We start from the raw sequence: 144,179 nt of genomic DNA, 5'->3' as shown, positions 1-144,179 counted from the left end.
ATAATTCTTGTAATAGCCGTAGAAGAAAGAAGAAGAGTTAGTGTAAAAAGCAGAGTAGTGGAACCAAACCCATCCATACTGGCTATATGTTGCACAATGAATATTCTTGGTGAGCAGGCCACTGAGCTAATAACAGGATCACTGAAGGACCATCATGGACCCTAGTCCTTCTATTTATGGAGACCATTCATTACCTTAGAGCAAACATACTCAAATCTCACACAAAAAAGAAATTTGGAATTTAAACAGTTTCAAAACCCTTCTTTTTAAAACTTTTCTCTTGAAATTTAGAAATTATCTTATATGCATGGGAATTCCTTCAAAGTAAGAAAATTTAAATTTTTAATGAAGTAGAAGTTGCATGGAAATTGAAATATAATAATTCTCAATATTATGTGTTTTAGATATTTTAATACACATTTTGAAAATTGTTAGGTTTTTTTTTTTTAGAGGACATTTTTTTATTGAAGTACAAGTTAGAATCAAGTTTAATCAGAATATTGCAGGTTAGAACCTGGCTGAGGTTAAAGAGCAACTCAAACCCTGCAAACAAAATGAAGTTATGAAAGATTAAAGACTGATTAATTTTCAATAAAATAAGATTTTGGAGTTGGGATGCAGGTTCTTTGGCAATAGACATATCAGGGAAGGTAACAATAGAAAAACTGAAGTCAGAAAGACATTAAGTCCAGTTGACTACTTGGGTCAGAGAAGTGACAACACTAAAATGCTAAAGGCAGGCAGCTAAACATTTTTTTCCTTATGTGTTCATGTATTGTTTGCATTCATGGACTAAATAATTCACACCGTGTTTTAGAGGGCCTTGATGTAAGCCTATCTCGAGAACATTGGTTCTTTGTTCAGCTTCTCAGGTGATTGATGAGATTGCATTTTATTTTTCCAGAAGATAAACTTATTGTTATGAACAGGTCCTATCATGTAAGACATCTGGCTGCCATGGAGGTGATTACAGATGGATGCTTGAGGGTGGGTGACTGTTGAAAGTGGCCAGCTGAATGCAGGGTCCAGTGCCATGTGTCATAAAGATGGCTGAGGAATCCCAGGTGTGGATCATGGAAAGAAAGCTCATTGTCCACTCAGCTAATGGACCTTCCACTCTGGAAGAATAGTAGCAACTTTGTGACTGCCTGGCAAGTCTCATGTTGAAAAATTCACTCAACAGGGATGAAAAATCTCTAATGCAGGAAGGATGCTGGGCAAAAATGTGGCAGCACTGGTTTACTTCTTAATTTCTGAAAGCCAAGAAGTTTCCACAGAGGGTTAAAACAATGGAGTTGGTCCATTCATTCATTCAACAAAGCTGTATTGAGAGCTTAATTTGCCCCTGGTTCCTTAGAAGATGTTGGCAACTACCAGAGGGATACACATGGCCTCTGCCCTCAAGAAGTGCACAGTCTAGATATGGAGAAAGATAACTAGATGCCACGATGATGTGAAATGTAATGTGCAATGGCAGAGGCAAGCACAGTGTGCAGGCAAATGGTGGATGTGCTAATGACATAATTAGAGCAGGAGGGCCAGGGCCCAGAGGGGCCCCAGGAGTATAGGGCACTGAGTCCAAGCGAAGTGGAAAATCTCAGAAGGCTGGAGATTGGGTAGGGCACACCTCTGAGCTCAGAAGACTGTCTCAGACCTCCAGGACTTTGCATGTCATGCATCTGCCTGCTCCAAGAGAGCCCTTTCCAACTATCTGTGCTGTCTGCAAAACTTTCAGTTTTTGTTAAATATTTTGGAGTCAGTAAAGTTTTTTTTACGGGTTACAGATAGTCTTGAGGTTTCATGAAAAGTTCACAGAGCCCAGATATTATTCCTATAGTACATAATGGTTAAAACTGTCTTGCATAAGTTTTAGATCCTATAGAATAGTTCAATTCATGTTAATCCCAAATGGACTACAAAGTAAAGAATCAAATTCAGAAGAACAGCCAAGAACAGAATGGTTTTACTTTGTTGAGCTAAAACAAAACAAAACAAAACAAAAAACAAAAAAACAGTAATGACAAAAAACAGCTTCTATATAAATCCAGAAACAAACAAATTACTATGGTTTGAATGTGTCCCCCAAATTCATGTGTTGGACACTTAATCCCAAATGCACCAGTGTTACCACATAAGGCTTTAAGAGGCATAGGTCATGAAGGCTCTGCCTTCACAAATGGATTAATGCCTCATTGAAGAAGTGGGTTATTGATTATCGGAGTGGGTTCCTAATCAAAAGAATAAGTTCAGCCCCCTTTTTTCTCTCTTGCACATGCACTCTTGCCATGCAATGTCTTCCACCATGTTATGATGTAGCACGAAAGCCCTCACCAGATACTGTCCTTCAGTCTTCAACTTTCTAGCCTCTAGAACTGTGAGTCAAGTAATAAACTTCTATTGTTTATATATTACCCAGTCTGTGATATTCTGCTACAGAAACAAAAAACAACTAAGGCACCAATCTATATAAGCCTAATAATATAAAAACTTCTATATTGAAAATGAAATATATTGGAATGTATGTTTAATTAATAAAAATGTGGGGCTATAATTATTGCTATAGATATAAATGATTACCATGAGTCTTCTAGCTAATTCCAATGAACTTTGGCTTTATGTAGCTATAGTTAGAAATGAGAAATTTACTGCAGTAAAATATGTAGTATCTGTTGCAGTCTTAAAACAAAGAAATCTGGTGTATGGCAGCAGTATAACCCTGAAGCATCATGATGAACTGTAAATAATCCAGGCAGGCTCTACTGTGTGTGTAAGGAAAAAAAAAAAAAAAACATAGCTGGTATTTCATATAGGATTGTGTTTTAGCCATGTAACCAATGGCTTTAAAAGCACCTTTTTCTACTGTTTCAGAGGCTGGTATTAATAAAATTACTTGGTAATGTGGCAGTTGTAAATTGTGACCCCCTGTCATTGGCTGGGTCACAGATGTCTCCCTCTTTTCCCTTTTAAACACTGATGGGTTCAACAGAGTAAACACTGACTTCATAAATAAGCAGAGAGTCAGAGCACTAGGTTCCAGTCACTTCCAGAATGGAAAGTAAGCAGAGCAATTTAATAGGGAGTATAGGAAGGGTAAGGAGGGGGAACCAGGATCATAGTCAAGCAAATAATGGAATGAATACCCTATTTAAGTATGCCAGACACACTCATGTCAAAGAAGCTTGTGGGTCACCAGAGACTACAGGAATGGCATATTGGGTTGATCCCATAATTAAGGGAGAAGACGGAAGTCAGGAGTATCTCAGACTGAACGTGTTGCCCTACCATACACTATAATTATTATTCTTATGATTCATACTGCAATAGGCACTTTGCACTGATGATATGGAACGCTTTCTCCTTTTGGTAACATGATAAGAGTAAAGTGTATGGGAGATTGGGGAGTCAGATAATGCTCCCTCTATTGCAAAGACTGTGACCATCACTCTATCTTGGTAAAGGTAGAAAAGCAGGGATTTTCACAGGGTAGCATCAAAAATATTGATTTTAAAAGTATCCATTAATTTAAGGACATCACATACCAGAGAATTTTATGCCAGTCCCTTACCAAAACGGGCAGTTAGTAATCAAGAAAGAAAAATGTTAGACTCCCACCTCTATTAGCACTATCACTTACACACACACACACACACACACACACACACTCTCTTTTTCATATCTGGTGGAAGCATTGACATAGTGGTTTTTCTTTCTTTTTAAAATCTTGTTCCTCATAACATTTCCAGATATTTGTGTGGAAGACATGGTTGGATGTCATTTTTCCTTGCTAAGAGTATCCTAATTTTGTTTGGGGAAGAGTGTGCACATTGCTAGGTAATAAAACATGATTGAGCAAAGTCGATCATGACAGTTCCTTCTGTCACTTTCAAAACTACTAGGAATAATCATGTAACAGTTCTGTCCAATGAGACCTAAGAGGGAGTCTGATGTGTAGTTTTCTGGGAAAACATTGGCTTTCCAGGTAAAATAAAATAGAGAATACAACTTGTGTCACCCTTCCTCTGTTCTACATATTCCTTTCTGGAACACAGTGTCACCACTGGAGCTGCTGCTGTCATTTATGATCATGAGAGAAAGGTAGAGAGAGCTGAATAGGTATGCACCCTGACATCATTAGCTGATGACCGATACCAATCTTAGCTAACTTCTGGTCGTTGTATCATGTGGGAAAAATAAACTCCCGTTTGTTTAAATTATACTTGGTAAAATTTTGTAACTTGCAGCCAAACCCATTTTTAACTGATACAGAATGTATAGTACTACCATTTAAGAAGCCTATTACCCAGCTAGCATCAACACACACGTAGTATTTTGTTTTCACAACAAACTCAAGGTAAAGATAGTAGATCATGTGAAATCCCATGTTTTCATATAGGGAAGCTGAGATGGAGGAAGTTACTGACTTACATTGGGTTACCCAGTTAGCATGTGACAGAGTTAGACTTGTAGCTGCACTTTATGTTATTTTTTGTTTTTCATTCATATTCACTCATTCAACTGAAAGACTATTGAGGGTTTATATAAAGCAGAAACATCTGGGCACTGGGAATATTAATGTTAGTAATTAGTCTGTGCTCCCAAGGATCTCACAATCCAGCGAGGTCTTAGTTCAGTGGTCTTTTAATTTTATCAGTCTGCCTTCTTGCTGATAGCCATACTTGTGTGAGCTATTTTTTTAAATCAAAATGCAAGTGATTTCAAGGGCATTTGTCTAATCAAAAGACATATCTTTCATCTGTTACTAGGACACTACTAGAAATTCCCAGCATAATTTCAAAGCCAGAATTTTCTTAACAGTTCCCTTTTATAAAGGCTAATTTGCTAGTTGTTCCTTCACTTCACCTGGATGACTGTCCATTGAGATAGTGTGAGGCAGTCACATTTCGAGTGAAAAAATCATGGGCATGGTGACACATCATTGGGTGCAATCCAAGAGAAGGACTGAACATGGAGGTAGAGAAATAGAGGCCAAGAATATGCTGCTAAATCTGGAAAGATGCCGGGCTCAAATGCCGATTTTTTTTTTTTTCAAAATATTAAGGGGGTACAAATGTTTCTGTTACATGGATACATTGTATAACGCTTAAGTCAGGGCTTTTAGTATGCCTGTCACCATAATAATGTTCATTGTACCTGATAGGTAAGATTTTACCCCTCACTCCCCTCCCAGCTTACCTCCTTCTTGGTTTCACAGAATGACTAGAGCAGACTAGAATAAGTAGAGCAGAGACATAGATCTGGAGGTTAAATGAAATATAAGGATGATACAAAAATCAGGTAATTATTTCCAGGCAAAGAAATCCCACGTGTGTCCCTGCCGTAAAGGGATATCAATATGGGAGACTGTACTGCCGAGCCTGAGCCTCCACCCAATGGAACTCAACCATTAAGAGTGGAAAAAGAGTCCCCTATCAACAGAGGTGAGATAAATAGTTTAGTGTCTTAAATTATGCAAATTACATAGTATCAATCAAAAAAGATAGAAACATAGACTCTGAACTTTTCCCACTACCCAATCACAGCTGTGCAATGGATCTACCACCCCAGGTGCAGGCAATAAGAAGGTGCATTGTTTGCAGAGAATTCAAAAATAGTACTAAAAGTAATGAAAAGACTGTCTGCTTTTTTCATTATCACCATGCTCTAGCAATTCTAAACAATGTCAGTGATTAAATACCCCATTGCAACAAAATTTCTTGTTGGTCTAATTTCTAAACAATTACTGAGGTTACTGTTGACTTTTAATAATTTACTTGCATAATGTGACCTTCAAATTAGCATCATATTTTATTACTTGTGTACTAATAGATGCTGTATGTTCTTTAAAATGCTATATTCTACATGAAAGTTAATTTGGAGAACTACCAGTTCATAAGAACTTCATAATGGTTCATCATCCTTCAAATTTTCATCTCCAAACTCTGTGGTTCTACATATTCCTGAGTTTAAATACTAGATATACAAGGATTGCACATGATTGTCAAAGTGAAGAAAAATAAAATGAAATATTCAGTTTTGTCACTCTAGATGACTACTTGAGATTTGTACATGTGTTTAAAATTTGCAAGAATGAAACCATGTGAGCTGTACATAGGTCATATGTGAAATGATTTACTGAATTAGAATAACATTTTCAAGTTGAAATTTATTCTTCTTAAATTAATTGTTTATTTAAAAAATAAATGATACATCAAGGAATTAATAATTACCACTGATTATTATAAGATCATTGCTAAAAATAGTGTTCTCACATGAAGGGAAGGGTGTTAAAAGTGATACACTCTGAGGGTTAAACTCTCTAGGTATGACAAAGGGAAGAGAGATTGAACAATCTCTAGCACTGTGTTTTGAAAGAAGTTTCCTGCTTTGAGTGTACTACCGGCAGTCTGTGCTACTGAACAATCAGTGCATTTTAATTCACCAGCAGCTCTACAGTAGGACATACTCTAAGAGTAGAAACACATTTTCTGATATATTGTGCCACATCTTCCTTCCATCCCCGTAAAACAAAATCTACGACACTGAAAAACCCTTCAGTACTACAGTTACACTGCAAGCAGAAAACACAGTGCAGTATTGAGAGATTGCGGTTGAGAGGCAATATAGAACTTATGCATTTTGTTTGGAAACCATAATTGTCAGGTTCCACCCAGAAACACAAATCTAGCCATGCTAGCTGAGCCCTGAAGCTCATTGTTCTCACACATTAGTGTAGACAAGAAGCATCTGTTTTGTTTACAAATACAGATTTCTAGAGCCCACCCCCAAGGATTCTGATTTAGCTCTGGGAGAAAGTCTGGAATCTGTGGTTTAAATGAGCACACCTATGATTCCATTTAGGTTATTCTTGGACCAAACTTTAATAAGTACTGAGAAACGGAAGGTCTCAGAAATGTAGAACACATTTTGGACTTTTTCCTATTGTTTGTTATGACTTTCAATTCAGCAAGTGAGCATTTTTACACACATAAATAAGTAAATAAATAAATAATGCTCACTCACCCACCTTCCAAAAAATAAAGGAAAAAAGGAAAATAAAAAGGAAAGGAGAAAATTTTATTTGGAATTTAATAAATATAATGAGATTCAGGCCTTGAGTTCTACTTTTAAGAGACTTTAAAGTAGTTATAAATGTAACCAAGGAATACCATCTTTGCTTAAAATCGTCTCACATTTTACTTTTAGTATTAATTATTTTTATATTTGGTCAACAGATGTAGCTGCGAGTGAGCAAATATAACTATCTATGAAGCACCCCTTAGGTGCCTGGCATGGAGATAAACTGTCATTGCCCTTAACCCCTTTGGTACCAGCATCGACTATAGTGGATAGCCACAGATGAACGTGCACAGCAACTTTAGCCGACAGCCATGATGTGACTTTTCTAATTCTTCATTTATCAAAATAAAATTGTGAACATTTAAAAATAACATAACGAAAACATATATGTATATGTTACCTATTCTGATTTACATTACAAGTAAAGCTGCCTGTAAAGTAAAACAAGCTTTCAGTGCTTTAAAGCTTTCCTCATCACACAAGAGCAAAACGGATTCGTCGTCAATACACGGCACAAACTATCGTGCGGACTGTGAGTGCCGGCTGTGGGCAAGGTTTTGTGGCCGGTGAGCGCCGCATGGAAGTGATTAAGGAGCGTTTAGTCTCGGTGCAGACACGGACACCTGAGGGAGCAGAGGCCCACCCAGGACAGTGCTATGCAGACATCAAGCTGCCAAGAGAATCAACGCCGTGCATTGCTGCAGTTGCCTTTTGCTGGTTCAGCCCTCTCTGTGGTTTGGTGTGACATGGTGGGGCCACATGTTTGTATGCGTGCCTGTGTCATCATGCATGGTAAGATGTACTGGAACGTGTTTCCCAAGGGGTAGCATCTCTCAAATAAAATAGCATTGCCACCTGGACTGAGTCTCTCACTAGCCAGACTGAATATAGAAGATGATATACTAGAAGAATAGAATGGGAAAGAAAATTTACTTTTTATGTAGATATAAGTCCCAATAAACTCCTATAGCTGTTTCTCAATATTACCTGTCTGGGGCTAGGGGAATGGAATGACCTGTCTCAACCATTGGACAGATTTGTGGGCAGTTTCTATTAGATATCTTTTTCCTACTTGTCACTTCCCATTTTGCCACAATAGCCAGATGCTGCTGTTACAGGAGTGGGCCTCTCCGCAGCTATCGTCAGGCACCAGGCCAGCAGGGACACCATCTTGTTCCTATATTAAATATAGGCCCCACGGGTGATGTACACGGCGCACTGTGTTCTTTAGAGTTGTTTCAAATGAAAAAAAAAAAATAATGTCTATGTGTGTTGGTTAGTGGTTTTAAGGCATTTCATTTCTAAAAACACAGAGATAATAACAAGAGACAAAAAGAAAGGTTCCCAAAAAGCAGATATGCCTTTTACCCCCTCCCTTTAATAAAATGGAGCCCATTCTCTTCCTGAGGCAGCCCTTTCCTGCTCAGCTGTCATTGAGCCCTCAGGGGGGATTTTCTCCTGGTAATTTCTCAGAGCCTAATAGGCCTGTTCCTGGCCCAGTGTGTCTTTCTGGGGGCTGATGTTTTCCTTCCCACCCCCAGCTCTATCCTTCTTCCCATTGGTTCCTCCCCACTCCAGTGGCAGAAAATCAGATTTACTGGGAACATCTGTGGTTACCGAGAGCGCAAGCTGGCTTGGGGAAAGGAAGGGCTTTGTGATCTGCAGAAGGCCCTGGTACAGGTTAAGGACTGGGTCACTCTGCCTTACTGCACTGGCTGTCTGTCTTTCAGAAATGCCTACCGGTTCCCCAGCAGCACTTCCTGCATAGTTCCGAATAGGACAGCATTTCAATACTAAATCGAAAAGCCTGTTTCTCACAAACTCTGGTTTCTGAAGAGATTCTGAAATTGATATTTTACTTTTCCAAATTATTAGAGATAAAGCATGTAAATTCTAAAGATACAAGCATCGCAAAAGGACATAGCTACAAAGTGCCCCTTCCTTGTGCATTACAGCCTGCCCCAAATGCCCCTCCTTAGCCATTGAGGTGTGCAGAAAAGAGCCAGAAATTGCCCATAATCACACTCTGCCTTTCTCCCGTACATCCAATATGTGCTGTCATTATTGCAGTTTTTGAAGCTTCATGGCAGCATTGCCAGTGAAGATAATAGGGCCTATTATTTTCAATGAGCTCCATCAGGAGGTTTCAATGGGCCTGCTATCACTCGAACAAAGACACATTGGGAAGCAACACTGCTTTCTTGTCATCAAAATGGCTGTTAGTTTGTGTGAAGCGAAAGAAGACCTCTTTTCCTTTTCAGCCCTGTTGGATCTGAAAGGGCCAAGAAAGACAGTTGAAGGAAGAAACAAGCCCGACTCCTTGCAAAGTGCCCTTTGCCCTGGCTAGACGCTTATACGAGCAGATTTTGTTGTATAGACTCGATAGGTTCGGCAGAGTAAAACCTGCTTAACCATTGATTTCCTATTTATAGCCAGAAATATGTTCCCATGGAAAACATCTTCCGATAAAAACAAGCAAAACAAACATAAAAGAAAAAAAAAATCCACTGCCAGCAAGGAAGACGTTTAGAGGCAGTTAAATTTAAGGCAAATTAAGAGATTCTGCACCATTGTCTCAGCGTTCAAATCTCTTTTCTACCCTACTCCAGACTCCCTTATTATTATCAAAACTTGAATTTTTCCTTCTCTTTACATCTGTAGCAACTAGAGATCAATCCCCAAGCTCTTTTTGTCTGTATATTTACAGTATCTTAATACTAACCTTTTTTGAGACCATCATAACAAGGCTGCTAGTCTAACTCTCCTAATAGTAGGCAATTTCAGGATAGGTAAAATGTATTTTTGTGAGATTTATAAATAGGAGAGTGTGAAAAACAAGGTCACTCATAATAATGGCTCTATCAGAGTTTTATAAGTAAAAAATGAAAAAATAAAATAAAACATTTTGTCTTTTGAATGCTTATGTGCACACATCTAAGTATGTTATTTATTTAATCCTCATAATAGCCCATGGAAAAAAGTACTTTTGTTAGCCTCATTCACAGAGGAGGAAATCCTTGCCGTCTAGAGGGGTGAAAAAACTTGTTGAAAGTTACTCAGCTAGCAAGTGCCAGGAGTTGAAGGAGTCGAATCCTGCAATTTCATTCTAGGGTCCATAAAACATGTTAGCCTCTTTAGAAAAGTCAGCTGCTGTAGAGCTGTTTGAAATACTAAACAATTTTACTTTGGTTGCTTATAGTCCTCAATGCCTCTTCACCTGTCCCTTCTTTTCTCTAAATATCTCCATATATTAAATTAATAAGATTCCTGGTATATTTCCTCAAGTTTACCAGGGTAGAAAGTAGAAATAGTCTCACAATCTATGTCTCTAGTGTTTTCAATTGCCCAAATTCCACTCGATGCATTACTTTAAATGCTTCTGTGTTGAAAACATAAAAATGGAGGCAGTGTATTTGAGAGGAGAAGGACTGAAGATAAGAATATTTTAAAAGACATGGTGAATTTGCATGTTTCATGCAGGAAGGAGAGAAAGCTCAGGAAAGTACTCCCAGCAGGATTTTTAGTGTGTTCAAAAGCCTTGTAGGTGCCATATTATAATTAACAGGCTATACAGTCTTCACTCCAGTGAGGTCCAGCCAAGGCTTCCATGGGGCTACCTACCCTTTAGCTCTAGGGTAGCACTGACCTTCTCCAGTAGCCCCTCTGCACCAGAGGAAGTCCCAGTGGATGTGGTACCCTCTCTGCCTGCAGACCTAGCTTGGCCATGTCCAGTTTATCTCTACCCTGCAAGATTCCAGAACACCTGTAATCATGAGAAAAGGAGTGGTGGCAGAGAGAGGAGTGATGCTCAACAGAACCAGCTTAAGTTCTTCTGAGGTGGGACAGTGGTTAGATATAATACTATTGCACCAGCTTCATCTTCTGCTGTGTTTGAAATATGTACAATTCAGCTTTGACTACCAGCAGGAAAGGATGCTACACAGCTAGTCTTACCACTTCAGTTGTCTCTCTAACATAAAGTACTGCAAGGTGAATTGACTCAACAAAATAGTATTGTCAATGAAGAATGGTTGGCAATATTTGGAATGACCATAGTGGGACTGTGAAAGATCAATGTTTTCACAATGCCACTTGACTTCTGATTTACATGTGGGGATGTGGGATGCTGGAGGGCACAGATAGGAAAAAGTGTTTTATTGATTGGCATGTCCACTAGGCATGGTTAAATCTGGATAAGGTTATGATATTTAAGTATTTTTGTTTATTATCTCATTGCAGAAAAGGTTGGAGATGACAATACCTCAAAGAGTCTAGCAAAAATAATTTCCAAAATGTATAAATATGCCTCAAATTGCTTTCCACCTTTAGCTGGCTGTATCCCCATTACTATTCTAGTCACCTTTGCACCCAGTAATTCTCATCTATTTCTAAGAGACCAATAGGGTACATTTTTATGGACTTAAATTCAGGAGAAAACATATTCCAGTCTCTAAACTCCTACCACATACAATAATCAGGCTACTTATAATAATTAGCTTCTGAGAAAATAGGAAAGTGCATATCAGCTTTACAGGTTGGAAGCCACTTACTTGTGCACAGGCCAGTGAGATGTCATGGCCTTGGAGCCTGTGCTATAATTGGTGGTTTAAGCATTTGTTATATTGGATATATACTGGATGCTAAAGTTATTAAGCAAAGACTGTGTCTTATCAATTTTAGCAAGCACACCTTAACCACAGTACCAAGAATATAGTGTGTGCTCAATTAATGTCTTTTGATAAATGATCACATATTCTTATTCAGCTGAGGGTAAGCTAGAGAACAGAGAATACAAGGGAAATCCTCGCTTATTTCCATGAGGGACTGGGCTGGTTGCATTAGTTTGTTGTATTAGTCTGTTTCACTACAGACTTTGTTTGTTGCATTAGTCTGTTTCACTATAGATTCCTGCCTTTCTATTTCTGAAACACACCTTCATCTCTCTGCTAACACTGCCTCTGATCTAAAATGCCTCCTTATTGCAATAATTTCCTAATTAGTGTCTCTACATCTCATCTCATATTTCTCCCACATGATGATGTGCTTAATGCCACATTATAAGTTTATCAGTAAAACTACTTAAATTTCTTTTTTTCACAGAAACTATCATTAAGCCATGTTTTATTTGTATAGATAATTTAGGCTTATGAGAAATGATAGGTGAATTTGTTGACGATCTATGATTGAAATGACTCTTCAATATATTTGTTTTAGACAGTCTCCATGTCTCAAAAATTTTCTCTGCTTTAAAGTTGCTTGGGTAGGGGTGAGGGTGGAAGGATTCTATATATAGGCTTCTTAGACTCTAGATTTAAGATACATGTTTATGAACCATGATTTATTCCATAGAAGTCCACATCAATAGCTTACTTAGATGTGTATATTTATTAACCACTCTCACTTATCAGCAACATTAGCTATTTTAAAATATAATCTTCCAGGGCTTTCTTTGGACACCTACCTATCTAATCCAGCATGTCAAAATATTAGATTATGTGGAAAAATGGAAACCTTGCAAACTATATGCTAAAAGATGACATGAAAACAAATAAAGCAAAAATGATCTGGGGATATTAGAGTTGACCACAATTTCAATGATGCCAAGATTATGATAAGACTTTTAAAAAGATAATGCCATTTTATAATACATTATAGATATACCTTGTCTGGTTGAGGGAGTGATGAGTCTACATTTGAAAAGTGGGTTTCAATTTAGGCACCTGATTTTAAAGGAGAAAAATGAGAGATTTAGATTAGTCACAAAACATATGTTAAGGAAGACAGGGACATTTCTAAATTGAAACAATTAAAGGGGTGGGAGATGTTTGGTTTTAAAAAAAGAAGATCTAGAAAACTCAAAACAGTGTCTTCAAATATTTGAAAGAGTTTCTATGGTGAGGGATAAATATTTTCACTACAGACTCCTGCCTTTCTATTTCTGAAACACACCTTCATCTCTCTGTTAACACTGCCTCTGACCTAAAATGCCTCCTTATTGCAATAATTTCCTAATTAGTGTCTCTGCATCTCATCTCATATTTCTCCCACATAAACCCTTCAGAACACACCAGAATTATCTTTCCAGAACACAAATCTTACTGTGACAATTCCTGGTTTAAAAACTCCCAATGGCTCCTCAGTGCACACAGAGTAAGCCCGGACCCCGTAGCCTTACAAGGTTTTCAACTAAAATTCACATTTATATCCTGCTATTCCTCTCCTATCCCAATCCCCCATCTCCCTTTTCTAAAACCTATGCTTTGTTTCCTTAGGACTAATTCAAAATATTTTGCACTTTTAAACCTGCATTCCTTTAACGCAGATTTTTTTTTTTAAGCTAGTCATTCTATCTGCAGTGCTCCATCTTGCTCCATCCCACTCTCAACTGATGAAATTCTATGCATCCTTTAGAACCAGTTAAACTATGCCATTCTTCTGTTAAGACTACCCTACCCCAACAGTAATGATTTAAACCCTCCTCAACACAACCCTTGCAACTCATACATAATTACTAGTTTATTGTTAGAAATCCATGTGCAGTCTTTCTTTTCACTTGGCCAAACCTTTAACTTCTCAAATAGTTGTCTTCATAACATATGGCAAGATCTGGATCAAGGAAAAGACTCATTGATGAGTCAGTTAATGAAGATAGCACATTCAAGATCAATATATGTGAGTAGATATTAATTCAATACAATAGTAACATCAGCAATGATGATATTTATAGTAATAGCGACCATTTCTAAGCACCTACAAAGTATCAAGCAATGTCTTAGGAACTATGCATATACCATCTTGAGCCACACAACCCTAGGCATTGTATCATTTACAAATAAAAACTGAAAGTCAGAGAGACAAAGCGGCTGGGCCAAGGTCATACAACTAATACATCATGTAACTGGGATTTGAAACAAGTTGCTCTGACCCTAAATTCCATGCCCCAAGCCATATACCAAACTGCTTCTTCTAACTTCCTAAGAATAAGAAGTATCCAGTTGATTCTATGGCTTCCCAAAGAGATTTTTTTCTTTCTGTTAAAAGTGAGTGTTTCTCAGAGATACCTCAGAATGATATCTCTATTCTTTGGAAGACTGGACTCTATGCAGATATGGCACCAAGATACATGTTGCTTACAAGGGGCACCAGTCAGCCACCACCGCACATAATCTCCATCAGCACCCTCCTATACACTCCAAATATGTGTACTATTTAAATAAAACTACTGTACAGGCATAACTCAGAGACATTGTGGCTTCAGTTCCAGATCACTGCAATAAAGCAAATATGTGAATCACATATTCGCAATAAAGTTAATCACACAAATTTTTGGTTTCCTAGTGCATATAAAAGCTATCCTTACACTTATCGGCAGTCTATGAAGTGTGCAATAGCATTATGGTTAAAAAAAGGATGCACATACCTTAATTTTAAAAAATGCTAACAATCATCTGAACCTTTAGCCCATCACAACCTTCTTGCTAGTGGGCGGTGTTGCTTCAATGTTGATGGCTGTTCACAGCAGGCTGGTAGTTGCTGAACACTGAGATGACTGTCAATTTCTTAAAATAAGACAACAAGGAACTTTGCCACATCAGTGGAGCCTTCCTTTTACAAAACATCTCTCTGTAGCATGCAATACCTGATAACATTTTACCCACAGCAGAATTCTTTAAAAATCAGAGGCAATTCTCTCAGATCCTGCTGCTACTTTATCAACTAAATTTATGTAATATTCTAAATATTGTGCTATTATTTTGATAATGTTTACAGAATCTTCACCAAGAGTAGATTCCATCTCAAGAAACCACTTTTTTTGTTCACTCATAAGAAGCAACTCCTCATTTGTTGCTGTTTGATCATAAGATTGCAGCAATTCAGTCCCATCTTCAGGCTCCACTTCCAATTCTGCTTCTTTTGTTATTTCTACCACATCTGCAGTTATTTCCTCCACTGAAGTCTTGAACCCCTGAGAGTCATTCATAAGGGTTGGAATTAACTTCTTCCAAACTCCTGTTAATGTTGATATACTGATCTTTTCCTATGAATGGTTAATTCTTTCCTGAAGATTTTCAATTGACTTTGTCCAGATTCATCAGAAGAATCACTACTATGGCACCTATATCTTTATGAAATGTATTTCTTAAAGAATAAGACTTAAAAGTCAAAATTACCCCTTGATCTATGGGCCTAAGACTAGATGTTGTATTAGTAGGTATAAAAGCAACATTAATCTTCTTTTACATCTCAATCAGAACTCTTTGGTGACCAGGTACATTGTCAATAAGAAGTAATATTTTGAAAGGAATCTTTTTTCTGAACATAGACATTGGCTTCAATTTAAAGTCACCAGCTGCATTAGCCCCTAACAAGAGAGACAGCCTGTGCTTTGAAGCTTTGGAGCCAGGCACTGACTTCTCCTTTCTAGCTACAAAGGTCCTAAATGACATCTTCTTCCAAAATAAGGCTGTTCTGTCTACGTTGAAAATTTGTTGTTTAGTGTAGCCACCTTCATCAATGATCGAAACTAGATATTCTGGATAATTTGCTGCAGCAGCTATATCAGCACTTACTGCTACACCTTGTACTTTTATGTTATGGAGATGGTTTATTTCCTAAAATCTCATGAACCAACCTCTGCTAGCTTCCAACTTTTCTTCTGCAGCTTCCTCACCTCTTCAGCCTTTATAGGCTCTGGTTTAGGCTTTGACTTAAGGGAATATTATAGCTGGTTTGATCTTATATCCAGACCACTAACATTTTCTTCATATTATCAATAAGGTTGCTTCATTTTCTTTTGATTCATTGGAGTAGCACTTTTAATTTCTTTCAAGAACTTTTCCTTTGCATCCACAGTTTGGCAGTTTAGAGTAAGAGGCCTAGCTTGTAGCCTATCTTTGCTTTTGACATGCCTTCCTCACTAAACTTAATTATTTCTATCTTTTTATTTAAACCGAGAGACATGCCAAACTTCCTTTCACTTGAGTATTTAGAGGCCATTGAAGGGTCACTAACTGGCCTAATTTTAATACCATTGTGTATCAGGAAATAGGAAGGCCCAGGGAGAGAGAGAGAGATGGGGGAACAGTCTGTGGAACAATCAGAACACATACAACATTATCCATTAAGTTTGCCATTTTATATGGGTGTGGCTTGCGGCACCTTCAAACAATTACAATAGTAGCACTGAAGATCACTAATTAACAGATCACCATGGCAGCTTTAACAATGAAAAAAATTGTAGCATTGCAAAAATTACCAAAATGTGACACAGATATGCAGTGAGCACATACTGTTGGAAAAATGGTGGCACTAATAAAGTTGCTCAATGGAGGGTTGCCACAAACCTTTAAATTGTAAAAAACGCAATATCTGGGAAGCACAATAAAGGACAGTGCAATAAAATGAGGTCTGCCTGTACTTGTGAATGAACAGTCTCCAGATACATATTTTAGCTCCTTTGTTTTCTCATCAGAGTGATGCCTCAAGCCCCTCACGCAGAGAAATTTGGGACCTGCCACTGACTGCACAGGGCTTAAAAATATCTTCATGTGTAGCATTCATTGAAAAAAAATATCAGTAGGAAGAGCACAGAGATGTAGAGATTATTAATTTTTAGGTCCTCTGATTTATGTTAATTATGAACCTTCTTATATCACTTTCCTCTCACCCTCCACAGATAGCTTCCTTTCAGAATCTATATGGACTTATTTAAGTTATTAGAGCAATAGGCTTTTGCTTGTATTCTTGGCTATTTAAAAGCATAAGAAACATTCTGAAGTTGTTTACTGAAATATTGCTAACCATTTGTTTCTCTCCCCACCATGGGATATATGCAAGGAGAAGTTTAATGCATTTATCTTCTCGCTTCAATCTCATCTTGCCATCTGTGGTGCATCCAAGAGGACCAGAGAGGACTGCATCTATAATGATTGTGCTTTAATATTCTGGATGCTACTATAGATACCAATAGATTTAGGAAAGAACTGAAGCCTAGGGAAATATATGGGTAAATTCAGCTCAGTTACCTTCCTTCAGATGACTTGCCTGAAGTAGAACATCGTAAAGTTTGCAGGTTTGTACGTGACATCTTTTAAAATAGCTCTAAATGTGCGGCCAGCTCTGTTCAAAAAAAATGGAACGTCAAAGGTGACTCAGCCTAGCTGAAGCAAGAAAAGTTTAATTCAGAACATAATTTGCTTTCCTTTATTTGCACACTGCAGTTCTGGGGAATAAAAGCCATTATGGAATCAAAGGACAATTTGCTTTTTTGTTGTTGTTGTTGTTCTGCACTGAATTTTTAAAGGCTTTTTTAAAAGAACATAAACAGATAAATGATACCAGATTCAGTGCAGCTTAAAACTAAGTACCTTGAGCTCTTTTCCATGATAAACAGAAACCAATCTTGGCTCTCTGCCCCTGAGCACAGAGCCACATGTACTCAGTGAGACAGATCCTCTTCCTTGTCAGGGGGAAGGAAGTCCAGTCAGATATGGACAATGATTCTCAGGGAAATGGAAATTTTAAAAATATTCAATTATAAATGTTTCAAAACTCTCCCCTCTTCTCTTCCTAAAGCTAGGTCTCTTACCGCCTTTTAACTATCTCTATCTCTCTGAACTTTTAGGGAAAATTTTGAATCTGTCAGAAAAGTCCCTGAGCCTTTCTATGCATCTTGTGGGGTGGGGAGAATATAATTGGGATGGTAGGTCAGGGGACCCCTATATCTGTACTGAAAGGAAAATAAAAGAGAAGATTTAACAGAATGAGGGAGACAGCAAAGATACAAGAGCCATATGAAATGTGCCTTTGTCGGATTTTTTGCTGGAAGTAGATTATAAAGTGCAGACCCAGAGGTTTTGGGGGCAGTTGCAGAGTGTGAGGATATTGATATGAATTATGCATTAAATCCCTTGGACCTTCCTCAAGAAATGTCAGTAAAAGGTAGGTTGGCTTTTAATTACTTTTTGATTGTTGGACTACTCTGACTGTGACTCTGCCCAGAGAATAGATAATGTCAGTTCCCAGATTATAATAGAAATTAAGCAAGAAACTAAGTCTAAAGGTAAGAGAGAGAAAGTGAGTCTCAATAGTCCTTCTCGAATCTGTCTTGAAACACAGACGCTGCATGTGTCCCTAAGGACTCTGTAAAGTCCCCAAGGAGAATGTTGGCATGGAGCATGGTGAGGATCTTCAGAAAATTCTCTGTGCCAAACATTTATCTCCATAATTCCATCCACAGTATCACTGCTGATCACTGGATAGCGGGATCATCATCACAGTTAAGAGACACTGTGCTGCAGTCAGAGACAAAAGACAAGAACAATTAATGATGTGTTTACCAAGTGTCCAGCACTAGGGTGAAGAGAATAGTATAAGGTTCTTAACAGCTGCAACCACCCAGGAAGCTTATAATCTTGCTAGGGAGTCATGACTAGGCAAAACTGGGAACTAGAATGGGCTGGAAGAGTCAGGAAACGCACATTCAGCGGACATCTTAGAAAGGGCTTCTTGTCTACTCTTAAGCCAAGTTACAACATATGTCCAAAAGCAGAGGTTGCAAGTCCTTGGGGTTCACTCATTGCCCTGGGTTGGAGTTGCAGACCTGTCAGAAGTGGAGATTGACTTCCCTGTTCCTGGTCAGGGTCCCACATCTTCACTCTGTACTAGGCACCAAAATTTATGTACTTGACTCTGAAGATAAGCAATGTTCATATTAAAAATGGAGAAAGGGAGAGAATTGCAGGCAGCAAAATGCATGGGACTGGCATATTCAGAAAAGGAGTCACTTCTGCCCTCTGTATTTATGGAGATTCATACGTGCTCTCTCAGCTCAAGACAAAAGAGATCAGAAAAACATAACTGTTTCCTATATAATAACACTATTGATTGACTCTCCAGAACCTACTCATGCTTATTTTCACCCTTGTATCATTCTACCATAGACACTGGAAAGTGGAAATACTCAATTTTCCATTTATCTTTTTGCCAGGGGTAGGCTATGACAGTTCTGGCCAATGAGATACTGTTAGAAGTGCCTCAAGTTTGCATTGCCTCCAAAAGCAAAAAGCAAAATCTCACTAGTAAGGCTAGTCCTCACCCTTCTTCTTTCCAGAAATTCCAACATAAGGTGAAAATTCTATTCATTAACCTTGAAACAGGAAACATAAGGGTTAAGCAATGCCTAAAAAGATGGAAGAGAGAGATGGAAATAGCTTCAGTTCCTAACGGCATCATGGAGCCACCATGGCAGTCTTAAATTTCTACCTTTTAACTTACTGCTTTATGAGACAAATAAAACTTTGTTGAAGTCATGGTAATTGTCTGTTATTTGCCACGAAACAAATTTATAACTAATAGAAACTCACTAAGAATGTCATTTAACCTCTTGCTCATATCAATGAATCATCTTCCTACAGGGGCAAATCTAGTTCTTCAGGTTCCCATCACTTCTTCTGCAACCCACAGTGTCTCCCTGAATTTAGAGCAAAGCTTCCATTGTTCATGGGTGATACTTAATACCCAAAGTCCCATATTAATTGCCAGATGCTTCTAAAGCTATTCCCTACAGCCTATGACATTATAAAACCATATTTACCCAAAGCAGCACTAGACTCCCTTTCAAAGTCAAGCTTATAGTCTAAGTGAATAGCAAAATACTTATCAAGTATTTTTTTATTTCCACAGCAAATATGGTGCTAAATCTTGGAATAGGATGCATCAATTTGTGACTGAATCTATGTGATTTAAAAGAGCCGATTACAAATAACAAAATTATTCAAACTACTTCTGTAGATCAATGCAAGTAAAACTCAATTATTTTCTAAAGTTGTCCCCCATTTATTATCTAGTCAAACTGGTTTATACTCTAGCATTTGACCCTATCAAATAAAACTGTTAATGCCCCAACATTACTTTTTTAGTATCATTTTTGAAACATATTGCTGTATTATAAAATGTTGTGATATTTGTTCATGATTTTTGAGGGGCCCAAGTGATCTATTGCAGGATGTATTCAAATCTGTTGGTATGCAAATTATAATGTCTCCAGCAACTACTTAAGAACATGCATTGTTTGCTTAGCAAAACTTCTGTAGGTTAGCAATTGCAGGACTGGTTTGTTAGCTCAATGATGTGATAAAAGACACTGGCTCTTTCCATTTCCATTGCTTTAATCACTTATTCTCTGTGTGTTTCTTCAACTTTATGTTTTGTCACCTCATGGTAACATTACAGCTACCACAACTCCAGGCATGTCATCATTACCAAACAGTATCCAAGCAGGAAGAGAAGCAGAGGAGGACTAAAAACTACATTCTCTTTATACAATTCCATATTTCATTACATACAATTAATTCCTAGATCTCCCCCAAAATTTCCTCTTCAGGCAATCATACCTGAATAATCTCTGCGAAGAATAAGAGAAGAAAAGAATATCATTATTGGCCTAGACTAATCATGACACACCCTTCGTGTTCACTACATTGCCATACGGATTCTTTTAGCAAAGGAAACATGTTCAAGGCTAAGCAGATAGCCAGTTACAAACTATAGAACAAGCAATGGACCCCTCATTTCCTGATTATTGGAATATTCTTCATTATTCTTTTCTTTTTTTTAAAATCCTTACTGGAAGTTAAATATCATCAATAAATTAATTGTTATATAAGCCTGTAATATATTTGTTTTTAAATGAGATATAGCCTTCACCTTAATCATAGCAACTCTAAAAGACTTTAGATGACTATGGAAATGCAAAACCATATGATAAACTGTCCATTTTCACTCATTTGTTTATTCAATAAAATTTTACTTAATATCTACTATATGCAAAACTTTGTTCTAGGTACTTAATATTTATCAGGGGAAAAAAACAGATAAAGAGCCCTGCCCCTGAGGTACTAGTCAGGGGAACAGACAATAAATAATAAACATTAACTAGTATTAAGCCCCTCTCTGCGGGAGGATTACACTTCCTATATTTCTGACCTTGGGCTTGGCCATATTATTTGTTTTAGCTAATGAAATGTCAGTGGAAGTAATGGATGCTGCTTCAAAGCAGAAGCTTCTGCTCTTTTCCCTCCATCAGAAGGAAAGCAATTCAGCATGGAATATTCAGAATTAAGAAGACACTGAAGCAGAGCTGTAGCCGATCCATGGAAATAAAATGTTGTTACATTTATGATTGATTGAGGTCATTTGTTACTGTAGCATGATAGGCTAAGTGGGTTAATATTGTAAGCAATATACATATATATGTATATATATATAGTATACAGACACCAAATATTGCAGAGTAAAAAGGAAAACAGTAATGCAGAATGTGGAGAACAGTAGCCAGGTAGGGATATGTTCAGGTAGCCATGTTAAATAGGACAGGCAGAGTAGATCTCACTGAGGAGATCAGATTTGAATTTGCATTCTAGAAAAATGTGATGGAATTTTGCTAAGAGGATATCTGAGGAAGGAGCATTGCAGGCAGAAGGGTCACCTAAAAGAAAGGCCCTCAGGTGAGAAGACACTTAGAGTATTTGGGGCATATCAAGGAGTCTTCTGTGGCCGTGGCAAGCAAGAAAGGGGAGAGTGGTAGGAGACGAGTTCCAGGTGTAACAGGCAGATGGAGCGGGGCTTTAGAGTCCGTGGTAAGGACTCTGGCCGTCACTCTGAGCTACGTGGGGATCCACTGCGAGGTTTCCAGCAGAAGAATGGAGGGTGCTAACCTAAAATGTAAAAGTATCACTTTGGCTGCTGTGTTGAGAATAGATTGGTGAGGGGCAAAGGTGGCGTGGAGAGACCAACTGAGAGGCTATGGCAATGTGGCAAGAATTCCCGCTAGAGGTGATGGTCACTGGAACCAAGGCAGTAGCTGAGGAGGTCGTAAGATATGGTAAGATTCTGGATCTATTTTGAAGGTAAAGAAAACAGTATGGGCTGATGGACTAGATGTGCGTCAAGAGAAAGAGAAGACTCTGTGTCCCTCTGAGAAAATGAAAGGCGCTTCCTTACAGACAGCAGCACTCACACTCTGTGGGTGGGAGAAGCATCCAGCACTGTCACTCCTGCCGACCGCTTGGGGACAAGTCAGTGGTGCCCGCTGGGGCTGTGAGCTACAAAATGTTACCAGATCACCAGTTGGAAGTGTCCACAGTCACAATGATTCGTGCAATTTAAGTGGAAATTAGAAATCAGGCTTGTATAGATTAGAATCTGAGCATTCTTGCTACAGTGGTTTTATTACGAATTGCATTCTTATATGTCATATATTGCGTGACATGAATGTAAAACAATTTGTTTTATTATTTTGTAATGCTTTTGTGATCATTTGTGATAAGCTCTTCTGGCTTCACTAAACTAAAAACACACTAAATTCATGTTTAATAATAATAAAAAATACTGAATATTCATTCTTCAAGAAAGTTGATGATAAATACGGAACTTACACAACTTTTGTTACATTTACCAACCTCCATGGGGATGATAATAATACCACAGGTCACAAGAAAACCAAAAGACAAAAATATAATAAGGAAACATCAGTGTCTACTTCAAGTTAGTTGTTATTTGAAAAAGATTGTCACCAAAAATGATTTAATATGTGCAACTGCCAAATGCGGTTTTATGTATCACTAAGTGAAAGATAACTTTTCCTTTAGATCAACGTTCATTATTTTATATTACTTTTGTTCAGCTTCCATTTCAAGTTTTCTGTGGTCTAATAGTTGAGGAACTTTGTGAATAATTAAGTGATGCTGCTGTTATATGAGTGTCATCAGATTCTTCAAATAGAAAATCAGTTAACTAAGTAATGGTTTGATTATGTTATTCATTTGATTCAAAGTGAAGTTTTTTAATTTTCATACTTTTGAAGGTCAAATTATTTGAATGCCATTATTTCAAATGCCATTTGGTGAAGTGCAACAATAAAGATAAAATTATTTGTTTTTTAGTGAAAATTTGAATGCAAATTTGGGGGAATAGAGTATCATAATAAAAAGAACAGTTTTCTTATTTACCTAGATCCTTGAGAAAGGCCAGGCACAGGGGCTCAGGCCTGTGCTAGGATTCTAGCACTTTGGGAGGCCAAGGCAGGAGGACCACTTGAGGCTAGGAGTTCAAGACTAGCCTAAGCAACGTAGTGAGATACCATCTCCACACAAAGAAAAAGAAAAAAAAAAAAAATTAGCTGGGCATGGTGGAGCTCCTGAGTCCCAGCTACTGAGAGGCTGAGGCAGGAGGTTTGCTTGCACCCTGGAGTTTGAGGTTGCAGTGAGCTAAGATCATGCCAATGCACAGTGCACTCCATCCTGGGTATCGCAGTGAGAACTTGTCTCAAAACAAAAAAAAAGAAAGAAAAAAAAAGAAAGAGAGAAAGAAAGAAAAGAAAAAGGAAAAAAGAAAAGATTCTTGTGAAGTAGAAATATATTTGGAATTGATTAGAGCACACATATCATATTCATACTCTAAAAATCAAAATGAAAGTTGTGAAAATTTACAAAGAATTTTCATTTATACACAGAAAAAGTGAGCTACAAAGTTGATGTTTAATTAAAAAAAAAAAAATAAAAATATTTCAGTAAGGCAGTGCATGCCATGTGCGATCTTTTGAAATACTACAAAGTGTTCCATAATGGTAGTGAACCTTTTATAAGTGAGTCCTGTAAATTTTAATTGATGTTTGTTCAAAATAATTTGGGAATATTTAATTGAAGTATTCAAGAATTGGGAAACCAAAACAAAAAGCCAAACAACAGCAAAAATAAACCCCACACTCCAGCCTCTAAAAATTTTAATGAATTGCAGCTAATTATTTAAAATAAAGCCTAAAAGCAAAAAGATACTCAAATTTATCTGTGTGAAAGCAATGAATAATAAGACAAAATAAGTGATGATAGGTCAGATGATGTCCAAGATTTCATTTTGAAATTTGACAACTTCAACTGCAATATCCCAACTTGGAAAAATTTTTTCATGGAGCTCCTATTTTTAATTGTATATATGCATATTCTGTACTCATGTAATGAAATTACAAAGTTTTATGAGTTTGCACCATGTAAGTTTGATGAAGCATTCAAAAGAATCATATGTAAATTATTGAACAATATTTTCCTGTAAATATATTAATTAAATAAAGGTTCATTTGATGGAGGCAAAGAAAAAAATTGTGGCATATTTGAGATGAACCATATATATACTTTAATGAAAAAAATGGAATTGAGATATTTTCTACTTAGCAGAATTTTCTCTGAGTTTCCTAAGTACTTTGGCACTTATGGATATAATATTTTTATCATTATATATATGTATCAATATATATCATATATATACATATATATCATATATATCAACATATATTTTTATCATTTAAAAATATTATAGTGTATGAAGAAGAATACATTGAATTTATAATAATTCAAAATCCATGTTTTGTATTTTTTAAATATAAGAATGTATTTTAACTTTATTTTAGAGCAAATAATGTTTAATTTTATTTTTGAAAATAGTTTTGAGTAAAATCTTTTCTAGATCATAATAAAGTCAAATAGTCAGTTGGAAAATACCTACTTTAAAAATTATATAATTTCAATTACTTTTTATTTCCCTTGTCTCTCCCAGTTTGCATGATAAATTATATGGCCAGTCTAGTCTAAGGTGACATCTAGGATTTTGCCAGAACAATTAGAGGGGTGGATTTGTCATTAATTGTGGTGGGGAAGGTGGTGAATGGAATAGTTTTTCAGGGTAGGAAAGACAAGGGGTTCAGTCTTGGACACATTTTAAATATCCAGGTAGGATGTTTAGTTGCGTTCAGATATACAAGTCTAAGCCTAATAAAGATGTATGTACCAGAAGAAGACAAAATTTGGGGACTTGAATTTTCACTGGTCTTGTGACTTGCTTTGACGGATAAATTGTGGCAGAAGGGACAATGTGACTTCTGAAACAAGGTCTATACAGGTCTTTCGGCTTTCCCTTGCATGATCTTAGAATACTGTTCTGAAACTGACACATAAGGCAGCCTGTCTGAACTACAGAAAGATGAGAGACCACAAGGAGGAAAACCAAGGCACCCCAGCTGTGAGGCTGCACTAACTGTCAAACCTGAGTTCGAGACCAGCTTGGACTTCCCAGCCAACCTGCCAGCTGAATGCAGCTGCACATGCGGCCAGGTGACAATGGGAGAGTAACCCCTTTGTCAATGCATAGAGCCACAAAAACCATAAATGATTTTTTTACACCACCAAGTTTTGGAGCAGTTGTTTACACAGCAATAGATAATCGATAAAGTATTTAAACAATGAGGTTGATTAAAATTATTAAAAAAGAGATGGATAAGGAAGGGATAAAGATCAAGGACTAAGCCCTGGGGCACTCCAATATTAATATTATAGCTAATATCCATATTATATCAGTATATATTAATATTATAGCTATATTATATTATTATTAAATTCTGGCAATATTATTAGACATAATATATTTGTAGTTAAAAACAGCTATGGGAATGATCCTCTAGTATTCCAAAAATGTCATGCTAATGTGATGATTTACAGGGACAAGGTAATCCTGTGTTTGGTTCACAAATCCTAACACAGAACTAGAACTGTAAATATGGATTGTCCATGTTTGAAAATAGGCAAACATGAAAGGTTTATTGAACACATATACACACACATCAAAAATTTCACAGTGGCTAAACCATAGTATATATGTAGCCTACAAGCACTCTAGTAGATAACCGAGGATATAATGCCAAATAAGGATATTTACGCCACTATGAAATTTCTGACCTAGGGGGTGACACACACAATTAAATGAGCAATTACAATGCACAGGGAAATACAGCTTTCTATGGGAAAACATACACAAAGCGCCTTAACCTCAGAATTGTGAGATGACCAGGGTCAGAGAAGTTTCTGAATAAAATACTGTCTCAAGTGAGACTTGGAGAATGCACAAATGCTACCTCGCCAGTCAAAGTCACAAGAAGTGAAATCTTGGAAGTCAGAGAAGCAGAGAGCTCGTTAGATCTTCTAAGAACTGTAAGAAGCTCTGGCGCATAGTGTGTGTTGGGGACAGGTGGGGCGTGTGGACGAGGGAACACTGAGGAAGGTATGACAAGCTGTGGGGCTCAAAAGGCAGGCTGCATTAAGCCATGCTGCGAATTAAGACTTTATCCTAAGATTTGGAGTTAGGGTTTCAGCAGAGTGGTAGGGACAGAAACTAGAATATGCTGGATTGAGAAATGAGCAGGAAAAGATGAATATTTGATGCCTTCAAAGTCTGTAACCATAAAGCAAGTTGTGATGAAGAGGGGAGTGGCCAGAATGTAATATCAAGAAGAGGTTGTCTTATATTTATATATATATATTTTAGTTCTTTTTTCTTTTCTTTTCTTTTCTTTTCTTTTTTTTTTTTTTTTTTGAGACAGTCTCACTCTGTTGCCAGGGCTAGAGTGCCGTGGCATCTGCCTACCTCACAGCAACCTCAAACTCCTGGGCTCAGGTGATCCTCCTGCTTCAGCCTCCCAAGTAGCTGGGGCTACAGGCACATGACACCATGCCCAGCTAATTTTTTTAAATTTTTTTTAGTAGAGACAGGGTCTCGCTCTTGCTCAGGTTGGTCTTGAACTCCTGAGCTCAAACGATCTGCCTGCCTCCACCTCCCAGAGTGCTAGGATTACAGGCGTGAGCCACCGTGCCTGACCTGAGGTTGTTTTAAAGTGAGGCCACACTTGAGCATGTTTAGTACTGTTTGAAAGGAAGCCCCAAATAGTGGGCTAGTTGAAGACACAGGAGAAGGAATCCTCCCTCATCCATGGAGTGAGAATGCTGAACAGGTGAGAAGGGAAGAGATCTGCTCACAAGCAGAGAGATTAGCCTTAGACCATCAGTTCCTACATGGAAATGAGAGGGAGAGAAAAGAGGAGAAGTGCAGGTGCAAATAAGCTGCTTTGGTTGCATGAAGTTGAGAAAGATATATTAATAGGCATCTATTTTCTCTTTGAAGTAGGAGGCTAGGACATATGCTGAGGGATAAGAAGCAAACTAGCAGGAACAGAGGTTTTAGGAAAAGAGAGAAGGTTGGAAATAACTGTTGCAAAAAATGAGGGTTAGGATTAATTAGGAAATCAATGGCAGTACCACTGAGGTCTGACATCATGAATTTCGGGTAGCTAGGTGCTCCCAATCTGCTAGGTGCTCTATCAGTGCTCAGCATGAGGGGCATAAATTCAAAGAAAATAGGCAATTAAATTCTATCAGAATTGTCTTTTTGCAGGTGGATGTTTTAGGAAGTCAATGAAGCCATATGACCAGAATGCTTTCAATATAAGGCAGATTAGGAAAAATATTACATGAATAACAGATAATGATGTCTGTAAATCTAGAGAGAAGAGGCTAGTCAGTATTGGCTGCATTTGTCATGTAGAACAGTGGAAATGTTCTAACATAGGTGAGAAATGGTAGGGCATTCTAGGTAAGGAAAATTCATAGGTGCTTACTTAAGCATAAAGAGAGCACAGTGCTCTTGAGACAGGGAAAATAGTTGTAGAAATGCAAATTCTCAGTGAGAAATAATGTGAACTATGTGTGATAGGTAGGTATGCCTAAGTGTGGAAAGTCTTAAACGTGTGTGTGTGTGTGTTGGGGGGGGGGCGCTGGCTGTAAAAGTTTGGAGCCATTGGAAATTGAAACAAAATAGTGATACATTGTGGGCAGGGGTAATGAATAAGGAACACACAACACACACAACACACACACATACAGGTCATTAACTCATATTCCTTTATCACATCACTATTGAAGTAGCCAGTGATGCTTTCATTTGGTTAACAATAAATGATGCCTGGGATTATGAATACAAATATGATATCCATACAGCTTATAGTAGTCTATACCTACTAAATGTATTTTTGAAAACTCAATAAATATTTCAGTTTCTATAAAAGCTTTGTTTCTTTCGGTCCTTCAACAAATATTAAGTACCAGATACTGTTCTATGTGCTAATATAAGAAACAAAACAGAAAGAAAGACAAATCACTGCTCTTAACAAGGTCACCTTTTATTGATAAAGACAGACAATAAAAAATAAATACAAAAACATATGATATGCAATGATGTGGTGTGTTCTTTAGGAAAAAAATAAATAAAGGATGGAAGGAAAACGGGCAGTGTCAGGGCCTGGAGGATGTTTTACAATTTTAAACCGGTAGTCAGCAAAGGTGCCATTGTGAAGATGACATTTGAAAAAGACCTGAAAGGTGCAATGAAAACAGCCATGGGATGATCTGAGATGACTCTAAAGACGTTGGTTTTTGCTCTGAGTAAGAGGGCAGGTCATTAGTGGTTTTTGAGCAGATGGTAAACATGATCTAATTTAAGCATTGAAAGAATCATGTTTGCAGCTGTACAGAGAACAGAGTGGGCAGGAGAAAGTGCACATTGTGAGGTGAGTACTAAGACTGTTATATTTACTCACGTGAGTGGTGATGCTGCTATACAGCAAACAGCGCTGCTGTTGTGATAAGCTGTTGAATGTGGATGTATTCTGAAGCTCAGCTCAACAGAATTTGCTAAAGGAATGGATAGAAAGTATTTGTGAAAGAGTAAAGTCAAAGATTACTCCAAAATTTTGACTTGAGCCAAGGATGAATTTATTATTCACTAAAATGGGAAGACTATAAGTTGGAGATGAAGCTCAGGAGTTTATTTTTGGACCTATAAAGTCTGAGATGCTTATTAGATAGGCAAGTGGTCGAGATGTCAAGGAGTCAGCTACATATATAAATCTGAAGTTAAGGGAAATGTCCAGGGCAGAGATGTAAATTTTGGGCATGACTGTCTTATAGATGAGTATAAGTAGAGTATAAAAAAGCCCTAAACAGTGGGTTCCAGAGCCCTGAAAAGTTCAGTGGGAGACTGAGGAAAACAGCAGGGAGATTGGAAGGCCCAAAGGAGAAGATGGCATTCTAAAGCCAAGTGGCAAACCTTTCACAGAGAAAGAAATGATCAACTCTGTCAAATGCTACTGAGAGGTCATGTCAGATGTGGTCTGAGAGTTGACCATTGAATTTAGCAACATGCAGATGATTGGTAAATTTGAGTAGGGCATATTTAGGTGGAGAGATGGACTGATTGGTATAGAGTCAATAGAAGATAAAGGGAGAATGACTAGAGATAGCCCATATAGACAGTTCTTTTGAGGAGTTTTTCTATTAAAAAAAAAGAGAGAGAAGAAAGAAATGAGACATTAACTTGAAGGAGAATTAATATCAGAAGTTTTTTGGTTGTTGTATTTTAAGTTGGAATAAATTTAAGCACTTTTAAATGCTGATGGAAGTGATCTGGTAGAGGGCAGAAAAATGTACTAGGAAGTAGAGAATGGCTAGTGGAATATATCTGAGTAATGAAGAGGGAATGGGGACCTAGTGGACAAGTATAGGAGTTTGTCTCACACAATACTATGGACACTTCATCTATAATACAAGGCAAACAGGAAAACTATGTGAATAAAGAGGTAGGTAGGTGGTAAAGGTGATAGTGGAAAATTGTGGAAATTCTTTCCTGGTTGTTTCAATTTTCTCAGTGAAATAGGAAGTGATTTAGAAATTTAAAAATAAAAATAGCATATTGTACATAATCAGATATCTGGAAAGTACGGAGAGCACATTTGAGGTCAATCATCATATATTAAAAAGCAAGTCAATTAGTAAATCATGTATTTATTATTATTATTAATTTTTTCCAGCATATTATGGGGTACAAGTGTTTAGGTTACTTATATTGCCTTTGCCCCACCCGAGTCAGAGCTTCAAGCATGTCCATCCCCAGACGATGCTCACCGCACCCATTAGATGTGAATATATTTTTTTCTAGACACATTAACTTGTGTGAGTTCAAGAGCAGAAGAGCCAGTAGTTTAGATTTAAGCAAGATTCAGACTTTGTCCTGTGAATGTGAGAAAGCCAGAGGTGCCCAAGGGAGTTGAAGAAACATGCCAGAAAGTGAATGCATTTGCTCTTGGCAAGGAGGATAAGGAGAACATGATGTAAATGAGGGACAGTAAAATAGTTGTAGGATTATCGAATTTTAGGTCCTAGTGAGACAGGAGAATTTTATTATTGCACTTAGAATTACTGATTTTTTCTAGAACTTTCAGTGGTTTAACCAATTAGTCAAAGACTATAATTTTTTGAACTCAAGTATTATAACAGTAAATGTCCTGATCTCATCACAAGAGAATATTAAGTTGAATCAACTTCTGGTGATGCAGAATTCCTTCTCCCGGTAAACAGAAATTTAGAAAGATGTCCCAACTTTGTTATAAGTTAGGAAATAATATATTACCTCATAAAGTTAGGTAATATTACATAAATTAAAGAAGGCGTGGTTTGTCAAAAAATATTTTCAAAGTTCAACAATTCATGTTTCTTAAATATTTGTAAACACTGCCTCTTAAAGCCAAAATTACCATTTTCAGCTTTTCTGTTATATGATCTCTTGTCAACACTTTTAGCTTCCCACCCCATATAAGTAGTAGACATATGTACTTTCTATGTTTTCAGATTGCAGGGGCCCCATCTCTCCTTGGTAAGGTAAGAGAAAAATAAAACAATATAAGCTTATGGATGATTACATAATAATAAGGAAGCCTAGGAAGTGGAACAAAGGTGATAATTTTTATTTTCTGCTTACAACAGTGCAAACGTATGTCCTCCTGGAATGGACATATAGAATCAAGCAAATCTGGGGCACAGTACTCTTTTTTTTTTTTTTTTTGGATGAGCATATGGTAAAATGTTGTAAAAGAATCTGGGAATTGAAAAGCTATTTTCCAGCAATTCTGCAGAAGAACAGATAGAAAAAACAGAGACATGTTATGTGGTACTAAACATCAGCTTTTTCCTGCTGTGATTGTCACATCAAGATAAAAACCCCCACCATTCCCTCCGTATCATTTAACATCTACTTGAGAGACTATGAATAAAAATAAGAAATAAATATAAATATTTAATCCATAAAGGATTGTGAGCCTCCTATCATGGTGATAAAGTCTCTGGTGTTTATGAATATTGTCATGGACTGTCAAACCAAAGATATCAAAGGATGCCAAGTGGAAAAGTTAAAAGATGGACTTACATTATTGTAACTTCTCAACTACCAGATTAAAGCATCTGGTGCCACCAAACTTGAGTAGAAAGAAGTCCCTAGAAGTAAAGCTGTGGGAAATAGTTTCATACACCTCATTTTCCTATTCATATCTCTGTTTTTTCCTGTTTTTATGCAGACATACTTGCCTTTTCGGTCTTGGGCATTACTTCAGAAGGAAACAAATCAGAAAGATGAGATCATTAGAACAGTTTCAAATAAGTTGGGTTCAGATAAGCTATAGGCACAAATATAAGCAGATATCGTTTATTTTCAGTGACCTTCCTTCAACAAATTAAAAACTTTGCACTCTTTTAAACAACTAAGAACAAGCAGGCAAAGGTTATGGCACAAGAGTTTTCTGAAAATGGAAAATAGGCAGGCATGGCAGTGAGCCCTTAGGCAGGGAAAACAAATGAGGTGAGCTCCAACACTGATTCAACTTTTTGCACAAAGGCGGTTTTACGTCACAGGGCGGTAGGAAATAGGGCCCACTGTCTTTCTGCATGGAGGAGCATGGAGTTCAGAGTTGGAGGAGCCCAAAATGGCTAGAAATCACAAGGCAGAGTACTACAGAGAAGAGAGCTATGGAGAAAGAGAGGTCTGGAGATGTGTAGAGGTTTCTCCTTGAGCCTTCAGCTGAGTATTCAACACATGCAAAACCAGCAAGTCTGGGACAAGGATCACTAAAAAGGGGCAGGGGAAACAAACATCAGGAACCCATAGGGCTAGAAATAGTTTGATTTCCAAACAGAAAGATAGAAAGACCTCTAAATACATAGGACATTAAATACATTCTCAAAATGGTAATGCCTCAATAGTAGGACAAATTAGTTCTGGACCAAAAACTGTCCTGGATGTGCCTAACAAAGCCTGAAAACAGCCTTGAAAGGATCAAACTGTTTCCAAATAACAACTACATACCAGAACAAAACCTCCAAAATATTTAAAGGAATAGAAAAAAATAAAACCAAAACTTACACATAAAACCACACATAAAACCAAAACTTACAATGTCTGGCATTCAATAAAAGTTCCCTAAAACTATGTACACTTATTATGCAATAATAAATACAATAAATAAAAAATAATTATTATGCATACAAAAAAGCAAGGAAATAGAACCCCTACTAAGGAGACAAATCAATCACTAGCAAAATACCTAGAAATTACATGGATGATTGAATTTGTAGACCAAATAAATATAACATCATTTATAAATATACTTTGTGTGTTCAAGAAAATAAAAGAAAGTGAACAGGACAAAGAGACACTATATATACATGACACACACTTATAGATATACATAGATATATGTATACATAAATATACACATATAGATATCCAAATCATACTTCTTGAGATAAAAAATACACTAAATGGGATTGACAGAAAATTAGACACTGCAGAAAAATGGATTAGTGATCATCAAGACATAGCAATAGAAATTATACAAAATGAAACAAAGAGGGAAATAAATAGATCATCAGAGACTTGGGAGACAACTAAAAGCAAACTAACCTACATGTAATTGAAGTTTCAGAAGGAGAAGATAAAGGAAGTTAGAAAAATATATTTAAATATATGTAAATAACTAATGGCTTAAAAATTTCCAAAGTTTATAAACACTATAAACACACAGATCCCCAAAGCTCAACAAAGACTGAGTAGAAGAAATAGAATAACAACACTAAGATACACCATTATAAAACTGCTTAAAACAGATATAAAGCCAAATTCTAAAAGCAAGCAAAGCAGAAAAACAAATTATACACAAAGGAACAGAGATAAGAATGACAGCAAATATTCCTTCAGAAATAATGCAATCTATAAGACAGCAGAATATAATTTTTAAAATTCAGGGTTGGGGGTAAACTATCAACCCCCCAAAAAATAACTCTCATAAAATAAAAGTGAAATGAGGACTTTTTAAGAAAGATAATTACAAAAGCTAATACAAAACATTACCAAAATCCTCTTCTTATAAGAATATATATTTGAAAAAAACTCCTTGAAACATAAAGACAATAATACCAGATAAAAGCTGGATCTAAACAAAGGAATAAAAAATCAGTAGAATTCACCATAATAACCAACTGAAGAAAACCCATATAATCATCTCAATAGATGGTGAAAATGTACTTGGCAAAAGTTTAACATCCATTTATGATTAATTAAAAAAAAAAACTCTCAGCAGTGTAGAAGTAGAAAGGAATTTTTCAACTTATTAAAGGGCATCTACAAAGAAACCCAGAGCTAACATCATACTTAATGATAATGCTTTGAATGACTGTCCTTAAGAATGGGAATAGGACAAAAAGTCCATTCTCAGAACTTCTATTTAGCATTCTGCTGGAAGTCCTAACCAGTATAACAAGGTAGAAAAATAAATAAATAAAAGGCATACTGATTACAAGTGAAGAAATAAAGCTACATGTTCCTATATGAGGAAGATCCTAAGGGATCTCTAAAATATCACCAGACCTGATAATTGAGTTTAACAGGGTGGCAGAACTGAAAGTCAATATATAAAAATCAATTGTATTTCCCTAAATTGACAAAAAGTAGGAAATTTAGATTAAGAAGCCAACATTATATATAATAACATCAGAGGTATGAAACATTAGCAGATAAATATGACAAAAGATGGGTAAGACCTATATAATGAAAAGAAAATTTAGCTGAGCTAAATTAACAAAGTGCCAATTAAATGGGGATGAGATAGCATGCTCATAGATTAGGAGAGTCAATAGTGCTAAGATGTCAATTTTTACAAATTGACATGAATCTATAAATTCCATGTAACCCAACCAAAATTCTGGCATTGCTTAAAAAATTTATAATTTATTTATTTCAGAATATTATAGGGAGTGCAAATGTTTTGGTTACATGGATTGCTTTTATACTGATTGAGTCAAAGTTATATGTTTGCCAATCACCCAGGTAGTGTACATTGTATCCATTTAGGTATGATTTCACCCATCCCCTAGTCCACCCTTCCACCTGCATGGTTTCTGTTGAGTTTTACTATCATCTGTTTACATGAATGCTGATCAGTTAGTTCCAATTCAATAGTGAGTACATGTGGTGTTTGTTTTTCCATTCTTGCAATACTTCACTTAGAAGGATGGTTTCCAATTCCATCCAGATTGTTGCAAAAGGTACAAATTAATTTTTTATGGCTAAGTAGTACTCCATGGAATACATATACCACATTTTATTAATATATTCATGAATTGATGGGCACTTGGGGTGATTCCACATTTTTGTGATTGTGAATTGTGCTACAATAAACATTCTAGTGCAAGTGTCTTTTTGATAAAATGACCTTTTTTCCTTTGGGTAAATACCCAGGAGTGGGATTACTAGATCATTTGATGGGTCTACTTTTAGTTCTTTGAGGAATCTCTATACTATTTTCCATAGAGGTTGCACTAGTTTGCAGTCCCACCAACAGTGTATACATAAGTGTTCCTATCTCTCTACACGCATGCCAGCATCTATTGTTTTGGGACATTCTGATAAAAGCCATTCTCACTGAGGTTAGGTGATATGTCATTGTGGTTTTGCTTTGCATTTCTCTGATATTGGTGAAGTTGACTTTTTTTATATGTTTATAGGCCATTAGTCTATCTTCTTTTGAAAAGCTTCTGTTTATGTCTTTTGCCCACTTTTTAATAGGCAAAAGACATGAACAACAGCTAGACTGTTGTTTAATTTTTTCTTGTTGATTTGCTTGAGTTATTTGTAGATTCTGGTAATTAGGCCTTTCTTGGATGTATAGCATGTGAATATTTTCTCCATTCTGTAGGTTTTCTATTTGCTCTGCTGATTATTTATTTGGCTGTACAAAAGCCTTTTAATTTAATCAAGTCCCGTTTATTTATTTTTGTTGTTGCTGTAATTGCCCTTGGTGTCTTCTTCATAAATTCATTGCCTAGGCCAATATCTAGAAGAGTTTTTACAACACTTTTTCCTAGAATTTTTATGACTTCATGTCTTAGATTTAAGTCTCTTATCTGCCTTGAATTAATTTTTGTGAGCGGTACGAGATATGGGTCCTGTTCAATCTTCAACATACGGCTATCCAATTTTCCTAGCACCACTCATGGAATTGGGATTCTTTTCTCCAGTGTATATTGCTTTCTACTTCGTCAAAGATCAGATGGCAATATGTGGATGGTTTTAAAGCTGGGTTCTCTGCTCTGCTCCAATCATCTATATCTCTATTTTTGTGTCAGTCCATCCTCAGTACCATGTTGTTTTGGTTACTGTAGCCTTGTAGTATAGTTTAGAGACTGATAAAGTGATGTCTCCAGATTTTTTTCCTTTTGCTTAATATTGCTTGGGCTATTTGGGCTCTTTTCTGGTTCCAGATGAAGTGCAGAATTATTTTTTCTAGATTTGTGAAAAATGACTGTGGTATTTTGATGGGGATTATATTGAATATGTAAATCACTTTGGTGTAGTATGGACAATTTTAATGATATTGATATCCATGAACATGATATGTTCCCATTTGTTCACATCATCTTTCTTTCCTCGGTGTTTTATAGTTTTCTTTGTAGAGATCTTTCACCTCCTTGGTTAAATACATTCTTAGGGATTTTATTTTCTTTGTTGATATTGTGAAAATTATAGAGTATTTGATTTGATTCTCAGCTTGACTGTTCTTGGTGTATAGGAATGCTACTGATTTGTGTACATTGATTTTGTAGACTTTGCCGAATTTATTTATCAATTCCAGGAGTCACTTAGTGGAATCTTTGGAGTTTTCTAGATATAAATTCGTATTATCAGCAAAGAGTGGTAGTTTAACCTCCTCTCTCTCCATTTAGATATGCTTAATTTCCTTCTGTTGCCTGATTGCTCTGGCTGGAACTTCCAGCACTATGTTGAATAGAAATGGTGAGAGTTGGCATCCTTGTCTTCTTCCAGTTCTGAGTGGGTATGCTTTGAACTTTTCCCCATTCAGTATGAAGTTGGCTATGAGTTTGTCATATATGGTTTTTATAATTATCAGATGTGTTCCATCTATGCCTATTTTGTTAAGAGTTTTTATTATGAAAGGGCACTGACTTTTGTCAAACGCTTTTTCTGCATCTATTGAGATGATTATATGATCTTTGTTTTTGCTTCTGTTTATGTGGCAAATGACATTTATGTATTTACTTATGTTGAACCACCCTTGATCCCTGGGATGAAGTCCACTTGGTTGTGGTGGATTATTTTTTTGATGTGCTGTTGAATTCAGTTTGCTAGTATTTTATTGAGGATTTTTGCTTCTATATTTAAGAGGGATATTGATCTATAGTTTTCTTTTTTTGTTGTATCTTTTCCTGGCTTTGGTATCAAGGTGATACTGGCTTGGTAGAATGAGTTGCAGAAGATACCTTCTTTCTTGATGTTATGAAATAATTTCTACAGTATGGGTATCAATTCTTCTTTATAAGTCTGATTAATTTCAGCTGCGAAACTATCAGGTAATTTACAAAGGAAAACCCATCAGGCTCACTGCAGACTTCTGAAGCAGGACCTTACAAGCCAGAAAAGATCGGGCCCCATCTTCAGTTTTCTTAAACAGAATAATGGCCAGCCTAGAATTGTGTATCCTGCAAAACTAAGTTTCTTATATGGTGGACAAAGAAAGACTTTCTCAGACAAGGAAACACTGAAGCAATTTGTCAAGACCAGATCTACCCTGCAGGAAGTACTCAGATCTGCATTATACATTGATCAGAATAATAGAAAACCACCAGTGTAAAGTCACCCAAAAGCTAAAGCTCAGAGCACCTATACAGTATTGACTTAAGAGGTAAAACAAAGCAATGAGGTTCTACCAAACAGGATGAACAGAAATGCATCCAACTTATCACTTCTTTCAATAATCATGACTGGCTTGAATTCCCCACTCAAGAGTCATAAACCAAATATCTGCTGTCTCTAGGAAACACATCTAACACGTAAGGACTCATTCAGACTCAAGATGAAGGGATGGAAAAAAATATTCCATGCAAATGGAAATCAAAAGATAGCAGATGTGGTCATTCTCATATTAGATAACATAGACTTCAAATCAACAATAGTAAAGAAAGACGAAGATGGTCATTATATAACAAGGGAGCAATTCGTCAAGAAGACATAACAATCCTAAATATTTATGCACCTAACACAGGTGGGCCTAGATTCATAAAACAAACCATACTAGATCTAAACAAAGTGATAAATAGTAACATTGTAATTGCCAGGGACTTCAACACCCTACTGACAGAACTGGACAGATGGTCCAAGCAGAAAATAAATAAACACTGGACTTTAACAGAACTCTAGAACAAATGGGCCTAACAGATATTTACAGAACATTCAACCAAAATCTACTGAATATATATTCTTCTAATCAGCATATGGAACATTCTCTAAGAATGATCACATCTTAGGCTGCAAAACCTTTCTCAGGAAATTCAAAAAAATAGAAATTATACCAAGTGGAATAAAATCAGACCATAGTGGATTAAAATTAGAAATCAAGTCCAACAGAAACATTCAATTCTACACAAAGTCATGGAAATTAATCAATCTACTGTGAATGATTATTGGATCAAGGAGGAAATTAGTGTGCAAATAAAGAGATTCTGCAAACAAAATGACAAAGGGGACACAAATTATCAAAATCTGTGAGTTTCAGCAAAAGCTGTCCTAACGAGAAAATTCACAGCCTTAAATGCCTACATCAAAAAGACAGAAAGATCACAATCTAATGAATTCACAATCTAATGAACAATCTAATGAATAGAGTTCACAATCTAATGAACAATCTAATGAATCACCTCAAGGAACTAGAAAAGGAAGAGCAAACCAAACCCAAACCCAGCAGAAGGAAAGAATAAGTAAGATCAGAGCAGAACTAAATGAAATCAAAAACAAAGAAAAAATACTACAGAAAATTAATGAAAGCAAATGTTGGTTCTTTGAAAAGATAAATAACATCAGTAGACTTCTTATGAGATTAACCAGAAATAGAAAAGAAAGGACCCAAATAAACTCAATCAGAAATGAAAAAGGAGATATTACAACTGATATCATAGAAATACAAAATATCATTTGTGAATATTGGCAGCGTATTTTAAAGAAATTGTAATGGTGATTCTAATGTTTATATAAAAATGCAAAAACAGAATAGTTAAAACAAATTTTACACAGAAGAGTAAGGATGAAGTAGACACACTACATGATTTTGTGACTTTTTATAAAGCTAAAATAATCAACAGAATATGGCATGGGTATCAGGTAGACATGTGGATTAGTGGAACAGAACATAGAGTCCAGAAATAGATTCAGACATATATGAACAATTGGTTTTCAGTACAGGTGCAAAGCATTTCAATGGGAAAAGAACAGTATTTTCAAAAAACGTTGCTAGAACTATTGGATGACCCTGTGTAAAAATCGATCAATCTTGACTTTTATCACTTCTCATAAATAAAAATTAGCTCAAATTTTATTGTAGATAGAGTTGTAACTACTAAAGCTATAAGCTTTTAGCAGATAATATAGAAAAAATATTTCGGACTTTGAGTTGGGCAAACCATTTCCTAAATAGTATATGAAAAGCACAAACTATAAAAGAAAAAGTCAATAAATTGGACTTCTTCGAATTAAAAACCTTTGCTCTTTGAAAAACTCTGTAAGGAAGCCACATTTGGGATAAAATGCTTGCACAACATATATGTGAACAAAGAGTTATACCTAGAATATATATGGAGTTCTTACAACTCAAAAAGGGACAAAAACTATTCTAAACAAAAGGGTAAAACGTTTGAACATGTACTTCACCAAAAAGATATACAGATGGAAAAAAAACATATAAAAAGATAGTCAACATCATTAGTCATTAGGAAAATGCAAATTTAAATCACATATGATTATATATCTAATATTATTTCTTTTTTGGGCCATTTGGTCTTAGTCACTGCTGTTTAACCCTGTTAGCAGACACATATGATATATAAATCAATTAATATAGCTGTGTTAGAAAAACTTTATGAACACTAAAATCCAAATTTCATCTATTTTTTCCCATTTTACAAAATATTGTTTTTTCTTTTGAATTTTTCCCAACCACTTAAAAAAATAAAAAGCATTCCTAACTCTCAGACCATACAGAAACAGATTGCAGGCCAGATTTGGCCAATAGAACAGAGCTTGCATATTCCTGGTGTAGAGCAACACTGCTTGTGAGAATTTAAAACAGTACAACCACTTTGAAAACAGTTTGGCAGTTTCTTAAAATGTTAAACATATACCTACCATATGATTCAGTCATTTCACTCTTATGTATTTACCCAAGAGAAAAGGAAGCATATGACCACAGAAAGACTTGTGCACGAATGTTCCTAGCAGCTTTATTTTAGTAGCCCCAAACTGGAAATAAAGCAAATATCCATTAACAGGTGAATGGACAAACCATCTGTGGTATATCTATGCAATGGGATCTCATCCATAACAAGGAATATGCTATCAATACATACAACAACAAAGAATGCATCTTAAAATAATTATGCTAAGTGAAAGGACCTGTTAAAAAGTACACATAGTATGCTTTAATTTATAATAAATTCTACTTAATGGAAGATCTATAGTGAAAGAAAGCAGAATAGCAGTTGCTTGGGAAGTAAGAGAAATGGATTACAAATGGCCACAAGGAAATTTTTGTGAGTGATAGAAATGTTCACTATGTTGATTGTGGTGTTGGTTTCAGAAGTGAATACATATGTCAAAGTACTCAAATTGTATAATTTAAACATAAAATCATATTTTATGTCAATTTTAACTCAATAATGTAAGAAACAAACTAGTCCTCAGAAACAATTTTATAAATTTTACATTCTACTCTAAATTTAAGTTAACGGGTGCCTATCCGGGACAATTACTTTTTAAACCTGGCCTCTAATTACAGAACAGTAGGCTTTAATTTCTTCAATAAGCACCGGGCTTTAGTAAATGGGTAGGGAATATATCTGGAGAGTAAAGCAGATAGTAGGCCATCATAACACCTGAATAAAGGAAGAAATACGTTGTAAGAGAAATGGATATACCATTAAACATTTACTTTTTTGATTATGTACAAAACCAGTCATCTAGGGCAGTAAAAATTTAAGATGTTTCCTCTTTCTTTGCAATTTTAAGGTCAATTTTTATTTTCCCAAGTCTTAAAATTGAAAATGAGATAAGTTTGTTGTGAATTATGCCAACTGGTGGGTTGAAAGTGGGTAATATAAATTACACCACTAAAAATTCTAAGTGCTAAATGAGAACTTAGAGATAATCTAGCCCAACTTCATTCTGAAGATAAGAAAACTGAGGTACAGAAAAGTAAAGTGACATTGTAACACCTTTTAGTCAGCTTCCATTATACACCAATCAGACACCATTTTGTTCCTATCCATAGTCAATTTGTTAAGTTTCTAGGAAACCAAATAAAACTAGCCTAGTCTCTTCTACAATATTAAATTAATTAGTTCGTACAAATATGTTTGCAACATCTCAATAACAAATCAATATTACTACATTAACTTGTAAAAGTGTTACAGTAGTACTAGACAAGCTTATTTAGTTTTTTTAATAAGAAAAATATGAGATTGTTTCAAGATCTTAATGATCAGTGAATTATTGCTCTGGCCATTTTTCTTTCCTATATGAGTATTGAAGCTATTAACACACATACATCTGAAAACTGTGCATAGAGTGAGTTTTGGTACAATAGATGATGTAGATTTTCTAATAGATTTCATTTAAAATAGTTTAATATACTCTATACACATTGGTTTAAAAATGTTTGACCAATATAAATTAACACATTGCTCCTAAAAATTAATAACAATGGTTTAGAGTTTGTGAGAGATGCATTTGGTGCGAAAAGATAAGGTAGTGCTCTCTGTTATACTTATGATATTATTTACATTCAGCACTGATTAAAAGGTTGAAATAAGTTCAAATACCATGTTTTCATTTTTACTGGTGAACCCCAAATGGAAACTCTGAAGCCCAAATTTATTTACAAAGCCCTATTATTCTCAAATATTTTTGCTTGTTAAACATATAACCAGCACAACATTACTTCACAAACAAAAGCTTTGCAAGGTTATCTTTTTTGTCTGATTTGCCTGGTAGTTCCCTTGTCTCCTAAGCTTGCAATACACATTCTGAATAGGACCCTGTGAATGCAATTAAGGGTCATACATATGGTATAAAGAGTAAGGGATGAGGAATTAATTTCTCAGTTTCTCTTCCCTGGGCTACAGATTGGTTTACAAGTTACTATTCAATTCAGCAACACAGAGCTCAGAGGAAAAGACCAAACTGCTACAGCTGCTCTGCATTATAAAAGCAAGAGAGAGAGAGAGGGAGAGAGGGAGAAAAAGATTAGATTTTATTTGCACACAAAATGAACATCCACAGTCTGTACACTCTGTTTGGGAATAGCTCTGTGTTTTGGGTTAGGTAGGTTTTTTAAATTTCTTTTTTCTTTCCCTCCCAAGTTCTATTCAGTTTATGAAGATCATTTAAACTGAGACAGAGTACCCTTCTGGGCCTCATTCATGCAAATTGTGGACTATTCAAAAGCAAGAACATAAAGGTGATATCGAATGGCCAGGAAAGTACACTCTGAGGGTGATAATTAATGACATGAAGGAATTTGGGGAGCAAGATTAAACCATGCCTACACTGAGCCACCATCATAAACATTTAGACTCTAAAATGTGGTTTCACTGTGCAGGACCTATGACACTCAGAAGACAAAAATTAAAATGCTTTTAAAGACAAAAAACACAATAAAATGGGTAGACCTATCTCCTAATTGAGAATGTCACCAGTATTGATACTGGGAAGACTTGATAACACATTTGAATGGACATTAATCATTTCCTCATATGGAACAGGGTAACAGTGGAATTTGTCATACTTACCATTTTGTTCCTATCCATAATAAATTTGTTAGGCTTCTAGGAAACCAAATAAAACTTGTCTGGTTTCTTCCACAAAATTAAATTCACTATTTGGTACAAATATGTTTGTTACATCTCAATAACAAATCAATATTACCACCTTAACTTGTAAAGCTCCATCTTAACTTCTGGGTCTATTATATAACATTAATTCACATCTTACAGGTTCTCTCCTAGGAATGGTATTGCCATTTCTGATTTCCTCTCCCAATTGTTAATCAGTGAAAAATTGATTTGGTTCCCTCCTTCCCGCAGTGTACTCAATTCCTCTCATTTTATCCCAAATGAACTACCACAGGAATCCAAGCAACACCTTCTCCTTTCCCCCAGATTCTCATCAACTTTTACCCTGTCCTCCTCTTCATCTACCTGCTCAAGATAACAGACTGAGGATATACATCTATTTCCTTCTTCCTCAAAAAAAGAAATTACAGAAACAATGTTTACAAATAGTAAGAAACTATATAATTCCAGGGAAGGTGGGAGGGAGCAGAGAAGGAAGTAAAAAAGAAGGATTTACTGGTAGAAAGACAGAATATGAGATTTGAATTGATGAAGAAAGCAGAGAGAAACCTTAGGAGAAAACAGTGGACATATGGGTGGGTGATCCTGCTACCCTGGAAAAATTCCAAAAGCTAAAAACACAACAGTGTACTATGATTGAATAATAATAATTCTTATAAATCAAAATTACGATGGAGGATTTTTTAATCCTATGAATAGACAAAACATTTATGGGAAGAGCAAAAAGAAGACGTTCCTAATTTAGAAGATAAATTGAGGACATTTATAGAAGATAAATTGAGAAGATAAAATTGAGGACATTTCTCAGAATAAAGTATTAAAAAGAATAGTCAGAAAAAATAAAGTTCAGATTCATGAATAATAGATTTAGGAAATTTAATATCACTCTAATAAGAATTATAGAAAGAGGAGAAAACAAGAGAGAGAAAAGAGCAACCATATTACATAAATACAAAATAACTTCCTTGATGTGAAGAATAATAGGCTTCTGATTAAACAAAACCATCAAATATCAAGCAAAAAAAAATTCACATTTATACAGATCCTGGTGAAATTTCAGTATCAGAGATACAGAGAAAATGTTTAAAACATCTAGAGGTGAGGAGGTACTTTCTGTTCTAAAGAATGAGAATTACATCACCATTAGACTCCTTATTAGCAATTCCGAATGCTAGCAAACAATGGAACAAAGTCTTCAAAGTATTAAGGAAAAAAAATTGAAACTTGATATTTTGGTTTCTAACAATCCTTTGAATTATAAGGGAGTGTGAAGGAAAACTTATTTTTTATTTTCGTTTTAGACCAGATTAGGCCCATAGAGCAACTTCAGCCTGATGCCTGTTTTTGTATGGTCTGAGAGCTGAATTGGCCATAGACACTATGTAAACAAATGAGCAAGACTACATTTAAATAAAACTTTATTTGTATACACTGAAATTTGAATTTCATGAAGTTTCCAATTCACATTGAAAATTCCTTGAAATTTGCATCGAAAACTATATGAAACTTGCATTGAAAACTATATGAAATTCACATTGAAAGCTATAGGAAATTCAAATTTCAGTGTACACAAATAAAGTTTTATTTAAACATAGTCTTGCTCATTTGTTTACATAGTGGCTAGGGCTGATTTTGTACCACAACAGCTCAGTTGTGACAGAGCCTATACATAAATATAGTTATTCTCTGGCCCTTTTCAGAGCCACTCTATTTAAAATCCTTTGTTGTTTAACCATATTGAGGTTGACTCCCCCTCCTTAAACAATATGTTGTTTAACCATATTGAGGTTGACTCCCCCCACCAAAATATACAATCCCACAATCCATCTCCTCAGGGCTGCCTAAATCTTGCTAGGTAACATAAGAAGCAATACACACAGTAACAGGACTCAAATAAGTTAAAAGGTAATAGAATGCAAGCTAAAATTACAATCAAATGTTAAGCCAAAATAAAGACATTTTTGGACATGCATGGACTTGTAAATTATACAACCTCCCAAGGCAGCCTTCCAAAGCAACAAAAGAGAATAAGAGAAAGAGTGGTGTGGTATGTAAGAAACGGCAGCAGAATATGATTTGTATAAAATGAAAAGAACACAAAGGTAATTAGAAGAGAATCCACTGACCCTTGGCACACAAAACATTCTCATTTGGGCAGAGATTTAGTGACAGAATTATATTTACCTCTCTATCAGTTCAGTAATAGAACATATAGAGTGAATAATATTTATATAATAATAGACTGACAATACTGCTTTTATTCTGTGCAAGTTATTGTACTTAACCTACAAAGAAAACACAATAATTATTAATACTTATAGGTCAGAATAAAAATTTGATATAACTTGATAGTGAAACTTTATAATATGGTTAAAAATCATAGGTTAAAAGTAGGATTAAGATGCTAAAATACTCATATTTTTAGGAGATCATAACTGTCTGATGTTAGTCAAGAAATAGAAGTTAATAGAGTATCTACCAAAACTATTAATTGTGGTTACTGCTGGAAGATATGAAGAAAACATTACTTATTTATTTTAGACACTTTCTTGTTTAACCTTATGTACCTTGTTCAGGATGACAAATACCCAATCTCATTTCCCATTTTCTCAGGGTTACCTAATATTTTGCTGGGTGATAAGGGGAGCAACAAACATGTTATCACACATCAGCATGGATCAAATAAATAAATTAAAAGGTAACATAATTACAGCTAAAATAAAGGTTTTACAAATTCCTCATAGGCCGGAGCTGGGAGAGAGGATCATATGCTCTGTGATGACTAGCTGGGGGAAGAGATGCCTGGTCTGAGTTGCATTTTGCTATCCTCCAATGATATACTGTAGGTAGGGACAGATTCCTTTGACCAAGGGCTACTGCTAGGCTAAGAAAACAATATACCAAAGTATTGCTCTTTGGCAAGCTAAGTATTTTGAACTGAAGGACATTGGAAGGGCCTCAGAAGCAAAATCTCTTTCTGACCTCCTCCTACCCTTCTTTCTCCTGCTCCCCTTTCTCCCTCAAGGCAGGGCATAGAGACTAGAATTTCTTTTCCCCACAGTGGGTCATAGAAACCAGAACCTACCTCCCCTAAAGCCAGCCAAAAAATCTAGAAATATTACTCTAACCTTCCCTTGCCTTTCTGTGTAAGAGTTGTCCATGAAGAAACTCTTTGACCTGTCTTGTCTGATAGTAGGTCATAAGACTCTCATTCCAGAAGGGGTCCTGCCTTGTACCTGGGAGGAAACAACATCACACAGAGAGGCCAAGAAGAATCTGAACACACAGGCCTTGCTGGTTGTGTCCCCTTATGAGGTCTATTACCATGAGATCATTCTCTTTTGTTCAATCACATTTCTACATGGCTGTTCATTGTTCATAGAACCTAAGCATAAAAATAGACAGTTTTCAGGTCTTCATTTCTGAAGCTTTCTGTATCACCAAAACAAAAAAACAAACCAACTTTGATTAAATAAACTTGTTATGTTTTTCCCTTGTTACTCTTGTTAGTCTGTCTATTGTCATAGGTACGCCAGTCATGACCCTTATGATGGGTGAGGAATAGTACCACACCTTTCTACCCCTATGCTATTCTGTGGCCAAAGAATTATAAAAAAATTTATTGATGGGAAGCAGAGTATATTTGAGTCAAAGTATGATTATGTTTGGATTAAGCCAAATTAAATTTGGGTCTGATGGCCCAGATGGCCATGTAGATAAATGGATGGCCATTGATTCTGAAGAAAGAAGTAAATCTGGGTCAGTTGTAAAATTCTGATTTGGAGGATTTGGGTCACTAGGTAACCGCTCCTGAACCCCAGTGTATTCCAAATGTTCTCCAGCCAGGGGTGTTATAAATAACTTACCTTTGGCCACCATAGAGGCTCCTTATCTTGAAGTCAAGATCTCTCTGCACATCATGCTAAAGTCAAACAAGTTCCTACTGAGCCCAGGGAAATGGCTCACTCAGCATGGAAAAAGTACACCCAGCAGGTTTCCTCCCTTCAAGTGTTTTTCTCTTGACTAAAGCAACATGAAATGAAAAGAGAATAGCAACCAAATAAACAAATAGTTCAAGCAAATGTCTTTTGCAGATAAATTACCAGGAGAGCAAGGCTGATTTTCATGACTACTCTCCTCTCAGCTCTGTTATTTCTTGTCTTCACCCAAATCCTTGGGGTAGGAATATATCCTGCAGGATTCATGCTTTGTTTATTGTCCATGCCTCTGAACAATTACGTGAGAAAGTCTTTCAGGGGATTTTTCCTTGCTTGTTTTTATGGACTTTGGCCTTGCAGTATTTTAAAAGTCATTTTTGCTTCCAATTATCAATGCTACTGACTTACTGAATTCTACTTCCTCCTGATTTTTCCCACTTCCTCTTCTTCCCTTGAGCAGTTTTTTGTGTTTCAGGAATAAAGTTCTGACTCTTTCTCTCACCTCTTCACTCCAGTTAGCTTCCCCCTGCTGGTCCCAACTGCTAATCGGACCATTTCTCCTCACTAAATTACAGAATTATCCCGAGGCAACAAAACTTTAACATGAATGTTTCTTTGCAGTTCAAAAGTATTCTAGGCACTAGGTGAATGCCTAGTGAGAGTTCGTCCCAAAATGTACACGGCAGTATTCTTTGGGGTTTAATTTAAGCTATGAAAGCAAAAGATAAAGAGACATTACTTTACCAACATGTTTTTCCTGTTTATCAGTTCTTCAAGGTCATCCTCTGATACTGGCAGCCTTAGAGTCACTCTGTCTTTCTCTGTTAACAATGGCTCTTATGACTCCCACTCCTTAGCTTTGCAGGGTCCCTCTCTAACCTTCTGTGAGTATAAAAACAACTAAACAGCTAGGCAGCCTTGCTTTTTTTTTTTTTTTTTTTTGCCATCTCTTAGATTTGCTCTTGAATCTCTGCTGAATTATATTTGAATAATTCATCCAACTCAATTTTTACTGAGTGACTAATGTGCTAATTAAAAGAAGAGTCATTTTAAGGTTGGATCCGGTGCTCATTACTAAACATCATTGTAAAACATTCACATTATATTTGGGAATTTGAGGGGAAATACAGAAAGGACAGACATACGTAAGCATGTTAATACCCTTTCAGAACCATGATCAGAATCACTATTTTTTTTTCTGATCTTGGGAGTGTTTATGTTATAAATTCTGGGTTCTGCCATTTCTTGCTGGGTAAGAATGCATTTATGTAATGGATGATACAATTTAAAACAAAAATACCCCAAAACTGCATCTCAGCCTAAATTGCTCAAGTGTCTAAAGAGCAATTGGATCCAGTAAACAAGGCTATCTTGATTCCAGGAAGTTTTCTTCATTATTCAAGCCATGATTTATATGTATCAACACATTTCTGCATTTTATTGTGCCTTTATAGATATCTAGACACACACAATTGTAAAAATAATGTCATTTCTGTCTGACAAGGAAATGAAATTTTAGTGACAATTATTTAAAGATTCTATGTGACATTCTGGAGACAAATGATCTTTTGAACAGAAGACTTTCCCTAAAAGTCATGGTGTAAAAGCTTTGAAAAGCATATTTGAAATCGTCAGTAAGTGACGTACACTGATTTCTCAGATAGTCTTGATTAGACTTCGTATCTAAAAGTATAGTAAAACCTTGATTAACGGAAATGCTTGAAAAACGGGATGTTCTGGCTAATTTAATTCTGTAATGAAAAAGATACCTCTTTCTGTTTCAACTCTTCTTATTAAAAATCTTTCTCAAATACACGGTCCATCTTTCTTAATACCATAGTGATTAGAAATGCATTTTTCTTTGATGGCTGAAAATTATGAAATCATCATTGTGAACATCGAGGATTACTACAAATTCTTATAGTTACACAAAATTGAGAAGATTGTTATATGTATAGTGCAAGTTATAGTTTCATAAGGTCTTTATGAGTTTATTAATCTAGCATTTCACCACTTTTCCCCTTAGAGTGTACCTCATATCGATAATTAGACTGCATTATCTACTTGGTCATGATTCACTGTGTGCTACTCTCAGAAATTAGCAATAGACTCATTCTCTCCTGATAAGCCAGTCCTTGCAGGCAAGGCAACACTTAAGAAAGCACACAAGAATGCCTTGAATATTGTATCTATTTGGCACTAACAGGAGACACATTTCAGTGTTTCAAAATGTGAAGAATAAAAGTATTAATATGCAGGTAGATCCTTCACACAGTAGACATAAAATAGTTAATAGTCAACTTTGTCATGGCTAAAGTTAGGGGTAAGAGGTAAAATGAGTTTTCTTTCATAACACCACAGTACCTCATGGGAAGTATCGCAATATCTAGGACTTACGTGCAGAGGACTTCTTTGTCAAGATTAGTATTAACCTGGAAGCTGCTTTCTCTCTGCCAAAACCCTAGAGGACTCTATAACTCCTCCCACTATAATGGAAATTAAAGAGATACTCACAGACAGTGCTGAACTAAATTAGACAGATAGCAGTCAAATTAAGATTCACAGATATGAAGAAAGAGATTTTGCAAGGAAGGCAGACCTCCTTGTAAATTAAAAAAGAAAAGAAAAGAAAAGAAAAGAATTCTGAATATAGAGAATAAACTGTGAGAAATTCCAAACAGGGAGACTTAGAGCTTTAATGTGAATATTATTAAAAAGTCCTACCCATTATAAGGAAGCAAGAACAATAAAAAGTAGCATAGCAAAAAGTAGAATATTAAAAGATACAGGGCAGGAAATCCAGCACTGCAAAACCAGGGTCGTGAGAAAACAATAAAGCTCTGAGTAAAGGCAGGGTCTTGCCCCTTAGTCTCAACTGACTCAGTGGGTTCTACCAATTCCCTCGTGACGATGCTTTGGAAGATCTGTAGGTAGAGTGGGAGTACTAAGACACGGGTTCATGTCTAGGTCCAGGCCTTTTTCACTGGGTGACCTTCAGTAAGTTATTTGGCCTCAGTGTCCCATGAACACAAGGGACTAAACAAAGCTACCTATTGCTTGATACCGTTGTTTCAGGATTAAGTAAGACATATGCAAAGTGATCACGTAAGTGCTCCGAGTATGTTGCCTATGGTACTGCTGCTGCTGCTGTACCTGTGAGCAAACGTGTCAACAGAGCACAAAGAAAGCGTGGAGGAGAACATGGCCTTCTCTGGCTGGGAGAGGTGGGAGGATTTCACATAGGAGACAAACTTTGTGCTGAGTCCTAAGGGATGAGTAGGAGTTTGCTAGATTGAAAAAAATAAATAAATAAAGACACAATTTCCAGGAGTAGGAGAGATGGGAGGGTACATGTAAACAAACAGACAAAAACAACAACAAAAAGAATGGAAGTTTAAAAAGAACAAGGCTCAGGAGTCAGGAAAACAATTATTTCATGTAGGAGTACATAAGACATTCTAGAGAGAAATTTCACAGAAATTATTTCATTTGATATCCATAGCAGCTTTGATGAAGTGGGTTAGCAGTTTTTACTAATGGCAAAGCTATGACTCAGAGAAAATTTTTTTTAAGGACAAAGTATTTAATACTTTTCTGATGCACTTTCCCAATCTTACTTGGGTCAGTGAGGAGCAGGGACTAGTGTGTTTGGACCAGTAGAGACAGAGTTGTTTAGATGTACCGGGTATGTCAGAGAGTCCCTTCCCATGCAGCAGATTATGATTAGAGTCACAAATGTGACCTGGTTTATTGGAGACACTGAGGCCATGTGCGAAGACACTGAGAACCCTAATGAGCACCAACTTTGGATGGGTCAAAGGTCAGTTCAAGGTTGGGACATGAACATCAAGAGTTCAAAGCTAAGTGGAATAAAAACAAAATCAGTCAGGTATTCCTCAAAAAGTAACCCTGGGCAATGGCTGCAAACATAGGCTGCTGTCTAGGATCTGCTTTTGTGGGTTGGCTCATATGTGGCAAGTGGAACGATCAGGCATTTAAAGTTCCAAGGAGGAGACTAAAGTACTTACTAGGAGCCTAATGATTGACATACATAAATAAAACGCTAATGAAGGACTTAATAATTGTTTCTGAATTTTAAGAATCATACAGAACACTTAGAGGTAGAAGCAATCTTAACTATCACACAAATTCAACTCCCACATTTTACAAATGAAAAAGTCCATCTGCCAAGAAGTCAAATAATAGGAAACCTGCAACAAAACTCCAGGCCTCCTGTTTCCTAATCCAGTGCTCTATTGAATCACAGTAGGAATCATGGTTTACAGTATATCTGTTGCCAAATTCTGCCAAAGTGTTGTACATGCAAATACGTGCCTTTTCCTTTCCTAACTCCCACTCCTATATATCTAAGAAATATTGAGAGCTGGGAGTCAAAATGGAGTTGAAGAGACTCTAGCAGAGAGAAAGAGCAAGAGAACTGGTAAAAATTATTCAGAAATGTTCAAGGTCTAGAACCAGATCTTTCATATCTTGGTCCTTGCTACTTACCTCTACCTTATATTTTTTTTATTTTCTCAAATGCTCATAAGTTTAGCAATTAAAATTCTACTCCTTGGCTTTGCTCTGTGCCCTGGTCAAGGACATTGTTGAATAATGGTCTGTATCAACCCAACAGATAAAACTATCACGAATTTCTTCACCAATTTTGGATTAAAATATTTACTATATACAGTAATGCACTTATAAGATGTGGAATTGTCTCAATTCTCTTTCTGGCAGTGCTTATTCTATTGCTGTTTTAAGTAGACTAGAACAGATTTAAAATGTGTTTGAAGAATGAGGTGTGCAAATATGAAGTGTAAACATAAATGTCTTTTAATACTTTATATTAAAGTCAATGGAGGAAAACTTGCTACTTGGAATAAAAAGAGAGATACATCAATTAAACATAGGAAAGATATGGAGTAACATACGGAGAATATAATCCAGTAAAGGGGATTCAAAGAAAACAAAGGCATTTTACAAATACTGCAGTGAGAAAAGAAGTACCAGAGAAAAAAACAGGTCCACTAATAAATGAAGAACATGAAATTAATGATGAGTCTAAAATGGTAGAGATAATGAACTCATTTGTAAAATTGGTCTTTAACAAGAAAAATGAAGATAGGAAGTTTGAACAATTAAGAAGTAATGAAAACCTTGCAAAAATAGCTGTTGACAAAGAAACAGGAAAGAAAAGGCCAATTCTATTTTGGGCTAGATCAAAAGAATTATTTCATGGCAATAGAAGAATTTATTATGTCAGTAATAAAGTACCTAAAATCCTAAGCTAAGTTTGGGACCATCTTGGTCAGCTTTATTTTCATATCCAAGACTTGGGGTGAAGCAGCAAGAACTGGAGCTACCACTTGTCAGGTTTATGCATGTGCAGAAGGTGGTGGGTATACTATGCCTAAAAGGGTGAAAAAGGAAATGTTTCTACCCTCCAAGCAGTACTCGTGGGCGTGGCACCTTGTGAGTAGCTGAAAATATGTTTTGCACATATAAAATATATGATAATTTTTTTCTGAAAATAAAAAGGCGTAAGTTGAAGAAAAGTTGATTGACGACTTTAAGCAGGGCAACAGAAAGCAAGGTAGGATGACATGATAGATTACATCGTCTGCTCTATGATTTCCTGCTTTCTTTTTGTTGATGGGTAGCATAGACATTAAATGACTGTGAAAAATACATAGGAAAAATACAGACAATCATTGACTTATTATGGTTCTAAATGATTTTTCCAGCTTTATGACTGTGTGAAAGTGATACATATCCAATAGACACTATACTTCTAATTTTGAATTTTAGTAATTTCCTGGGCTAGGGATATGTGGCACAATACTTTCATGATGCTGGGCAGCAACAGCAAGCTGCCACTCACAGCCAACCACATGATCCTGACATTCTACAGTGTAAACAACTGACATTCTACAGTGTACTGTGTTGCCAGATGATTTTGCCTAACTGTAGTTAGGCAAAGTGTTCTGAGCATGTTTAACGTAGGCTAGGCTGAGCTATGGTGTTCCATAGGTTACCGTGTTTCCCTGAAAATAAGACCTACCCATAAAATAAGCCCTAGCAGGATTTCTAAGCATTCATGCAATATAAGCCCTACCCCGAAAATAAGACCTAGTGATGGGCGTGGCTACGCAGTGTATCTGCACAACAGATGCATTTTGTTGCAGAGTGGTAAAGAAGATGAGCAGCTCTTCTCATCTGCCCCATGAGAGCTCTATTGGTTGACATGAGAGATTGGGACCAATGGTTCTAAAGGAAATAGAGTCACAAGAAATTCAGGATGGAATTCAGGGTTTGGAGAGTTATGATGATGTTCCAGAAGAAGACAGACAACTTAACTATATTTGAATAAATGTAGATTGTTGTACCATACTTAAAAAAAATAACACATCCTCTGAAAATAAGCCCTAGGGTGTCTTCTTGAGGAAAAATAAATGTAAGACTCTGTCTTATTTGGGGGAAACACAGTAGGTATACTAAATGCATATTTGACTTATGGTATTTTAATTTACAATGGGTTTATGGGATTTTAACCTCATCATAAGTCAATAATATGTACTTGATATCTCTGCATTATCAAAGCTTCATTATCTTTTCCTGATCTACCCATGATCAATTAGATACTAGTAATGTTTTAAAAGAGATTCTGCCATTATGATTCTCTTTATCAAACTTGAATACCATGCATGAGGCTGGAGACTCTCACTAAAAGAGCAACAGAGGAAGTGGAGGACATGATAGAGCATGGGGATGATAAACAATGCTGCAGGCACCTCAATGGCCTTTCTTCTTCCTCCCATCAGAAATTTTTGGGCAAGGTTTTTCCAAAAGAATCACATGTCAGATGATATTGTCAATGTCGACAGGAACAGAATGTATGCTATACAGCAATTAATTAAACATGGCCATTTTTAATTGATTCAACAAGTATTTATTAAGAATGTATTATATCCAAGGAAATCTGGAAAGGATGGCTGAGATTTAAGCAACAGTATGATTGATGTGAAAAAGTCAGCCTTTCTGAGATCTCTGGAAAAGAGCTTTCCAGGCAGAAGAAACAGCAAGTAGGAACAGCAAAGTTCTTAAGGCAGGAATGAACTTGGTGAATCTGAGAACTCTAAAGAACGACAATGCAATTGTAGTATGGTAACTGAGAAAGGAGAATGGTCCTGGATGAGGAGGGAGAGATAGGCAGAGGCATATCAAGCAGAATTTTATAAACCATGATGGAGAATTTTGATCGCATGCTGAGTGTCCTGGAAGACATTGGAACATTTTAAAGTAAATCAAGTTGACACTATTTACAATTTTAAAAAACAGTCTCATTTTAATAAATAAGAATGGCTGCCTTATAATTTGAGGGTAAGAAATGAGTAAAGTGTTTGAGATTAAAATTGAAAAATATATCAAATGAATCACACTCCAGATGCAAAATTAGGAATGACTGTATGTTAGAGAAATCCTGTTCCGAACAAAAGGGGGTAGCATCCAAAAGGATGGTACACGTTGAAAGGGGTCTTGGGTTTAGGCTGAAACCAAAAAGGTGCCTCAGGTCAAAGTTTGGGCACTTCCCTGGGGTGGTAAATGGGCAACTACAAGTAGTGAAGAAGTAGATGTGTTTCAAGAGAAAAGAGCAGTGCCCATTGTACTAAACACAATATTTTACTGAAAGGTTAGCACTTGTCCTCGAGGGCAGATCAGAGGATCAAGAACAAGTAGTTTGCCAGCAAATGAGGAGGATGGAGACTCCTGTCTGAAATGCCATCAGTCCTAATTAGCAGAAATGCAGAGCCTTTAAAGGTGGGTTTTCAGCTTCAGGAAATTGCTGTTCAACTACAGTTGATTCTAATCCTCCCATCTCAGTTGAACAGAATCCTTCCCAGGACCTTTACCCTGGACCTCCCTCCCCCAGGTCTGCCAGGTCTGGCTGAGCCATTTCCTGTAGCACAAAGAACAAAAGACATTACCCTGCCATGGCACTCACTCTTCCCTGGGCAACAAAGTGAGACTCCGTCTCAAAAAAAACAAACCAAACCAAACCAAACAAACAAAACCCCTCAACCAAAAAATGAATGTTTCAGTATTCCAAATAATTCTCAGGCAGGGTAATTATACATATAATCTGAGAAGAACCAGTGTTCTGGGAAAATACAAGATGATCTGGAGCACCAAAGTGACAAAAGAACTTTGTTTCCTATTGAGGGTGGATTTGAGCCCAGATTCACCAGTGGTAAGCCCTTTTTAGGAACATCCCAGAGAAGATCCTGCAGAGTCACAAGGAATAAAACTCCATCAGACAGAAGAGATACTAACATGCTGAGAATCAAACTGGCTGGAATGCCAAAATAGCTCATGGCATGTGTAAAAAATACTAATGAGATAAATAAAAAGAGAATGGGAAAAAGAGAGGAGCCAGACCATTAAAAATAAGAGAACTACAGTGGCTTAGGCAGGTCGAGAAAACGATGAAGACGGAAGAGAAGAGGGAAGGAACAGAGAAAGAAAGGTGTGGTTATGGTTTCTGTGATGGACAAGAAAACGCACTTCTCTGGGTTCTTTTGTTCTTGAACTCTGCTTCAGAAGAAACACGTTCCAAGTACAATGCATCCTTCTGCAGACTGAGTTAAAAGGCTGTTGCCACATGTATTCAGAAGTGTGTGACTATGAAACCACAACAGTCTGAAAGGAAAGGAGTATTTAGTGCTCACGTAGATTTTGCTCTTTTAAGAAACAGTAATCAGTCTGTGTATGTAATTTGGAGAGTAATGCAAATTCAGATAGGGCTTGTTTATAATTGGGAACTAATGTGGGAGTATTGTGCTAATGAAAGAGTCAAGAGGGAAGCAAAGGCTGCTCTTTAATGGATAGTTTTTAATAGTAGTAATTGCAAGACACAGCAATTTTGCTTAACAATGAGGCCATTGGTTGGTTTGTGAAGGCCTATTACATTTTTCTATGGCATCTTTTCAATCATTGTGCCTTGGTGGTGAACTGGCCTAGGTTTTAGATGGTGGATGGATTCGTGGAGTAGTTATTTCTTTCTGTGGGGAGGATGTCTCAGGAAACAGGTGCCTTAGGTGATGCCAAATTTCACTACACAGTATAGCAATAGCAGAGGGTAATTGCCTGCCTAAATGAGAGGCAGTAGGGAGATGGTAAAACTGGGGCTGCATTACTAAGGCAGCTTTTATGCACATGGGGGGCCATTGTTTCTTGCTCTGTGCCTTGCCCTTCGCTAGGGTTTGGAGCCCTGACCTTGCAAAAAAATGAATGAGATGAAAGTTGGAATTCACTAAAGGTAAGCAGTACAGAGTAATATAAAAAATATAGAATTGGAATTATAAATACTAGTGCTAGAATTCTAGCTCTGCTACTGACTAGCTGTTACCTTGTGTGAGTAATAAACGCTCTGAGCTTCAGTAATAATATAAGAATAATAATATATAGCCTCTAGCATTATAAAGTTTAAAAATTATTATGTAAAGTACTCAGTTTCAGCTCCTAGCGCATAGAATCAAGTTATTATTTTTATCATCAACATTTTAGAAGAACATTTTAGATGTTTTCACTTTAAAATCTAGAAGTGTACTTGTCAATATATAGGAATCTAAAAAACATAAAGTTGGTGGGGAAAAAAGCAAGTACAAATGATTGTATAAAACATGATAAAATGTATATAGAGATTTTAAAAAACCAGAAATACTACCATGTATTATTTAGGTATCGGAGAAATAAATGAGAATGATAAATCTCAAATTCAGAACAGTGGTTGCCTCTAGAGGAGGATGAAAGAAAGAGGGTAGGAGGCCAGGGAGAAGTACACAGGGTAAGACGGGGTTTCCAACTGTCACCGAGATGTTTCGCTTCTTAAGTTGAGTTGTGGGTATATGAGTATACATTATTTATTATATCTCTTCATAGGTCTGGTGTATTTTAAATTATTTTATTTAACTTTTCACTTCCACTTCTTCTATGTTAGAGGAAAGATAAAGTCATGCAAAGCATACAGGAAAACTATCACTGAGCATTGATATACAGCTTGCTAATAATATTTAATAATTTACAGATACTTTTGTGTACATTATCTTATGGGATCTATAAATATCAACACACGCAAGGTAGCATAGCAGAAAAAAACACAGCTTTAAGTTTTTTCTCAAAGCTTGACTCTGGTGAGTTTAGCCATGTGATCTTAGTCAATGCCCTTGTTCTCAATGATTTCATTTCTTAATCTATAAAACTAGAACAACAATGCTTACTTCATGGGGAGATTGTGATGATTGCATAAAATAGCACACAGACCTAGCATTTAGAAGGCTCTCAACTAATACAAGTCCACCTCATTCCCATCTTGGAGAAACCCACAAGGACACTTGCTACTCTGCAATTGTCCCTCTGGGTAAATGTAAGTTTCAGGTTATTTTAATATGATGAGAGGCTATAATATAGTCTTTTTGAAAAATTACCATGACACTCAAAAATATGGAGGGGGAAGGAAGTAGGGATTAAAGAACGGATCAGAGGATCATTCCTAATATTATTTAGGAAAAATTAAGTCAACTATCACTTTGTTTATGTAATATTTACAGTCTATCATCAACAAGACTCAGGAATAGAGAAGTATGGAACGTAGTTAAATATAACAAAATGTAGTGACATGAGAAAATATAGCATCAAATCTCATTCTGAAACACAGGAAACATTTCCTTTCCTTTGAAAAACTTTCCCACCTCAACAGGATGCTGGTACCAGAGAATTTAACAAAATAGACCCAAACTTTCTTTTATTTAAGCTATTTCCCAGTATCTCTCTCTGTCTCTCTCATTCCAAGAGCTTGTAAGAACTAACCTGCTTTTAATCCTGGACAAGGAAACACATTGGGTAGGAAATCATTTGAACTTGAAATACTACAACAATTATTAGACAATCTCTATGCTAATCAAAGTGTAACCTACAAAAAAAGGCAAAAGAAAAATAAAGGTAAAACCATGAGTCAGAATCCAGTTCATTAAAATAGGTGACCTTTAGCTATGCTTCATTGGCATTTTCTCCTCACAAAATATGAGCACTTATATAAGATGCCATGAAATTACATACCTGTTATAGTTAGTTTTGCTCTTTGCAAATGGAGCTGCTTAAACTAGAAATTAGAATAATGTTTTGTATCCAAGTGCATGGTTTTTAAAGGAACCTAAAAGTATGTTTGAATTTTATTCCTTAGGTATGAAAATGAAAATAGAGGATTTAAACACACACACACACACACGTATCTTTTTTTTCTAAACTTCTTATATGCAGAGTTAGAGGAAACTGGTATATTGACTTGTCCCTTTGATGTTCATGCTAAACAATTTAGTAAATAAACTCTGTCCTGTTTGTATTTGTATCAACCTTAAGAGAGTCCATTTCAGGAATCTACTTTTCAAAAAGCAAAATTTTAAGCATTATAATGTCTAATATTATGCACTATTGGTCAAGGTATAGAGAAGCAAGCATTCTTAACTGCTATTAGTAGGTGCAATCGCTTTAAAGAACAAGTTGACATTAGCTTATATACCATATATCATATATCAAATTTTAATTGTATATGCTCTTTGATATAGCATTTCCATTTCTAGGAATGTAGCCTACAAATGAAAAGGGTATTAGTGAAGCAACGTTTCAGTAACAGAAGAATAGAAACAACTAATATGTCAATTAATAGAGTATTGGTTAAAAACTTTGGTATAGCCATAAAGTTGGATTCATTTCTGTCATTAAAAGGAATAGAATAAGCCTCAAATGTGCTAAATACATACTTAAGTGAAACAAGCAAGGTTAAGAAATCATTTGTATTCCATAATCACATACACACATACATTTGATTGTAGATGGAATAAATGTCTCTAAAAAGGATAGAATTTTTTTTTTTCTGGGAAAGCAGATTAGAACCAGAAATGAGAAGTATACTAATTCTTTATTGTATAGATTTTTGAATTATTTAACTATTTATCATATTAGGTATTACACTTTTCAGTTAAAAATATTACTATTGGTGTTAGAAAGGGCAATATGTAATGTTGATTCCATTTTCCCACCTGCGTTTGAAGCAGAATAAGAATAAACAGATAAATGGAAATTTTAGATTTAGGATTATGGCCCAATTGGTTTGCTGTCACCCGAACCCTGAAATAAATGGACTAAACTATTCAATCATGGTAATACTGTACTCCCATAAGTCTTTTCTATAGGAGCCTAAGAACTAGAGAAGGTTTATTTTCTACAGACAGCATGAGTTTGAATTAGAGAAAGACCCCAGTGGGAACTGATCCAAATGTGTTTAGTTCTTTACCTTCTATGCATACCAGAGAAGTCATTCTTCCTACCTATGATAAGTTTCCTTTCATAATTTCCCCTTAGAAATAAGAAAATCCCATTCTCTCAATGGAAATCTGAGGAATTAGAAATAAGTTCCCTCTAACAACTGGAGAAAAATATTAAATGCCAACTTAGATTGTCGAACCTGTCTCATTCTCCCCAAAAACCAACATCTTAATTTAATGTTTTACTATAAACAACAGCTCTTATTAACAAAAGCTCGCCTACAAATGTGATTCTCAAAACAGAGTTCATCAGATAAGCTCTTGTTCAAGACTGCTATCTTGGAAACCTGGGAATGTCTAGGATGTAGACCGGCTTGAAAGTAGGGACTTGGATATCAACAGAAATTGAATCTCTCTTGTCTTTATTTGTTTTACTTGCTCTCTTCAAGATGAGCCAAAGGTGATGTATTGCCCAGAGAAACATAACTGATTTTCCTTACTTGAGATCCACATCCTGTTTTGTCCATTTTTATGCAACTGATCATCTTCAATGTGGATGTCAGACAAAGAACATCTCTCTCTCTCTCTTTCTTTCTCTATCTCTCTCTCTTCTCTGTCCCCCATCTCTCCTTTCCTCCCCTTCTCTTTGTCTCTCTTTGCCTCCTCTGCCTGGAGTGTTGCTGTTCTTAGCTGCAAACTTCTCAATGACCATTGAATCACTAGCTTAAAAAGAACCATTTATGGTAGTTCAGTAAAAAAAAAAAAAAAAAAGTATAGTCAAGGCTAAGAAAATGTGGCAGAAGGACAATATGGTTATATAGTGACTATCATATTTTGACATTATTGCTTTGACCTCAATATTACCTGGTATTTTTTGAAATCCTTTAGCAGTGAAAAATTATAGATTATTTGTTTCTTGCTAGTCTTGATTCAACATTAAAGTTTCTTACATGCCATCAACTTTTAAATAATAGAGAAAACTTTCAGTTCTGAAAGCAAAAATCATTCACATTGCCTTGGGTTAATTTTTCAGCAAAATGAATATGTTGTTTAAACATCTTACAGTGTAACTACAAAAAATGCAAATGTTATAGCTAAAACTAGCATAGAGAAAGCATTACCATTTAGATCTTCGCATGTGATTGGCTCAACCTAATATTGAAAAATAAACATTAGTGTTTTCCCTCTGACCTTGAAGTAGCAAAGAATACTACCAACTAGGAACCATTACTGTTTACAACTCCCCACACTGGGAACCAGAGGGATTTACAAGGTCAGGATGACAGGCATGTCATGTATTTGCATCATGTTTGAAATGTTAGTGGCATATCACACACATATGGCCGGCATATTCTTGTTCCAATATTCATCTCAGTTCTTCCTGTCAAGCATGGGAAGTACAGGCAATAAGACTCTCAAATATAGCTGGTAAAAGAGCCTTCCCTTCCTAGCTACTCTGCTCAGTGACCATGAATCCATGCCTCTAGAATGCAGTAACTCTGAAACATTCAGTGACTCTGTGTTACAGCTCAGTGTACTTTTTGCTTATCCATTTATTAAAATCAGCAGCCATGCCTAGGAATGAATTCAAGCATCGGTCCAATTTTTAGCTACCTATGTGGTAAGATTTAAATAGTTCATAGCTTCAGCTTGTTTATTATCTTCCATATCTATTACCCCTACAATATACAACATTTTTATAGCCTACCTCTTAAATTCTTCAGGTTAGTTTGGGTAATATGACTTAAGAGAACCTTAAGAAAATAGTGTACAAGTCAGTGAAATTACTGATTGGAAGGGAAAAAAAACATTCCGGGGGATAAAATGCAGTTCTTGAAGGCTGCCCTGATAGGGATGTCTCTATGATAACAAACCTGGGTGTTTGGGCCCAAGTAAAGCAAAAGGACGGTGTTAAAACTGAGTGGAGAAATAATCAAAATACGTTTTGCTTCTTTTATGGTTTTGCTGAATTTTCCAAGGCCCATTTACCATACTGACATTTCAAGAATTCTTCAGGTTATTGATTTTCAAAAGCATTGTCTGAGTCTTGAACTTTTGAAATTGAATGAGAAAAGTGTTATGTTCCTTCAGAATGGTGATATTTCTTGGAAGTTCTTAAAGACAATGAGAAGTTAAGCATTTATAAATGCCCATACTTAGCTACTACTTCTCCTAATTAAAAAGAATCTTTCAGAGGCTCCCCTTTTCCTATGATAATCTGCATGAATCCCTTTCTTGGCTTTTGCGTATTCATAATCTGGTCCTAAATTTATTTTCCCCACTCCAAATATGTCCTTCACTTATAACCCCATGATCATTCCACTGTGCTCAGTGTCCAACACTTTCAGAATACCTTCTGTTCTTTATTTATCTAAAAATTTCAAGAACTAGTTTAAGACAGAGCTCCATAAATGTTCTGTTGTCTGTTAATTCAATTTTTGGTAAATTCCTCTAGTATTTAATCTGATCAAACAATTCAGCCTCATGATTATAGTGGTTAACAGTATGGGCTCTACAACAGTGGAAAATACTACAATTGGTGAATCTATATGATAGGTATATCGGTGTTTATTGTATTATTCTTGGGACTCTTCTGTAGATTTTAATTTTTCCAAGTAGAAGACTAAGATTAAGCATGAGTAGAAGTGGCAACAAAAAAATACTTCTTATGTCTGGCTTCTGGACCAAGACATATAGGAAAATAGACAGGTCAGGTTTCCTTCTAGCCTATAAGGTTCAATGGAAAGGAAAAAAAAGAAGGTGGTGTACTAGTCTAGAACGCCATTGTTTTGCTTTGTTTCTCTTAGGTACCTTTATTGTGGTGGCCAGTGCAGAAGAGTCTATACCTTTAGCTGAAGGCTCACAAGTAAATCAATTGATTTTTAAAAAGTCTTAAAACATCACTAACATTAGAACTTCCATAAAGTTCATATAGCTCCATAGAGGCTTATTGCTAAGGGAACCATTTTCATCCTTTTTTGGTCTGCCCAACCAGGCCAACAAAACAGACATTTCCTATTCTTAAAAACACTGGGAAAGTATTAATAACGCCCATGCTTCTGTCCATTCAGCTCACTTATCCTAAAGGAAAAGACATTACTTGTTTGACTGATGAAATTAAGGAAAGGGTATACAGACACATGCTCTTGAGCTTCTGCTCCCTTATTTTGGAAAATCCACTCTTAGAATTTACAACTTCAGGTGGGAAGATTGGGGCAGGGGTAAGCCATCTATTCTGATTGTGACTCGTGAGTTATTGAATTCTGAGTGAATTGTGTTATAAGGAAGTTATGTTCATATTTTCGATCCACCTTTTCTAATTCAACTCTACCATCAATAAAGCTTGCATTTTGATACTTATTTTTCTGACTCTTATGTATATTTCTCAACTGGTTCTTAAATACACATGGAAAAGGTGCCCTTTATTGGCCCCAAACCTCAACAATTACCAATACTGCTATCTCTTCCCTAAATCATTTCCAGCTTATTCTATTGCATCCCTGGCTCTAAATAATAATAATAATTCTAATATCTGCAGCAATAGTAATACTTTTCTCACAGATTCTTATAGAAGTGTATGGGGAATATGGAAAAAAGCAGAATATTGAATATTTCATTTCTGTGAGATCTAGAAGCTTGATTTCCCTGCAGACCTAATTTCTTTTAAACCTGTAATATTAGTGCTAGCAAAGTCAAGGTGACAAGAAGATAAATTCAAATTCGGAAAGCCATGGTCTCCTCGGTGAACGTTCCGGGATAGTTTCATCACCTACCTCTCTTCCTGCATACCAAACAAAAGAGGATTAGATGAAGTATATATTTCCAAGTTAAATGATTAGCCCCCAGAACACAACTTGACTCTGGCCTATTTCATCAGGGTCGTTAGCATGGCTAGAACACAAGAAATAGTAATAAAGCCATAGGGATGAAGGTGATATCTGCTCCAAATAGTCTGATTTATTTTACAGCTAAAGACAATTACTGATTTTCATTGATAAAACTACTTGGAGAACCTTGCTGTTAAGGTTAATTCTGCTTATCCCCACCTTTTTATATTTGCTAAGCTTAGAAGCCAGTTAGCCACCCAAGGTTTAGCCAATCGTCCTTAAAACTAACCAGTGGAGCAAAAGGAAATTTTTCCAAACCTATTGTGTAAACTAGCATTTTCACCAACCAAGAACTTTTATGTCCTTGCTTTGCCTCTCTTCATTGAGCTGTAAATGATCTCTCACATGCTCCTTGTCATATGCTGAACAAATGGCACAATTAGAAGACCTTTCAGGTTGTGCTGGGAAGAAAAAAGCTAAGCATAAATAAATCATATATTTATATTGTAATTGATTTCAAAATCCAGAGCCTATCTGTTTCAGCTAAAATTTCCCTCAAGGTGGTCACTGTATTCTAGTTTGACCTAAAAGAGAAAACAGAAGTGTGTGGGGTGAAGGGTGGGAGGGCAGCGGGTTCCACAAGGAAGGCAGTCTCCACTCTACATCAGAGAGGGGAAAGTAGAAAGCCCCCTTTTTTGATGTGAGTAGCCACACTGTGCCATAGATTCAGATCTAAAAAAAGCTTGTGCTTTTTCAGCTATTGCTTTTCCCAATCCTCAAGGATTTATTTAAAAAGCAATCAAACCTAATTAAAACTATCTGCTTTACCTCCAAAGTGGCCCTTCAATGCCCTAGAAAAACACAGGAATTGCTCAGAACAAAGCTAGGAAACAGAAGGGAACACAGAGCTCTGCAGCTCTTCAAATGCGAGAAAATGAGAAGGAATAAAGGTTAATGTTACTGAAGAAACTTAGAGGCTGAGGACAGGTGTTAGGACCTGAGGCAAGAGTCGAGACTGTGGGAGACCGTGTGCCTGCAATGAGGGTGTATGCTGGTCTTGGAAGATCCAGTCAGCAGTCCTGACCTATTTGCTCCACGGGAGTGACCGTGTTATTGCTGCGGTTTAGTGTGTCAGCCTCCATGCTTACTGAACCCTGGATGCTGAAGAGGATGGACCCCATGGCAAACCTGGATTGCTTAAATCAGTGGTTTATTTTCCTGCTGCTCTCTGGAGAGCCTATTTCTATACTGTGGCATATTTATTATGAATATTAAGTGATAAAAGCAGCTTTATTTGAGAAAAGAGTCACGCTCACTGAAGACTTCATGTTAATTATCTGCAAATAAAGCTCAAACATTTCTAGAAAACCAAATGCTTTCCATTCTAGTTCTATTAGTTGTTAGGTTTCTGTTTCTTCACCACCACAGAGCCACAGGGTGAAGAAATTTCTCTGTTGATATATGTAGTAATATTTTCAAAGCAGTTATTTATGCTACTATTTTCCTCAATTCACAAACATTTAAGAATATCCTAGTTATAGCTGGGAAATTAGGAGACATGGGGTCACATGTATCATGAAATTTTATGGAAGTGCCAGATTTCATTTTAACCAGCAATTTGACATTTTACCTCTGAACCAAAATTTTAACCCTAGCTCATTAATAAAAATGATTTTATTTCTGTGATTTTCTGTGATTTTAGCTCAATACAAAAACCCCACAGATCAAAAGGAAAACAGCAAAGGACATACCACCAGGAAAATTGCCTTTGAGTGATAGTAGTAGACTTAAAAATACTCAGGAAAGGATTTCTCACATGAGATTTTTCCCCTTAAGTAGGTTGATCTCCAGAATGTAACATCTCCAAATTAGAGAAGATAAACATATTATTTAAAAAGACTGCACAATTGAAAAATGAAACAGGATAAAAACCAGAAAAAAAATCAAAACTGTAAAAAAAATGCTAATCTGCGTGTCATCCCTTTTAGAATCCTAGACATATGGTTGAAACTTCTCCATTCACAAAAAAACTTTCAAGATAAAATGTTCAGTACAATATACTTTACAGCCTCAGAACTCTGGCTCTCCATGGCTATTATGTGCTACTTCATACTTTAGTCAACTGTACGTTTGAAAACTTATTTACTGCGTACACTGTTGTGAGAGGAATTTCTAAAAATGCCTACTTCCTGTTGATAGGGTAGTGACAATTTGACAGACACAGGCATTATCTAATAGTCCTCCAGGCAATCAATCTTTTCAGGTTGTTTAGCTATTTGGTGGCTTTATGCTTTTTGTCTTTTTGGTTAGGTTGCTTTCAGCCTTTGCTATGTAATACAAAAATAAACATAATCTAAATGGCTAGGAGGACTCGACTGTTTATGGGTTCAAATGAAATTATACTATTAGAAAAACTGAAATATTCTGACTACCTACCACCTGTGGGTGAGCTGGGGCCTAGACCCTCTGTAACATTCCTCCCAATTGCATAACTCTGGGTGTGTCCCAGTCTGAGCCTCTCTGCTCTACCTTCGGGTGTCAGGCAGCTCCTTACCTCTCCTCTGGTCTCTGTGAGGCCAGTCCTCCCACCCCACCTCCCACTCCTGGACAAGGCTTCCGTTGCTTTCTCACTTAAGCAAGAGAGACAACTCTAACATTTCACACGGCCTGACTGAAGGCCCAGATAGAAGGAAGAAGAGTACACTCCGAAGTTAATTCACAAACAGCTGCTAGAACCTGCTCTGAGAGGCCACAGTACCAGGCCCTTGGTTGTCTCAGTCTGTAAAGGAGATGAGTTTCTCCTCGAGCATCTTCAAACTTGCCTGGACCCCTCAGAGACAAGACTCAACCAATAAATCCTGAGGAGATAAAGGTATCCCCTGCTCACCTCTAGACTAAGATTTATGTCCTCCCTCACAATCTACTTTGGCCCAGGAAGGCTGACACTGGCGAGCTCCACTCCCGTGTGAACAGACCCTGACCTTACAGTTTCAGCAGCGCGTCGTTGCAGGGCACCACTGTCCTGCTTTGTAAGTGATGCGCGCACACACGGCAGAGTGAGTGGGAGACGGGGGAACAGGACAAGCTTCTTTTTTATGTCCCTCTTCCTTCCAAATTACTAAGAAGACTTGATTCTCCTTTACTTTTTAAAGTTTCACAAATTCTGGGTTTTAGTCTTGAACTTACCACATGTAGGGCGGTTTTACGGTCCTTTCTCCAGGGTGAAGTGAATGTGGTTCCCGAAGGTCTTTTCCAAAGTCTCAGGTCTCAGAGCCTGACCACCTCCAAGAAGCTACTTAACACAAGACGCTAGAGATAAACAGCAGTTTGTGGGCCTCTAAGTCCATACTTAAAAAAGAAACTTTTGTTTTTCAGAAGAAGCAGCCTACAGAAATACTATTCTGCTTACTACATAGATGACCTTTTCCATGATCACCCAAAACAGTTTAGCTCCCTATAGCTACAGCTTTTCAAACACCTCCTTTTCTAATTATGACCTGTGATATAGATTTGCATAACTGAAAGGCTCATGTAACGATTTGCCTCATAAATTTAGAAATAGACTAAATCAACATTGTATTCAAGTCCCGCCTTCTAGAAAAACAGACAAACCAGTTGCAATTTTGAAATGATCTTTTCCTCAGGTTCTGTCACTCCTACCAATGTTTCCAACAGCTTTCTGACCAAGCATCTGCCAAGTACCAAGCCCTGTTCCCAGTGTCCCACATATTGATTTGATGACTTACTCTTCAAAACAATCCCATGACATATATACTGTGAACTAAAATAAAATTTTAAGGCTCATTCCCCTACCGGTTGAGGAAATGGACCCCCTCGTGGCCAAAGGAATGTCCTAAAACTAAATTTCCTGCCAAGAGGAGGGAGGTCAGACATGTCTCACCATCCCCCTCTCCCTTCTTGGGGGCATCCTTTGTAACCCATTAACAGGCCTAAGGTTATTCAAGACAAACCTGCAAGTCCTCAATTTACACAACAAATCTATGTATGGTGGCTTGTCTCTGATTAACATCTCCTACTTTAAAACATTCCAAGCCTTTAGACAAAGCTTCATGTCTTTGACCAATTACAAGCCAAAGACTCTTTAAACCCACCTATAACCTGTAAGCCCCCGCTTGGAGATGGCCCACCTTTTTAGGCCAAACCAACGTATGCCTCCCACGTATTGATTTATGACTTTATCTGTAACTCCTGTCTTCCTAAAATGTATAAAACCAAAGTGTAACCCAGCCACAGCCAGTTCACTTGTTCAAGGCTTCTTGGGCGTGGCTCCAGTCATGGTCTTCAAATTTGCCTCAGAGTAAATCTTTTAAAAATTATTTTACAGAGTTTGGTTTTTTTGTTCTGTTGACAATACAAAACACACACACATATACACACACATATACACACGCACACATACTCACACACCCAGAGAGATTGGGCCATTGTATAGACCAGAGAGGTTAATGACTTGCCTAGATAGAGTAAAAGTGGCAGAACAGAAATTTAACTTAGACAATTTGGCTACAGAGTCTATCTCGTAACCAATCTACCTCACTGCCTTATAAGACTGTATATCATAATGCTTTTCATAGGTTCCCAATTTAAAAAGTGGCTAAAATGACTTAGAGTGTTTCAGCCACAATTCCACTTCATTTGCTTTCTGCATAAGGTTTCACAGTCAGTATAAATTTACAGCAGACTATTTTAGGAGAAACCTGAATAGTAATGCCTGTGCTCTTGCTGTTCTCATTGTTGTCAGTCACCTCCTAGCAGCTACCATTTGTGGAGCTTTTACTGTGTCCTAGGCACTGAGCTTACCACATATGATGTGCACTACCTTTTCATTTTCACAGGTGTATGGTGTAGGTGCTAGTATTCACCTCCATTTTGCTGCATAGGAAATTGAGACTCTGAGGGCTTAAGTCACTTGCTGAGGGTCACATGGCTATTGAGTTTGAGGATCAAAATCTGAATGAGGTATTAGACTCAGTGCTTCTGACTACAATGCTATACTACCTTCTGGGTATAATTGTTGTCCCAGGAATATGGGATTTGATGTAAATCATGATTTTGTAGGAAGGCCATTCAAGTTATTTTAAAAAATGAAAATTCACTTTCTCTTGTGCATGGGAGACAGGGTCTCAGTGTTTTCTTATATGATTTATTTTCATACCATTTAATGCCTCATGTCTAAATTTTAAAAGCCAGTTTTATGGAGAAAAAGAAAGATACCTTGACTTAGGTTACCTGAGCTATGAGAACTCTGTTATTAGTTTTCCCATTTTTTGATCCATCGCATGAAACCTGAGATTGTATTCATTATCTCCTTGGCAAGAGCCTCAATTTACATGCATGCAAGCAGTCTGGTATGAAAACTGTTGTTCTTTGTTGTATAATTACTTTGACCTGGGATTCAATAAATAGAAACATGTTTATAAGATTGTGATGCTAATTCACATGCAACTGGAAAACTTCCAGTGTTAAAAAAAATTAACAAAGGGAGTATAATATCAAGAATAGTTGGAGGAGTCAAAATAATATCAATGCTGCTATTATGTTTATAATACCATCATTTTCACAAGGGTTTCTTATCTAAAGAATTCAAGAGACTTTTTAATGTACAAATATATTACAGTCTTAGGGACTCAAACATAAGGTAACAGAGATGTGCAGAGGAAAGTACTAAGTCCAATGAAATAGCCCCGTATAGTGAGAAGAGTGTCAGCATCAGAGGCAAGACATTTTGGTGACATTTCCGAAAAGCAAGCGTATCAAAATCTTACAGTTATTTTTGTCACAACAGGATTGCAGGGCTTGGTTTTCCTCATCTAAATTGGCTGTAAGAAAGCAGTAAGAACACACCAATAGTTTCAAAGAACTACTTCTTCCAAATGGTTTATAGACACACACCTTTTCTGCATCTGATGCTATTTATCTGGGATCCATAGAGTCAGCACAATCACTCATTAGAATGTATTTTAGATACCTAATGACTGGGAAGATACAAGACTGGGCCTATGGCCTTTCTTTTTCCTAAATAGCATGGTGCTCAAGATGTGGATTTTAAGCTTGGGAAATACCTACATACATAAAACACCTGGACTAGCTCTTTAAAAATAAATCAGGTCTCATACACTACTAGTGGGAATGTAAAGTAATATAGCCACTTTGGGAAATATTTCGCAATATCTACTAAAGCTGGATGTTTGTATATCCTATACCCTACAATTCTATACCTAGGAATATGATCCCCCAAACATGTACACATTTCACAAAATTACATGTATAAAAATTTCAGAGCAGCACTATTTTTAATAGCCAAAAATTAAAAACCATCTTAATGAGCTGCAATGGTTGAATAAATGATCTGTGCAATACTCATACAAGGGAATACTACACAACAATGAGAACGAGCAGACTGCTGCTACATAGCAACATTGATGAATGTTGCAGAAATGTAAATTTGAGTAAAAGAAGGCAGACACAAACAATGCATACTATGATTCTGTTTCTATAGAGTTCAAAAACAGGCAAACCTAATCTGCAGTATCAGTAGTCAGGATAGTGGTTATCTATGGTAAGAAGGATAACTAGACTGGGTCATGAAAGGGCTTCTTGGGTATTAGTGATGCTCTATTGCCTGAGCTGGCTAATGTGTTACAACAGATATGCTCATTTTGTAAAAATTTATTGAGATGGGCACTTAAGACTTTTGCATTTTTCTGCTTATCCATTCAATATGTTTATATTAATTCTATATATATTTATATTTATAAAAATGCCATATATTCTGTATTGGACTACCTTATAGTAGGCTTTCTCAATTTGAGCATTATTCAACTTTTCGGGCTGGATAATTTTTGCTATGGGAGGCTGTTCTGCAAACTGCAGGATGTTTAGTAGCATCCCTGACCAGGACCGACTAGATGTGAAGAGCACCTCCTCCCCAAATCATAATAACCAAAAATGTCTCCAGACATTGCCAGATAGGAATGGGAAGTAAAATTGTCCCTAGCCTTAAACTAATTTGAACAAAAGGATCACATTTTAGCAAGGCTACTACTGGTCAATTATGTTATCCACATCATTTTCTTGACTATTAGTTAAATGCCAATAAATATTTTAATAATTTTCAGATAGGATGAGCCTGGAAATTAAAGGGCAGAGTCCTCTAGATCCAGGAAACAGAAATTATTCATGCTACATGTTGTGCAGATGGGATCAGAGCAAAAAGAATATTCTAAAAAATCACCTGAAAATTTCTTTCTGTGAAAAAACTACTTGATATGTAGAAAATAATAGGTCATATATGGACCTAACTCAAACACTATAATTTGGAAAGATGAATATTAGAGGGGAAGGTGGTGGTAGATCAGATGAAGAACACCCTTTTAGGGTCCCTTTGGTCACTGCAGTGTGTCAGGAGGCACAGAGGGACAAGGGACCACATCAGGTAAAGAGTATGGCAAGGACTCTTCATACCACAGCTCAGCACCCCATAGTGACAAAATGCCACAAACAAAAACCTGGTCCTGTTACTCTGGTTTAAAATATATATATAATGCAAGGATGCAGTTTCCTGCCAGACCTGCTCTTGACCTCAAATTTCTCATTACCTTGGTGAACTTCTCTACCATGGACCAGCTCTCTAACCTGTCAGAGAACAGTCTATAGCAGCATTGTCCAGGAGAAATATAATCACATATGTGATTTTTTAAAATTCTAGTTGCCACATTAAACAAAGTAAAAAAGAAACAGGTGAAATTATTTTCAATATTATATTTTATTTAACCTAACAAATTCTCAACTATCATCATTTTAGTATGCAATTCATAGGAAAAATTATTAATGAGATTTTTGCATTCTTTTATTTTCACACTAAGACTTTAAAATCTAATGAATGATTTACAGTAATATCACAGCTAAATTCAAACCAGCTACATTTCAAGTGTTTAGTAGCCACATTTGGCTAGAGACTACCATCCTGGATGGCAGAGGTTTAGAGTCAATAGAAACAAGGAAGACAATGAAGATACCTAGGGAGAATTTATCCATTACTTTTTTATAGGTATATGGTAGGCATAAACAGTTTCTGCCAAGAAAAAAAAAATCAATAGATAGAAACAAGGTTGGCATGCACTCTTCTCATCGTAGTTTTCAGTTCTAATCTTTTTGTGATTTCCATTATAGTTTCTTCTTTCATCTATTAATTATTTAGAAGGATATTTTAAAATTTCCAAACACATTTGGAAAGAAAGGAGGAAGAGAGGAGGATGTTTTCATTTTCTTATTGATTTTCAATTTTATTTAATTGTGATATATATTACGTAAATCTTTGCTGCTTGTTGAACCTTCTTTCTTGGCCGAGAACATGGGCAATCTAGCACATGGGTTTCAAGCACATTTTTTCAGCTCTTTAACATATTTTTCGCTTGATATAAAAAAGTTTGCTTCAAATCCTATACTAGTATATATTTATCCATTTTTGATAACTTTGTTAGAATTTTCTTCATAATATGGACCACACTATATGGAATTGCCAATGCTTCATTTTTAATCTTAAAAAATGGCAATTTTATATGTTTCAATCTAATATTTTGAATTCTTGTTATATGAGTCAAAGTTTAGAATATTTATGTCTTTCTGGTAATTTGTTCCTTTTATAATACTCTATTGTTCCCTTTCATAATAATTTTATTTTTACATTAAAATCCCTTTGCTTAATAATATTGTGACACTGACTTTTTAACATTAGCATTTATTAAAAAACATTTTACGTATCTTAATTTCACTGAAGTCCAACTTTTTGTCATTATGTTTTAGGTATATTTCTAATAATCAATATATAGGTACATAATTTTATTCTGAAAGTTGTTTTAACTTTGACATTTTTAAAATTATAGTTAGTGTGATAACTGATAGCTTTGAATTTATTTTTAGATATTCTAAGTTGTGCTTTTCTCGTCATCATGTTTGTTTTTTAGCTTGCTTTCTTCTTTTCTGGCCTTCTGTAGGACTGCTCATCTTCATTCACGTCTTTCTACTGATTGCAAAATTACATTTATGTCTACATGTATGGTGATTGTTATTAAACCAGTATTAGGGATTCTTCATTTAAAATGTAAAATTAACAATTCTTGTTTCCTCTTATAAAATAAAAATCCTTAAAACACCTCACTGTTAATTATAGCTCTATCTTACCTTTTTGCTAGTATTTTACTTCCTTCTACCTAAATTTTTATACCCCCCCCCAAATTATCATTGTAGTGGTGGCTGTTTCAATTCTTTGCTCAGCAGGGTTTATTTTACTCCACTTCTTGCACTGAGATCAATTTTCTTATTTCTCAAGATCAGTCTTTTGTAGTTCTTTCAGTGAATATTACAGTCTTCAATACATTTACTTTACCTTTTTTTTACTATGATACTTTATGCTTGTATATAATTCTTGAATGACTACTATTTTTTGTTAGCACTTTGAAGACATAATTTCCATCATTTTCTGGCCTGTATTATATACTCTTGTTAGTCCAATTCTGGTTCCTTTGTAAGTGTTTGGTGTTTTCTTCCTAGTTGACTTAAATTCCGTTTTATCGCTGGCTTCAGTGTTTTGTGATTTCAGCACAATGAATCTGGATATTGAACTGTTTTTATTAATTCTGCCTATTTTTAAAATATTAATTCTAGGAAATTTGTGGTCATATTCTTTCTGAATATTGCCTTGCAAAGATTTTCCATATTCTCTTGTGATAAAACTCCTCTAAATATATCTTGGGCCTCTTTGTATCCTCTGTGTTCACTTAAGCTCTCTTTTCATTCTCTTACTCTTTTGTTGTTTCATTCTAGGTAATTTAATCAATCATTAAGATCACAGATTTATTATTTAGTTGTAACTAAATAGTTGTTTAATATATTAATTGGGTTTTTAATTTCAATTATTAATACTTTCATTTCCTAAATATGCTTATTTCATCATTCTTAGTTCATTTCATTGGATTTAATTCTTAATTTAACATCTTAATCATTATCAATATATTAATTTTACTTTCTGCTTAAAACTACTGTTTTATTATTTCCAGTTCTTTGGGCTATAATCATTCTATCCACTAACATAAAATTGACAATTTCTTAGATATTTTGTAGTTTGCCTTGTGACATTATTTTTACACAGATTCAAGTTTTCATTAGAAACTCATGTAGGCTGGATTGTAGGAGAAACATGTCTGTTTCTACCAATGACCTCAGTAGCATTGTCAGCCAGAGACCAATTCTTACATTAATATTTAGGATTTTTATTCATGGGCTATGTGGGTCACATAAATTCAGACCTCAAAGTCATTTTCGATTTTTGATCTCGTAGTAAGATTTGCATATCCCTTCCCTATGTCTTTAGAGGAAATACTCTACCTCTGCAGCCCCCAACCCCCAGGCTGCAAACCAGTACTGATACTGAGGGATTTCATTAAAAAATGCCTAGCTTGAAAGAGGGTAAGGCTTTCCTTTTGTCCTTCAAGTGAGGTGAATATGAAAGCTTTTACTAGCTATCAGCTGATAACTTCTATTCAACTTCTCACTATAGAACAACCACAGATTCAACATGTGCATAAAATTCTTATTAGTTTTACCTTTGTTCTTAGCACCTAGAGATTTCTCTTTCTTTATTGAAAGTTCAACTATGAATTAAAGGAATGTTGTTGTTGTTTTTGCCTGATCTGCCATCTTGTTAGAACTCTAAATGCCTTTTGAACTTTTCCTCTACTTCAATATTCATGAAGGCCAAAACATACTGCTACCCATAATAGTATCAGTTATGAATTATGTCCATCTAGGGAACATATATTTACAAAGACCCCTAGGGCAGTGCCTCTCAATCTTTAATGGGCTCATGGTTCAACTGGTAAATCTCATTAAGATGCAGATTCTTATTCAGGAAGTGAAAAATTGGCACCAAGCTACTGAGGGCTCATGGCTTATACTCTGAGAAGCAAGGTCCAGGTAGATTCTGAGATGTGTTTTATAAGACGGCATCTCCCTACCAAGTGGCTGATGCTTCCAGTTCACAGTTTAAAGCAAAATATTTGTGCATATGCTTAGTGTTGATGGCCAGATCAATCCACCAATATGTTCCTGAATTTCTTTTATAATACTATCTAGTTTTTCTTCGTTTTTTAAAATTTCAAAATAATAAGTTGGCACAAAGGTTTTTGTTACATGGATACATTGTATAACACTGAAGTCAGGGGTTTTAGAGTGCCCATCACCAGAAAAGTGTTCATCATACATGATAGGTAAGTTTTTATCCCTCATTCCCCTCCTACCCTCACCCCTTCTTGGTTTCCAATGTCCTTTATGTCTCTTTGTGCCCATGTGTATCCATTGGTTAATTTCCACTTACTGTTGAGAACATGTGGTGTTTGTCTTTCCATTCCTGAGATACTTCACTTAGGATAATGGTTCCTTCCAAGTTGTTGCAAAAGACATTATATATATACACATAACATTTTCTTTATTTATTCATGAATTGATTGGCACTTATATTGATTCCATATCTTTGCAATTATGAATTGTGGTGCAATAAATATTTGAATGTAGGTGTCTTTTTGATAAAATTACTGCTTTTTCTTTGGGTATATATCCAGTAGTGGGATTGCTGGATCGTATGGTTGGTCTACTTTCAGTTCTTTGAGGAATCTCCATACGGTTTTGCATAGGGATTGTACTAATTTGCAGTCCCACCAACAGTGTATCAGCATTCCTTTCTCTGTGCATCCATGCCAGCACCTATTGTTTTTTTGACTTTTTAATAATGGCCATTCTGATGGGGGTAAGGTGGTACCTCACTGTGATTTTAATTTGCATTTGCCTGGTGATTATTTATGCTGAATATTTTTTCATATGTTTGTTGGCCATTTTTCCATTCTCTTTGAAAAACTTCTGTAGATGTCTTTTGCCCACTTTTTGATGGGATTATTTGTTTATATCTTCCTGATTTGTTTGAGTTCTTTGTAGATTCTGGCTATCAGTCCTTAGTCAGATGTACAGTTTATGAATATGCTCTCCCATTTTTTAGGTTGTGTATTCACTCTGTTGATTATTTCCTTTGCTGTGAAGAAGCGTTTTAATTTAATCAAATATCATTTATTTATTTTTAATATTACTATATTTGCCTTTGGGTATTTAGTCATAAATTCTTTGCTTAGACTGATGTCTGGAAGAGTTTTTCCTATGTTTCATTCTAGAATTTTTATGGTTTGTGCTTTACATTTAAGTCTTTAATATATCTTGAATTGTTATATTTGGTGAGAAATAGATACCTTGTTTCATTCTTCTGCATGTGGCTATCCAATTTTTCAGCACCATTTATTGAATAGGTTATCATTTCCCCATTATATGTTTTTGTCTGCTTTGTTGAAAATCAGTTGGTCTAGTGATACAGTTTTACTTCTAGGTTCTCTATTCTGTTTCATTGGTCTATATCTCTGCTCTTATATCAGCACCATGCTGTTTTAGATTTGCTATAACCTTGTAGTATAATGTGAAGTCAGGTAATGTGATGCCTCCACATTTGCAGATTATTTTTTTACCTAAGATTGCTTTGGTTATTCAGGCTCTTTTCGTTCCAAAGGAAGTTTAGGATTATTTTTTCTATATCTGTAAAATATGACCTTGATATTTTGATGGGAATTGCATTAAATCTGTAAATCACTTTGGAAAATATGGACATTTAACTACCAATATATGAGCATGGGATGTTTTCCCATTTGTTAGTGTCATCTATGGTTTCTTTCATCAGTCTGTGGTAGTTCTCCTTATAGAGATCTTTCACCTTGTTGATTAAGTGTATTCCTAGGGATTTTATTTCTTTACAGCTCTTGTGAAGAGTTGTTTTGAGTTGAAGCTGTGTTGAGTTCTTGATTGGACTCTCTGTTATTAGTATATAGAAATGCTACTGATTTGTGTACATTGATTTTGTGACTTGAGACTTTGCTGAATTCATTTATCAATTATACAAGTCTTCTGGTGGAGTGTTTATGATTTTCTAGATACAATATCATATTTTTAGCAAAGAGGGATTCTTTGACTTCCTCTTTCTCAATTTGGATGCCCTTTATTTCTTTCTCTTGCCTGATTGCTCTGGCTAGGACTTCTGGTACTATGTTGAATAGAACTGATGACAGTGGGGGCTCTTGTTCCAGTTCTTAGGGGGAATGGTTTCTACTTTTCCTCCTTCAGTATGATGTTGGCTGTGGTTTTGTCATGTATGGCTTTTGTAATTCTAAGGTATGTTTTGTGTATGCCTGATTTGTTGATGGTCTTTATCATGAAATTGTGCTTGATTTTATTGAATGTTTTTTCTGCATCTATTAAGATAATCATGAGGTCTTTGTTTTTGCTTCTGTTTATGTGGTGAATCACCTTAATTGATTTGCATATGTTGAGCCATCTTTGCATTCCTGGGATAAAATCCTCTTGATCTTGGTAAATTATCTTGTTGATGTGCTGTTGAATTTGGTTTGCTAGTATTTTGTTGAGGATTTTTCCATCAATATTTATAAGGGATTTTAGACTTTAGTTTTCTTTTTGGCGTGTCCTTTGTTGGCTTTGGTATCAAACTGATATTGGCTTTGTAGAATGAGTTAGAAAGGATTTCCTCCTTCTTGATGTTATGGAATAATAGATATCCAGTTCTTATTTGTAGGTTTGGTAGAGTTCTGTGAATCTGGTCTGGGTTTTCTGTTTTGCTTTGTTTTAATTGGGAGATTATTTATTACTGCTTCAATCTTGCTACTCATTGTTGATCTGTTCAGAATTCTTATTTCTTCCTGATTCATGCTTAGGAGGTTGTGTGTTTCCAAGAATTTATCCCTTTCCTGTAGGTTTTCTAGTTTGTGTGCATAGAGGTTTTCATAGTATTCCCAGCTAACATTTTGTATCCCTGTGGTATCAGTTGTAATGTCTCCTTTTTTATTTCATATTGACTTCTTTCTCTTCTATTTCTGGCTAATCTGGATAGTCATCAATTGAATTTCATTATTTTTTCAAAGAACCAATTCTTTGTTTCATTGATCGTTTGTATTATTGTTTGTTTCCACTTTGTTTAGTTCTGTTCTGAACTTTGTTAATTTCTTTTCTTCTGCTGGTTTTAGGTTTGGTTTGTTATTTTGTTTTAGTTTCTTGAAATGTGATACTAGGTTGTTAATTTGTGATCTTTCAATCTATGTTTGATGAAAGCATTTAAGGCTATGAACTTCCCCATTTGCACTGCTTTTTCTGTATCCCATAGAGTTTGAAACTTGTGTCCCATTTGTCATTATTTTGAAGAGTCATTCTATTTCCTTCTTAATTTCATCCCAATCCAAGGATAGTTTGGTAACAGGTTGTTTAATTTCTACAACTTGGAGTAGATTTGAGAGTTTCTCTTTGAATTGATATCTAGTTTCATTCCACTGTGGTCTAAGAAGATACATGGTATGATTTAAATTTTTCTGAAATTGCTGAGACTTGTTTTTTGGCCTAACATATGATCAATGTTGGAAAAATTTCCCGTGTTCTAATGAGAAGAATGTATATTCTGTAGTTTTCAGGTAGAATCTTCTATAAATGTCTGTTAGGTCCATTTGTCCCATTTAAGTCCAGTGTTCTTTTAGTGATTTTATGTTGTGATGATCCATCCAATTCTGTCAGTTGGGTATGAAGTGCCTGGCAATTACGATGCTATTGTTTATTTCTTTTCTTAGATCTAGTAGAATTCGTTTTCTGAATCTGGGAGCTCCTATGTTAGGTGCATATATATTTAGGATTGTTATGTCTTTCATTGAATTCTTCTCTTTATCATTATATAATTACCATCTTTGTCTTTTTTACCATTGTTGATTTAAAGTATATTTTATAGGATATGAGAATGGCTACACGTGCTTGCGTTTGTGTTGAATATTTTTTTCTATCTCTGATATTGAGTCTGTGCATTTCCTTGTGAGTTAAATGAGTTTTTTTGAGACAGCATATATAATATTTGTGTTGTATTTTTTCATCTCTCTGTCAATCTATGTCTTTTAAGTGGATCGTTAAGAGTGTTCACATTCAGTATTACTATTGATGTGTGGGATACTGTTCTGTTCATTTTGTTGAATGATACCTCTTATTTTGTTGTCCCTCTTGTGCTACTATTTTATAAGAGCTGTGAAGTTTTACTTTCAGATGTTTTTACACTGGTGGGTATCTATTGTTCTATTCCATGTATATTGCACTTGTGAACATTTCCTGTAGGGCAGGTCTAGTAATGGAAAATTCTCTTAATGTTTGCTTTTCTGGGAAAGTATTTATCCTTCATTTATAAAACTTAGTTTGGCAAGATACAAATTTCTTAATTGGAAATTATTCTATTTAAGAATACTAATAATGGAGCCCCAATCCCTCCTGGCTGGTAAGGTCTTTGCTGAGAAGTCTGCTGTTAGCCTGGTGGCTTTCCTTTGGTAAGTTGTTTGTTGTTTTCTTCTTGCAGCTTGTAGAATTTTCTCCCCTTTGACTTTGTCCAGGTTGATGACTATGTGCCTTGGTTATATCCTATTTGCTATGAATCCTCCCATTGTTCAATGACCATGTTGTATCTGGATGTCTGAATCTCTGGCAATACGAGGAAAGTTTTCCTCAATAATTTCCTTAAAATAAGTTTTCTATGCATTTTCCTTTGCTTTTTCTTTAGGGCTATCTATAAATTTTATATTGGCACATTTTACATAGTCCTATATTTCTATGAGTGATATTTCATTCTTTTAATTTTTTTTTTTTTTTTTTTTTTTTTGCTTTTTTGACTGACAGACTTAGTTTGAAAGCCTTGTTTTCAAGCTCTGAAATTCTCTCACTTGCTTGGTCTAGCTTGTTGTCGAAGCTTTCTGCTATATTTTGAATTCCCTATGTGTCTCTTTCATTTCTCCAAGTTCTATCTTTTCTTATATTATCTATCTCTTTACCAAGTTTTCCATTTTTTTTATTCATGTCCTGAAATATTTTTTGGCTTCTCTGTGTTTGTCATCAACTTTCTCATCAATTCCATTCATCTTATCTGCCATCCATATTTTGAATTCCATTGCTGACATTTTGACAATTTCCTTTTGATTAAGGTCTGTTGCTGTAGACCTATTGTCATCCTTTAGGGGTGTTGAACTAGCTTTTTTTTTTAAGTTTCCAGAGTTCTTTTTATGTTTTCTTCTTATCTGAAAACTCTTCTCTTAGCTCAGAGCAGAAAGGTTTGTGGTGCACCTGTTCTCCTTTGTTGTTAACTCCCCTACTTAGTGAGAAGAAGGAGAGGTCTCTAGATGTTGCATTTGTGTCCTACTCTGGAGCACTTACCTAGTAGGAGGTGGGCAGATGCACTGAGAGCCTGTAAAGCAGTTGTTCGGCATTGTCCTGTTCCCCTTTGGTGTCAGAGTTCAAGCCAGTGCTGGGGTATCTTAGTATGGAGTGGTTGGTTGGTCCCCTGTCTGCTGTTGGAAGCTCAGGCAGTGGGTTGGGCAAGTCCCTCTCCATGAAGGTGAACATTGTAGGCAATTGCTCTGCTCAGGTTTTCCTGTGGTAATGGCAGTGGCAACTGGGGGAGGCTAAGTGGTGGCCACATGTGTCAGCACTGTAGTTGTTCACTACACCTAGGTCCAGGTGCAATGGCAGCACAAGGTAGGGGCAGCTGATGGTTAGCAGGTCTATGGCAGAGCTCTAGACCATGCATGTGGTGCTGAGCGGGTGGGACCTCAGGCACAGGGCCGCTGTGTGTCACACAGGAGTATGGGGCTGGGCCACTGGTTGCCCAGGGTTCTCTCCGTGCATAGGTACTGCTGAGGCTGTTGATGTGGGATTTCTCAGGTGGCATCAGCATGGAGCATTTAAGAACATCTGCTCTCCCTGCTCTCCCCCTGGCCTGACAAGGGCAGTGTGGAAGCGATTATAGCAAACCCAATCCCCTGTGTTGGCCAGGTGGTCTTGACCTGAGAGCTCAGAATGGCATCAATTGTAGCAAGTCATGAATAGAAGCCAGGGGGTCCCCGTTAAGCCCACTTTCTGGTACAATGTTTCTGCATAGTCTCTAAGCAGCTCCCTGATCAATACAAAGGCCTGCAGTGGTGGTTGGGGGGGCTGGTGTGCCACACAGTTCAGGTTGGATTGTCCACGTGGGGAGCTTGGAGCCCTAGGGATCTCTCTTCTGACCTCTCCCCATGTGTGGATTCTTCCCTTAGGTACTTTTTGGTCTTGCCGACTAGGTCACACTGTTTCCCTCTCCTTCACTTTGAGTGTCTCCCATCACTTTGCTGATGATTTACAATGCTCTTTCCGAAAAGGTCCCTCTGTAGGTGGGCATCCACCTGCAACTTTTGATACTTTCCTTGAGAGCAGCATGTGTGGGCTGCTTCTGGTTCTACCATCTTTGCCAGATTCCACCTTCTCAAATTTTTGATGTTTTCTTGTTATTTTTATTTTAAAAGTCTCACTTCTAACTTTATGAAGAATTTTATGAACATTGGCTATTTCACTTATTTGCTGTGTGCCTTACCTTCCCAAAATTCTTTGACTTAAGTAAATCCATCAAATTTAGAGATAATATCTACATTTCTGCATTTCCAATATTGCCTGCTCAGGGAGGAACACATAGAAGACATTCAATGCATGATTGCGTATTACCAAAAATAAGCTAATGTCATTATCCAGAGATGGAATCACTGCCCTTGGCCTGATCTTTGGTTTTATGACAATAGAATTGTGTACCATGAGAAGACTATTGCCTGTCCATTTCCTATGCTTGGCACTTTAAAAATGAAGCACGGTCTAGAGAGGGGACACTGTGAGAGTGTGGGTGCTCTATTCATGGCTAGCCTGTCTTACATTCCTCAAGGTGAACATCATTGCCTAGAGGGAAGCATAATAAATTACTGTCCAGCTGTGATGTTGTTTGAGGACAGTTTCTGACTCTGCTGGCTTCATTACTCTCTAACTTGGCTTGGGAGGAGACCTCAAAATGGATTTTAATGAAACTCTCTTTACGGTTTTATATTCCCTAATGCACATGGTTCTGTCCCTACAGAAAGATTGAAAGGCAGAAATAGGTTTGTCATACAGAGCTGAATCTGAGTGCTCAAGAATCATGTTTGTGTCCATCCCCAAAAATGAATTTCAATAATTTCTCTTGTCCTTTTTCATCACTGAGCTCAATATGTAGTGAGGTAGCAATGGAATATTTTTTAAAAGTATGTGTGTATACTATTTATATATAAAGAGTAAATATATGTATATACACATTCAAACCTTTTAAAAATATTCTAAATGTTTTTGATGGAAGGGTGGGAGAACTATTTAAGTATTGCTTTATATTTTAAAAAAGAGACAAAAAGCAAAAGAAATGTCAATCAGTGTACTATTTCTTCAAGTAGAATTTAGTGACCTGGATGAAATTAAGAAAAAAAATTGGTTCCTCTAACCTAAGAATTAACCTATTGACCTTAATGGCTTTATTCTCACAGACAGTCAATGCCATGTTCCTAGAGACAAGAAGAAAATGGAGCATTGGCATATGGATGATTCCCATATCTCACTTTAGTCAATAGTTCCTACAAGAGTCCTTAACAGAAGAAAGCCAAGTGACTGATGGAATATAATCTCTTCTGCCATCCCACCATATGGTAGAAGGTCTTGAGAGAATAGAACTTTCCAGAGGTGGGCAGCTCCAAGAATAAGAGATCTGAATGTACCAAGAGAACAAATGACTGACATGCTATCAAGAAGAAACTGTATTTTGTGTGCAGTGAAGTCTGAGTTCCTGGTTCAGCTTACAAGAGAACTTACTTAGCAAGAATCTCCATGAGGAAAAACCCACTGGACTGTGTGCTCCAAGGGCAGAGTTTTGTCTAATTTTATTTTGCTCCTACTACCTGGTACCTTGTCTGGCACATGATAGGTACTCCATATACTCAAACTAGTTTTACAGAAGGGAAGAAGGGATGAAGGGAAGCATAAATGAGACATATTTATCAGGTTACACATTAGATTTTGTTGTTCCTTATTGATGGAGCAGCATGACAAACTCTATTTTTAATTTCACAAAGCTCCTGGCATTTACTGAACATTACAGTGTACTCTTGACTGATCCTTTATCACCATATGCCCCAGTCACCCATTGAGGTCTGAATTGGCAGTTACTCAGTGTGCCCCGAGTATAAGTTTGTGACCACAGGAGCCAGCGTTTTCTGTAATTACGCTCCTGGGCTGTGAAATCTGTTCCCTGTTGAGATTAAGAGAGGAGCATCTGTTGCAGAAATTAGGTTAAAGTAAAGAAGGTACATCTGACATCTTTAATCTTCACCATTGTTTTCATTCGTTTTTCAATGGATTTTCTTTATTTTCATTCGATATTCTTTGTATGCTGCATAACCATCTGATAAAGTGGTAGTAATTATTCGAATAACCGACACTTATATAATCTTACCAAGTGCCAGACATTGCTTAATCCTCATGTAAGTTCTATTGGTGGTGTTATAATTGGCTCTATTTTGTAGTAAAAAATAAACTGAAGGACAGAGAAGTTATCTTCTCTATGGTCATATCTAGCAAGCAACAAAACCAGGATTCAACTCAAACAATCTACCTGTAACACTATAATAAATCTATTTCAACTATATATTGTGCATATGGATGTATGTGTATTGAATGTATAATACGGGTATTTTAAAGCAGATAGCACTGTAAGTTTGAATAATGACTGATATTTTTGGACATTCTATTCTATAACAATATATGAGCAATTATACAACAACAACCACCTCTGTGTTCCAAGCACTATGTTATCTGCTTAATATGCTATATCTTAATACATACACATGAGGTCCCATTTTACAGAGCAGATAATTGGTTTGTAAGGAACTATCCCAGGATATCTCCCAATAAATGGCATTGCCCAAAGTCCCACTTCCTAGAAATGAGAGTGATGACAGAGAAGGATCAGAGGTGGGAAGCCAGTAAGCCTCTTCTGAATAGGAGTAGGGGATTACCGGTAAAGATGCTATTTAAATTATAAGTTTTATTTATTTATTTTCTTTGTTTTGTTTTGTTTTTTTGAGACACAGTCTCACTCTGTTGCCCAGGCTAGAGTGCCCTGGCATCAGTCTCGCTCACAGCAACCTCAAACTCCTGGGCTCAAGCAATCCTTCTGCCTCAGCCTCCCCAGTAGCTGGGACTACAGGCATGTGCCACCATGCACTGCTAATTTTTTCTATATATTTTTAGTTGGCCAATTAATTTCTTTCTATTTTTAATAGAGGCGGGGTCTCGCTCTTGCTCAGGCTGGTTTGGAACTCCTGACCTTGAGCAATCCTCCTGCCTCAGCCTCCCAGAGTGCTAGGATTACAGGTGTGAGTCACCGTGCCCTGCATGGTTTTTGTTTTTTAATCTGTATAGTATCTATTATGACCCAGGCATGGTGACTGGTACAGAGAGAAATTGTCCATACCTGAAACCTTTAAAATTTAGAGAATTGAGTTTGTTTTATATGTTTGTTTCAATTGCTTTGTTGAAGTATAATGGACATATATTTAAATCCATGGACTAAATAAAGTGTACAATTTTATAAATTTGGCATATATGTATACCTGTAAAATTATCATCACAATCAAGATAATGGGCATATTTATCACCCACGAAAATCTCATGTGCCCCTTTATATTCTCTTCCTCTCTCCCCTCCCATCATCTTATCCCCCCATTCCCAGGCAATCACCAATCAGCTCTCTGTCACTATAGATTAGTTTGCATCTTCTATAAATACACACACACACACACACACACACACACACATATATATATGGAAGTAAAGAGCATATATCCTTTTTTGTCTGTTTTCTTTCATTCAGATCCATTTCGTAGCATATATTGGTAGTTCACTTCTTTTTAATGCAATGCAGTATTCTATTGACTGAATATGCCACAATTTACTTATCTGTTCATCTGTTGATGTACACTTAGGTGATGTCCAATTTTTTGCTATTACTCTCATACGTACTCTTCTAGCTCCTGCTGGTATATATTGGCTAGGTCTTACAGTTTCTTCCTTCTTAGTGGGCACAGCACCTCCCTAGCCAGGTTATAATTGTGAGTTTACCCTATTTATTTGTCTGATGTTAGAAAGATAAGTGGGCTATGTCCTGGTTAGCACATGTTACCTTGAAAGCAGCCCATCATTCCATTATTGCCAAGGAAGGAGTTGATGCAAGTTCAGAGTTTTAGGAAGATATGTGGTTTTAAGGTTTTTGACTGCATGAAACATGATGATATTCCCATCTCATATTTTAAGATACAACTTCTTCCCTACCAGGACCCTGACTTAAGCATAGCAGATATGCTGATATTCCAAATCAGCATTCTCTGGAGTTTTATCTTTATAATTGAATCCCCAGCTTTTGCTCCCCTCAGGCTGCAGGAGATAAGAATCTCTTAATAGGCTGCCAAGGAGGCCCTTCAACTTTCACACATTGCCTTGAATTGGTAATTAGTCATCCTTACCCTTTCATTGTCTTTCTCCCATGCTTACATAGTATTAAGTAGCATTGATGTTTCCCATTGTCCTTATAATGACTACTGCCCTAGAACCTCTCAAATGCTTGAGATATTGCCTTTTTCTATAGATTCCTTCTATCAATATCCCAGTCTGGGTCACCACTGGCATAAATTTTAACTATTCCACCACTATGGCATACCAAGGACTAGAAAAGGTCTACCAACCACTAATAATTGGTATCCCATTGCCAGTGAAACTGTGTCCAATCCAGCCCCCATGTCTCATTTTTTAATGTATTCTTAGGACCACTCCTGTCACAAATTGTCTTGAGTCAAGTTCAACCTAAAACAGATTCCAAGATGGAGATCAATACACAGGAAGCTTATTGGGTATTGACCTTTGGAACAATAGCTGTGAGGAAGTAAGGGAAGCACCCCTGGACAGGTGGAGACATCAAACTGAGATATATTCACAGCTTAAAATCTAAACTGCTCACGGTGGAAGTCTGGAGTTGTACTTGCTCTTCATAATTTTCCTGAATTAAGCCTAGGTGGAGGGGCATTGGTACCCCATCTTGAGCAGTCATTGAACTTGGGCTGCTCTTAGGGAGGAGCATAATCTTGGGCAAGCTCCCTTTTGCCAAGGTCTATCCCCAGGAAATTAGTCAATTGTGAACTGTCAAAAATTGACACTTCTGCCAAATAAGGAAATGTGGTCTTGGAGGTGGGGAACTGGCTGACACCACAACAAGCACTTTCATTTATCTACTAGGTGGTAGACACAGGTTTTGAAACTAAATTATCTCATTTGATGTTCTTAATCACTGCCTCCTGCATCTCTGATGCACCTTTCCAATCCACCCTAACTGCCATACTTCAGACCTTCCTTATCTCTTTACTGGAATATTACCATATTCTGCTCTCCCTGATTCACCCCTACCCTCTTCAGACTGGCCCCCACATTGCTGCCATGGTGATCCTTCTAAAGTGTTACCCTCTGTATGCCATTCACATTTGTCCAATGCCACAGTCTGATGTGAAAACCTTCATCAGGTTTCTATCTCCTTTTACAATGTCATCTCTGTAGACTCTCGCAACTTGCCCATAGGCTCCAGCCAAATTCTAAATCACTCCACAGTTCCTTGTCCTTCAACAAGTCTGATGATTTTTCACATGCTAAACACTCTACCAGAAAAGTCCTTCCCTCTGATTATTAATCTGGTGAATTCCTACTGACTCTTTGGGATCCAGCGTAAATTTATGATACCCTCAAGCAACTTAGTTGAATTGTACATTGTGTTACCAATTTACCTGGTATGTATCTCTATTAATGCCTTATCGTATTCTTCATATTCATGTATTTATTTCCAAAGCTCCACTATGGGCTCCTTGAAGACAGGTAACACATCTTATTCATCAGTGGCTCACCAGTGCATGATATTTATTTGGTGCTTATGAATGTTTGTTAAATAAGTGAATAAATTAGAGAGTGACTTAGTGAATCAATGTGACTTTCTTTCCTCTTCCCTTTATCCAGTGCATTCTGTGTGTCCCAAGAAGTTTTTATTTAAACAGAATTAGTTTCATAGTAGTCAAGGACATTGTCCTTCCAAACATATTTCTAAAGGCTTGATCCTATCAGATAATAACTTAGCCTTTTGTGAGCTTTTCTTTTTCTTCCAGCTTCTACTGGCCTTTACAATATACATATAAGTTAACAGAGCAAGTGAAATCGTCAACAGGTAAATTGGATAGTAAGAATGAGGTCAAAAAGAGAAAAACGCTTATTGCTAATGCCAGCCGTATCACTGCAAATCTTAAATACCACCACACTTGTAAAATCAGTAAAGTGGACAAAAATGTATTTTCCAAATGCATTTCATTATCCAGACATAACCACAATTTTTCTCTTACTATATTTTTTCCTGGTCTTTACGTCTATTCACATATATTTATCTTCACAAAGTATGCATCAGACTACGCATAAAGTTCTATGTCTTGCAATTTTACCTAGCTTTTGTCATCACCATTTCTTCATAACTTGCCATATGTGAATTTTAATGAATACATATCATATTTGTCTTTTGTGGAGTATGTATAATGATGTTTGATTTTCTAAGCTAAAGAAGGCAAATTATATTGAGAATGAGATGGCTATCTAACACCTACTAAGGTAACTCTAGTGTGTCAATTATTACTGGCAATATAGAGAATTGAAAGGAAAAGAAAAATGTTGAACCTAAACACACAGCTCTTGAGGGTTTTTTTTCCTCACAGAATGAATTTATTGGTTAGCATTTCCTTGATCTTAAATAGCAAAGAAGATTTTAGCGAGTTACCTAAAGGTCTTAAATTAAGGATTGATTGATTAATATTTCTATATAACTTTTCCCCATCTCATTTCATCAATATGGCACTTTAGGCCTTTTCTCTCTTGCATCATTATGCACTGACCTTTCCATTGTTAATGTTCCTATTCTATGCCTGAGTAGAGAGAATTTTTTTCCCTCTTTTTAGAAATTAGCTGCAAAGAAAATTTATGTGACATTCACAAGAATTATTTCCAACCTACCCTTTCAAATGCCTTTCTGACATCTAATGATGTAATTGAGCTACATTAATTTTAGGGAGCATCTATATTTGCATAATAAAAATGATTTTAATGTACTTCAAAAATATGCATTGCTTCAAAATTAATGAAATATTATTTTTGCAAATGATACTAAACCACATTTAATTTTGTCATTCTATTATTACAGTATCCTTTGCATGTCATGGTTGTTATAAAATTCGAGTCAATGTCAATATTGTAAATTTTGTCCATTCTACCCTATCACAAATATGCAAATTTTCTCACTGAGAGCCACTTATTGACATCCAGGTCTCCAGGTCACCTAACACCACCACCACCAACATATATATATATATGGAGAGAGAGAGAGTCTCACTCTCTGTTAAATGAGCTAGAATGCAGTGACATCATCATAGCTTATTACAACCTTAAACTTCTGCGCTACAGCAATCCTCATGCCTCTGCCTCTTGAGCAATCCTCATGCCTCCGCCTCTTGGGACTACAGGTGCATGCTACCATGCCTGGCTAATTTTTCTATTTTTTGTGTAAACAGGGTCTCACTGTTGCTCAGGCTGGTCTTGAACTCCTGGGCTCAAGTGCTCCTCCTGCCTCAGCCTCCCAGCTAATATTACAGGCATGAGCCTCTATGCCAGCCCCAAAATATTTGTAATACAGATTATATACACAATAAATTATCTAAGCTTAAGTTTATGAGTTTCTGTCACCCCACTTCTTTAGGATGATGAAGGGAATTATGTGAAACAGGGATTTTTGACTACCTAAGTCAGGATAAAACTAGATTTAAAATATTGAACGTTTCTTTACTAGTAGTACTTAGATCCATAAAGGAAGAATAGAATAAGAATAAAGAAAGATAAGATTCACTCTGAATCTGAAAAAGGTTGCAGTACTCCCTCTTCTCCAGCCATTAACCAGGGGACCCGTTCCTTGTACCATAGGACTGAGTATTCCAGAATATACTGATCTAGGCGCATCTTAATTATTTCAAACAACCTTTCTATTTTTCAGTATTCTGTTTGATTTTATGGATCCCAACTGACATGGTAAGGATACTGTAAGTTGCAGGAGAAAGAAGTGGACTAAGGCACACTAAAGAAGGATGGTCAAAATGTACATAAGGGAAAAGCTTTTGGCTAAGTGTCCCAAAATGGCTGTGTCATATGCCCCTAACCCACAGGTCATTTAACAAATTTCTTCATAAACCTAGTGTGAGACATTTCCCATTTTAGAATAATTTAAGATGTTTCTGTTTTCTCTTTGAAGGCTTGACCGTCAGCATATCTTCTGAATCTGACCATTTCTTGCTACTTTCTTTGGTACAGTTCTAAGCCAAGCCACCATAATTTCTCTAAATGATACTACAGTAGTCTTTTAACTGGTCTCTGGACTACCTGCATTGCCCTCTAGAATCTATTCTTGCCATGGCAACTGGAGTTCTACCTTAAAGTGTAAATCAGATCTAGTCAGATATTCTAATGGCTTAGAGTAAAAGGCAAAACTTTACCATGGCCTAAAAAATACATATATGATCAGCCCTTGACTTGCCCCAATTTTATCTCCTACAAACTTTCCTTCTCAGATTTACCTCCTTACTATTCCCCCAAATAAACCAAGCATGCTCCCATCTCTGTCTTTGAACTTATAGTTCTCTCTGCCTGAAATGTTCTCTCTTCCCCAAAATATCTGCATGACTTGTTTATTCACTTCTTTTAGAGAGTAAATGAATGAATAAATAACTTTAAAAAATTATACAGTTGTTATTTTCCATGAGGGAAGCTGACCTGTGTAATGGAGTTGACAAGCACCAGTCTATTTGGCCTTAATACTGTATAATAATATAAATGTAAAAGTAAAAACTCTCCCTTAAAAAAAAAGTGATCCTAATGTGAATATGAAAAATATTCTGAATATTGTATTCTCCATTTAGCTTATATATATCACAATAGACTGAGGACTGAGAGATAAATTTAAACATCCTTTTATTTTTTGAATCCACTGTGGTGGAACTAGAAACAACTCTGGAAATCACCTACAATAACCTCCCCATTTTCAAAGTAAATTAAGACACAGAATTAAGTGATTTCTCCAAAATCTCATAGCTACTATTAGAAGAATCACTACTAGGATACACATTTTTCCACCTTGCAATCCAGCGTGCTTTCTACTACCTCAGGCTTTTACAACTTGTGCTATACAGTAAGATATTCAGAGGCACATGGCTTGGCCATGGGACTGTAATTATATCTTCAGGGTAGAAATGAAATGAGTATTTGGCTGGATTTCTTTATTTAGGGCTGAGAAGAAAAAATTGCTAAGCTGGGTATTTTCCTCCTTGCAACTTAAGGAACATCTTCTAAAATGGCTTCCGGCTTTGCCTCACTTTTGCAAAAAAAAAAAAAAAAGAAAAAAAAAATTAAGCTCAAGTAGAAAAGCATATGAAACTACTGAAGAAACTCACAAGTGTATCTTTTCCCCCATCAATATTCTTTATGAAATTTAAACAGCTTTAGTAAAAAGTCTCTATATCCCTCTGGCAGAGAATACCCAAATTTTCAAGCCACCTTTTCATGAATAACTTCTGAACATACAGTGGAATATTTTCATGTGTGAGACACTCCTTAAAGCAACAGACAGTTTTAAAGACAAGAAGGAAAAACATTTTGTTTCTGAGCAAATACATGGTTATTGTGTGTTCCTCCTCCCTACTCCCACGGACTCTCGTGGATTTGATACTTTAGCTTTTAAGAGCACACTCTGAAGCACAGCTATAAATGTTCTTGATTTTTAAAAAGTTATAGTGTACTCAGTCTTACCGTATATAAACCAATTGTGGCATTCTTTCTTTCTCTTACAATGCTTTTAAGCCCCCTTGTTAAGTACATGGGCCATCTCTTACACTCCTCAGCTAATGTAGGACAGAAAAATATCAGAAGTATGGACTTAAATGACTCTTGTCATTTATAAACAAAGACAAACTTGAGAACATAGTATATTCTTCTGAAAGAAATTTTGGTGAGTTCTAAAAACAGCACAAGAATAATTTGGTTTCATTTGTGAGAGATCATCACTGGGTTTTCCTCTCAACGGTGCCTTTCTCTCTACATTTCTTCTCTTTCAATCTACGCTGCAGGATTATGACAAAGAGGAATAAATTTTAAAGTAATTGCAGGAGGGACATGCTCTACATACCTCATTATATTGATCAACTTGCACATAAGCCGGTTAATTTCTATTTTCAACAACCTTTATTAATATTGGTTTCTCTATAAAACATTCATGGGAGTAGGGCGGGGGAGGAGGGCATTCCGCATTATCAGCATTTCCATCCACATAACAGATAGGCTAAAGTAGCTGCTTATATGGAAAATCAGTTGCAATTTGAATGAGATATGTACCCATATCCCTTGCTGCCATGTTAAGTTTCATTACGCCCCTACTGGAAAACCTTGCAATTTATTTTGCTCTCTTCAGCAGATCTGTTATATTGCTATTCCTTTCTGTCATAATTGTTAAATCCACTTAGTTCTACTACAATGCTATTGCTTTTTAAAATATTTGTTTGCAATAAATGTAAATAGAACACCTGCTATGAACCCAAGAAGCAGCCAACATTATTACTGAGGAAATAAATAAATCAGGATGCTTGTTTTCTTGATTTTGCATATATATATATATGTGTGTGTGTGTGTGTGTGTACATATATATAGTATATGTTATATATACACATAAACACATATATAAACACACACACACAATTATTTGGTTAAATGCCTGGAAATTTAAAAGACAGTAGGCATGATGATATCCTTTCTAGAAGCCAGAAATCAGAAAAGAGGCATGTGTCACTATAAGAAGGGCTTTTTCTTGTGTCTAATTATAAATTCTATAGATTTTAATACTCACAGTCTCAGTTGGGAAGCTACTATAGAGATTGACAGGGGCCAAATCCTTTAATTTTCTTTTCCAATGATTATTCATTTTGAAAGAGGCACTGCTTAGCATTAAAATTTAGAGAATCAAGAAAGAGGATCAACATTTAGGAAAGGGTCCTATAAGACAAAGTAAAATCGCTGGAAGTGTTCCACAAAGACAATGTGAAATAAAAATTTTAGTATAGACATGATCTTTGCGGTTTATGGTCCCAGTTTCTCCTATTTCTGTTCTTTCCTACTTCCCCATTTCCTTAGTCTGCTAATGAGAGTTTTCCACTTCCCTTGAATAAGAAAAAATGTGCTTGTCTCTTATTTTTCATTTCCAATTTAGCCAGAAAGGTCACAAAGACATTTTTAAATAGCATTTCTTGGCAATATTTTAGGGCTGTTAAAATATCTTTATTCTTAGCAGTCCCACCAGAATCACCACACTTTTTATTTGATAACTTTATTTGAAGAAATACTATTTCCCTTTTCCTTTCCATTTTTATGCAAGGGGAAAAGTGTCAGAGAGAAGAAATGGGTTCTAAATGGTCTAGGTTAGGATTCTGCCAAGACTACATACACTGACACATGATAATTCGTTTCATTTATCAGATGAAATTCAGAAAGGGGTCACACGGTTCACATGTAGCCTTTAAAATTAAATCAGAAGGTTGTCCCCATTTCAACACTTTTGAGAAGAATCCTATTGTATTCCAGATGCATGTTGATCCATCCTGTCTGTTAAAGCTGCTTCATTTTTCTCTCTGGAGCTTTCTCCAGTCTAGAGAAATGACTGCAGACTTTAGGCATCTTCCCTGATCTTTCTCTCTCACCCTTAAAATCCATTCTTTGGCTCTGATCTGTAGATGGGCACATTTAATGGGGTAAGGTTAATTGGAGTGAAGATTTTCAACATCTTCCCCAAAGATCTTTAAATCTTTAAACTGTAGTACAAATAAGTGATTAATTTCTGTCTTCTCAAGCTCACCATCTGGATGGCTTGCAACTTTTGGCTCAAGTGTGAGTTTAAAAAGAAAATTCCAGGTGTCCTCTTTGTTTTTGTTTGATGTTGTTTTTGCTTGTTCTCTCAATAAAAATTTCGAATTGCCTTTTTGTCATATGTCATAGTATTGTCCCTACTCTATCCCCTTCTGGTGACATAAATTATGAAAACTGTCAACAAGGTAATGCAACTGGGATTGTGGCTGCATTGCTTTCTGCATTTCTGGGCTGCAGCTGGAGTTGGTTGCCCTATACCAGTCAGCTACACACAGCTACTGTGTGGGCAGAGCAAGCGGAGGAAGAAAGGGGAAAAGGGAAGGGCTGTTTGTTAGGTTCCTTCTGTGTGAAATATTATGATCCCTGTTTTATATGTGATATTGCAGTCTTTAAAACAACTCTTTGAGACAGATTATCTTTACCTTGAAGTGCTAAAACTCAAATTCATACGGTAGATGTGACACCTAAGCCTACAGCAAGAAGCCATTATTTCAGGCACAGAAAAGGGATGTTATGGACTGTTTGTGTCCCCTTTAAATTCTTATGTTTAAGTTCTAAGCCCCAGTGGATAGTATTTGATGATAATCTACTCAGGTGGCTGTTATCAAGGTTCTGCATATCAACTTTTGGTGAACTGAGCTAAGGGCAGAGAACCACGCTATACACCTGGAAAAGCTTGAGTAAAGGGAAAAGTGGAAAAGAAGGAAAACTTAGTGATTTCAGTATGTATGAGATGCTCCATGCTCACTAATCTTTTTAATTCTCATACCTACCTGTGACGTAAGTAGTGTCTTCTTCTTTTAAAGATTAGGACACTGAAATTCAGAGAGGGTAAGTAACTTGCTAAGGTACACACAGTGAGGGCACGGTGAAGCCATAGTGATAGTCCAGTTCTGAGAATCCTTCAATTATTTATAAACCATGTCTCATGACAATAGCTACAACATATAGGTTAAAGCTTGATGAATGAAGCATATATATTCCATATGGATATCATTAAGACCTGAGTGGGGTTTATTTGTTTTTGTTTTCCTGTCATATTTTCCTCAGGCAACATTAGAAAAATCTTTTAAAATTCCAGGCCCTCAGGAGGTCATGTTAGTGGTCCTGGAAATTGTTAAACAAATTGTTGTGAACAGGCTTTTTAAATTGTCTCTTGGCAGGAATTGAATAACCAAGTGCAATGAATTTAATTGATTATGGAAGAATGTTCCTTTGAGCTGATGCAGCAACTGTTTTTGGTCTGTGGTGTCAAATCTGAATTGATGTAATGACTACCCATGTTAGGTTTTGCTATTGGAAAAGTCTGCAGTGGGAAAAATTGGAAATGCTTAAATTAACTTGAATTGTTTCTTAAGGATGCCTTTCAATATGTAAAAGTGATTTTCCCCCTGTAGCCTCCTTATTTAAATCTTACCTTCCACTTTCTCAATCTTAGAATTTGATTCTCTTAGCAGAGACAAAGCTAAGACCACACGGGTGCTCATCATTCTCACTCCTGCCACTACTTGCTGTGTGAGCTTGGTCAAGTTTTTGAACCCTCCTGCCTCAGTTCCCTGGTATATAAAATGAGGAAAACGATCATACCTACTATCTTATGGAATGTTGTCATAATTTAAAAAACTAATATCTTGATATGTTACCTGGAATATGACAGGTGGTCAATAAATATTAACTATTAATAATACTGTAGTCCCCCTCATCCATAGTTTTACTTTTCATGGTTTCAGTTACCTGCAATCAACTGTTGTCTGAAAATATTGATATTTTTAGAGAGAGAAAGAATGCATTTATATTAATATAACTCCTATTACAGCACATTACTATAATTTTTCTATTTTATTATTAGTTTTTGTTAATTTCTTGCTGTGTGTAATTTATAGATTAAGCTTTATCATAAGTATGTATGTATAGTAGAAAACATACTATGTGTAGGGTTCGGTACTATCCATGGTTCCAGGCATCAACTGGAAGTCTTGGAACATATACCCTGAGGATAAGGGAGGACTACTGTATTAGTAGTAGTAAAAATAACTTTAACATATCTTGGGTGTGATGATAGCATAGGATATTACTGAAAATTTGCAGATATTAACCTTGGACAGGTAATTGATAATTCTTGGAGATTTATAGAGAATGAGTCAATTACAAAAATTGAAAATAATACAAAGGATGAATACAGAAAGTGATGTTCTGGCAAGCTGGGTGGGTGTATCTAGACAATGTCTGAGGCCCACTGGGGCTACATGTCTTATATGCCACTTGTTTTTCCCACGTTCCAGTTGGACCAAATCGGGACCTGGCCTCCTGTATTAGTTTGCTATGGGCTACTGTAACAAAGTACCACAAACCATGTGGCTTAACAACAGAAATGTATTGCCTCACAGTTCTGGAGGCTAGAAGTCTGAAATCAAGGCATTGGTAAGGATAGTTCTTTCTGATGTCTGAGAGGAAAGCATGTGATCCAGGCCTCTCTCCTGGCATGTAGATGGTCATCTTTATGTTTGCATTGTGTTTTTCCTGTATCTTTAAATTGTCTTCCCTGTCTGCATGTCTGTGTCCAAATTCCCCCTTTTCATGAGGACACTGTCAGATTAGAGTCAATCCTAATGACCTCATTGTAACTTGATTACATTTGTAAAGACTCTATCTCCACATACGGTCACATGCTGAAGTCCGAGAGGTTAGGACTTCAACATAGTAATTTGTGGGAGACACAATCCAACTCACAACAGTGCTCTCTGGTCCTCCCAAATTTATGTCCTTCTTACATAAAAATATATTCACCCCATCGCAGCAACTTCAAGTTTTAACTCATTTCAGCATCAACTCTAAGTTCAAAAGCTCACTTAATGCCATCTAAATCAGGTATGACTGACACTCCCGTTTGATTCATCCTGAGGCAAAATTCCTCTCCAACTGTGGACCTGTGAGAACATACAACACATTATCTGGCTAGAAGTCAGAGAGTATATGCAGGGATATTTACAGTGCAAGCACTGGCCTGTAAGCAAGCCATGTGGTCTGATTTCTAAGTTGGATTTGGAGAAATAGCATGAGTCTCTTGCCTTTTCCCCCAAGACATTGCTTACAAAAATTGAAGATGGGGGAAGAGAGGGACAGAGGAAATTATATTCTGAAAAGCCTGATGTGTATACAGATAAAAATCATCTACAATGGAATGTAGAGCCTCAAAGAGAAATGAATCTCTAATCAAAGGCTGGATGACAAAATTATGAAGGGTTATAGATGCAGGGTACATATTGCATTGAATAGAAGGAATGATCATATAATTGTAAAGTACTTAAAACCTCAATCCTAACTCACAGCCCTTCTTTCTAAATAACACAATTTCTTACAGAAAGCATCAAAACTACCTAATATACAATTTTGCCCACATAATCACCCTGAAAGCATTTATGTAATCAAAAGGAACCTCTGGGAATGGAAACTGGAATCTGGAAGTGAAACTCAAGAAAGATTTCATCACTGCACAAACAATTTCAAATTAAGCACTAATCAGAGGGGAAAATTAGGTTTATTCACAGGGGCCACTCAAAATAACCCTCTTAATAATGTAGAAATTGGCTGTAGCTAAACCCCTACAAGTCTAGACACAAATACATTTAAAATACAGCAAAGCCAGTCAATATAAAATGTAACAAATACAAGAAGTCAATGTGAAATAGATTTCCCAGATATGAGGAACATAGTTCCAAGATTATAAGCAAACTGCTCAGGAGAAAAAGAAAAACAACAACTCTGTGATTCAGCAGAATTTTAGACTTATAAGAAACCTATTTGCTTTTATTAGTGTCCTAATAAAATGTCTTTTCATACTTTTTTGTCACTAATTAGAACAAATGCTGACCAAAAACAAAGTGATCACCAAATATTGAGGTCATATTTGTCAAGCTAAAAAAAAAAAGGAAAAGAAAAAAAAATTAGCCAGAAGAAAAGGGGAAAAGAAGAAAAAGAAGGATACAAAATAATAGCTAGTCTCTCTGGTCTCTCTGGGGTGGGGGTGGGGGCATGAGACTCACATGGAGTTGAATTCTCATAGACTCTGAGGGATACATAGGATTTACTGACTCCCCCTACTCTTGCCCCCAGAACCACACCAGATCCTGAGATACAAGCATCTGTGGCTGATTAAAGTAAAGGTTTTCTGGTAAGAGAGTTTGGCTTCCTGGGAGTAGATGACTAGAGGCAGAGCTATGGCTAAAATCACTCCATAACATTCTCAATCTTAACATGGGTTTTCTGACTCTGTCCTTTTCCTTTTTATCTTCCTTCTCCTTTTCCACTATCTCTTTTTCACTCCTCCTTTCCCTCCTCCTCATGCCTCCCCTGGCTCAAGACCCTTGTACCAACATCATTTATTCCTGCAGATGGCCAAAGAGTTTGCTGACCTGTGCCTTCCCTCATGAAATTTTCAAATACACCTGCTCCCATGCCTTGCAAATGAGCCCTCTCTGAACCTCCAATCACACTGGGGTGCCCTGCATCCCTAAGTAGAGAACATCTAGTCTCCAGGCAACCAGAGTGGAGCAGTCTGTCTTCAGAAACGACACTAAGTGCTCTCTTGCCCTGAAAGGCCTCTAAAGTTGAGAGGAAGGGTTTGGAAAAGATTAGAACCAAACTTTGTAAGCTATACTAACTTTCCCTAGTGAGAGATGATTTAAAAAAAGAAAAGAGACTAATCAAAGAAGATATCAACTCTTAGTCATCAATATCTGAATAATACAGATTATGTTGAGATAAATAATTGGTTTAAAGATGCAGTGGCCAATCTGATATTCCTTAGCCACATATGGCTATGTAAATTTAAATTTAATTTACTTAAAAATTCCATTCCTCAGCCACACTAACCACATTTCAAGTTCTTAGTAGCCATATGTAGCAGCTACTGCATTGGGCAGTACAAATGTAGAACATTTCCATTGTCACAGGAAATTCTATTAGACAGCACAGGAAATATCTGCAGATGGGGGGAGAGAGAGAGAGAAAGAGAGGAGGAGGAGGAGAAGAAGAAGAAGAAGAAGAAGAAGAAGAAGAAGAAGAAGAAGAAGAAGAAGAAGAAGAAGAAGAAGAAGAAGAAGAAGAAAAGAAGAAGAAGAAGATGAAAAGGAAAAAAATAATTGAAAGAATAAAACTGCAGGTGTGAGATAGAAACTTTTTCCCCCAGGCTCAAGTCACTCTCTCAGGTTCATGTGAATATGTTAACAGGAGTGCACTTTCCTAAGTATTTGGTTTTAAGAGGCTATCTTGGGTCTAAGCAAAATGAGTGTGGGGTGTTACCTACATGAGAGGTTAGAGTTCTTGTAGCAATTAGCTGCTTTGACCTAAATCTACTCATTTTCATTTAGATGCTTTTCTTGCAGCCTACCAGTGAGCATACTGGATCACTCCCCCACCTGCTTCTTCCTCTGGATCTGGGAATGACTATGGCAATGAGGCTGGAACAGCACAGGTATTAGAAGTGAATAGTATCACATCACTGAGAATTTAGAGACTGTGTCTAGTTTGGAAGAACCCAAGGGAACTTCAAGAAAAGTAATCAGAGTGAGTAGGGAAGGATACATAATGCAAAGTGTTCCCTCCAGGAACTTTACTTCAACAAGAACAAGAGCGTTTCCCCAAAGGACGAGAGTAACGTTAAATGTAACTGTTCACCATGCTTCTCCAAGGCACCAAATGGGCTTTTAAGCCACACATTCCTGGGGGCATAACAATGGATTCAAAATAGGAACTGTAAATTCGTTCCCTGTCTTTGTAAGTTTGCAATGAGGAGCAGACAATGTTGGGCTTGCTATGCCTCACTGGTATATCTGCTTATAATTCAGTGGGGGGTTTATAAAATAATAAATTGGTGACACCTCAGACATTTCATCATTTTGACCCTCTAGTTTATGTGGTGAACCACAGGACCCAGAGCAAAGAATCTGGAAGCCTCTAAAAATATTTTCAGAAGACATTGTGGAATGTAGGTTTACTATATTAAAAAAATAAGAAGAAGATATAATTTTCATTTATAATCCCATAGAATGAATGAGCCTATGTCTTAGCTATTTCCACAGAGGACAGAGCAGGTTAAAGTACAAATACCCTGTGAAGACAGAGAAAATTACCCCAATTATGCCCAGATACTGCTGTAAAGAGGAGTAGCCTCAAAGTCCTTCTGTTTCACCTGCATACCTCTACTTCTAAAAGACCATTTTGCACCAATCACTCCCTTCCCTGTCACTTTCTAAGAAGGAGCTCTGTGAGCCACCCATGGCCAGCAGAAACCTCTTGCTACAGACATACTATTTCCCACTATTCCTATTCAAAATGATTTTTCCTGTTCTCCACTATTTCTGGAAATTGATCTCTTAACACCTTAAATGTTGAACATCCAGGCCAGGATAGGTACGACATAGTGAGATTAGTTAGAGTAGGGACTCTGCAGCCACCAGTCCTGAGTGTGAGTTCTTTGTTCTACCTTATCATGTGTGAGACCTTAAGCTAGTTGTTATATTTAGTCCCTCTTAACTTCAGGTTCTTCCTCTGTAAAATAAAAATAGGAGGATAGAATTAGTATCTCTAAAGCACTTAGAACAGTACCGATAGATAGATAGACAGACAGACAGACAGACAGACAGACAGACAGACAGATAGATAGATAGATAGATAGATAGATAGATAGATAGATAGATAGATAGCCAAACAGACAGATAGTTGGGGAATATAGACAAGGTCTGGCATTTTCCTTCTTTATTCATTTATCTGCTACATGAGAGGCACTAAAGGATACAAAGATAACTAAGACATAGTCTATGCACTCAGACAACTCAAAGTTTAATGGGAGACAAACATAAAACATTACCATTGCTGTGGTAGAGTCAGATACTAGTTGCTTTAGAAGTACAAAGAAAGAAGTAATGAATTCTCCCTAAGGATTTAGGGAAAGATACGTGAACAAATATGTGCTGCCTTACAGTTTCAATATACAGAAGCCATTGGGAGTGAGGTCAAACGCAAGGTGAGTAAGGATATGACATGTCCAAGGTGAGGTATGACATGTCTGTGCATGACCCTTCTCCTAGGATACTCCCCCCATATGCCTACCCTCTCCAATTGAACCAACACTTTGCCCTCCTTTTGCTGCCAACACTTAGAGAGATAAAATTCCTCCCTAACCCTATTGCTTTGAAAGCTGTCTTTATTTCTCTGTTAAGCAGTGAGCAGTCAATAGAGCCACAAGGAACCACCCACTCAGGTGGGTATGTATACACAAACATATATACATATATGCATGGATATATACATACATATGTACATACTAAGTAAATACTGTACATACAATATGTATGTTAAGTAACTATACATATACATTAAGCACCTTAATGTGTAGCTCATTGTTAGGACTCAAAGGATGAAGATAATTAGAAGACACTTGCCCATAGAGAGTTTGTAAGACAGTGAAAGATACAACATGTCATACATAGCGTGGGCATTGTGAGCACAAAAGGGAAAAGGGGCAGGGGGTTGGATTTGTAATGTTGCCTTTAGTTCAAACCACTGTAAAGAAACTTGGGAAATACGGTATTAGCTAATCCTAGTATTCTCCACCTGTATGCACTGATACCACTAAGTGGCAAATAAAAAAGTAAATAGAAAAGAGAACAACTATCAGATATTGTATAGTCTCTACATATATCCTGGTACTATATGGAAGCCACATTCTCTCAGCAATGTCTCACTTAAGATCTTTGCTGTCTCTCCAGCTATATGCACTATTTAATAAGGAACAGTTTTTCATCTAGGGTCCATGAGTATAGAAGAGGAATTCTCATCTAAGGATCAAAAAAAAAAAAAAAAATTCACCTTCTAGACCAAGCATGGCTACAAAACCATTCAAGTGCCATCTGCCATTTCATATCTTTTTGTTTCACTATCTTAAAATGAATGGATTAAGCAAGATGATAAACAAAAGGACTCCCAATTCTGATATTATCCTAAAGACAGAGAGCAACCACTCCTGGGAGTGGCACCAGATTGCATCTTCTTTGCTTCTGTGGTTCTCTTTTTCCCCAGCCAAAGTACACTTGTTTTATTGCATGACCTAATAATTCAAACCACAGACCCTTTTGGAAAGTCATCTTGGACTTTTAAATGTTGGCTAATTCAAAGTATCTTTATGTGTTACTTTCAAAAACTATCTTGGCAGAAAACTACAAAAAGAAAAGTGCCTTTCCAATAAAATTTTGGCAAGATGCAAGCAATATGGATTTTAGTCGATTGGCCCTGTGTACTTGGGTTCTATATGACTAACAATACAGAAGTATTCATAATATTCCATTGGTACATTTCAAAACCATACACGTCAACTCTAAATTTACTACTGGTTATGTTCCTTGGGTAGGCTGCTTCAGTGGGAAGAGCCTTCATCTAGTACGTGTTGTGCATAGGCCTTCAGCCTGCCGGTAATATTAAACTAAATCTGCAGAAGTCCTTGAATTTCTCTTGTACTATACATAATGTAGAATTCTAATAGCCAATGTGCTTTGGAGTTATGTTATTTTCAGAATCCTTGTACTGTATCTTCTTTTACCTCAAACCATGCACCAATAAGAGTTTGTGTCTGCCAGTATTCAATGACACATTAGGCATTAAATGATAGGTGTAAAATATTTGGTTTGATTCATATCTTTTTCTGTTAGCCAAAAGAATTACCTCCATCACTTGGTGCTCCAACGGTTCCTCTTTCCAGGTGCCTGTGATCTGGAGTGGCAGGGAATACTACCAGGATACTTTGCTAGGGGTCCCTCATGCTTTTGACAAAAAACTTTAGGGTACCCATGGTATGATGCCAGCCTTGATGAGGCTTTTTTGCCCACTGGTTCTCTCCAACCTATACTAAATGGTGAATTCTTGGTTAGCCAGAGCATTCTTTTACTTCTTTCCTATAACATGTAATTCATCATTTATAAGAATGTAGGTCAATAGGGGTTAGGTCTATTTTGAATTAAGTCGTCTACAGCCGTAATCATTAACAATATGATTGCTCGCATTCTTTGAACACCTGCTATACTTCATGGCCTGAATCGGTTATTTTTCAAGCAGTATTGACCAAAATTCCTTAACATTTTTCTCAGCTTGACCAAACATCAGATAGGCTTTCTCCTGCCTCTAGGCCCTGACATCCCTTTCCATAGAGCACTTTCTTTATAAAACTTGTAATTGTAAATTCTTTCTGTATCCCTTTGAGATGTAAATATTTTAAAGGCTTCTTGCCAGTTTTACAACCCAGAGATGTGTTTCTCAAGGTCCTGAGAGTCATCCCTTTGAAATGTAAACCTCAAGAAAAATAGGATCCTTATCTGTCTCCTTTTTCTGTGCAATGGTAGGACCTTAACTTTGGTAGATGCCTTGCTCCAAATTGTAAAATTACCTCCTGTCATGAAGATACAAGGATGTTTACTTTCTCCTATGGGTAAAGTCAATTAGCAAACACACAAGGCCTATGATATCTCCGCTGCTCTTAACATTTAAAACTCTCTAGTCTTTTTCTCAGTGGAGTTGAGCCAAGTGTCCCTCCTCTATTCTAAGAGTCTTAAAGAAAATCTCCCATGTCTGTTTGACTTTGTCGGGCACAATGGTTGTGTTAATAGCATTTTAATATTTAAAATATCGCTCACAGGCCATTTATGGGTGAGGAAACTGAGGTTCAGAGTGGTTCACTGGCTTGCCCAAGATCATGTGACACAGACAGGAATCCAGGTCAGTGTGACTCCAGGGCAGCAGACTTCATACTGCACTTCACTGACTTGGGCCTGACACTCGTTTTCCTTATAACACATTACAGTTGGTAAATCTTTATTTCTCTGGGCTTGTAATGGTGGCTTTCCGGAATAAATGCAACTGCCAATATGGTGCATATATCACCGTAATATTTGTCTCACAGCATGGGTTCATACTTTTAGAAATGCATAGTTTCTTAAATAGAGTTACTGATCATATATTCTATCAATCCTTGTGTTTCTCTAAAATCGCTAAACCATTTATTCTAAAAATGTCAATTCCCTAAAAAGGAAATAACTAAATTCTTGATCTTTTTCACAAAATATCTTCTACCCACATCACAATTGATGTTAGATTTACCCATTTTTTCAGGCAAAAACTGTTGGAATCATCTCTGACTCTTTTCTGTCTCTCTTCACCTACTTCCAATCCAGTAGCAAATCGAGTTGTTTCTATTTTCAAAACATATCCAGGATATGGCTACTTCTTTCCATTTCCACTGCTACCACCCTGGTCTGAGCCACCGATACTTCTCACCTGGATTATTGCAGGAATCCTAATGGTCTCCCTTACCTCTACCCTCCTATCTCTGGAGTCTCTTCTCAACACAGGAACCAGAGTGATCTTGTTAAAAAATATAAGTCAGATTGCATCACTTCACTGCTCATAAATCTCCAATGTCTTTCTACCTCGCTCAGGGTAAAAGCTGGTTTTTATGATGGTCAAGGCCCTACATGACCCAGCCCTATGTTACCTTCCATGTGAACTTTCTCCTCTATTCTCTGCTACTCTCTGCTTTGGCCACACTGGCCTCCTTGCTCTTCCTTTAGGTTAATAAACTCCCCCTTAGGGCTTTTGCATGTGCTGTTTCCTGAGCCTGTACTACTCTACCACCCTTCCCTATCCTTGGCACACTCTCTTACCTCCTTCAAGCAATCACTCATTGGCCATTGTCTAAACTCAGAAAAGACTTCTCTGACCATCCACCTTCCCAGCCCCAATACACTCCAGATATCCTTTATTCTGTTCTAACATTTCCTAATAGCACTGATCGCCACTTAACACTATGTCATTTTAAAATGATGGTTACTATTCATGGTATGCTTGCCTGTATTAGCATGTAAGCTCCACAAGAATAGGAATTTTGTCTGTTTTATTCATTGATCTTAAGCATTAGAACAGTGTCTGGTTTGTGGTGTTATAGATTGAATTATGTCCCCCCAAATTCATTTGTTGAGGCCCTGCCCCCCAATACCTCAGAATTTGTGACTGTATTTGGAGATAAGGCTTTTAAAGAGGCAATTAAGATAAGGCCATTAGGATGGGCCCCAATCCAATCTGACTGGTGTCCTTATAGGAAGATCAGGGCACACAGAGAGACATCGGGGGATGCATGCACAGGGGGACAACCAAGAAAAGAGGCAGCAAGAGTAGGGTCATCTGCAAGCCATGGACCCTGCCAGAACCTTGGTCTCATACTTCTAGCCTCTAGGACTGTGAGAAAATTAATTTCTAGTGTTTAAGCTACCAAGTTTCGATATTTGGTATGGCAGCCCTAGCAAACTAAGACAGTAGGCACTCAATAATTAATAAAAATGGATGAATCACAGATTCTTTACATAGTATGATTCTGTGGATCTAAACATTTAACAAATTACCAAGGAGCCCAGGAGGCAGGGATGCCCAAATAATTGATTTTAGAATATAGAGTGGTCCGTCCATCCATTATTTGTACTTAAAATTATTTTCTTGCTTTTATATAGACAGATACCAACCACATCATTAACTCAAACAATCGCTTTTGGAGGACCAAATGTATCTGAATGATTAGATTTACATAGATACATACCATGTATGGATTCTCCTACATGTAAGAACTGGCTACTTTATAAGGTACTCTTAAGAAAAATATTATAGCAGAAGATGATCTGATTCAGTGTGCTTTGAAATTCCCTAAAAAATACCTGTTCTCCATAAGCCCAGCTTTTTTTTTAATCTGGCAAACTTTGTTTTAGCAAGTTTTATTCAGACCATCTGAACTAAAGCACAGTTGTGACTTGATTGATACTTACTTCCAAGTGGAAACCACTGCAAAGTTTCTTTTGCATTGATTAGTGCCTTTCAGCTGCCTCAAAACCCACAATGAATTCATAATGCATTAAGGATCACATCAGGGGGTTATTTATAGGTGAGGAGCATGCTTATCTCCACCTCTGTTGTACTATGTATATGCCAAAGGATCAGAGACTTATAGGTCCCTTCTTGGGCATTATTCCCACACAGAGTGAGTGGATGTTTTTGATTAGTCTTCAATTAACTTATCGGCAATTTATTTTATTTATTTTTTACATAGGAAGCATTCATTTGCTTTCTTACAAATAAGAGTTTACACTTATCCATCACCATGTCTTGCCATAAATTCAAACAGAACTGCCTGTGGGCCCCAGCTACAGCTTAGTCACCAACACTAAATGGGTTACCCAATATGCTCATCACTGAGGTGGAAACTCCATCAGCTCCTTATCTGGCTCTCCCACTAAAATAAGTAAATAATCGAACTGCTAAAATAAATGAAGCTCTAACTTATCCAAAATGTTATCTGCATCTGCTGAGGAAGAATGAGGGAGTCAGCTCTGTTGTGGAGTTGCTCCGTGGTGTTGAAAATGGAAGGGTGTTAGGCCTGAGGAGAAAGTGCAGTGCAGAACCAAGCCCTTTAGCGTGTGATCGTAATTTACAACATAGGAAGTATTAATAAATGGTGAACTCCTAAGTCTTAGCTGGGAAAGAGTCCTAGGTTTTGTCAAAGGTATAATAATTTGTAATGACTGGGAATGGATGGGTGAGTCTAAAAGCAGGGCAAAAAAGAAAAAAATAAATGAAGCTGAATTAAATTGAATATCCTTTCTCTGAAAAAGGTACTCTATTTTCTCCAAACCAAGACATGCAGCTCATCTATGAGTATTATGGAATAATCAGTAATCAAAGGCAGAAATGCTTTCAATGTCAAAAGTTTCTGAAATAACAAGAGAAAGAAGAAAGATGAACAGAAGAAAATAAATGGGAAATGGAGAGGCCAATTATATTTTAAAATGGTTCTTAAATGAAGTCTTCCCTAATGGGGGCTGATTGCCATGTCAAAAGAAAAAAAATGTAAGAAAAATAACAATAACAAAAACACACACAGAAATTCTTTTGATTATGTTTTCTAAAACATACAGCTTTTCCAACTACCTTCTCTTTCAAATGCTATCGCACAGCCTTTCTGAGTATACACATACAATCTAGTGCATTCATTTTAGTTATTCTGTATCTTTTATTTCTGCTGGTCTTGGGGCTGTACAGATATCCCTCTAGGTTAATATCTCACTGTCAAGGATGGTGCCCCATAGGGAAGTTCAGCCACTTCTTTCAGTAGTTCTTTCAGATCCTACCACTCACTGTCAAAAATTGTGGCATCTTCTATTGGTTTTTCATTCCCTTTTATGTATCTTCTTTTTATTGTTTTTTTTTTCTTCTTCTTTATATGTTTTCCCTCTCTCTCCTCCTGCTGTTCTTATTATCTCTAGTCCCACAGGTTCTCAGCTGTAGCCTTCTTTGTTTTCTGTGTTTGACTGGTAGCCCCTTTGACTCTTTCTCGGTATCTCTAGGATTTTCTTTCAGCATTTTCTTTCCCTCTAATCAATGCCTTTCTTGTGTAAAGCTACAGTGGTCTTTGGTTTGTCCTGTGGCTATTTGCCTTATTGTGACAAGAAGGATGAATTGTCTCCTGCTTTTTCAGCAGACCTAAAGTGCTGCCATTCATCAACTTGGAGATGATTTCATATATTTAAGATGTCAGGAGCCAGAATGATACTAAATAAACAGTACTTGACTAAAAAGTCCCAATGATGTTGCCTTATTCTTTGTAGAGCCCCTATCCCTAGCTAGTAAGTAGTATCTGCCAGCAGAGGAAACAAGTTTTAATCAACTTTATTGTCATTAACAAAATCTCTCAAGCATTCAGGAAGAATGGTATCTGCCAATGGTTTCAAAGTACCAATAGAAATTCATATATATCTATATTTATAATATTTTCTTTTATATAAACTAGTTGAGCCTGCATTCATGTGTCTGTATGTAATTGCCACCACTGAGAATTTTCTACACAGACACATGTGACATGAACTGACTTTATTTCCGAAACTATACAATACCATTTTGGCCCTTCAACACCAAAATTGCTGAGATGAGACATTTTATTTATTTCATTAATTCCCAATCACAAACTCATCTAGTTCAATGATTTCTGTAATATAATTTAGTTCTGAATATCTCAGTCTTTCTCAGTAATTATTGAGTCAAATTAAATTATAATCACTTATCAGTCAATGATCACAGCCTATAGCCGGATCTCTCTCTGAATTTCCCCTCTGACCCTAAAACCCGTAAGGTGCCTTTCTCACTCTCATCTCCCCAAAAGCAAGAGCAGCAGGGAGTGAAGATTATGCTTGTGTGATTAACAGCTCACTGGCAGTAAAGAGGCATTCCAGTCTTGGTCTGCTTCCATGTCAAATCCGTCACCTCTCAAAAGCAAGCCGTACTCTATCCTTACTTTGTGTATGCATCTTATGACACAAGAAAACATCCAGCAAGTCAGACATGTGACTTGTTCTTCTTTACTAACCTCCTTTCTGCAAATTCTGAGAAGCAAGAGGTAACTAAGGCAGGTGTCTCCGTCTCTACTCTTTTTGCACACAGTAACCAGGGTTTACCTATGTCTTGTTCATCTGGAGCCCTGTAATGAGCCTCCAGGCTTCAGACAATCTGGTGCTAGTCTCTATGTTCAAGTATACCAAACTTCAAAAATAGATGCCCAGTGCATTACAAACTCCAAAAATACATGCTCAGAGGGCCAGTGCAAAATTAAAATGTAGAACCTCTTGTTCAAAAACTATTAAACGCTTCATAATGGCTACCACAGAGCATTGAACCATACTTCTTCTAAATGCAGGGCCCTGTGTGACTGCACATGGAGCACATCCCTGCTGCCATCCTTCCAGTGTCTGCTTTTCTGCATGATCTAGGAGCCCCTCCAAATACTTGCTCTAAGAACAGTCCTTCATATACTCTCCTCTAGCCCTTCTGCTATATCTTCTCAGTGATAAAATGGGTCATCCTCTCCGTATCTTGGACTTCACCCCCAAATTTCAAATCATGAACTGAGCTTTCTTTGAAGTTATATGGTGGGAATTAATGAAACTTGCTTTAGAAAATACAGAAGCTTTATGTTGGGTATATTTGAACTACCTGATGATTTATTGTTGTTTTCGTCTGGTAAACTGGTTTTTCTCCACATTTTCTGGATACCATTACAATCTCAGGGATGAGGCAGAGGCAGATACCATCTCAATAAGCATCATTGTGGCCATGCAGCAAAAGGAAAAAAGAAGGAAGCAATCTAGATTATCTTTCCTAGTCCAATGGCTTTGGAAAAAGGAAATAGGGCTCTTTTCTTGCTCTGTTTGGGACTTGGGAACATGACTGCTGTGTAGGGCAGCCCCACATACCCCGGCATAGTAAAGAAGGACAAGCATTGAGGTAATAGAAAGATATTGTTCAGTTTGCACACCTGAAAAATGTGACTTCTCAGTGGTGTGAAATTTAAGAGCCAGGAGACCTGTCTTTGGGCCCAACATGATGGCTGCATGGGAAAAAGTAGTGAGGTGATCTTGTGACAAAGGATATAAGATTGATAGGATAGACATTGTGCCAGACAGATGACATGGAAGTGACTCAGAGGAGTTGTAGTGGCCACAAGAGAATAGGAAAGGCTAAGTAAGCATAGTGGGACCATTAGGCCCTGATCAAGCCAAAAAGGATAGCAAGAGTTGATTATTCTCAGATGTCAGTAGTGGTTGACAACAGTGTACCATATATTAGATACAACCACTACTTCTTAGGGGGTACTAGCCAATACCACATCTAGGTACCAGTACTAGACTGGGGGTCAACTTCCGCTACTTAGAAAAGGTCACATAGGCCTCTTTCCCATAAACTAAGGTGCTACTCTTAGAAGGAGAAGGGGGACAATATCTCAGATGTTCACAGATGATTTTGCATAAAGAAAACTGAGTTATTCCAAATAAATATGGTAGCTCTGATAGAAAATAATCAACAGAATAAATAGACAACCCACAGAATTGGAGAAAATAGTTGCAAAGTATACTAAAATGCAGAGTCTACAACGAACTCAAACAACTCAGTAAGGAAAAACAAAAACAGAAAAACCCCCAAATAACCCCATCAAAAGTTGGGCAAAATACATGAACAGAATTTTTTCAAAAGAAGATAGACAAATGTCCATCAAACATATGAAAGACTGTTCAACATCACTAATCATCAGGGGAATGCAAATTAAAACCACAATGAGATACCACCTTACTCCTGTCAGAATGGTCATTATCAAAAAATCAAAAAACAATAGATGTTGGCATGAATGTGCTGAAAAAGAAACACTTAATATTTTGATATAAAAAGTATTAAATTAAAAAAAATAAAAAGGAGTAGAGATATGAGGCAATTGCTAGTAAGATATGTTGAGTTTGGAAGGGTTTTTGTTTACAAGGTCAGAGAAATTATAGCATATTTGTATGTTGATGAGAATGATTCAGTAGGGAGATTTTATGATGCAGAAGAGAGAGGTAAGAATTGCTAGAGAGGGCAAGAGGAGATGGCCTATATTGTACAAGTAGAGGAGTTAACTATAAAAAGTACAGTTCATCTGTATAGCAGACAGAAGGCAAGTCCTGACATGCTCACAATTTTCCAATATCCCATGAAGCATAACAGGGATTACAAATGCTGTCATTTTACTTATCAAGGTGAAGAAACTTATAATGGTGATTTTCAAAGGCCAAGGAGGCAATTTAGCATACTGACTAAGAGCACAGATTAAGTCAAAGGAATGGGTCCAGCTCCACCACTCTAAACTCAAGTTTCTTGTTTTTTAAAATGTCATTGTGAGAATTAGGTGAGATCCAGAGACAGCTAAACATGGTGTGGTTGGATCTAGTTGCACTTGCTCAGCACAACCATGTCCTCTCTTCCTCAACACAGGGCTTTACTGTGTTTGCAAGTTCCAGCTGCAGATTGGTAGGGCCATGAAACTGAGTTCTGTCCACATGAAAATGAACAGAGTGATAAACACCAGTTCTAGTTCTGATCTACTCTAACCTTGATCATGTTCTTCTTCCCTTCCTTTTCCGTCATTATTCTTCCAGGTGGATGCAGGGGATATACTGGAAGATTTTGAGGCCCTAGAAGATGGAAGAGCCACCAAAGCTGGAAAGTGGTTTGGTCTCTTCTACATTTATGTAAGCAAGAAATAAACTTTTATTACCTTAATGCACTAAGATTCTTGGCTTGTTCACTAGAGGTGCAAGAATTAATTCCTGTAACCAATACAATGAGCCCTTAATAAATGTTAAATATTACTATTATTGCAGTTAGCCCCAGACAACACATTAATTGATTATGGAGATCTGCAGGTACCCAGGTTTCTTCATTCCTAGTTTAGAGCTCTTCTATGCTACATATTAGATGATCTATATTTTGTCCACTGTGCACAAGAAGCCATTATCCCTTTCAGGACATAAACCCTACTGTGTTAGAAAAGGAAGTGTAGAGTTATATCTTGTCAGAAACTCAATCTATAAGCCATCTTAAGCAGCAAACGTTGCTTTGACTCTCCTCTTTTACAGTTGCAGTGTAACTGAAAATAAATAATTGAGGCTATGTATCACTGAATAAATCAGATTATGAGTATCTGATCTATGGATGCAGAATATCTACTACCCTGAGATTTCTATTGCAACTAGGTCACAAGTGAAAATATTTCCAGCTACCATCTCTAAGCTTTATGTGGACAGATAGTAGTTGACATTTTTCAATAACAATATGATAATTGCTATCTTAGAATTGTGTTAATTTCTCCAACTCAAAAGAAATTGAATTTTCTTTCTTTTACCTTTCTGCTCATTTAATTGGAGCATAACATTAGGAAAAACTCTTTAATATTCAAGAAGCATATCTCAAATAGCATCATGTCATGAATATTCCCCACTGTAAAGTCATACTTTTGCTTTGACCTTGTTGTCATTGTTTTGTTACATAAATTATTCAGCCTGGTATGTCTTATAGATTAAATACTCTGGAAACAAATTAAAAAGCATCCCAGTGGCTTAGAAATGTCAAGTAAGTCTTCTTTTCTCCGAATACCTCTTGTAAAATGGAATAATAAAAAATAACCGCACAAAATAGGCAAGATGATTTGCTAAGAGGTCAAATTGCCAAGTGAAATAAACATCTCTGTTCCTTAAAAAAATCTTATAACTCACTTCTCATTCTTGAAATTAGACAGGCATATGCAGCTTGCCCATTGATATGTAGAGGAGTGAAAGCAATATTCCTTCTTCTGCCCCAATACCACAATGTCCTTTTTATAATCAGGACATGCAGGCTGGAAGACACATTTTCGTTAGAAGGCAGACTGCTCAAAGCTTCCCTTACCCATAGAAGAGAGTTGCCAGGAAGACAACATAGTTCCTGCGTAGAGTTTCCCAACACTTGAATGGGCTACTGTGAGTCCTGACCACTGGAAGTTTCCCCTAGAAGCTAGATGACTAATCATGGCATAAGGTATAAAATGATTCCCTAATTGAACTGAAGGCTCATTTTACTTACTCTATCAAAACAAAACAACTCTATTAAGCAACTAATTCTAGGATAGTCATTGACAATACAAATACAAAAAGACAATATCCCTTGAGAATCTATTAACACTATCATAATATTTTCCCTGTATCAGGGGCTGTTCTAACTGGATAGGTATTAACTCCTTTAGTTCTCACAACAACTCTCTAAAGGTGGTCTTATTATCATATTTATTTTATAAATGATAAACTGAGGCTCAGAGTGGTTAAGAGATATGCCCACGCCACATAGGCAGCAGATGAGAAGAGGCTTGACTACAGGCAACCTGAGCCCAGAGTTCAGGTTCCATACCCTCCTTCTCTGTCCCTAAGGCTCTGGGTCCCAGCAGTCTACTAGGGGTGACCCACTAATAAAGCCACTATTATACCTTGATAAGGACAAGAGTAAAAGCATACACAGACTACTGAGATACACCTGTTTAACAGGAATTTCCAGGTTGCTTTTAAATCTCTATGTCTGATTTTAAGAACAGACTGACTATAATGCAAAAGGCACAAAAAGAATTGATTTTTTGACATATGCAATTTGCTATAGGATTATAAGATAACAGTGTTCTTGGATAGAGTATACCCCAAATAAAACCCTTCCATATGCAAAGAAGGGTGTCCTGCCTTTGCACCTCATACTATCACTCCTGTACTTTGCAAAAGCATGTTACAGTGCAAAAGTCTGCTATGAACACTGATTGGTGCCAGTCAAGCCAGATCTCTAACCCTCAAGACAGAGAAAAAGGTTCATTAGGCCATAACCTTAGGATAATAATAATAATATTGATAAAGTAGTTCATTTAAGCTTTGAGAACACCTTCACGTTAAATAAATTGACATCAAGATCATTATGATTAGATGTATAAGAAAATGACCTATCAGGTGCATTATCAAACTGATCCTTCTAAAAATCCAGTTAATTCTGAGGTTGTTTATAACCTCAGCCTGCCTTCAAAAGGCAAAATCTGCAAAGCCCATCCAATATTCAGTAAATATTTCTAATATATTTATGTTCCATCATTCTCTTTTGGAAGCCTATAATACAATAATACACCTTGATAAAGATTGATCTGCATTAATTAATTCTTCCAAAAGTTGGCTCATTTTTAAAATTGGCTGTAGGTAGTTCTTATTTAGAGATACAGGCAACAAGTTTGTGGGTTTTTTTTGCTTCACAAACAAACCTTTCCATTTAAGAATAATAATTACCATGGTAACCCTAACAGCTTAGGAATAGTTCAGGCATGTAGTTTCTAGGGAGAGAAAAAAAAAAAAATCTCAGCATTTCTGAAGCCTGTTTAACCCTTCAAGATTCAGTGTCTATTTCTATGGCAGAGTCAATTTGGTTTAACCTTTTTTTTTTTTTCGAAATATGTAAGAAATGTTTTCACTGGAGGCATCGGGAAGAGATGAAAATGAACAGAATGAGAAATGATACATTTAAAGTAATTTAATCTCATTTAAAGAAGTATATGCCAAATATAGTATTTGAAATCGCATTTGGCTCAGACACAGGGCAGCATTCTCTTGCATGTCTCGACTCTCAGCGATGGGGTTGAGTAATGAACAGCGCCGTCATCGTGCAGTCCGGGTATGTTGTGCTACGAACCATTCAAATTCTCCTTCTTTTTCCTCGTGCAGCACAACACTCATATTATGTAGGAAATGAACAACCTTGATAGAGCAATTTGGCTGTAATTTGGCTGTAACTGAACCTCAAAAACAGAAGTCCTAAGCTGGACCGGGTCTCACGACTTTTCTGTCTGCCTTTTCTTCTTACCTCACTCTGCCTAATGGCATTTTGCCTGCAGTGCCAAGTTTGAGATCCAAATTAAAGTGTGAATGTTTGCTGCCCACGCAGTTTAATAGGCGCAAATGCATACCTCCTATAAAAGTGCAATTCATACTGAACAAACACTGAATTGGGTTTGCACAACCATATTAACATAATGAATTTAGGTAATCTGATAGCCTTCCACAAAGTCTTAAAAAATAGTCGCTATCTTGCTAGCATTGCTTATTAGTGTTTAGAAGAAGGAATTCTCATTCTAAATCTCTCTGTAGTAAATACTGAATTCTATTGGTGCATTTAAAAATCAGAGTGATGTCAGAGAAAGAAATGGAAAATTATACTGTTCACATACAAGTGCATTCATCTTGCTTCCAAGAAAACCTAAGCTTGATTCATGAGTTTGCTCGGTTATATCACACTCTCTCTCTTTTCCTCTCTCTCTCACTCTCTCTTTCTATATATACACACATACATATACACATACATAAAATTCCATTGTTTACAATTTCATTATATAATTTAAATTGTATTGTCTGTGAACTGTATAGCTGATCTGGTGAATCTGTTCTGTCAGTAAGGTTACTTCTTTTCACACATCTATTAAAATTTTAATAAATGTTCACCACCAGGTAAGCAGTGCTTTCAGAAAATTATTTAGTCCATATTCTTTATGTCAATGAAGCCAGAAAAAGAGACGTTAAAGAATGGAGGGATCTGATATGAGTTCAGTATTCTAGCAAAGATTTGATGATGGTGATGGTTTTTAATGTTGTTATTATTATTACTATTGTTATTATTTTCCAGCATTTCCTTCCTGTAACTCTCCTCTCCAGAAGAAAAGAAAATCTATTAAGAAGGATAGCCATGGAATTTTTCCCCCACAACCCTTTTATCTTCCCATCAAATCTTGATGCTCATACAGGGCAATGAGTCTCTGAAAATAATGGTTTGTGGCCATGGTAACTGAAGGCAATAAGCTATATAACCATTGCCGGATCTCATGATGGGAATGAAATAAACTTCTGTCACTACTTTTTATCTTTTTCCCCAATCCTTTCATACCTTCAGATCATTCTTCATTTTCTAGCCTTTAGCATTGCATTTCATTATTATTTTTTTATTTCCAAAAGTGCTGTGCCAGGTCTGCAGCCAGAGGAAAAGCCTGCAGTGAACGAAACAAGATTCTTTTTTAAAAACTGCATTAGGTGAGTTTTCTGTCTTCCATTGGTTCGGATCTAGAAAGTTTAACTGGGACTGCATACATGACACCAACACACGTGATCTTCATGTTGAGATGAAGATGGTCTAAAAAGAACACCTTCCACAAAGGACCCCAAAGTCGCTTTAGCTGGCATCCACTTCTCCTTCTTGCCACCTTTTAGCACTCCCCTACCCCTTCATAGCTTGAATCAGAAAAAAAAAGTGTTGCATTTTCAGATCTCTGTCTCTTCTCTCTGCCATAGTGCCTAAACGTCCAACATTAGAGATCCATTCTGGGTATAATCATATTCTTTACTGCAAGACTTCCTCTCTTAAAATGTAAATGCCCCAGAAAGGAAAAAAGGCATTAAGCTAGTTATGCAGGAGTCCATGTGAATTGCTCCACCTGAACTCATTGTCTTCCCCTAATAGGTAGCTTAAACAGGGTATCAAGGAAATAGTATTTTATTAGTGGAAAAAATTAGGAAGCCTATTATGGCTACTTTAGAGCACTGGGCATTTTTAAGGGCAGACATGATTAGGTAAGAAAACCTCCAGGAGAACTAGAGAGAATTTAGAGACAACGTTTACAAGCAAAGAGAAAAGAGGCCCAGAAAGGAGACAGGAGATAGAACTAAAGAAGCTCAATTTCTTATCCTGTTATCTAGGGTTAGGCGGTGCTTCAGGACACAATAAAGCCTTGGGGGATATTTAAACTAAACCTGCTATCCTGTGCCTTTTAAACCCTTGAACCTAATCATCTCATCTCTGAAATGATTTCTAAATTATTAGAACCACAAATCTATTCTTATGTCTTAGGGAGCATATTAAATACATACAAAAGCTGCACCATCACACTGGCGTTGGAGTTTTATCAACTTTTTCTTCGCCTCCACCTGACTGGCTTCCCTGAAGTTAATAGAGACTAGGTCATTCCAAAATCCTTTGCAGCCAAAAAGAAAGTCAATAAATACTAAGTCTCAGATAATTTAATAAATGTATGCATTAGAGTAATCATTTAGCTTTCATCAATTGTGTATGGAAAGGATGGTGAAGGTGCCATTGAAGTAAGTGAAGCCACATTATACTAGAATATGATCTATTCCTTTTCAAGGTAGTTGATGACAGGCATTCTAATAGAAAACTGGAGGAAGATACATTTAAAAAGAAAAAGTAGCAAACCAGGTGAGAGACATATGGAAAGTCCTATACTGTTTTTGCCACTTTTATGTAAATCTAAAATAAGAAAATAAAAAGTGTTTTTAACTATCAGGAAAGAAGAAAAAGAGGATGGAGAAAGAAAAGTAAGAGAAGGAAAGAGGGACCACAATACTAAGGGTGAAAAATGAGGAAGGATGGATGAATGGATGACGTTTAATTAGTTCCCACTTCCTGTCAGGCACTATGTTGGGCACCTTGCATTTTTTGCTCATTAATTCTGACCATTTTTGTGAGTAGATATTATTATTTTCATTTTAAGATGAAACAAATCAGACTTCTAGGGGATAAAAATGTATCAAGATCACTGGAGCAGGAAGCTGTGTGAATTTTACTCGATGCGTCTTAGACTTCAAATTCTCTGATGTTTTCCTCTGGTCCATTTTCATTTCTTCTCGCCCCTCCATGGACTTCCCTTTTGCCATATAACATAGATATCCAATCAAATCCTTATCCTATTCAGCTGTTCTAATTTTTTTTTGCTTTGGTATGAACTATGCCATGCTTGTGAAACACTCTGTTCTGTGTTTAACTTTGTAAGCCAAAACACCAGCTGAGGTACCCAACCCTCAGTGCTGTGATAGTTGCATTTTATATCAAATAGTCCTCTAATATTCTCTTTGACAAGTAGAATCCACACTCCCTTGTGTTAAATTGTTAATGGCTTCCCTTGTGGTTGGTTGCTCTGATTTCATCGTAATTTAGACTCCTCATTTTATGTCGGTAAAATTGTCTAGAATAACATCACGACCGTTGGCTAGAAGCCCTTGATGTGCCCCAGAAAGAAAGGTGTGTGCTCCCATAAGTACATCCCTTTCCTTCCTGCGCTTTCACTGTTTGCCTCTCTTTCTTCCTGGCTGTTTGCTTTTTGTGTTTTTCTCATTCATCTGGGGTTTTTTCCCCATTCTACTTGCAATGTTTCTATTGTTTCTTAAAACATACTTCAAGTGAACCAGTAACATATTTATGTGATGTGTTAGATATTTCAAAAGGATGTATCTGACATGAAAATCTTTAGCTGCAATTGAGAAGTGTGTTTCATTACAAATTTCTGCATCCTTGTTCTGTACATTTTATTAATAGTTACCCCAATCTTTGGGAAGAGGGGGAGAATATCGACACAAAACCTTTTCATTCTGGTGCTTTAGGTAGTTTTTTTTGTTTTGTTTTTTTAATGCTTGAAGGATTCTTTTTCTATGATGACCTTATTTCAAATTGAGTGTACAAATTCCTCCAGTTTTCATAACAAGCATCCATACTTTGGAGTGACCTTCTATAAAATCCAGCACAGGAATTATTCATTCCTCTCAACATCCTCTCAAAGGCTGAAGTTTAAAAAATAAAAGATTTTATTCTTCAGATGTCCTGGTAACTCCTGGAGTTGGTGTAAGAAACTCTATGAATCTTTTCTTTTAAAACACAGATTCACAGTGTTCTTCTCAGACTCAAGATGCATATACCCATAATACCATACTTTGAGACAAAACCAAACCAAACCAAACAAAACAAAAAGTATGAAGTGAAAGTACAGGAAAGTTGGCCCTTGCTTCTTTCAACCAGTCTATCTATGATGATCAGGTATATTTCCCCCCACAATCGCCCCTGTATTTATTTCCCTACAGACATTCATGCTCTGGAGTTCTGTTTAATAGCAAACCTAGAGAGGCATAGGACAAGGCCACCATTAATTAGTCCTATAGGTAGGGTGACCATACAGGTGATCCTCCAAACCAGGACATTTTGACAGTGAAAGGAAAAGATGTTAGTCATATATGCTTGGCACTTTTCTGGGGATCAGGTAAAAAAATAATAATATATACTAGTAAAACAAGCATAAACTGGGACAGACGCTTAGGTAAGCTGAGATGCATTGTTATTTTGTTGTCTGACATAATTATTACTAATATCCCCTTTTGCTCTCCAAGTATCCCCTTTTTGGGTAATAGATTATATTTGTTGTTCATAAGATTTTTGGTCTCAAGATTGCTTTACCCTATTAAAAATTAATTAGGACTCAAAATAGCTTTTGTTTACGTGGGTTATCCCTCAGTATTTACATGTTATAAATTAAAACTGAGAAATTTTTAAAATATGCATTCATTAATTTTTTTAGAAATAAAAATATACTGTTTGTTCACAATTTTTAGAAGTAAAAATAGACTGTATGTTCACATAAATAACGTATTTCAATAAACTCACTTTTCCAAAACCAATCAGTGAGAAGGGTGACATTGTTTTATGTTTTTGCACATCTCTTTAATGACTGGCCTAATAGAAAACAGCTGAATTCTTGTGTCTGTTTCAAGATTCAATCTGTTGTGATATAACATATTATGCAGCTTCTGGAAAACTCTCATCAGAAAATGAAAGTGGAAAAAGCAAATAACATCTTAGCATTATTATGAAAATAGTTTTGACTTTGCAGACTCCCCAGCTATACTTTGATAACTGCTGGGTTATGTGATCTCCTTACTTGGGGGTAAGAGGGACACTTTTTCACAGAGCTTCCTAGAACTGGCAAAACAACACCTGCCTTTTCTCATTTTCTCTGATTAGAACAAACTCCTGCTTTGTCTTAAGTTGGTTACTTCCTTTGTATCTTTCATATTTTAAATGTTTTAAATTTCAATGTAGTTTCTTACAGAAAGTCTTCCCCAACCCCCAGGAAACTAGGCCAGATTCTTTTGCTATTTGTTCTAAAAAAAAATACTGTGCTTTGTTTATCATAGTACTCACCATAGTTTAATGTCATTGCTGGTAGAAGTATCTGTCTACTTGGTAGACTCTAAGTCTCAAGATGGTGAGGACTGTATCCATCCTTCCCAAACACACATTGTGTTCTTGCCACCAGAATAGTGCCTGACATGGAATACAAATGTAATAAATATTTGATATTCAAATTACTTGTTGAATAAACCAATTAAGGACATGCCTAATCTTTATATACCTAAAACCAGTGCACCTGTTTGTGACTAGCCAGAGATGAGGCTACTGTCTATGACAGAATAAAGCTAAACGTGTGACATGAATTTCATAATTTTAGTCTAAATGGCATTAAACACTGAGAACCAAATCTAATTATAATACATACAAAGCAAAGGCAGCCCAAAGACTGGAAAAGTGATAAGACTTGAGCTATTCCAAAAACTTTTAATGAATATGAAGCAGCTTGATTGAAATATGCACACATCACTTATTTTACATTACATATTCCCTCAGTACCTCATCCTCGGTGAACTCTTCCTCTTCTGAATTTCTATACTACTAGTGTTTTATATCCCTAGGGTCCTTTTCATCCTGACCATATACTATCATTATGTTTCATGGACTCTGTCATATCCTTTACTAGATGACAAATTGAAAAGATTATACTCTGTAGCTTATAACATTTCCTCTTCCCATAAAACTTATACTGGGCAACATCCTGCACATAGTAGGCACTGATAAATAGGTGTACGTGATGTGGAAGTATGCGTTAGCAGAACACTAGATTGTCTCCAGCTTACCTTAGTAAAAAAAGCAAAAAAAAAATTATGTGGACTACAGAAAAATTTGAAGACACACCAAAAACTTAATCTTGGAACCCTGCCATTTCTCCTGACTAGGGCCCTTTGTGATGAATGCCTAACCTTTAGCAACTTTGATACCCACGGGTATTCATGAAGGAACGGAGCTCCATCTGCCCCGTACATTCTCAGCCTCAGGGTTTAGCCCATCTCATCCTCTTTGAGTTATGGGTCCTTGTTCTTTTACTCAGATTTATGAATTCAGACAGCATCATAGAAGGCAGGTACAGCACATAAATCAAGTAACACAGCATCTGGGACAAGCTGCAAAATTATCATTGTCCCTTTCCACACTTCACAATGTCAGTGAGGCTATGTCTACCAGTTTAGGAGCTTGCAACAGTTAACATGACTTAAGTGCTTAGCTGATTATGTGAGTTTCATTTGGGCACAGGAAAAAGATTGGTTTCATATATTTCTGCATTCAACAATAAATTTATAACCTAACTACATAATATACAACATATGATCCTGTTTGTTAGAAAATGATGTCAGACCAGATGTTCTCCAAGGTTTCTTCTAAGTTCTGAAATTCTGTAATTTGATGAGATAATATTTAAAATATTTGATATTACTTGATAGCAATGCTTTTAAAATGATTTTTAGTGTTTTTGATGAGAGTATTAAAAAAATTTTCCCCATCAAAAATAATTTAGTGTTTCTCAATGGGTCTCTCAAATGTTGATCAATTTTCACTGTTAGAAAATAAACAGTGATAAATGCCATCAAAGAAATCATTATCTTTACGATAACAGATTTTGAATGATCTATATCAAAATAACTCCATATAAGGGTGGCATAGGTAACTGGTTTTTCACCAAAAAGACTGTGGTCTTCCATCTATAGTTTTAGAGCTGTTGCTGGAAACTATTAATAATTTTCCCGATAGTGTTTACAAATCCAATTCTCTACAACATTTGTGTGGGGTCAATAGAATTTGGGCACAAAGGATGTATATATATATATATATATATATATATATATATATAAAATCACTCCCAGTACTAGTCCATATAAAACTCACGTATAATCCTTCATGCCCTCTTTCTTGATTTTCAGAGCTATCTCTGGAACCACACAATGAAGATAACAGGAACTCCATCAGCCTGGGATCTTGAATGACTGCGTGGAGCAGAGTTTTATTTCCACCCTATCAACAACTTGCCTCACCCCAACCATTAATGATTGAACTTTAGATGAGCAAGAAATATGCTTCTATTTTGCATGCCACTGATATTTTGGAATTTATTAGTTCTACAGCAGATACTACTAATGTCACCAGTGCAATTGAGCTATGCTATTTCCTTCAAAACAAACCACCACAAAAAGCATCATTTTCTTTAGAATTTTAAAGACTATTTTCCTTCGTCTTCCATGAATCTTGACATAAGTGTATGTTTTTGAAAAGCAAAATGATGTATTCTGGTTAAAAACTGTTGAGTCTTATTTATCATCAGTGCCTAGGACATATTTTTTAACAAGCTGAAAAGAATTTAATATTGACATAAAATGAGGTCGTGCAGAAATAGTCTACTGCATCCATGATCAGTTTTAAAAAATCCCCTAGCAGGGTTAGACACAGAGTAGGTCTCATGCACTTTGAAGTGACTATATTTGTCCTGAGGGTCTTTCTGTCATTTCAATTAAACCAACTGAATTTTCCATGTTGGTAAAATTAAAATCTGGGGTAACAATTCCCCTTGTCACTTTTTTTCTTATGAAAGGTGAAAAATAACTTTTTGAATGCTCTATTTTTAACTAAACAAAAATTTTCACCTTGTCCACAGAGATGAGGCCCCCCTCCTTCTGCTCTACATCAGCTTGCGTGGCTGCATCAGGACTCCTCTGTGTTTCACCTCCCTTTGTGTAGGTTGCCTTGAGCCCTCTTTTACTATCAGTAGTTTTGTTTCCCTGTGATCTTATTCTCACTCAGAATTTCCCAGGCATAATTCAGCTTCATATTTGTGCATTTTCTGAAGGACATTTTCTGAACACATATAGCTTCTCTGCCTTTCTTCCTAACATGTCTGAATCTTTGGAATTGGGTGCCTCTTTTGCTTGAATGATTTCTGTTACAGAATTGTATCCAAATCTCAATTTTAACTATACCATTGTATGTGCTTTATTATTAATTCTTTATAATCTCAGGCTCACTATTTTATTAACTATATTTTATGCTATAATTTATGGACATTAGTGTCACCAAATACTGTTTTGACTTCTCACACCAATTATTTTCTCTTGTGAGCACTTTCCGTTATCCTTATACCCATATCATATGATAGTATTACATTGTAGTACAGTTTCTGCCAGGAATTCACAGGGGATTTTGTCACGGGAGATGTTTGAAGAAATCAATTGTTCTCTACTTATTTTTTCCTGAAATATCAACCTATTAATTATCTCTTGAAGAGAAACTGAAGCTTTTTTTTTTTGAAAAAGTGACTTCATTTCCTGTTGACAGATCCAAAGAGAACTTAGAACTCTGATAACCAGGCACCTATAATCTAGAGAAGGATCCATATCCAGCTCATTTGGTGAGATATTCTGAAGAGGGGAAGATGTCACCTTCTTATATCCTGATGTTCCAAGGTTCTTACCTCAGAAAAGCCTGAAATAAGAGCCTTTACTGAGTATGCACATGTTTACTCAACCCTCACACCTGATGCCTCTGGTTATTTGGCAGGAGGCACCCACAGGTACCACAGGTCTGGCTCATCCAGGCCACATCTCACTTTTAATCCCATCTGGGCAGCCCCACAATCTTCCTCATTACCATCTATTAGTGAAGGAAAAAATTGACGGGTGCTTCCTGGAGAGGAGCAGGTTGTCAGGTATTGGAAGCCTGATGAGTCTGTCAAGTTCATACCCCAGGTCATGGCTGCTATGGTGGAAAGGAGTGTTAGGGCCAAGTTTGTCTGCTTATATATTAACCCTAAGGCCTCAAGCTGTTACCTGGCTCCTTCCCAGGCTGGACTTCTATGCAGATCTCCTATGTGCCTGACATAGCAGTAAAATTTCTAATGAAGGTGTTCCCCCATAGGGCTAGCCAGAAAGGCCATTGATGCCTCTTGGCCAGGCTTCCATGCACTCTCTTTGCAGAGCTCCACTCAGTAGAGGAATGAGGAACTGTTCAGTGGGTCTAACTCCTTCCCCTCCTTGGATGAAATGAGAGTAGACCAGGCAAGCAACTGTGGCCAGTGATAAGCTGTGAGGAGAGTGGGCATGGTGGGGTTTCCACAGATAGTAACCTGAGGAGGTCAGGGTGGATCAAGGAACCAGACCTAAATTTGGGGACTCCTTGGGCTCTGCCCTATGGTTTTCACAGTTGAGTAAATGACAGTTCTCTCCCAAGGGAATCTGGAGTAGGCCATGAGCATGTTTGCATGTTACTACTGCTTTCATATTTCACCACCCACCCTGCATATCACCTCTAACAGGCACCTCCATTTTCCTGCCACTCCTACTCTAACACTTAATGTTAACATTCTGACTAGGGATGTTTTTATACAAAAAGGGGAGCAATTACAAAACAATTGTGTTAAACAACTTTGTCTACAAAATATCATCTCATAAAAATCATTTATGTAGCCCCACCGGGGCAGGAGGTGTGATCTCACAGGTCTTTATTATCTTCATTATATTCCATGATGGATGACGTTTCCCATCATGTTTCAGTCTTTCAATGCTGTTGGAGTCTGACATGATAAAAATCTATTTCCATTTTATATATGCTACAGGGAACATCCTGTGTGTGTCCTAATAGGTTGTGAGAGGTTTCTAGAGTTGCCTTTACACATCACCACAGACTGAGGGGGTTAACAATGGAAATGTAGTTTCTCATAATTCTGTAACATAGAAATCTCACACTAAGTTGTTGGTTGAGGGTAGTTGTTTTAACTTAAACTACCAACTTTGAGATTTTTATACTTTGTGCTAGACTTATATAAATGTGTTTATTAATAATGATTACCACATTCTTTTTCAAAAGCCATTTATTACCCAATCGATATTAAATTTATGTGCCTGAATTTTTATATTTTGGCTTTTTAGAAGATTTGGATATTTGTCCATTTTCAGTCTGCTGACTGTTCCCATATTTTATCTTTCTCCATGATTAATTCTAGTGATTGTGAAGTTATATGCAACTTTCTTCATAAATTAATCTGAATTTGAATATTTGACTTTATCTGGTCAACAATTTGAAGGTCTGATTCTTGGATGAAAGTAAGAAGGAGTCGAATAGGTTCTTTTCCCTCTGTTACCTTTTATTATCTTTTCCAACAATAAGCTTATTTTTTCCTTATCAATCTTTCTGGTTGGATGATAACTTTAAAACACCATTTCTGGTTGATGTTGATATGGGTAGACAATACACAGATCAGTTGAGGTTTTAGCCCAATGGACAATATTCTGATAGTTTCAGCCTATTTCTTTTTCTGTATGCCCTTAGTTTTGTGTAGGTTTTTCTGTTTACTGTTTGTGTCCTTTTAAAGTTTCAGCTCATATGAAAGCTTTTTATTATCATTATATTGATTTCATGAAGGAATTCTTGGGAGTCTGGAAGTTAAGTGACAGAAGAAAGCAACAAGCAAGGCTATAGGTTTATAATACCAAAGGAGAAAAACATCTTTTAAAACCCATTTTCATGACCTATGCTTGAGCTCTACTTGTATGCTTTTCTAAGACAATCTCACCCCATGATACATGCTCACATAACAAAAGTGTTGTGTGTGGCGATGCCTGCAGCTGTGTGTACTTGGGGTTTTGGGGAGTGAAGGTCAGGTGTGTTTCAATTACAATGATACTCAAGGAATACCTACCTGCATTTCATTTTGCTTGCCTTTTTCAATTTCAATAAAATTTCTACCTTAAGAGTTTACTTGATTTCAGATCAAAACTCTGAAAAGGGTTATGTTGTAAAGTTTCTGAAGACAGCTTAGGGTTTTTAAATTTTATACCTTTCAAAGATCTTCTTGGAATCTAAGACTTTCCATCAATGTGAAAGACACGTTACACACACAGAGGGTTTCCAGCTTTAGGCCTTACATTTCCATTAGAATGATATTACATTAAATAGGCATGTTTTGGTTTTGCTTTTAGTTTTACGTTTCTACCAGGATCACTGCTCCTTGTCAGACCACATACTCTGTGCAAGCTGTTTCAAAGTGTCCACGGAAAGGGAGAAAGACTTTCATACTTTAAAAAAAAAAAAAAAATTTAATTCATAGAGGAAAATGAGTACTGAAGCCTGTAGATACAATGACTACAAGAGTTTTCTTTTTATAATAGTTGTTGCTCCAGGCCATCATAAAATACCAATGGCCTTTGTGATCTTAGCAATCTTGTTTTTCATTACCTCCTACTGGTGTTTACACACCTATTTTCACTTGTGTTGTCATCTGTTCAGAACAACACAAAATACATATTGCTTTTCTCATTTTGCCCAATATGTTAAATGGAGGCTATGTTTCAACAAATTCATGTGAAAACAAGAACGACTTTCTACATCCCTTCCTGAACAGAGTCCTAAAGAAGCTCTAAGGTTGACAATAATTTACTCAGTAATTACATACTAAGTGTGAAAGCAATATTAAAAATTTCTTTTCATTTCTCAAAAACAGACTGCTTCTAGGCCAGTAATTTATTTTAATTGAATGCTGAGAAAATTGCTGGCTGAAAAACAGAGAAAAACAGTTCGTTTTGGTCTAAAAAATCCATGCAAACCCAAATGCTCACAGGGGTCAGGCAGGGAATATAAATGAGTGAAGTGGACAAGAGGGATTCATCGGTGGGCAGGAGAGCCTCGGGCCTCATCTAAGGGGACACTGAGAGCCCACTGGCTGATGACTGCCTACAGCACTTGGGCTTCTGTTTCCAGATCTGCCAGTTTTTACAGGGATGCCAGGAACCTTGAGCTTTATGTGAAACATTCTGCTTTTCAAGTGTTGGAAACCAATTAAAAATAATTTAAACCCCTCTGCACATCGAAAAGAAGAAGGAGGAGAAGGAGGAGAAGGAGGAGAGGAGGAAAGGGGAAAGAAGAAAAGAAACACACTCGAGCATAGATTGGGCCTGGACATCACATTTCACAACCTTGTGTTCTAGGTGAGAAAATGAGTTTTCCCCTAGGGAGGAATGATCTTTAGCTTTTTGTGTGTGTGTGAATTCATTCTTCTTTATTGCATCCTTTTTTTACTATATTCCCTGCTGGAAGAGTTCAAGATAATAGGAAATCTTAAAAGTAAAATTAGTGAATTATATACATATCTGTGTATACATACACAAACACACACACAGAGATATACCTATACAAAGTGTACTTTGGAGGCCAGAGAAGAAAGGAAAATAAATGCTTACTTTCTTAGAAATTCTGACATAGGAAAATTGCCTGAACTTTTAAAAAGTAGTGACATTCAGGAGACACATAAAAGTAAAGTTCAGCACACTCCATCATTTGGAGGGAAGGCCATCAAATTTGAGTACGTGTGGATATCTGTGTTTATTTATAGTAGTAACCTTACAACATTGGATATGCTCTGATTAGTTTGCACTGTACCATGACAACTTATTCCATTGTGGGATTCAGAACAGCTTTCTGCATTTTTTTCCTCTTCCTCTTAAATGTCCATTTCAGAGATTTTCTAATTATGTGATAATGGCATTATTTTGTGTGTATGTGGAAATTTTCACAAAGCCCAAATAGGATGGTTCTAAATATCCACAAATCTAATTGATTCTCATTTCTTTTCTGGTATTAAATATGATATATCACATTTACTATATGCCTTTTATATTATAAAAAAAAGAAATAAACTAAATTAGCATATTAGAATTTTTCTTATTCATAAGTCAATTTTTTTCTTTCTTCTCTCAAGATGTAAAAAGAATAAAACAAGAATAATAACATCACTTAATATATTTCTGAGAATTATTAGTTGGTTTCAGGTTTGTTCAACATATTGCAAAACAACTGGCCAATTTGGTCAACTGATGCTGTAAAAGCATCTGCAGGGAAAAATAAGCTTCCAAATCAGTCTTTATTTGATACTTATTAATTTACTCTTATATTCTGTTTCCCCAAATTATAATATTATGAGTAATATAAGTACAACTTTATGCTTCAAATGACCAGTTGATAAGTAGAACATATATATCAATTGGCTTCTTTGTTAAAATTGAACAACTGGTTTTATTAACAAATTATTAAATAAATTATCTCCTTTTCATGAAATAGCCTTAATAGTGTTACCTCTTATTTTAAATATCAAATTTAACACTTGTAGAGGTAATTTTCTTCTAATATATATTTATATTTCTGTGTCTTAATTTTATTTAATATACCTTAGGCCTCTGCTTGGTTCATTTCTTTCTCCTTGGAATCATGTTACTTATGCGTATTACATCTGCTTTTTACTTCATTACTGTAAAGAAACCATTTACCCTCTCCACCTCAACTATTTGCTATGACTTGACTCAAATTGTTATATACTTATTTATCAACACTCAGAAGAAAAACAGACTTAAATCTTCAGTACTCTGAGTTAGAAAATGGTTTCTCAGATATGATAGCAAAAGTGATAATTGAAAACAAATAGATAAATTTGACAAATAGCTAAAAACTTTTGTGCTGCACACAATGCATTAAGAAAGTGAAAAGACAGCCCACAAGTTGAAATGAAATATTTAAAGATCAAAGGACTCGAATCCAGCCTATATGAGAATATGTTAGGTCATTAAAAGTGGAATGTCTTGATTTTGAATCAAAAATGTAGTTTATTGTGTCTCAAACAAGAAGCAGTGCAATGAATCAAAGTATGTGTCTAAACTATCAACACAGTTTTGCCATCTTAACAGTTGCTTGTTTATTCCAGCAGTGAAGAAGCCTGGGGAGCCGGTGACCATGAAATCATGAAAGGTGTTTTCCACAGCCTGTTGAGAAGTGGATACTTTTCCTTGCAAGGAGTGGTCCAAAACCCAGAAGTGGTAGTCAGTTGGTGCCAGGTCTGAGGAATATGGTGGATAACAGAGTTTCCAAGTCCAGCTGCTGTAGTTTGAGCAGCATTGTTTTTTTGCAACACGTGGTCTTGCAAGAGGATTGGCCTGTCTCTATTGACCAATCTCGGCAACTTAATCACAAGCATCCTCATCATTTTATCCATTTAGTTGCAGTAGACATCCACTGTAATCGATTGATCAGGTTTCATGAAACCGTAGTGGATAATACTAGCGCTGCACCACTAAACATATACCATTAGCTTTCTTTGATGAATATTCTGTTTTGGACTGTGTTTCGGCACTTCATCTTTAGCCAACCATTGTGCTAAATGCTTGCGATTGTCAAAAAGAATCCGTTTTTCATCACATATAACAAATATGGTGTAGAAATGGTTCACCTTTATGTCATAACAGCAAAGAAAGGCAAGCTTTGAGAAGATTTCTCTTTTTTTTTTAATTTCTCAAACATTTCTTTATTTTAATAACAATAATAATAACAAAAATACTAATAAAAACTAATAATATGGTTGTCACTAGATTTCTCTTTTGATGCTCATTTATTTCATGCAGTATCCATTTATTTATCCAGCTTCTTTTAACTTGCCGATTTATTTCAAATGTTCTAGTATTGTTGGAATAGTAACGTCAAAGCTTGCTGCTAATTCATGCACAGGTTGAGATGGATTTGCTTCCACTCCAGCTTTTAGCTTATCATTGTCCACCTTGGTCTCAGGTTGCCATGTGGCTCCCTTTCAAGATTAAAATCACAAGAATAGCACTTCTTAAACCACTGATGCACTGTGCATTTATTAGCTACATCCTTCCCAAACACTTCATTCATATTTCAAGATATCTGCATTGCATTGGTTTCACAAGGCAACTCACATTCGAAAATAACACACACTTTTTACTTATCCATGGTTTCACAAAAATTGTTCTAAAAAATTTTTGAAAGATAATAACAAGCCAAAACATGCATTTGAAAGACTGAAGATGTATCTTCATAAGAAAAATAAAACAAGAGTGTCAAAGTGAAATCTTAGAGCTATCAACTGTCAAACTTAGTACTTAAGGAAATCAGACATTTCATATTTAATAAGTTAATATAACCATATATAAAGAACATCTATAAATAAATAATAAACAGGTGAATATTCCAGTTAAAAATAGGTAAAAGATTTGCAAAGACACTTCTCCAAGGAATATAAATATATGGCCAATAAGTGCATGAAAATATGGCAATATCATTAGCCATTAGGGAAGTACAAATTACATACACAATGAAATTCCATTTCACACACACTAGGCTGGCTATAATCAAAGGTGATAGGCATTAATAGTGTTGGCAAGAATGTATAAAAATTATAATCCACATACATTATTGGTAGGAATGTAAAGAGTTGCAGCTACTTTGGGAAACAATTTGACAGTTCCTTAAAGGATTAAACATAGATTTACCATATCATCCAACAATTCTACTTCTAGCTATACCCACAGAAATGAAAACATAGGTCCATCCAAAATGTTGCACACAAGATCTTAGCCAAATAATGTAAATTATCCAAATTTCCATCAATTGATGAATGGTTGAATAAAATGCAGTATATGCACACAATGAACATACAGTGATGAATAGAAGTGACGGTAACAGATATCTCTGTCATTTCCTGATCATTGGGGAAATGATTAATTCTTTCATGTAGTTAAGTATTAATATTTTGTTACCTATGGGTTTCCAGTTGTGAAGTTCAATACATCTATTGTAGAGAAGCAAATATTCTCGTGGAACGCAGATTTTAAATTTCATTATCAAGATGGTGTATAGAGTAGAGTGATGCCTACATGATTATTTGTAATCTGTGGAGGTAAAGAGACTCCCTTTGCTCTGGACCAAGACAACTATATGAACACCTCCTATTACTTTCTTCTTCTTAAATTTGAGATAAAATTGATAATTTTTCACTCCATTATGTATTTTGCTGCCAAAACTGTTCATCATTCTGCAATATATATGTGCTTGGTGAATCTCTGAACTTCTTGCTATCTGAGAGCAGCACATAGAAGCTTAAACAGGTCTGGTTTCTACTCACTAAGAGATTATTATCAGTTACTGATATGAGAGTAGAATTAAATTCACTTTGCAGAATTGGAATGTCAAGGTATGAAGTATGGATCACAGAACTTCACCTAGCATTCTGGCAGAAATGACACTCTTAAAACAATGATAGATATTGGTGAAAAATCACCAACTAAATAACTGTAAAATGGGTTACTGGTTTTTATTCTACATTAGTCAAAAGACATTTCATACTTAAACCTTGGAAGATTATGCAAAGTGAGAAGCAATAAATAAAATATACATACAGATGGATCTTCTTAAATAGGTGGAACACTCCTATTCTTAGTAATGTGGTGCTTTTAAGAACAAGGTAAAAAGATTCCTGAAATTCTGCATGAGGATAATTGATACAGCAATGAATGTTTCTGTTACTGTTCACATATGAATTCCCTGTGAAGCTTTTGTTTCTTGGAACAGCAGTAATCATACTTTCAAATGAGCAGCATCTAAAGAGACAGAAACAATTAAATAATGTTAACCAATTACGAATTAGTAAAAAACATGCATAACTCCAGCTGAAACCACTTGTGCACTAATGATTTCAACTATGGGATAAATCAGTTACTAACATTTTGCATGTCTACTCTACATATGTTACAGAAAATAGTTGTCAAGACATCTAATCTGTTAAAACAAACAGATTTGTGGTTCAAGGAGCCAAATTTGAAAGTAGAGTTGTGGAGAACAGATTACCATAGAGACCACTTTGGTGAACAAACTGTCAAGTTCAAAAACCTGCACCTGGTTAGTCTTCTGATGATAAAATATAATGTTCCACTGAGCAGCTAAAAGCAATCTACTTAAGCTCTAAATGTGAGAGACAAAAGACCTACTTGCTGAATTCTGAAAAACGGATAGTTTTGAACAGAGACAGACTTGAATGAGCTTAATCCACTGAGTGAGAAAGGGAAAGAGAAAAAATTCAGTTAGAACATGGAGAAACTCATTAAATTGAGGTGCTGTTGTCAAGCTTTCAGAATTCCTGACTTCTACTTAGCACCAGGAAGGTTTAGGATTCAAAAGCAATTAATAGAAGGTGGAAAAAAAGGAGAGGATAGCAAGTTCTTATATTAAGCTGGGAATTAGATTAAATCCCCAAGTTCATCAGGGAAAGGTGACAAAGATGTATTTAAAATTTGCTAAACTCTTGGGAAGATGAAACCCTTTGAAAAATAGCAAAGAAATATGGAGGACTTCGTTCCTCTTCCATTTCCTCTAAGAAAAGGATGAATGTGGTTTATTACTTCTAATTATTGTTGTCACTATCCCTTGATTCACCTGGCAACAAATTGGCTTATCACTAAGGGATTATTAGTTATGTATTAATATCAAGTAAAACACTATATCAGTCTTCAATAAACTCAATGAATAATAACTTTATATTTGAACAGAGCTTTATAATTTGAAAACTAATTTATTACAACATTCTTTCTCTTTCCTTTGAGGCTTAAGGGCAGGAAATGTCAAACTACAGACCATAGACCAAATCCAGCCAGCCACCTGTTTTTACAAATAAAGATTTGTGGGGCACATCCATACTCACTCTTTTAACTATTGCTTCTTGCTGCCTTCGTACTATAAAAACAGGGTTCAGTAGGTAAAAAAGAGATTGTATACTCTGAAAAGACTAAAATGTTTATTATCTGGCCCTTTACAGGAAAAGTTAACTAAACTCTGTCCTATGGCTCTGAGTTGCTACCATCTTTAAGTCACTTACTTGGCTGGCATTTGTTTCCTAATGATATTTATAAATGTAATATCATTTTCTAAAGCACAAGCTATTTAAAGAGAAGACCTATGTGTGACTCATTCTTGTATTCACTGAAATGCTTTCAAAAAGTATATAAAAATTAATAAATTAAATTATTATATTTGATTCTCTTAAAAATCCTGTAAGATTATAATCCTTATTTCCCAGATATGGAAATGAAGTGAAATAAAGTAGTGGTTTATTTTATTCTAACATATATCTAATTTTAAAGTGTTATTCAAATATGCTGAAAAGTATGCATTTTTACTTTGTTTTCAAATATCACTGAACACAGCATGTTCTTTATGTTTTAAGATAATTTGTTGATGGTGTTGCACTTTGTATCTGTAATAAGAGCTTACAAAGTCAATATATAATCAATATTTCATTACCACGATATACATGGGTACTATTTCTTTGGTTTATAGCTGTAATAATTGTTTCAAGGCTTTTCTCTGACTCTATCTATGTATTCACTAGTTAGACTCCAAGGTTCTTGCATGTTGTGTCATTACTAGTAATTATTAGCTATTTATAGGTTATCCCAGGAACTAATATGGAAACTATGAGTTCTCAGTAAAGCTAAGCTTCTTACCTGGGCCCCACTAAAGATAAGATGTGCCCACAAACCTCATATTCATCCCCACCTCATACCCATCAGCACCTGTAGGCTCAGGGCAAAGCATACCCAGCAGGGAAATGAAAAAGATAAGAGACATACTGTCTACAGTGGCTTCCAGAATATAAAAACAGAGAGAATACTTTCTTACTCATTCTCTGAGCCCAGCATTACCTTAATAACAAACCAAGAAAACACACTACTAGGAAGGAAAATTACAGTCTAACATCTCTTGTGACCATGGATGCAAAAATCCTCAGCAAAATATTAAATTAAATCCAGCAATGGATAAAAAGAATTACACAACATGACCAAGTGGGATTTATTTAAAGTATATAAGTCTGGTTCAATGTTAGAAAATCTATTAAGGCAATTCATCACAACAGATTGAAGAAGAAAAATCATTTGATTATATAGATGCATAAAAACAATCTGACAAAACCCAGCACACGTTCATGATAAAAGCTCTCAGAAAACTAGGAAAAAAAGGAGTCTCTTCAACTTGATAAAGAATATCTACAAAATCAAAAGCAATTATTGTGCTTAATGGTGAGAAACTAGATGCTTTACCCCTAATATTGGGAACATGACAAAGATATCCTCTCTTACACCACTATTTATCATCATATTGGAAATCCTACTTAGTGTAATAAGAAAATAAAATAAAAGGTATATATGTCAGGAAGGAAGAAATAAAGTTGCCTTTGTTTATGGATGATATGTACAAAACCCAAAAGAATGGACAAATAAAATCATGGTTACAGGATATAGACCATTGTAGAAAAGTAGGTTTCTTTCCTTAATATCATCAATAAACAATTTAAAGTTAAAAATAAATGTCATTTACATTAACATCCCCAAAATAAAATACTTAGATATAAATATAAAAATATGTACATGGTCTACATAAGGAAAATCATACACTTTAATAAAAGAAATCTAAAAAATCTAAATAAATGAAGAGCTATCCCATGTTCATGGATAAGAAGAGTTATTATTAAGATATCAATTTTCCCATATTCATCTACAGATTCAATGCCATTCTTATCAAAATCTCAACAAGTTATTTTGTAAATAGAAACATACAGATTTAAAAGCTTATATGAAAGACAAAAGACACAGTATAGCCAACACAATGCTAAAAAAGAAGAAAGTCAAGGGACTGATACTACCCAACTTCAATAATTATTTTAAAGTTGTAATGATCAAGGCAGTGTGGTGTTGGAGAAAGACTTAACAATGGAACAAAATAGAAAGCCCAGAAATAAACCAACACAAACAGTCAATTGATCTTTGGCAAAAGAGAAAAGGCAATCTAATGAAGAAAGAATAATCTTCTCAACAAATGGTGCTGGAATAACTGAACATCTACATGTAAAATAAACAAAAATTAATATAGACATAGACCTTACAACTTTCAGAAAAAATATCTCAAAATCAATCACGAACCTAAATATACAATGCAAATATCACAAGTTTCTAGAAGGTAACAGAAAAAAAGTCTAGATGACTCAGGTTTGGTGATAACATTAAAGGCATAATTCATAAAAGATAAAATGGATAAACTGCATTTTATTAAACTTAATATTTTCTGCTCTGTGAAAGACACTATTGATAGAATGAAAAGACAAGCCACAGACTAAAAGAAAATATTTTCAAAGCAAATATTTGATAATGGACTTGTATACAAAATATATGCATAAAGTTTTAGAACTCAACAAAAAGAAAGCATACCTAAATTTAAAAAGGATTTAAATGAACACCTCACCAAAGAAAATATACAGATGACAAATAAACATATAAAAATGCTTCATATCATGCTATTAGGGAATTGCAAATTAAAATAATAAGCTGTCGCCAGCTAGCTCAGTCAGTACAGCGTGAGATTCTTAAAGTAATGAGCTATTACTGCATTTCTATTAAAATGGTCAAAATCAAAGTACTGACAATAGCAAATGCCATTGCAGATGTGGAGCAATAAAAACTCTTGTTCATTGGTGGTAGGAATGCAAAATGTTAGAGCTACTTTACTTTCTTTATAATTTTTAATTATGGGTATGTAATAATTGTACATATTTAGAGGAACATCTAATGTTTTGATATGAGCAAACAATGTGTAATAATAAAGTCAGGGCAACTGATATATCCATCACCTCAAGCATTTATCATTTCCTTGTGTCAGGAAGGACCATTCTAGAAGACAGTTTGACAGTTTCTGACAAAGTTAAACATATTCTTATTACACAATTGAGTAATTGCACTCTTTGGCATTTGTCCAAATGTGTTGAAACCTTATATCCACATAAAAACCTGCATACTAATGTTTATAGGAGCTTTATTTATCATTGTTAAACATTGGAAACAATCAAGAAGTTATTTGATAGGTGAAGGGATAAAAAAACTGTGGTATATTCATACAATGGAGTAATATTCAGCAATAAAATGAAATGAGGTACCAAGTTATTAAAAATGCAGAAAATTTAAATGTATATTACTAAGTGAAAACAAAAACAGTCTGAAGAAGTTACATATTGATAGATTCAACTATATATGACTTTCTACAAAAGGCAAAAATATAGAAATAGAAAAAACAACCAATGGTTGGCAGGAGTTCAGGGGCAGAGAGTGATAGATAAATAAGTTGAGCATGGGGCATTTTTAGGGCAGTGACACTATTCTATGTGATAGTGTAGTAGTGAACACATAATATTGTCTATTTTTCAAAACCCACATAACTTTACAACACAAAGAGTGAACCCTAATGTGAACTATGACCCTTAGTTAATATCAATATTGGTTTATCAGTTGTACAAACATATCACATTAATGCAAGATGTTAATAACAGGAGAAACAATGGGGAAAGGGATGTGAGATCTCTGTACTTTCTGTATCTTTTTTCTATAAACCCAAAATTTCTGTAAAAAATAAAATTTATTTTTAAAAATAGAGGACTTTCTTCCCTAAGATCAAAGGCCACTTACACTGATAAAATTAGCCTCCAGTTCTGACTTCCCAAATTCTGTTCTTGACAACTTTGACCTTTCTATTTATACTGATTCCTCCAGAATAGAAAGCCTGGGGGACTTTCTACACCTTTCCCACCTAGCCAAGTATCAGTTTTGGCATTGGACTCTCTTGTCCAAACTTGTTTGGATAATGAATAATCATGACCACCTTGCAATACCTCAAACCAATGGCAAATAAATATGACCTGTGGTTCTGCCTTTTTGACACTCAAGTCATTGGATACCCAGTGATATCACTGAACATGTAGAAAGAATTGCTATTATACAGGTCCACAACACAGAAATAGTGAGGTCTGCTGCTTTCTCCCTTATCCAGGGCTACAAGTGGATTTTCTTAGGTGCCAACAAATCTTAAACTTGTGCCTAGCCTGTCTTGGCCCACCCCTTCAGGCAGCATTGTCTTAGAAGTCATAAGTTATTTAAGTCAGGAGTAAGTTAAAAAAAAAAAAAAAAAAAGCATGGAGTCAAGAAGACCTTTCCCACTCTTAGTTCTGCACTAACTACCTGGGCTTCTCTTGTGCAAGCCACATTTTCTTGTCCAAGTTTCAATGCATAAGATTCCTTTCATCTGTGATTTCCTTTCATCTAGCAGCACTTAGAGGCTCAGCATTTTCTTAAACATCTACACTCTTTGACCCATATACAACTCCTTATTCTAGTTTGTTCAGGTGGGTTTTTTTTTTTAATAACCTCTTGTCATCCAGCCTTTTCACAGCCCTGCCCCAATGGAGTTAAAGCAAAGCTGATGTAGGTACCAGTGCAGTCTTCATGAGAGCTTGCCTGCCCATCTAATGCTAAAATCTATCTGCATGCTGCATCCTTTCAGAAAAGATTTTTAAGTCAGCTTCCAAAATGACGAGTATAATATAAAAGAATACATAAAATACAAGTTAAAGGATAAAGAAACATGGCTAATAGGAGAAAACTAACACAACAATAGGAAAGCTCAATATGGTTCCTGGGATTGAGCATACTAACCATTTAAGTTTCATATTTTCCAAGCAAAGGAAGGAATTGTGCCCCAAAAAAGAAAGCACACAATATTTATTTAGGAAAATTTTGTTTTGTTTTCTAGTCCCAAACTTTGAAAGAAATGTGTGATGTTAGGGTACTATATAGCAGGCATTGAATGGCATCAGATACAACATCCTCCGTAGCAGTTTCAAAGTAAATGCTAAAGTTATGCAGCTATTTGCCTATAACCACCTTTAAAAAGTGAACATAGCAATTTATTTAATGTTATTTGGAAAAAAATGACCGATGTTTAATTTTCTTATTCTCTTAATTAGCTCAAGATTGTATTGGGGAAAACCAGAAGTGGTAAAGAAGTGATATAGGACTCAAATTGTTTTGCAGTTAATTGAGCCATTTTAGCTTAGAGCTATTGACTGTGAATGGCTGTGGGATAATCCAAGTTTATATTTCCCAGAAAAAGTCTAGGGTGGTGATAATTTATGATAGCATAGATCTAAATACTATAAATTAAAGTAGAATAAGTGTTGTAACTAATATTCTATTATTCTAAGTCAGTATTCTTGTTCATCTGGAAGTCTACTCACCTGTATTTAAAGTTTGTCTTTAATGCAACAAAACACATATAGTTACTACTGGTTGCATAAGGCTGTAGTCATAGGAGTTTGCAGCTGAGTTCTCCTGGTTGGTGCCTGGGAAAGACTCCTGTGGTCCTTTGCCCCACTCAGTCACCTTGCAGAAGGCATCAGGTGGTAAAAGCTCACTGGAGGAGGTCCAACTGAATATGACAGCCACATCCCTCTGGAATGCTGCTCATTTTTATCCACTCCTTCTAGAAATTCCTATTATACTCAACTCTTCATAACTTAATATCAATAATTCTTACATTACGTATGATAATAAATAGCTTTAAAAAACAGACACACAACAATCTATTTGTGAGATTTATTTGTAATCAGCTTTCTGGCTTGGTGCCTTGTTAGAAATTAATTTTAGGGCATCTTCTAATTTCCCAGTGGAGTGAGAAAAACAATAATGTATATTGGAATGAAAAGAAAGAAACAGTCCTAGAGAATCATGAGAGTTGAGCAAAGCTTATGAGGGAAGGGGAACTTGAGCTAGATTTAGTGGAAGAAAGGGATTTAGTTAAATAGGCAGGAGGGAGTGCCAGGGAGCAATCGCTGCTATAAGTTTGATGGAGCACGAGGACTATTGCCTCTGGAAGGACACTGACTTTCTTAATCCACTTTTCTTATTTGTATTGAGTTAGTAGAAAACGCCTCATTAGAATCATCTAGTTCATCTTAGGCTCTCTTTTCACCAAACCATGATAGGTGACAATTTGTACCCTCTTCCTTGCCCCTTACTGGGCCCTGAGAACAAATAGAAGGGGTGAGCGACCTGTAGTGGCTAGTGCTGTCATCAGAATCACATTTCCTTTGCACACTGGGAGCCCCTAAACTCCATTGGCATGGTCTTTTCCCCCTGTGGTAGATGACAAGGTTTCATGTGAACAGCAGAGGAAGACATCTTTATAAAAATTAAGAGTAACTCTGTTTTAACATGGGAACAGTGGGCAGGAAAGGCGAGATGCTCACCTTGGCATAAGAACTTCAAATTTCGTCTTCCATGGTATTCTTCAGGCAGTCACGCTCCGTGATAATTTGAATGTCTTCTAGTTTATGCCCTTCAAGGGCAGACAATCAGTACATACATTCTTCTGGAAATAAACTCAAGGAATCTTGAGGAAGCCCTAGACTTTGGAAGGAATTTTCAGAATTCCAACCCCTAAAGTTGGTGATAACTGTGCTGCATTTGAAGCAAGAACTGAAACATCAGTTTTAATATGCAGCATAACTATATCTATTTTATTTTCCATACTACATTAGAGAAATCCAACACACTGGATTATAGAGGGGTTGGAGCAAGAAAGACTGTGTAAAGAAGAAACATGCTTGGGTGACACATTTGCTAGGCAGGTTTACAGAAGACTGAGCCCTAGTTCTGGGATGGGTTTTCAGAAAAGGATAGAGAGTAGGAGGAAGCCAGAAGTTAAGATGGTAGCCTTTGGAAACCTGTCTTGGATCTTGCCTCTACCACCCACAAAATCTCAGGCTAATAGTAGTCATATTGTTATTAATATTATTATGGTCATTGTCTTTGGACTCTGATATTGGAATGAACACCTTAGCAACAGCTGAGATCCCTATTCAACTACCCAGATTCCCTTTCTTGCATGCACATTTTATAATATTTAAAAGCCTAGGGACAACTCCAGCTACAAGCAAACAGCAGTCTAAATTCGATTTACCAATTTTCCTGGGAGCCACAATTAGTCAGAACTCTCCTTCAATGCCTTAGGGGACCAAGCCGTTTACTAAGATGACAGTGGGAACACTTTGTACATTAGCTCCTTGTCAAGGGAAAGTTTTTCATTGGGTAACCATCCGTTATCCAAATATTGAAGATTCCGTGTCTGTCTTTATTTTTATACTCTCATTTCCTCCCAAGGATTGATTCAAGTACTACCATTTCCATCAAACATCCAGTCACAAATTCAGCTTCCTTGAATGTTTTTGCACATTCTGTCATTCAAAAAGCATTGATAATTTACACACACACATATATACATATGCACACATTAAACACAGTGACAATGCAATCAATGTTCAATAAATACTTTTTTGACTGATTTAAATATGCAGATTTCTTAGTGAGTCTTTTTAAATGTTGTGAACAAAATTTACCATATAAAATTAGAATGCTGCTTTTCTCAAATAACCAAATGCTGACTATGTTGTGAAGCATCTTACAATTGCCAGTCTGGAAGCAAAAATAAATAAGAAATGACCCATTCTCTACAGGAACTTAATATCCTGAAGTCTAATCAGACATATGTATTGATAACTACAGTGAAGGCAGTTAATGGCCGAGCAGAGATTGAGTTAAAAACTAGGTAAACTCCAGAATCCTTTTAGGATATTGCTATCCTGACCTCAGGTTGGCTCTACAGTTTCCAGGAAACCTACTGATAAATTCTTGGCCCCTATTGTCAACTTTACTAACTTCATAAGTGATAATGATGTCACAGAGTCAAATACTTTCTCATCCTTCATTATGAAATAGGGAAAACACTATTTAGAATTTGAATCAGTATCTGTTTTGCAAGTGACTCTCAGTGACCATTTTTTTCCCCAATAAGCTATGTATTTAAATCCATTAATCACGAAGCACAGCAGGAATTCTGGAAGTGCTAAATCATCACTTTACTTAAGTTTATGGTGTGCTTGCCAAGATTGTAATGAAAAGTGGCTTTGTGATGTAACAATTTGAATTTGTTTGCCATGACATTTAGTTCAACAGTCTCAGTTAATTGGTTAAGAAAACCTTTCTTATCTTGCAGAAGAGGCAAATACTTAAAAGATAAATTCCTCAGCCTAGGGTTTACTTAGAGCTGATCTCTATCTCTTTCTATTACTTTTAATGGACTTCTAGCTTACTTAGACTTGCTTAAAATTTTTTCTAAGAATAAAATCTAAATGAACTTTTTATCCATTCTATAGCAGAATAATGCTACGTAACTACTAAAATTACATAAAAAATAGACTTCAAGCATGTGGTATCTGACTGTCCATTGCTATGTACAGAATTGTAATGGGAGGTCATCAATATTTGAGGAAATTGAGAAAGGGAAAAATTAAGTAAATTGCTTAAAACAAGGATATGGACTTTAATTTTGTACTAGAAATTCTTAAATAAAATTATTTTGTTGTACAATCTGTAAGTTTAAATTATAATTATGAACTAATATTTTGAACAAAGACTGAAATGATCTTTTAAAAATTCTAAAATTATATTATTCCTTTTTCCCCTTCCAAGGTGATCACAAAAAAATTAATTTTGAAAAAAATGTATCATCAGTTTTCTTATAATCTTTATAATTATTTTGATAATCAAATTATTTCTGACTCATTGGTATAATTGGTTTGCATTGAATTTTCTGATATTCATCAGAAAATAAACAAAGGCTTGGTGGGCAAGGGTAGATGCTAGTGTAAGGAGGTTTGTTTGAGTAAAACATTTTTTCATGAATCACATCATTAGTAAAAGAAAATTCCCTTAAAGTAAGTTTTACCAGAAGCAAAAACAAAGACCACATGATTCTTTCAATAGATGCAGAAAAATCTTTTGACAAAATTCAACACCTTTTCATGATACGAACACTTAAGAAAATAGGCATAGAAGGGACATACCTAAAAATGATACAAGCCATATATGACAGACCCATAGCCAACATCATACTGAATGGGGAAAAATTGAAATCATTCCCACTTAGAACTGGAAACAGACAAGGCTGCCCACTATCTCCACTTCTGTTCAACATAGTGCTAGAAGTCTTGGCTACAGCAATCAGACAGGAAAATGGAATCAAAGGTATCCAAATAGGGGCAGAAGAGATCAAACTTTCACTGTTTGCTGATGATATGATATTGTATCTAGAAAACCCCAAAGATTCAACCAAGAAACTCCTGGAACTGATCAATGAATTTAGTAAAGTCTCAGGATACAAAATCAATACACAGGAATCAGAGGCATTCATATACGCCAACAACAATCTAATTGAGAACCAAATCAAAGACTCAATTCCCTTCACAATAGCAACAAAGAAATTAAAGTACCTAGGCATATACTTAACCAAGGACGTAAAAGACCTCTACAGGGAGAAATATGAAACACTAAGGAAGGAAATAGCAGAGGATGTAAACAGATGGAAATCCATACCATGCTCATGGATTGGTAGACTCAATATCATCAAAATGTCTATACTACCCAAACTGATCTACAGATTCAATGCAATACCTATTAAAATCCCATCAACATTCTTCACAGATATAGAAAAAATAATTTTACACTTTGTATGGAACCAAAGAAGACCCTGAATATCAAGAGCAATTCTAGGCAACAAAAACAAAATGGGAGGCATTAATATGCCAGATATCAAACTATACTACAAAGCTGTAGTAATTAAATCAATATGGTATTGGCACAAAAATAGGAATATTGACCAGTGGAACAGATGTGAGAATCCTGATATAAAACCATCCTCATATAGCCATCTAATCTTTGACAAAGCAGACAAAAATATATGCTGGGGAAAAGAATCCCTTTTCAATAAATGGTGCTGGGAAAACTGGATAGCCACCTGTAGAAGGCTAAAACAGGACCCACACCTTTCACCTCTCACAAAAACCAACTCACGCTGGATAACAGACTTAAACCTAAGGTATGAAACTATTAGAGTTCTAGAGGAAAAAGTTGGAAACACTCTCCTAGACATTGGCCTGGGCAAAGAGTTTATGAAGAAGTCCCCAAAGGCAATCACAGCAGCAACAAAAATAAATAAATGGGACATGATCAAACTACAAAGCTTCTGCACAGCCAAAGAAATAGTCGTGAAAGTAAACAGACAACCTACAGAATGGGAGAAAATTTTTGCATCCTATACATCCGATAAGGGACTGATAACTAGAATATACTTAGAACTCACGAAAATCAGGAAGAAAATATCAAATAACCCCATTAAAAAGTGGGCAAAGGACTTGAACAGAAACTTTTCTAAAGAAGACAGAAGAATGGCCAACAAACATATGAAAAAATGCTCAACATATCTAATCATCAGGGAAATGCAAATCAAAACCACAATGAGATATCACTTAACCCCAGTGAGAATGGCCTTTATCAAAAAATCTCCAAACAATAAATGCTGGCGTGGTTGCGGAGAGAGAGGAACACTCCTACACTGCTGGTGGGACTGCAAACTAGTTCAACCTCTGTGGAAAGCAATATGGAGATATCTTAAAGCGATACAAGTGATTCTACCATTTGATCCAGCAATCCCAATGCTGGGCATCTACCCAAAAGATCCAATGACACTCTACAAAAAAGACACCTGCACTCGAATGTTTATAGCAGCACAATTCATAATTGCAAGGCTGTGGAAACAGCCCAAGGGTCCATCAATCCAAGAATGGATTAATAAAATGTGGTATATGTATACCATGGAGTACTATTCAGCTCTAAGAAACAATGGTGACATAGCACATCTTATATTTTCCTGGTTAGAGCTGGAACCCATACTATTAAGTGAAGTTTCCCAAGAATGGAAAAACAAGCACCACATATACTCACCAGCAAATTGGTATTAACTGAACAGCACCTAAGTGGTCACATAGGTACTACAGTAATAGGGTATTGGGCAGGTGGGTTGGGGGAGGGGGGTGGGTATATACATACATAATGAGTGAGATGTTCACCATCTGGGGGATGGTCATGATGGAGACTCAGACTTGTGGGGTGAGGGGGGGAAATGGGCATTTATTGAAACCTTAAAATCTGTACCCCCATAATATGCCGAAATTAAAAAAAAAAAAGTAAGTTTTACTTCTTTATGCAACTTCTGTAACTGGAGGGACTAAAATAGAAGTGCTGAATATTCAGATGATGACGATGCTCTAGGTAATTACCTCTGTAGTGTCTCACAGATCCCCCTTCAGAACCAGGGCACTCATGCTGATTGCTCACAGTGGAGCCCCTCCCCAGAAATGGCCCACTACTGAAAAAACTCATTCAGTGTACACCTTTCTGCAGTAAGGCTTCATTCAATGACTTTTTAATACAGGAGGATAAACACCCAGGAAACTTACATTAATTTGGGGCACTTCTGAAGAGCCAATTCCAGCTTCCCCATGGGATTGGTTGAGACCCTTATTGTAATTTCATCATAATTTAAATTCTCCTTCTACCCAATTCTGCTCCCCTCATTCTTTCAAATGTGTTATTCTAATGAACACTGCTTAATATATCTCTGAATGCACATCTCCATCTCAGAGACTGTTTCCAGGGATCCCAACCTAAACCTATTGGTACCCCAAGTGATCTTATGGAGAAAAATCTAAAATAGGAGTTAGGAGTTTGATCACCTACCATCAGGTCGGCATTGAAGAACCATCATTACTTGTAGGTGTAATACTGATAGCCCTTGGCATAAAGTAGGAATAATTGTTAAAAGAGTCACTGGTGGTGAATGGAATTGAATTTTACCAAAAGGGAAATACTCTCAGTTCTTTTAAAGGTTTCAGAGAGATGGCAATTATAAAGGCTTTAATATGGGCTTATTAATGCCTAGAGAAAGATGCAAAAAGCTATGGGTGAATTCAGAAATACATCCACTATTTACAGTCAACTGATTTTTTGACAGAGGCACCAAGAACATGCATCGGGGAAAAGATACCTTCTTCAGTAAATGGTGCTGGCAAAACTGGAAGTCCATAAACAGAAGAATGAAATTAGATTCCTATATCTCACCATACATAAAAACCAACTCAAAATGTATTAGAAACTATAAAACTATAGAAGAAAACATAAGGGAAATGCTCTAAAACATTGGTCTAAGAAAAGATTTTATTGCTAAGACTTCAAAATCACAAGCATTCAAAATAAAAATAGACAAATGAGACTATATTAAGCTAAAATGCTTCTGCACAGCAAAGGAAACAATAAGGAGAATGAAGAGATAATCCCCAGAATGGGAGAAGATATTTGCAAACCCTTTGTCCAACAAGGGACTAATAACCAGAATATACAAGAAACTCAACTCGATAGCAAAACAAACCCAAACAATCCCATTAAAAAGTGAGCAAAGGATCTGCAGAGACGTTTCTTAAAAGAAGACATATAAATGGACAACAGGTATATGAAAAAATTCTCAACATCACTAATCATCAGAGAAATACAAATAAAACCACAATTCTATATTATCATATCCCAGTTAGAATGGTTATTATCAAAAGCCAAAAAATAACAAACTCTGGCAAGGATATGGAGAAAACAGAGAAAAGGAAACTGCTATACACTGTTGGTGGGAATATAAATGAGTGAAACCATTATAGAAAACCGTATAAATGTTAAGTTTCTCAAAAAACTAGAAATAGAAGTACCATATGATCCAGTAATTCTGAGTATTTATCCACCAAACTACTGAGTATTTATCAAAAAGAAAGATAATCAATGTATCAAAGAGATACCTGCACTGTCATGTTTGTTGCAGCACTATTCACAACAGCCAAGATGGAGAATCAGCATAAGTGTCCATTAATGGATGAATGGGTAAAGAAAATGTGGTATATACACACAATGGAATATTATTCTGCCGTTAAAAAGAATGAAATCATGTCATGTGCAGCAACATGGATGGAACTAGAGGTTATTATTTTAAGTGAAATAAGCCAGGCACAGAAAGACAAATTTTTGCATGTTATCGCTCATATGTGGGAGTTAAAATAGTTGATCTCATGGAGATGGAGAGTAGAATAATAGCTAACAGAGGATGCGATGGGGTCAGGTAAGAGAATGAAGAGAGATTGGTTAACAGGTACAAAGATACAGTTAAATAGAAGGAATAAGTTCTAATGTATGATAGCAGAGTAGGGTAACTACAGTTAACAACAATGTATTGCATATTTCAAAATAGTTAGAAGATTTGAAATATTCCCAACACAAAAAATAATAAATGTTCAAGATGATGTATATTCTAAATACCCTGATTTGATCATTGCATGATTGTATGCATATATCAAAAGATCACATGTACCCCATAAATATGCACAAATAGTATGCATTAATAAAATTTTTTTTGAAACTGTGGTGAATAATCACTGATTTAAAATAAAGTGTGAAGCAGAGGTCCTCTCTTAGCTAAAAATCATATTTATGAATATATACTTATAAGTACATATTTATAAATACTTATTAATTTTTTAGTATAATAGAATTCCAGAGAATATTGTATTTGCAACACTAGCAAGTCTGCTAAATCAGGTCAGCATATAGTTTAAATAGAATGGGACTAGGGGATTGGAATGGAGACACCAGATCAATTAACTTGAAAATCTCCACATTCCACATTCTCCTGAACCTTTGAACCTGAAAACCTTTAACTTTCGCCTTGTTAAAGATGGATACTCCTCTGTTGCATAGATACCTGGAATCCTCAGCTTTGCAAATAAACATATCCCCTGATCCCAGGATCTGCAACGCCCTCCCTCCTAGATGACAAACAAATAACTAAGATCAAGTCCTGACAAAACCCAGTTAGAGATGTGCAAGGAGAGGAGATATAGTCCAAAGGAGCTTGGGGACCTAGCCAACATGTCCTAGCAGGAGCTGAGGAAGTATATGTAGGTGAAACATAAATTTAAATTAAAAAATAGCTTATTTATTGTTATACAGGAGTCAACATCCTGGCAAAGACCCTGGAAGATAATGCTAAAACACTGCTAGGAAGAAAGCAATGCCCCACACTAAGTGATATAGAAATACCACACAGTTAGAGGTAGGGATTAAAAGTCTCAAGAAAGTGGACATGGTAGAATGGATATACTATGTTTATTGGTTTGCCATAACAAAATACCACAATCTGGGTGGATTGAATGAGAAATATATTCCTCATAGTTCTAGAGGCTGAAAGTCAAAGGTCAGAGTGTGGGCAGGTTTTCTTTCTCCTGAGTCCTCTTCCCTGGCTTGCAGATAGCTGCTTCATTGATGTGTCCTTCCATGGTCTTTCCTCTGTGTATATGCATCCCTGGTGTCTCTTTGTGTGTCCAAATTTCCAAATTTCTTCATCTTGTAAGAATACTCATCATATTGGATCAGGGCCCACCTTAATGATCCCATTTTAACTTAATCGTATCTTTAAAAGCCCCATTTTCAAGTACAGTCATATTGTGAAGTCCTGGAGTTAAGGCTTCAACATTTAAATTTGGGGGATGGAAAAAAACTCAGCCCATAATACTACGTAAAATTGAAAAACTCACCAGCCAATTATATTCCAAGGAAGGATCCAGAGGACACTTTAACCAAAGTAATAATCAACATGCTGGGGCTAAGGGCACCTATGCTACTGAGCAGCTCAGTGTGCACGTGTGAGTTGGAACAGAGCCAGAGTTCAAGAGTGATT

This window comes from Microcebus murinus, chromosome 6 (assembly GCF_040939455.1).
Source record: "Microcebus murinus isolate Inina chromosome 6, M.murinus_Inina_mat1.0, whole genome shotgun sequence".
Taxonomy (NCBI): Eukaryota; Metazoa; Chordata; class Mammalia; order Primates; family Cheirogaleidae; genus Microcebus; species Microcebus murinus.
The sequence above is the reverse complement of the archived record's forward strand: the minus strand, read 5'-3'. Positions refer to the sequence as shown.